Source organism: Schistocerca gregaria, chromosome 3 (genome assembly GCF_023897955.1).
Source record: "Schistocerca gregaria isolate iqSchGreg1 chromosome 3, iqSchGreg1.2, whole genome shotgun sequence".
NCBI classification, from domain to species: domain Eukaryota; kingdom Metazoa; phylum Arthropoda; class Insecta; order Orthoptera; family Acrididae; genus Schistocerca; species Schistocerca gregaria.
This window is the reverse complement of record NC_064922.1, coordinates 567,468,869-567,613,047: the sequence shown is the minus strand read 5'-3', so window position 1 is coordinate 567,613,047 and position 144,179 is coordinate 567,468,869. Positions and strand designations below refer to the sequence as shown.

At 42.0% G+C, this 144,179-nt stretch overlaps 1 protein-coding gene and 1 non-coding gene across 2 annotated transcripts; both read left to right on the top strand.

Moving 5' to 3' along the window:
- The first annotated feature begins 34,038 nt into the window (after positions 1-34,038).
- Positions 34,039-125,985, top strand: LOC126355972 (acylcarnitine hydrolase-like). Its single transcript, XM_050006578.1, has 10 exons — positions 34,039-34,136; positions 57,168-57,302; positions 65,577-65,853; positions 75,874-76,059; positions 87,893-88,092; positions 94,962-95,112; positions 98,175-98,356; positions 109,028-109,157; positions 125,198-125,330; positions 125,597-125,985. Exons 1-10 carry the CDS (start codon positions 34,074-34,076, stop codon positions 125,763-125,765), a joined length of 1,626 nt encoding a protein of 541 aa, XP_049862535.1. The 5' UTR covers positions 34,039-34,073; the 3' UTR covers positions 125,766-125,985.
- A 2,024-nt stretch (positions 125,986-128,009) lies between these two features.
- Positions 128,010-128,084, top strand: Trnal-caa (transfer RNA leucine (anticodon CAA)). The gene has a single exon. It is a non-coding gene; the product is annotated as a tRNA-Leu (tRNA).
- The last annotated feature ends 16,095 nt before the right edge of the window (positions 128,085-144,179 follow it).

Genomic DNA, 144,179 nt, shown 5'->3' with positions numbered 1-144,179 from the left:
AAGTGTTCTAAATCCTGAGAATAATAGGAGTAAGCTATAGTGAGAGACGGTTAATATATAATATGAACAAGACCCAGAGAGAATAATAAATGTGGACGATCAAGAACGAAGTGCTCGGATTAAAAAGGGTGTAAGACAGCGATGTAGACTTTCGCCGCTACTGTTTAATCTGTACATCGAAGAAGGAATAATGGAAATAAAAGAAAGGTTAAGGACCAAATTAAAATTCACGGTGAAAGGATATCAATGATACGATTCGCTGATGACATTGCTATCCTGAGTGAAAGGGAAGAAGAATTACAAGATCTGCTGAATGGAATGAACAACATATTAAGTACAGAGTATGGACTGAGAGTAAATCGGAGAAAGACGAAATTATTGAGACGTAGCAGAATTGAGAACAACGAGAAAATTAATGAAGTTAAGGAATTCTGATATCTAGGCAGCAAAAAAACACCAATGACGGATCGACCAAGGAGGACATCAAAAGCAGACAAGCATTGGCAAAATAAGCATTCCTGGCCAATAGAAGTCTATTCGTATCAAACATAGTCCTTAATTTGAGGAAGAAATTTCTTAGAATGTACGTCTGGAGTACCGAATTGTATGGTAGTGAAACATGGGCTGTGAAAAAACCGGAACTGAGGAGAATCGAAGCATTCGAGATGTGGTCCTATAGACGAATGTTGAAAATTAGATGGACTGATAAGGTAAGGAATGAGGAGGTTCTGTGCAGAATCGGAGAGGAAAGGAATATGTGGAAAACAGTGACAAGGAGAAGGGACAGCGTGACAAGATATAAGTAAATGACTTGCATGATACTAGAGGGAGCTGTAGAGGGCAAAAATTGTAGAGGACGACAGAGATTGGATCACATCAAGCAAATAATTGAGGACATAGGTTGCAAGATCCATTCTTAAATGAAGAGGTTGCTACAAGAGAGGAATTCGTGGCGGGCCGCATCATACCAGTCAGAAGACTGATGACCCCCCCCCCCCAAAAAAAAAAACTCTTTCAGTTGTTTCACTACGCCACGGATGGCTATTAGTAGTCCTCCATACGGATGTCCGTGCTTCAACGATTAAAACGTAAGATTTTATTTCGTTATCTTCCATTTTTCTCAAGCCTAACTGGTCAACGTCTGCCTTAGAACCGCTTAATGACTTTGCGTAGCATCAGAATTATCTAGGATTTCCGACCATGTCTTTCGCCAAGATGAGGCGTTAGTAGCTGTGGTATACTTCGGGCATCGATGTTTTTACGGACACACTAACTTTAGCCAGTCGTCGTTTGCGCGCTTGCTTTTCAACCGAGAGTGCCAGAGCCATTGGTTCTTGGGCAGGGTTGTCAAATGTGAATCCTATACAGTTTGATGTGGAGGTGCTAAAAGTGTGTGTCGTTGCAAGAGTCATTCAATTTTCTTGAACGGTGAAATGGAAAGGACAAAGTTTTTGTGGACTTAAATTTTGGGTGGTTAGCGTTTTAGCACGTGCCTAATTCTTTCAGAACAGTATCAAGTATGAATTCTACCTCTTCAAATGGTGCACCTTGACAAGACATGGCAAGGTCGGGGGCATTGATATAACTTCTTGTAATGTCATTTGCATAAATCTTAAGCAACAACAGAACCACCATGCTTCCTTGAAATACACTATTTTTCTGGACTTTCCAGTTAACTTCTCACCCTTGAAAATCAACTAAGCACTAACGATTTTGTGATTGTGTTGATATCAGTCTGGTAAGTTTTGTAACGGTGATGAGAGAAAATACTTTTTGTAATAGAATACGATGGTTGACCGTATCGTATGCAGGACTAAGTTCAGTCAGTGCTACTCTTGTGATGTGTCTCTTTTCAAAACTTTCTACAGTATGTCGAGTTAGGCCGAAGATGTGTACAACAGCGATCTTGCCTGGTCTGAAGCCTGTTGTAGCTCAACACCCTGAGTGAGGGGCCTAGGTAGCGTTCTTTGGAATATCTTGTGTGACTGGTACAGGAGCTCAACACCCTCAGTGAGGGGGCTAAGTAGCGTTCTTTGGAATATCTTGTGTGACTGGTACAGGAGAGATATCGGTCTTTAGTTCCTGGGGTCCTTACTGTGTTTTCCTGATGCAAAGTGTACAGGAAATCTACAAATGGCGAAAAACTCCTTCATGCTGAAGGAGTGACGAAGGCAACTTAGAACAAGACTTACGTCATCTATGAGCACAACTGTTATTGAATGGCTGTGCTGCAACACCAATAGACAGAGCTATGAAGTGTAAAATACTGTCAGATCAGACTGATGAAGAAAATGGAGCATCACGACAGTTGGTGGTTCAGCCACAGCTGGAACATGATTGATCGTATCGGAAAGATCCCCCGGTGTAATGGTCGAAGAGGGGGTCTCTTTCATGCAGCTAGAAACCAAAAAAATATTTTACGATCAGTGAAAGACCAATTAGAACAGCTACAGATTGAAATTTTACACGAAATTAGCTGCACATATGATAAAATATACATAGGAGAGAAACGTCGCACATTTAAAGAACGTGTAAAAAAGCATGAAAGACATGTACGGCTCAAGTAACACAGCTAGTCAGGCGTAACTGAACACAGGGAAATGTTTCTGTTTGGTCGAGATACAGACTTTGTTAATGTTCGCGATGTAGCAGCAACACAGTTTCAACGGAAACGAAATACTGCTAAACAAACGAAGTGTTATGAGGACACCCGACGAATCGAAACACAAGCAAGGTGTCACTCACGCCACCGTTTATAGCCACTAGTACACCGAAGAACTCTTGAACCAATCACGACAAAGATGAGCATTTACGATGATAAACGCGGAAACCACAGCGTGCAGACAGTTCCCGGATGAAGGCATCACAAAGAAACCATAAATGGCAGTTCCGAAGACTCTGGAAACAAAGACTCGCTACGGAAGTCCAAGACCTTATAGCATAATCTGAAACAGTATTTGTATTCAGTTACCTACTATATCCACAGTTCGACACCTCGTATTAGTAATTCAACGGATAGAGAGAGAATTTAAAAAATGGAAGATGAAAGCTGATAGAATGCAGAAGTTACAGGTTTTCGTCACGTAAATCAGAGAGGAGTATATTCCCACAATAATATGTCGAAAAAGTTATTGATTCAGAATTAGAAATGTTTCACTCATTTGTACTAGATACTGTTCGTTTTATTTATAATCTTGTAGTTATACATCATACAGTTAGTAATAAGGAAATAGTGAAGCATTTCACTGACATAAAATAACACAAGGGACGATTAATAAACGAAACGTTCTCGAGAACGTTGTCTACCAGAATGTCATCGCGAGAAACTCTGATCTCAAAGTAGATTAGTCAACTTCTCGTTGACGACGAGGTCGTTATAGACAGAGCACAGGTTCATATAGGGGATGGGTGGAGAAAAGAACTACTCTCAGCTTTCGAAGGTAGCATCTCATAATTAGCTCAAGTGATTTAGAGTACTGCAGCGAGACTCTGGCGTCGGGCAGGTCACTTTGTTGATGGATAGGACCACATTGTGGCGCTGGACAGAAGGCTTTTGGTGACTGCCGCCGGCTAGTAGGAGATACTAGCCGATCAGCTGGTCGCTGGGTAGCTGTCCGCTCGGGAAATGAAGCGACAAATTGCTCCAATTGACTTCGATTCTGATTTCAGTGAGCCTATTTGTTTCGTATGTTTAGGCCGAGGTTTTTGAGGTTACATGCTGTCTGGCTGTTTTTTGCAGAGATATTTCTGTGCCGATGTAAGCTCTGCTTCAAAATGTTTACGATTGCTCTGTGTGCAGTTTTAAGAATTTATGTAGAACTGAGACGAACAGCTGCACTTTCTTGCGGCACTGCCAGATTGCTTCTTCTAGTATGTGTTGTTTTAAAAAGGCACGATCGCCTTATGTACATGGAGAAGTGATTACAAGGAGTGGTTTGCGTGGCTGAATGTGGCCGTGTTGTGGTGCTCTAGGGCAACGTGCAAGTTGTGTAGTGTTTAACTACGCCTTTCCTCTGTCGTAGAAACCTGTGAAAATTTAGTTGGTATTAAGGGCGACCAGGGTGAAGCAGTATAAGGCGACGACCTGGGCTGAAGTCCTGTGGTCTTATGCGCCCGGTGGGTCTCCACCCCACTGAAATTAATAAAAAGCTGCTTTAAGTCGCTGGCTAGCTTCAGGAAAGATCGTCATTTTATTTATATGTACCGCAAGGAAGGGCAGTTTTTCGTCTCAGATCCACAACAAATTCTTAAAACTGCACACAGTGTAATCGTACACCTTTCGAAGCAGAGCGTGCATCAACATAGGAATTTCCCCGCAAAAAATAGTCCTAAAACATGTATGTACGGCAAAGGAAATTTTACATTCTCTGCTAATCTTGCGTGTCTACCACAGCACACTTGCATTGCTTGATTTAGTCAGTGCTAAACTGTTTTCTGAATCCTTGTCTAGACATAAGCAAGTTTCCAGCAGGGATATGCCCGTAAAATTTCCCTTCCTGTGAATTATTTGCTGAATTTAACTGATGGTAGGTTAGTAATTAGCATATCTTGCCTGTTCTAACTGCTCTGATTATCTTCTTATGAAAGGGCGGTGCCGGTATCTAGCTAGTATCGACCGTATGTTTATCAAAGGGCGATGCCCGCCGAGTTGATTATTATACAGTGATATAGCGTTGGAAATTTTGATCGTCATATTGTTTTACGATAAAAAGAGTAAAACCTCTTAATCGAGTGTATTCTCGTTTTTTGTGTTCTTTAACTGTTCAGATAAATGTCGTAAGAGGGGGCCGTGCCTGGTTTCAGTATTTGCAATGTTTTGAATGGCGACGCCATTAATTGTTTGTCGTTTGCTCCCTGGGGTTTCTACGTGCCTTCAGTCAGTGATTGAGTGTAGATCTTATTGTGTAACTCGTGCAATTCGGCTGTACAAATAATTTCTTACAGAAGAGCCAGTGGCCAAGGTATCAGTTAGTCAATCAGTGGAGTAATTCAAAATTTAATACTATTATGCTAAAAGAGCGTCGCTCCTTGATTAAATGTGTATCTATAGATGTCTTGTGTTCCTCTCATGAATTTGAACTGTACAAATGATTTTCTTAAGAAGGGGCAGTGCCTGAAGTCTAAGTAAAGTTTGAATTTCAGACCACATTGGCTCCATGGAGTAATGCACCATTAAATAATATTTGATAAAGGGCTAGGACTAAGCCAGGTTGTTGAAATGTAAATCCGACTTTCTCTGGTGCATATATTGCATATTTGACTGTTCAAAGTATTCTCTTAAGAACGAGCAGAGCCTGATGTCTACGTCAAGATTAAAATTGGAATTATCACGTCGTCTAAGGCAAACGTCCACAGAATAAATTATTTGTTTTAATAATATTTGCTAAAGGGACTAAGGCCCGCTGTGTATATCTCTTGGTAAAATTGTCTGCATTTGTAGCAAAGTGTGTCTGGCAAAGGGAAAGACTGTGAAGTAAATATTATATCAGTGTGAAACTTTCTGGCAGATTAAATCTGTGTGCCGGACCGAGACTCGAACTCGAGAGTCCCGAGTTCGAGTCTCGGTCCGGCACACAGTTTTAATCTGCCAGAAAGTTTCATATCAGCGCACTCTCCGCTGCAGAGTGAAAATCTCAGTCTGGAAACATCCCCCAGGCTGTGGCTAAGCCATGCCTCCGCAATATCCTTTCTTCCAGGTGTTGTAGTTCTTCAAGTTTCGCAGGAGAGCTTCTGTGAAGTTTGGAAGGTAGGAGACAAGGTACTAGCAGAATTGAAGCAGTGAGAACGGGTCTTGAGTCGTTCTTTGGTAGCTCAGATGGTAGAACACTTGTCCACGAAAGACAAAGGTCACGAGTTCGAGTCTCGACCCGTCACACAGTTTTAATTTGCCAGGAAGTTTCATATCAGCACACATTCCGCTGCAGAGTGAAAATTTCATTCCATTATATCAGGGTGCTGAGCGGTTATCCAGTCAAGAAGACTCGCGTTCAAGTCTGATCTGACAAGAAGGTTGCGTCCACCTCACTATCTATGTCCTGCACGACTCGCCTCCATAGTCCAGAATACGCGTCCGTTGTGTTTCCACTGCGTGGTTCCGTTCTGTACTGAAAGGAGGGCACCTCTATATTCATATTTCTAATATGAAGTACGGTTATACTGTATTACGTTGTATTTGAGAAAATACGGTTATACTGTATTACGCTGTATTTGAGATAGTAAGTACTGAGTTCAGTATTGTCGTTTGCGGGAATTGTATCTGACATCACTTACTTATTAGTGATTTAATAGTCAACCTGTAGGTAGGAAGTTCGAATCCAGGTAGTGAAAGAAAGTTAAAGTTTTGCTACTGGTATATGACAGCCTGGAAGTGAGGAGAAGTGGCGGTGTACAATGTTAGCTGTATAGATCATTGCTTTCGTGTCAATTTCATACGAGTATATGACACAGTTGAGGATGATCCATTTTTCGGACGTGGGCATTAAGCATGGCAGGCATGGTGGTGATTTTCTAACAAAAAGATTTCGCATCAGACCAGTTGGTTTTTTTGCGGTCATTCCAAGACGTCTGATTGTGTAGATCATGTTACTCTTTCAGAAAACTCAAGTTTTACAGAATTGAAAGCTCTATGCCCAGCTTGTTTGAATCATTCTAAACAATCAGAATGAAAAAGGTTGTGCAGAATAATCCGAGCAATGTAGAAAGGGAAGAAAGTTTAAGCAACATGAGATAAATCGAAAAGACGTTCCCCAGGGTTCAGTTTTGAGTCCACTCCTGTATTTCAAATATATGAATGACCTGCTAATTAACGCTGAACAAACAGATTTTGTCCTTTTTGCAGATTATACTAGTTTTTAATAGGTTCCATTAGAGGACAAGTAACAGAAGAAAAGGTAAATTATATTTTCCAAAGAATTATAAAATTGTTTTAAGAAAAGAGACTCTCCATAAACTTTGAAAAGAAAATACATTGCATACACATTTGTACAACGAATAGTCATACCAACAACAGATCTACCATACAAGAAGTAATCAATAAGTGGAGTAGAATGCTTTAAGTTTGTGAGTGTACCTATTAATGAAAACTTGAACTAGAGGAAGCATATTACTGAGACTTTCAGACAATTACGTCCAAATACTTTCGCTCTCCATATAGTCGCTAATACTGGAAACATACGAATCAGCCTCCTGATTTACATTGCATATTTCACTCAGTAATTTCCCATTTCATCATTTTCTGGATTTTCATACATGGACATATAGGTAACTTTTCAAGGAGCAACGCATTTCAGCTACTCTGTCACAGTATACATATTATTAATCCATCACATTTGGAGAAGAGCAGTGATGTACAGACCTAAAACATTGGAGGTACCGACATTACCCGCTATTAACGCTGTCAGTGGCTCAGAAGGGAGTTCAGTACGCAACAACAAAAATCTTTGGACATTTGCTCCAAAACATAAAATGTCCGGCAGGTAGCAAAGCAAGCGTTTAACATTACTTAAAATCATTTCCTCTGGACAACTCTTTCTTTTCCATTGATGAATTTCTACTTGAAAACTGGTAGTGAATGAAAGCTGTGCTTTTAAGTGTAGTTGCATGAGTGGTACTACAAGAAGGATATGTTCATCATACCCCGTAATATGACTCGTTACACATCATTTCGATAAAAGCATCGTTCAAATGATTTAACTAAAATTATGTAACTAACTAACAACAGGGACATAAAAGCACACCGTAAACACATTCATCACGCTTATTTAAATATTTTAAATAATTCACACTTACATGCACACAACGCAGACCCAACCACCGAAATACATTGTGACCCAGAAATGAGGAAAACGAGTCAGGACTGGATTAGAATAAACAGATACGTAAATTATGTGAAATTACTCTCATACATTGGTCAGAATCAGGAATTTGGATCAGTACTGTAAGTAACTTATTTTATTAAGACAGTCTGTGAAAAGATGAAATCTACTTTTGGCATGGTAATAGTAAAAAAGGGGCCCTAGGTGCGTAGGTGGTTTATTACCAAGACGAATCTAGATTTATTTTCGCTATGGAATTTGGTGCTGTAGTAGTTTGCCGCTATGCGCTGCGGACAAGAGTGACATTTCAGCCTCGACTGGCGTGTGTGCATTTGCAAGGGCGCACAGGGGTTTCTAACTCGTTTGTGAAGTGTTGCCCCACTTAAAGTCTGACTGACGGCAAGCAAACCGCTGATAAGTCACAGACGCCTTCAGACATTTGGACGCATCGCGGTTGTGAAGTGCCTGCCCACTCTCGAAGAGCTGCCCTGTGTAAAGTATGACGGACATCAAGAGAGATACCGATAAGCCTCGGGCACCTTCCGACGCCTTCAAGAAGAGTAGGCTTTCCCATAACAAACGATTAATTTATCTGTTGAGTGGGTGCACTCTCCACAACTCAAGAACGCAGCCGAACACTCGAAACAAAATGCTGGGGAGTTTGCAGCGAGTGCTGATAACTTGGCGGCATCGAACTTGCCAGAAAAAGTAGGAATTCCCGAGCCTCATACGATCTACCACAAAATCTGAAATTGTCCACCTGCACGATGTCAAGGTCACGAAAGATTCGTCACCCATTGGATAGAACTGCAATTTCTTATCGATGATCACAATGCCGATACGACGGAAAATTCGGATCGTCTGTGAGTTATGTGAGGAGTTATGGGAGATACAAAGAGAGATGCAGTCGGCCGTACAGGAAGAGAGTAGGGGGACCTTGAGGCAGCTGTAAAACTCCGATAATGTTGTTTCTTTTTCAGTTTGTTTACGAATAATTTCTGCAGCTATCGGTCGATTAGACTCGAGTATGGGAGCTTTACGAAGAGAACATGGTTCCTTGCAAAATCAGCCAGACCATGTGCATAGTACGAATATATGTCTCTGACACGTTTCAAATATTATTCAGTTAAAGAATGGATAATATCACTAAGAAGTAACAACAGTACAAGAAGAATTACTTTGTTTCATTGTCCCTCTGGCACGTTAACACTTTTCCCTTACAATGCCTAAGCTCAACCGGTGCAGTGTTTCGCTTGTTTGACCTCCACACCGTAGGTACTTGAGGTTTCCACATTAAGTCATTAAGTAAACAGCCAACCACTAACCACGCAAGTATCTTCAGCAACATTTTACTGTCAATATGCTCCTCCATGAAAGTTACTGATTCACAGACAAGACATTGTTTCAGTCACAAATCTCATAACTAATCCCACTCGCCTTTCGGCGAAATAGTTTGAGCTTCTGGTCGAGACCGAAGTATATTAACTGTGCCTGGAGGAGGAGTTTTTGATTGTGGAAGTATTTTAGAAGTTAGAGCGTGTTGTTGCCGGCCGCGGTGGTCTCGCGGTTCTAGGCGCTCAGTCCGGAACCGCGCGACTGCTACGATCGCAGGTTCGAATCCTGCCTCGGGCATGGATGTATGTGATGTCCTTAGGTTAGTTAGGTTTAAGTAGTTCTAAGTTCTAGGGGACTGATGACCACAGATGTTAAGTCTCATAGTGCTCAAAGCCATTTTAGAGCGTGTTAAATGGACTGTAGACACTCGATGAATTAGTTCAAGAAAAGATTCGACCAATGTACGAACTTCTGTACAATGAAGATTTGCTCAAAAGATGCACTATTGTGAATATTCCAAATTATAAAGACAGGTTTAATGCGCGCATTTTGAAACTGATAGCGAAAGAACTTCACTGAGGGGAAAATCTATTGAAATAATAGAATATATAGCAGCAGTTATAGTCGACAAAGGCTGTTCGTGTATTCTGAAGACCGTGAAGGTACGAGTATTTGGAATTGTCACAGGGACGAAAAGGGAAACCTCGCCGCGTTATCTGGTACGAAACGCATAGCCGACCCAAAGCGAGGGATGTCTCAGTTTATTAAACGAGCCAGGACAAAATATACAGCACCAAATTCAGAACCAGAGCTTGTCTGAGGAACAGGAAGGATGCTTCTATCGTCATGGGATTTCAGTAAGTTTTGAAACAACGTTTCTTTGTTACTATAAATATGAAACACGTGTTTCACGAAACAAAGATTTTTCAGCGCACCAAGCGCTAAAGATCTTCGACCTATTAACCAATTCAACTAGCTTTTTTAAAATCAAAGGTAATTAAATTTAGGAGGCTATTCTTGTAGGAAGCTATTCTTGTATTCGAATTTTAAATATTTTCTTTAATCGAACTTAGAAAAACACGCCAAGAAATTGACAAGTTTTCCAAACGGCTGCCATTTCTTGCGATCTATTTTTGAAAACCCCATCGCCATGGCCCACCAAGTTCATTCTCATTTAAGAATTTTCTACTGAAGGATTTGAAAAAAGCTTTGGTCCGATGGCAGCCGTGCGTGTGGAGAAAATGAATCGAAAATTCGAAAAGACGGATTCTTTTGATGTGCAACCTGGTAAAGGGAGGACACGAATTGATTCAACGTCACTGGAAGCAATGACCACAGCAATGCAGGAGGAGGCGAGTGGTGGCGTGCAAACGTGTAGGGCACCGAGAACTCCCCGAACAATGGACATACCCGTGGACACGGTGCGTAAAATCCTACGCAACACCCTTCTTTGCTACCCATCCAAAATTACCCATGTGCACGAGCTGCTTCCTGTTGACCTGCCATCAAAAGAGACCTTAGCTTTAGAATTTCTTACTAGCATGGAAGGGGACAATGATTGGCAGTGGAAGATTTGGGGGGCAGACGAAGCCCTCTTCCCTCTGACAGGCTATATCAGTTGTCGAATATGGGCAACGAACAACCCACACTGAAATCAACCAGCACCACTTCATCCTGAAAAGGGCACTGTGTGGAGTCGGTTTACGGGATCATTTGTCATGGGGCCACATTTTTTCGAAGAGACAGGTGCTCTTGGTCCTGTTACCTGCACCGTCACTTGCAAGCATTATGAGTGTCCTTTGCGCAGTCACGTCATCCCAGCTCTTCAACAGCGTTGATGAGTGGATGAGGCCATTTTTGTGCAAGATGGCGAATCTCCGCACATAGCAAATCCCGTTAAGCAGGTGCTGAAGCGCAATTTCGGAAATACTAGAATTATCAGCCGCCATGTCTCTACAGCCTGGCCGTCCGTAACTGCTGGCTGTTGTGCTATCTAAAAGATGCTGTGTTCAGTGTTCCGCTTGCAAACTTAGCTGCACTGAAAGCACGCATTGTGCAACACATTCTGAAAGTGACCCTGGAAACACTTCGATCATTTGGGAAACATGCTGTTTCTCGAATTCAACTTCTTGCAAAAAACGGTGGACAGCATATGGAACATGTTTTGCGCCAGTCACACGGAAATTAATAATCCGATTTTATTTTAATTGGTGATTTTGATGCGGTTTTTGGCTTCAGGACAGTTAAAAACCGATGTGATTCGTGCTTTTTGTGCGGTTTTTGACCTCACGGCAATAAAAAACCGATTTTTCCCATACGATGTGATATGACTTTGCCGTGGTGGATGGGCTTAAGTAACTAACAGTGTCACCCATGTACACTGAATAGTACAGCTATTTTAACATCAAACGTACACCTTAGGTATTGTCGTATGATTCATTTGTCATTTCTAGTCAACCACTAATAAATTATGATGCTTACAGCGTCATCTATTACTACATTTTGTAACTACTTATTTTCCTTGTGCCAAATGTTTCCTCCTTCTCCGACAATATTCTTTTGCAATTTGACGTCTTCTGACCAGTGGTGTTATTTCTACAGCGATTTGAAAATTTAACTTTAGTTATAATCACCCTGTACTTTGACGAGGGCAGCAGTCTCCATTTCTAAGTTGTTGAGAGATAAAAGTTTTTGGTATGCGTATTTACGTGTAACAAAGAGAAATCCCCATTGTAATAGAAACAATCATTGTATGAAAAAGAGTCTTAACTTCATCCATTATTCGTGGCTCCAGACCAAACCCTCCCCCCCCCCCCCCTTAATCAAACACTTTTCTCCTACGACCCGAAGTAACACTATTAACTGTTACTTACACTTTATACCAATATACCCACACCGTTCCTCCATGCCGCAGCTGTGCGCAACCGTTCCGTATGGAAAGTAAGTAGAGTAATATCGATACGAGACAACTTCAAAGATAGCAGTACTCCTGACACAGTCGGGGAGAGAGCAAGAGACAGTGATGAGGCAGTGAGTTCGCCTTCTGGAGGTGTGCGGATCTACTGCTTACTAAGTCTCCGAACTTCGTTTTCATCCTTTGTTTATCGTCAGTTTGTAACTTATTCCTTTCTCCCTTCATGTCAAACGGGATAACCTTTGCTGTCGAGTACAAAGGTCTTGAGCATTAGGCTGCACACTGCATTTTCCTAGTCTCACATCCGCCTTCAAACACCGCGATAACATCGCTTCTGCAACTCAATTACCGCGAGAAACAGCTCTCGCATCACAGACAAAGGGACGGAGAATCGGTAGACAACCATCTATGTGAAAGAGAGTAAGGAAGCTGAGCACGGAATATGAAAGGTACTGGTCGTCGACTTGTCGCGACACAACGAGATGTTCGTTGCGACACGCCGACCTCACACCTGCAACTGATGCCTTCATGCAAGAACTGACTCCGCCAAGTGGTGAGACAGTCCAGTGACCCCTCCCACTTTCCAAATACTGAGTTGTGTCAAATCGGCTGAACTTGGCTTTCAGTATTTACCTATTTTCTAGAGATTTACAGTACCACGTAATTTTGGTGCAGTCGGGTCCATTGGTAGAAGTCGTTCCTTTTGAATTTTAGTAAGAAACATCTTCAATTTACTAAAATACATTTTTAAGTTCGTTACATATTTTGCAGTTAAATCATATCTTATTTTCATTATATTACTCCGCTCAATAAAAATTTCAAATTTACTTCTGTAGTCCGCCTCTAAGATTACTGTCGCTGACTTACTATTGTTAGCCTGTATTACAAGCACCTGATGCTCTGATACCTGTCTTGGAATGGCACTGTTCGAGTTTTCATTCTCTGCATTTGGTTTTCCATCCTTTTCTTTCGTGGATATAAACTGATTAATTAAACTAATTAATGTTGACCACAACTTCATTACGCTCTGCAGTAGGTAGCAGAGCTCCATCCAAAGCGCCCACCGTTTGCTCCCGAGAGCATGCTATGCTATTTGTAAAGTGTAGGATAAATCTCTTTGTAAGAACTTCTCCTCTTTTTCATCGAATATAGTGCTCGCTAGGTTACGTAATCTAGGTGCAAAATGAAAATGAGTTTTGGGGGATTTCAGCTTCCTAACCAGCCCGCATTCTCGGCATAGCCCTTCCAGTTTCCTATGATCTATGGATTATAACTTCTGCCTCAGCTGAAATGTATGATGAAGCCACATGCTCGTAGGCCATATCAAACTGAACACCAGTAACGTGCTCGGCGAAAGCCAGATGGGCCAAATGCAGTTCCCTATTAATGAACTCTTTCTTAATATAAAATGCCCTGACCTCATTCACTAATACAAAAACGCATAACCCACTTCAGGCTACTACCAGTGATTCTACAGGGTGATTTTTTTCCACCCTCTATTTTCCAGGATTGATCAATGAGAGCACACGTAACAAAAAAGTTCTAATGAACTTATGTCCGGAAATCATTGTTTTCATGGTAGGTACCATTTATTCAATCATCTTTTGTTACAGAGACTGCGATCTAAAAGGCGCTTTATATGCAGCCGTAGTTACAGTGTATATAGTTTCGTCCTAGATGGTGGTATGGCGACAGTGAATCATCAGCACCGGTGCAGCCGGAGTGTGTGGGCCGGGATAATTAGAAATCGTAATTTGGGCCTAGTCTACCATCCATGTCGCCTAACATGCCGGTAGTATCGGCTTTTTTTTGTGGATGACTTTGCCTCCCCTGCTGGAAGAAGTGCCATTGATGATTCGAAGAGTTATGTGGCTGCTACATGATGGTGCTCCAGTCCACTGCGCTGTTAACTTTCGAACACATCTCAGTTGTATTTTTCCTGGTCGATTGAGTGGATGAGGAGTCCAATTTCATGGCCTTTTCTTTCACCAGATCTCAACCCGTGTGATTTCTGGTGATGGAGACATCTGAAATGTATCGTGTAAACAGAGCTCATTCCAGATGTGGAGACACTGAACAGCGTATTCATTTTGCCTTTGACACTGTTAGGATGCAGCCTGGCCAATGTGAAAGGGTGAGATAGAACATGCTAGTTCGTACATGCATGGGTTCAGGCACATGGAAACCTTTTTCATTACATACTGTAACTGTGGTTGCATGGTACAGCTTGTATTAGACCGCAGTCTCTGTAACAGTGTATGACTGAATAACTGATGCATGATGCATTTACGGACATAAGATCATTAGACCATTTTTGTTCCGTATCCTCTCATCGATCAGTTCCTAGAGTTTCTACACGGTGGAAAAATAACCCCGTATATTTACTGCTCAGCATATCGTTAACATAGTTTGGGATCCAACGTCATTTAAGTCGTTCCTTGTTAAGTTTTATATTAGCTTTTGGAATGACTATTGTCTTGCTTAAATTTAAAAACTTATAATAATCTCTCTTTACCACGCACGGCATTTTATCGCAAGCTGTTTTATATTCAGGGCATCCGTACTGTTGAAAGGCATGATGTCAGGAAGAATTACTCTAAAAGCTGGTAAATTTGTTGTTTAATGAAAACACAGCCGGTTTCGCGGCGTAAAGCCGCAACCTCAGGTGTAACCTACGTGGTAAAAAGCAAAGTACAGTATCACCACATTACTGGATATTAAAATAAATAAACAAATGTCTAAAATTTTACCACAACGTTGAAAGATCACAGGCATAACCATCGCTCCTAGTCACAATTTACTATTCACCGAGTACGCTGAGGTGACGGAAGTCACGGGATACCTACTAGTTTCATGCCGCACATCCTTTTCCCCGACATAATGCAGCAACTCGACTTGATATGGGCTCACCAATACGTGGGAAGCCCCATGCAGAAATATTGAGCCATGCCACCTCGATAGCCGTCCGTAACTGCGAAAGTGTTGTGGAGCAGTATTTTGTGCACGAACTGACCTCTCAAAACGTCCCATAAATGTTCGATGGAATTCATATCTGGCGATCTGTGTGGCCAAATCATTGGCTCGAATTCTCCAGAATGTTCTTAATATCAACTGCGAACAGTTCCATTCCGGTGACATGGCGCATTGTCGACATGTTTAACATGTCATCCACGAATCGCTGCAAAAGTTTTCCAATTAGCCGAACATCCAGAAAACCCAGTCCTTCAGTCCATCCCACGTAAACAGTGCCATCATTCTTGTAGAGCCACCACCACCACCACCTTCTAGAGTGCCTTGTTGACAACTTAGATCCATGGCTTTGTGGGGTCTGCATCACACTCGAATCCTATTATAACGTCTTACCAACTGAAATCGGGGCTCATCTATCTAGGAGAAGGTTTTATAGTCGTCTAGGCTCCAATCGATATGGTCACGAGCACAGGAGAGGCATCGCAGGCGATGTTGTGCTGTTAGCAAAGGCACTTGGGTGGGCCTTCTACTACCAAGCCCGTTAACGACAAATTTTGCAGTGCTATCCTGCGACCACAGTGGTCGCGCGGTTCCAGACTGAAGTGCATAGAACCGCTCGGCCACAACGGCCGGCTCACAGACCAGGGATAAACTTCAACAATGAAAAATGAAAGCAAATTTGAGAGACAGTTATGTCTAATTCTGATCTAGGTACCAATTTTGGGATGACGTAATAAATATTGCCAATGGTCAATTGATGAGCATATCAGGAAATGCTTCTGAAGAACAAAAACTACTCACAGATGCAAAGTACATCCTACAAATCAAACAACTAAGTGCAGTCATCGATTACCGAAATCACTAACTCAGCAATATTGACAAATACCATGTCTCTTGAATTACTCCGTGGAAAAGCAGTATCGACCAGCTGTCGCCAAATAAACTTGCAGTGTTCGACTGCATGCGCGCCGGCTGTGAGCGGCAGTTAAGAGCGTACTGGTCCCATGTTCGCGTGTTTGGTCCTTGAGGTGCTGCTTGACTCTAGTTCATGGAGGCAGAAGGCAGAGTGTGCCCAAACAGAAATTCTAATTTCTCTCTCAAGTTCTGTGAAAGCTCGAGATCCACCGATGACGGTAATGATTCTTAGCGTCCTCGAACCTCTTTTTCCGAGATTGTCATCACCGCTCCAATGAAATTTCAAGATTTCGTCACAGTGATATTTTTTGTTTATTCTGTGGGTGAGAACTAATACCAAAATACATCCTAATTATCGTCACTCATACTCAAAGTCATTTCTGCTCCATTCACTGAGTTAAGCGGGTGATAAAGCGATTACACTATTTTCTTTTCTTATTTGGATAATCAGAAAAGCAAATTGCCAGCCAGAAATGAACCTCACGCACTCATTTTAGTAAACAGTCTTTTAAACTCGTTCATACCAATTTACATTATATAATATCATGCTATGATATACCTTTCTCCATCTTCTGGGATTTTGCTTAGGTAAAGATTTGTCGCCTCATTTCGTAGTCGTGTCTTACATTTTGTAGTTTGAACATGTCGCTTCTTGCACCAAAGAAATTGTTCCAACAGTAAATGTAAGTGGCATAATAAATCAAATAGACGTCAGAATGTGGTATTTTTAGCAGGTCGAGATAAAGAGCAGGAACTAGAGATCAATGAAGCCATCATATAACGTTACTAGGGACTGCAGACCTTTGTATTATGTTGCGTCAAACGTTAACTGGCTAGCCAGTAATGGGAATTTGGTATAGTTTGTAAGAGTAAAGAAGCAATTAAATTACTGTTTTTACTAATGTGTGCTATCTATTAAGAATGTGATTGTGTTGACTACATCTAAATGAGCTTTTTGCACCGGTAGTTAGCATCTTACTAACACTGATGTGATCCCATGTGTCAAATAAGGAAGTTTTAGTACTCATATCATTTAATTCTTTGAACGGAAGATTTAAAAATAAATGTTTACTTTACAGTTGTTCAATTTAATTCAACGAATAAAAGTTACTTCCTGTTTGTAAAAACATAAATGTACCTTGTGACAGAGAACTGGTTTCCTTTTGAAAGAATTTTTGTCGTTTTCGTCATAATTTCGAATTTAATGTCTTTAAAGTACTCAAAATGTAAAATTTTTATTGTCTGTATTTCTTATTTTCTTTATTGTATATTTATCCATTTGTGGACGACAGATGCCCTAGACTGTCAAGGGCACACACGAAGAACAGGCATGATTGGGACAGCATCTGTTGTGCTAGGGCGCAGTCGGAAGATTCACTTAGAGACCAGCCGCACACCCTTGCATCTCTGGAATTCATTTCCTGTGGCGTTCACATTCAACGGAGCTCACCTCGGAGACCCCACTACACTACGACAGGGGGCGATGCTTCTCTGCAGAGAGCCGAGAGACACGAAAAGAACATGAGCGAGCGGACTGCAGCGAAGCAGTGAGCCTTCCACCGGCGGCGAATGAAGGATCATCATCTGTATTATGTCACCAGCAGCTTATAGACTTTCAACAAGCACCTACCTAAAACCCTTCTTCGCAAGACATGTTGCTAACTAATGGAATTTTCCATATGTAGAGGAGGATGTGCACTGAACGGTAAAATTTCGTGCAAACTGTCAGCGTATTGAATAGATTCAGCTCACAAGTTGCGACCTTAAGAAACTTAAACTATTCTCAGAGACAGCCTTACAAAATGTATCCGTGAGTAACGACCATTCAAACAAATGACAGCTCACCTTGCACATTGACACCGCCAAAACGTCACATCATAAACTGTATTCAACTGCCAAAGTCATGTTTTTAACAGCATTAACAATGGATAGTCATCCAAATGAAAATATACCGGGCACTAAACTTGACATGAAATCAGTCACGCATGTCCAATGATGAACATTTTCTCAATTCTTAAACAGCATCGCGCGTCCCCTAGAAGATTTCCGCACGTTTTGTGTCTTCCTGTGTGCTGTCTCGTGTTCAAAACTCCATTGAAGCTGCGCAATGTGCGTGTGAGAATAATGGTTAGCGCGTGCTGAACAGTTTCTCGCTCCATACCTAGTTTTTTTCTATGTATAATTGTTTTCTTATCTTTTTATATTTTCCAGGGACATTAAGCATTTGTTATGACAATTCTCAATAAAGAATAAATTTTATATAATTATCTTTTATTGTAGCATACACACATGTTTAACTGTCACGTTTATCAATGCGTACATATCTTTGTCTTATAGAAACTTGTGTCTGTGTTGACCCTACTCTGTATGTTTCGAAATGCGATGTCCTCATGTGACAACTGAAATAATGGTGTTGATTTATTTTAATCTCCCTTCTTTTGTGTTCATGTGAATGTTTATTCCATGACAAAATATTACGTTATCTACATGATGTTTCACAGTTCACTTTTGTATTTTATATGGCCATGCCAAAACGTAATGTTTCATGTATTTAGGGTAGCCAGAGAGGTGTTTAAATGTGTCATCCTTGTAAAACAAATAGTATGGGTAGGTGCAGTTAACTGTAAAGTATTCACGCATGTGAATCGGGGCCGCAACAACAAGTCGTCTGCGTGTGAATCGCGATGAAGTTCTGACGCAACATAATACAAAGGTCTGCAGACCCCAGAAACGATATATGATGGTTTCGTTGATCTCTAGTTCCTGCTCTTTATCTCGACCTGCTAAAATAAGCACATTCTGACGTATGTTTACTTTATTATGCCACTTACATTTACTGTTGGAACAATTTCTTTGGTGCAACAAGCGACATGTTCAAACTACAAAATGTAAGATATGAAAATGAAATGAGGCGACAAATAGATTAGAGCATCTTTGCCTAAGAAAAATCCTAAGAGATGGAGAAAGGTATATCATACCATTCCGTACTCGTCTAAATTGTACCTTATCATTTCCTGTTTCTCGTTACGTACCAAAGTATTGCCTTTCATAGAGTTCCAGTTAATAAAAACATGGACATTCTTCCTCTACAAGTTTCCTTGCCTCAAGCATTGTCTGGAGTAAAGATTTTCTTCTTGTCAACAGTATACGCTATTTAAATACATATATTAATTTCGGCGAACTTACGTTCCTGCGTAAAAAAGGCGTATAAAGACAATATAAACCTAACGTAACTGGTTAGCGCCCCTTTGTGACTGTCCATACGTCAGAGAAAAATCATCATTAACGGCCTTCCTCGGCCGCTGCAAAATCATCTTATTAGAGCTCCAGTGTCAACCAAAAATTAATAATACACCAATTCGTGGGTCTGTGAAACTGACTCATAATCAAACGACGTACTCAAAACCATTCTTTACTGCACATTCACTAGCCACAAAAAATACCGTTGCAGTCGCCAGATCACTGTACTGTACACCCAAAGTCATAACAAAATTCTACCAGGACTATTCTAATGGACCCTTTCTTTCATGAAATATTTTTTTTTTTACCTTTGCCCACAATTCTTTACGTGATGAAATGGAGGCATTGCATAAACTCAGCTGTTCAATAACTTTTACAGTACAGTGACTTCACAGAGACATCTTTCGCAACTGCACAATCATATGGCTTACGTTCACTTCGAAACACAACGCGTATAAATTCTTTTAATTTGGAACCAATATACAGCGAACGAATTAGTGATATATACTGTTTATTGAGCTGAAATTTATTCATTTTTCCCGACCTGAAACCTTTACACATTTCTTGCTATGCCTTACAGGGAGAGCTGTCTTCTATTTCTCACGGGGGTCCATCTAATTCCGCGCGTTGGTTAGTATGTTCAGACGCATGACAGATCAAAATTTCTCTAGCACACTTTGTTACGTGGCTTCCTCTTACGTCCTTTCACAGGATAACACATTCCTATAGTGACAGTAAACTCATACTGGCTAATACTGTCTTTTCTCTTCTAAGAAAATATGTACAAAACTAATCTAGCTTATCCTGCAATATCATTGAGACCACGCACTAATTGTCAACCTCAACTAACATTGCGTTGAAGTAGTTCAAGTTGCGCCTCTCTCTCCTTGCACACAAGCAGAAGGGCCGGTTTTGTCGAGTCTGCAACACATTTATCAACCTCGAACTGTACCCGTAAGTCACCGGTGACACACTCATATTGATCGCTGCTTGAGTCATCTACTTCTTCCAATGGCAATGACAAAAATGCCTTGTCCTCTCATTGGCGTGCAAAAACACAAAAACATATGTCTTGCTGGCCTCGGCAAGGCAGCTGCACCCTTTTTGTTGGCTCCCATTTTGTTCGTCCATTGACACATTGTCCTCTATCTCTATACCGCGTACACTTTCGACTGCGACAGTGACGATCACTGTACCTGCCATGTCAAAGTGTTCGATAGTCAGATTGTCCTTGAACAACTATTTAAATTCCCACCATCCGGAGCATACCAGCGCACAGCTCTGTTCTAGATATATGATTACCTTATAAAATTTTAGCAAATCGATACCTAGTATAGGCCTGACCATCAGATTCCCCAAAATTACAAAATTTGCGCTCAGGATGTGCGACTTACACAGAAGTGTGCTCTTAGCTGTTCCTTCACTTCTGCGCATTTCCCATCATTGCACCACAGACTCTCATGCCGTGCATGCAGAAGTTAGGCCATTGTCTGTTCCTGTCGCATTGTTCATATGTTTCCTTATCTAGACCGAAACTTGCCTCCCAGAGCCAAGATTCAGGGTACGGTCATTTCCCACAAGGTAATGTCAGTGATAGGGTATGTACGGTTCTCTGTTGTGTTGTCGAACCTGACTGACTCCTGTCATTGTGACGATCATTTCTGTTATTGTGATCTGCATGACTTTGCCTGTCATCAGCCTGGCGTAACTAGAATTAGGCGAGTTATTTCGGTTCCATTGGTTCCTCTTTTGCGCGGTGAATTTCTGTCTTGCCAGATTGGATTTCTGGAATCATTGCATGGCTGTTCATAACGTATTTGCAACAAGTGTATGGCTCTCTCTACACTTCACTGTCATGTCCCAGCTCACTCAAAACTTGCAGAAAAGCACTAACATCGTTCATACCACGCTCTGAAAGAACTATCTCCCTTTGGACCGTACTGGGCAGCTTGGTTTGGCAAATCCTTATCAGCATTTTATGATCGGAAGGTAAGTCGGGTAATTGGTTTCTTCGTACCATTTCTCTGCACCTCAATGTGGAATTGATAAAAAACAAGTTTGCACAGTGCTCCATCAGGAGAGTGGCGGGCACAATCAGTTCCGGGTTGACCAATATAGGGGGCGGCGAATTGATTGAAATATGTTCGGACGCCGTTAGCTCGGCCGTCTGCGTTTTGGTGACGCTCCGCGATACTTGGCTGTATCCTGTCAGTCGCTGCTCGCCTCAGTAATTGACAGAAATTGTGTACTTTCTCTTGTAATTGTTTTGAGATTCCTCTCGCGAATGTGTTCGGGCTGTGCCAAGGTGCGTCCCTTGTTCCTATTAGTCTGGTCACTCTTGTATTAGGGTGGTTGCAGCCATTGGGTGTGCCCACTGCTACGTAAAACTTAAACTATCTATTAAGGTAACTCTTTTCTGCGTAAATTGTTATACTTCATAGGGATTTCACGAGTGTGTTCAGTGGAATAAGTCACTATGCAATTAGCAGAATTCCGTTGTTCTACTATATTTTATTGATCTAAGCTTCCCGTACGTTAATTTGCTCTTTTACTTAAAATTTGTTGTCTAATATTCTGAACTGTTGCTTGTTTCACTAATGGGGATTTAGTTCTGGTAAAATCCTGTCAAGTTTGTGGGCACTTATGCTTGTCATCTATATTTATCTGATGCTATATGTTATCTAGTTGAAAGAAGGATCTTTACTTTACTTGTTTCATTCCATTTACTCTTGTAAAGGCTGTGTAGGGTTTTTAATTATGTTTGTTATTGGTGGCTAGTGGAAGGTCGGTATTGTAAAAGATTTTGTAAAACTGTTTTTGGGATATGTGTATTAAACCTTTGTGAATTACAAGCCTGAGATTGCGTTTTCTTGTGATTGCCCTTTGTGACTGATTTGAGGATTGTAAATTTCGCGTCGCAACTGGTAGCAGAGTTTTATCTACGGTGGAGGTGGGGGGGGGGGGGGGGGGGGGCCTCCTAATTTCCACATGGATTGTAGCGGTATTTCCATTGTGTTGTCCTTGTAATATTACTGGTTATTCCGAAGATATTGATCTATTCTTTGTTCACAGGAGACCATTCCTGCCATTGCTAGCAGCACATGCCCGGGAACAGCGTATCTACATCGCCAGTATCTGTTGTGTGAGCTGCACTCGCGAGACCCATCGTGTGATGGAAATGTCATGGACCTTGTGGCCCGTCTCCGTGCATCATCCGCTCAACCCACTCAGCGACAAATTTGTCGAGTTCAGGCACATTGTAAGCATTATAGTCATTGTTTCTCTGATATCTCCTCACTTGGCTTGCCAGAGTCCACTGTAGAAATTCAAGCCCGCTTAACGGACACCCTGTGTTTTCTAGTTGTAACGTTCTCTGGCAGCACGCATCCAAAGTGAAAGTTAAAAGAACATTTAGATGTATAATGCTTACTGTAACAAATAATTTATATGTTTTTCTGTTAACTGAATTTCAAAAGGGCACTTAATTTTGTGAGGAAAAGTATAATTACGAATTTTGCTATTATAATTGATTATTCAAAGAGTGTGAAATACTATCTGTGGCGGAGGATGTGAAAACCGCCACAGAAGAAACGATATGTAACGAGAAATGACAAAGACTGAAGAAGAATTTGTTAAGATATAATAGGCAGTATATTGTAATAGAATCGCTTGTCTTCTGCACGGACTCAATCGGAGAGAAACCCGTGACGTTGCATTAGGCTCTTATGTAGTCTTCATTTGTCATAAGTCGATGATCGACGCCATTTGTAGCTAGGATTGTAAAAGGTGCGTAAAGATTTTAATTGTTTCTGTTAAAATATATTTATCTCGTAAAATCTGTTTGTCACAATTACTGCAAAGTTCACACCGGACATTACCCATTTTCACAGGTAGATGCAAGCCGCAACTTTTGTAAATTGTAAATTTTCATTCAAAGAAAGTGATAAATTCTGAACATATCGTAAAGTGTATTTAAAAGTGAATAATTTTCATGAGAGCTTAGCAATATAAAAAAGAAAACATTTTCATATAGTAAAGATAGTCTTATGCTTCAAAGCTAGTCGGGGTATATCCAGTAAAACAAAAATCCACTGCAACGTGAAAATGTTTGCCAAGTTCGACGGACAATAATATTCTCATTCTTGCACAAACGGCTTTAGTACTTGAATAAAAGTAAAACTTGAATAATTATTTTGGAGTATTTAAAGAAATTCATTTTTATTAATCTGCAACAAAACATTTCATACGTAAAGTAATAACCACTGATGAAAAATGTATTGCAACCTTTCATTTCTCATGTCCATCCATGTATATGTTAAGTTCAATCTCAACGGTTTCCCAGTCAAATTAAACGCAAAAAGCAAAGAAAGTTTAAAACCAGAAGGTCAACTCCCGAATAGTTAAAACAGACAGAATTGCTGTCGGCGTTAAGTTTAGAGGGGGGGCTTGGGTTCTGAACCCGGCACCTCTGTGTCAGCGACCGTGGTCGCGTCTCCATCCGGAGTTGCATTATCGGAGCAATTTGCTGAACTGCTTAATCCTCTCGTCGCGTTGCTCAATGAAGTGGAAGTTGCCGGAGACGTTAAGTCAAATTAGATCTGTTTTGTGGTTGCTCCTTCAATTGCAAATTTGAGGATTCTCTCCCGGTGCCGCATATAGAGGCTCTTATCTATGAGCTAACTAAAGTGGTGCTCAGTATCATTGTTTCTGAAGTTTTAAAATCTCAGGGCTTTTTGAGGCAACTTCGCCAGCGAGTAGTGGGGAAAAAACTGTCTGCACGGATTCGTGTGAAATTATAACTGGATTTCTATCGGCACATGCAGGCACAAGACGAAACACTAGCTGAGTACTTCGACCGTATAGGCACATCAGTAGTGGCTTTTGATATGTAGGTGTCAGAAGAGATTTGCGTGGAATGCATGATTGAGGGAATGAGCCCCAGGACCGGTCGCGCTTCATTTTTTCAAGGCAGCCCGAGTCGTTACAGCAGTTTCAAGAACTCAGTGACTCGGCTGAAGCTTTAGCTTTTGTGAGGGGTTGTCTTGCAGGTAGATTCCTGGGGAAGGAATCACTCAGTAGTTGCCCAGGTTAGTGAACTCAGAGAGCAACCGTGTCGATGTTACCGTTCTGGCTCCCCAGGTCATTTTGTTAGCGTCAGGTACAGCGGTCTCCTCGTCCTAATAGTTGACACCAGGGAAAGGGAAGGGTCAAGAGGCGGCGCCGTAGGACATGGCCGGTGAATTGGAAGGCGGTCTGTGTACCTAAGACTACTTCCCTTGCCTATATCTGCGCCCGCTTAGGTCAAGAACCGAGCTGTGTTTTACTTGATGTAGGTAATTCTGTCTCCCTGATTGACCAGCACTGGTTTTTGCCATTTATGTAGACTGTATGCCCCGCATCATGTTGAGCGGAGATGTCGGCTCGCTGATAGGCAATCGTTACCTCTGCTAGGGCAGGTGCGGGCAGTATCTCGGTACTAAACTTTTCATGGCCAGTTTCTTTAATTATACCTGAGAGGTTGGATACTCCCCTCACTCTGGGGTTTGATTTTATGCATCGTAGCGGTCTCATTTGACAGTATGAGGGAGTGAGTTTTTGTTTAAAGTTCTGTCCTGACAAGAACTTTTCCTTCTGCTCCTGCAAGCGTTCGGTTGGAATTAACGCTGTATCTGAGGAAGGAATGCAGGTTGTGAGTCGTCTGAGTTCTGAACAGGCCAGGCAAGTTAGACGACTACTTAACCGCTAACCTGACGTTCTGTCGGACAGGTTGTGGCTTACGCATCTGATGGAGTAAAGCATCCAGTTAACTGATAACATTCTGGTCCGTCACGTTCCATACTGGCTCTCTCCTCCAAAGATGAAGGTACTGCGTGCTATGATTGATCAGATGCTGCAGGACCGAGTCATTAAGCGGTCCGCTTCTCCTTACGCCTCCCCGGTATTTCTCTGCCCAAAGGGAAAGTGTGGGGATTTTCGAACTGTGATGGATTACCGGATCCTCAATAAGAAGGTTATCTTAAAATCTGCGCCTTTACCTGATCTCCAGAATTGCTTTACGTCGTTTCTCGGGGCTACGTGTTTACTGTCCTGGATTTAAACCAGGCCTATTATCATATTCCACTCGCAGAGGTGTCAAAGCTGTTCACCGCCGGTACGGACTGGAACTTGTTTGAACGTAACTGCGTTCCTTTTGGTCTGGCCATAGGGACGGCGGTGCTGTATAGTGTTTTGGACAATGTGTTAGCTGACCTTAAATTTGCCTGTGTTCACATTTACCTCGACGACCAGTTAATTTCAGTCATTCCTTCTCCGATCCATCTGGAGCATTTGGACGAGTTTTTGCTCGGGTGCGCTCGGCGGGTCTTACGGTCAAACCATCGAAGATCACCTAGCGTAGACTACGTGTTTCTTTTCTGGGTCACTTGATTTCGGCCGATGGGATCCGCATTAACCAGAACAGGACCAAGGCTCTTAGAGAATTTCTTCCTCCGCGAGATAAGCGTGGTATTGCCCGTTTTGTTGAAATGGAAAATTTTTTCGGCAGTTCATTCCAATTTTTTTCTAAGTAACGGGTCCTCTTAATGACTTGCATAAGAAGCACCGGCAGTTTGTTAGGGGACAGGAGCAGCAGGAGGCCTTTCAGGCTCTGAAAACTGCCATTGCTAATCCCCTGGTCCTGACTGTTCCCGATTTCAACCGTACCTTTATTGTCCAAACAGATGCCTCCCATTCTGGCATTGCTGCCGTCCTCCTACAAGAACAACAAGGAGATACGCCCAGTCGCCTATGCTTCTCAACGTCTTACCAACCCGGAGCGTAATTACTGCACCTACGAATGTGAAACTCTTTCGGTTCTATTTGCCCTCGAAAGATTCAGTTTATATCTCGAACACCAAGAAATCATACACGAGACGGATAACCAGGCTCTGAGTTGGGTCTCGGCCAGGTCCCGCAAGAGCGTCGCATTGCTCACTGGATGAGACTTATTTCAGCCTTTCGTTTTAGAGTGCGTCATATAAGGGGAGCTGATAATTATGCCGCCGATGCGCTCAGTCGTATGTATGCAGAAGTTTCGGAGGAAGGGGAGAGTAATACAGAGCCGGACCTTCGATTTAGCGCTATTCTCTCCGAAATGCTCGGGCTCTTCCGCGATCTTAGTACCAACAATCCCAGGATCCTATTCGGGGGCCGTTCCATTATCAGTTGGATGGAGAGGTGGTTCCGGATTTTGCCTCGGGAAGGGTGTTATTTGTAAGCAAGTTGGGTCCAGTCAAGAGTGGAATGGAAGATGTGCCTACCCAGGGAATTGGTCTGGATGGTATTCCGCTGTTTCCATAATTCAGCAGTGAGTGGACATCTGGGCCTGTATAAGACTTTGAACCCGGTCGGTGAGACATTATTCTGGCCTACATTGTACCGGGACGTTCGGCCCTTTGTCAGTAACTGTGATCAGTGCTAGTGGGCCAAACCAGGTTCGGGACCACGTAGAGGGCACCAGCAATCCAAAATGGAGCAATACCCTCTGGATCGTCTGTTTATCGATTATATCGGTCTCCTGTCCCATACTAAGAGGGGCAGTAAGTATATCCTTGTAGCTGTGGACGCCTTCTCTCGTTTCGATTGGCTGCCGTATATGCAAGGAACCACTGCCGGCATCATGCTCCAGTGACTATGTAAGATCATTTCTTGGTTTGGTCCTCCGAAGAGCCTGGTGAGCGATAACGATACGGCTTTTTCCTCAAAGACCTTTAAAGGGTTTTGCTTCAACAATGGGATTAAACATATTACAGCCGTCACAAACTACCACAAGTAATATTTGCCAAGCATGCTAACAGAAACCTCAAGGCCGCCCTGTGCATTTTTAGTGCAAGGACGCTCACACTGTGGGATACTACCTTGCCTTGGCTTAATCAGGCCTTTAATCTGGCCAGACATGAGGCTACGTCGTCAGCTCTGAGCTCTCTCATGTTTGCCTATACCCTGAATTCTCCGTTATTCAATCTATGGAGCATCAATACTATCTTACCCACAGCGATTATTCCGGCGACTCTTGGGGAGAATTGGGCATGGCCGAAGAGCAATATTCATTTCGCTCACCAAAAACTGGCCATCAGATATAACAGAGGTCGGTGCCATTTCAGGTGAAAAGAGGGGACATAGCATTTATTAAAAACTTTGCTATTCATTCCAGCCAAGAAGATAAGGGTAAATTGAAACCACTCTTGCGAAGCCCCTGTGGTGTTTTAAAAATTCGTAGCCCAATTAATTTTGAGGTGAAGGGCGGGGTGCAGGACCAACTAAGGGGCTCCTCAGATAGTTAGCCCCTTGTGCGTGTTTGTGTGGCGGAGATTAAACAGTGGGAGAGTCGCAGCGCCAGTGATTCTCTTACCTAGAAATGGCAGTAACCCTGCTCGTTCTGGCATGCGCGTTTTCTTCTTGGTTTTCGTCCTCTGGCCGCTGTTTAAGTGTGGTGCTTCCAGCTACCGTTCTCTTGGTTTTCCCCTCCGGGGCCCTAATGGTCGTGCTTGCCTGTTGCTTGGGCATATGTTGTGTCGACGAGTCTTGGAGTGACCGTTATGGAGGAACGCTGGTTGCTACTGGTGCAGTGTTTTGATTTGAGGAGTGTATATTGCACTACCTGATGCTGGATGCCTATGTATGATATGTCGATTCTCGTCGTATGTTGCTGCTAACAGTGGGCATCTGCTATTTCTTTGAAGTTGTATTTTGTGATCAATCGGATCGTAATTTGTGATCACAGACGGATATGTGATTATCTCCACCGTAGCGGTAATAAGGAATTCACTCTTGGTTACAGTGTATGTTGAGTAGTGGTGTTAAGATTGTAAAACACTGCTCAGTGACTGGAGCACTAAGCATGAGTGGAGTGAAGGCTGCATGAGTCATTCTAGGATAGCGTGCGGGCCATGTTTAGTGTTAAGTGCGCTTGTAATGTTACTTGTGTACCTTATGATTTACTCTGTGGTCTCCGTTTGAAGGGGTTGTGACTTTGGTATATTATACGTTTTTATACTCTTGGTTCGGCAGGCCATTAACTTCTCCAGACTTTATGCTTGTTATTGGGGTCTGCATGTAAGAGTAAAGAATTTTGAGTTATAAGAAGTGGATAATTTTCCATGCTATTTGTCTGAAGTCTTGTATGTGTTAAGGGAAGTAAAGGGGGGTGTAACTCTGAAATAAGAGGGTTCGTGCTGTGTCCTTTGGTTTGGTTATCTTGTAACGATTCATGTTGAATGTTACTAAAGTTTCTTCTGCCTGGTCCATTGATGAATGAATGCGAAATTTCCATGCTTCACAAAATTTATTCACATTGACATTCCAACTGCGCACTCATCATTTATTTTTCCACTTTCGCTTATTGCATACAATACATACTGTCCTTATACCCCTATAGTTCACGACTATTTTCTTCACAATTTCTAACATCTTGAAATACTTCATATATTCAAATACTTTGTCCAGGTAGACAATCCCATTAACGCGTTTGGGTTTTACTTCAATCTTGCTTCCACCACCAACCACACCATCCGAACTCCCTCTCTGGCGACTTTACCTTTCCTAAAGCCAAACCGACCGTCATCTAACAGACCCTCAATTTTCTATTCCATTCTTCTGTATATTACTCGTGTCAGTAACTTGGATGCATGAGCAGCTATGCTGATTGTCTGCCATTGCTATCTTCGGTATTCTGTGGTTGATATTTTTCCGAAAGTCTCGAGGTATATCTCCAGACTCACAGCCTGTATACACTATTTTCAATAGTTGCTTGGCTGCCCCTATCCCTAATGATTTCAGAAATTCCGAATGAGTATTACCTATTTCTTCTGCTTTATGTGATTGCAAGTCCAAAAAAACTCTATTAAACTCTAATACTAAATCGTCTGTGTTATCCATGTGGACTCGCACTTCCTCCTCAGTCATATCATCAAACAAGGCGTCCTCCTCATGGTGACCTCTAGGTTTCTCTTTCCACCAATTCGCACTTCCCTCCCCAATCAACAATGTAATTTCTGTTGTATTCTTAATGCTGACGATCTCGCTTTTAATTTCCTGAAGGTTATTTTAAGTTTTCTATAAGCTAAGTCAATCCTCCAGACGACCATTTTCGATTTCTTCGCATTTTTCCTGCAGCCATTTCTGGTATCACCCACTTACGATACCACGCCATTCAGTCCATGTGGAGGTGTTGGCAGTAAACAACTTAGTGCAAGAAAGTCTGTGGCAGGCTCTCAGAAACACCACCTGCAGCGTGTGCGGTCAGCGTCACCACGGAGCCGAATTAAGAACACGCTGCGTGTACCGCTGGCCAGTCTCCGTGTGTTCGCTGAGTTCTGCCTGCGCCCTCGAAGCGTCACGGGCAGACTCTGTTGCTGCTGTGATTGACAAACCAGTCTATCTCAAGGACACGGGCGATTGTATTCTGGGCTTCTATCAGTCAAGTTAAATAACATCTACATTTATACTCCGCAAGCCACCCAACCGTGTGTGGCGTAGTTCACTTTACGTGCCACTGTCATTACCTCCCTTTTCTGTTCCAGTCGCGTACGGTTCGCGGGAAGAACGACTGTCTGAAAGCCTCCGTGCGCGCTTGAATCTCTCTAATTTTACATTCGTGATCTCTTCAGGAGGTATAAGTAGGGGGAAGCAATATATTCGATACCTCATCCAGGAAAACACCCTCTCGAAACCTAGCGAGCGGTCTACACCGCGATGCAGAGCGCCTCTCTTGCAGAGTCTGCCATTTGAGTTTGCTAAACATCTCCGTAACGCTATCAAGGTTACCAAATAACCCTGTGACGAAACGCTCAACTCTTCTTTGGATCTTCTCTATCTCCTCCGTCAACTCGATCTGTTACGGATCCCATACTGATGAGCAATACTCAAGTACAGGTCGAACGAGCGTTTTGTAAGCCACCTCCTTTGTTGATGGACTACATTTTCTAAGGATTCTCCCAATGAATCTCAACCTGGTACCCGCCTTACCAACAATTAATTTTATATGATCATTCCACTTCAAATCGTTCCGCATGCATACTCCCAGATATTTTACAGAAGTAACTGCGACCAGTGTTTGTTCCGCTATCATATAATCATACAATAAAGGATCCTTCTTTCTATGTATTCGCAAAACATTACATTTATCTATGTTAAGGGTCAGTTGCCAATACCTGCACCAACTGCCTATCCGCTGCAGATCTTCCTGCATTTCGCTACAATTCTCTAATGCTGCAACTTCTCTGTATACTACAGCATCATCCGCGAAAAGCCGCACGGAACTTCCGACACTATCTACTAGGTCATTTATATGTATTGTGAAAAGCAATGGTCCCATAACACTCCCCTCTGGCACGCCAGAGGTTACCTTAACGTCTGTAGACGTCTCTCCATTGATAACAACTTGCTGTGTTCTGTTTGCTAAAAGCTCTTCAATCCAGCCACACAGCTGGTCTGATATTCCGTAGGCTCTTACTTTGTTTATCAGGCGACAGTTCGGAACTGTATCGAACGACTTCCGGAAGTCAAGGAAAATAGCATCTAACTGGGTGCCTGTATCTAATATTTTCTGGGTCTCATGAACAAATAAAGCGAGTTGGGTCTCACGCGATCGCTGTTTCCGGAATCCATGATGATTCCTACAGAGTAGATTCTGGGTTTCCAAAAACGGCATGATACGCGAGCAATAAACATGTACTAAAATTCTACAACAGATCGACGTCAGAGATATAGGTCTATAGTTCTGTGCATCTGATCGACGACCCTTCTTAAAGACTGGGACTACCTGTGCTCTTTTCCAAACATTTGGAACCTTCCGTTCCTCTAGAGACTTGCGGTACACAGCTGTTAGAAGGGGGGCGATTTCTTTCGCGTACTCTGTGTGGAATCGAATTGGTATCCCGTCAGGTCCAGTGGACTTTCCTCTGTTGAGTGATTTCAGTTTCTTTTCTATTCCTTGGACACTTATTTCGATGTTAGCCATTTTTTCGTTTGTGAGAGGATTTAGAGAAGCAACTGCAGTGCGGTCTTCCTCTGTGAAACAGCTTCGGAAAAAGGTGTTTAGTATTTCAGCTTTAAGCGTGTCATCCTATGTTTCATGCCATCATCATCTCGGAGTGTATGGATATGCTGTTTCGAGCCACTTACTGATTTGACGTAATACCAGAACTTCCTAGGATTTTCTGTCAAGTCGGTACATAGAATTTTACTTTCGAATTCACTGAACGCTTCACGCATAGCCCTCCTTACGCTAACTTTGACATCGTTTGTTTGTCTGAGAGGTTTTGGCTGCGTTTAAACTTGGAGTGAAGCTCTCTTTGCTTTCGCAGTAGTTTCCTAACTTTGTTGTTGAACCACGGTGGGTTTTTCCCGTCCCTCACACCTTTACTCGGCACGTACCTGTCTAAAACGCATTTTAGGATTGCCTTGAACTTTTTCATAAACACTCAACATTGTCAGTGTCGGAACAGAAATTTTGGTTTTGATCTATGCTAAACAGATAAACCTTCCTCCCTTTTTTATATTCCTATTAACTTCCATATTCAGGGATGCTGCAACGGCCTTATGATCACTGATTCTCTGTTCTGCACTTACAGAGTCGAAAAGTTCGGGTCTGTTTGTTATCAATAGGTCCAAGATGTTATCTCCACGAGCCGGTTCTCTGTTTAATTTCTCGAGGTAATTTTCGGATAGTGCACTCAGTATAATGTCACTCGATGCTCTGTCCCTACCAACCGTCTTAAACATCTGAGTGTTCCAGTCTATATCTGGTAAATTGAAATCTCCGCCTAAGACTATAATATGCTGAGAAAATTTATGTGAAATGTATTCCAAATTTTCTCTCAGTTGTTCTGCCACTAATACTGCTGAGTCGGGAGGTCGGTGAAAGGAGCCAACTACTAACCTAGCTCGGTTGTTCAGTATAACCTCCACCCATAATAATTCACAGGACCTATCCACTTCTACTTCACTACAGGATAAACTACTACTAAAAGCGACAAACACGCCACCACCGGTTGCATGCAGTCTATCCTTTCTAAACACCGTCTGTGCCTTTGTAAAATTTTCGGCAAAATTTATCTCTGGCTTCAGCCAGCTTTCTGTACCTATAACGATTTCAGCTTCTGTGCTTTCTATCAGCGCTAGAAGTTCCGGTACTTTACCAATGCAGCTTCGACAATTTACAATTACAGTACCGATTGCTGCTTGCTCCCAGCATTTCCTGACTTTGCCCCGCACCCTTTGGGCTGTTGCCCTTTCTGTATTTGCCCGAGGCCATCTAACCTAAAAAACCGCCCAGTCCACGCCACACAACCCCTGCTACCCGTGTAGCCGCTTGCTGCGTGTAGTGGACTCCTGACCAATCCAGCGGAAACCGAAACCCCACCACCCTATGGCGCCAGTCGAGGAATAAAAAGATATTACTTAAACATTTCGTGTACATCTCGTTATTATTGCTCTTCTGTAACCGTCCTTCTTAGAAGTGTGCGGTCTACAACTAAACTGCCTCTTATGGTCCGCATTAGCGCAACATCTACATCCACAGACAACTTCAGTCGTATCTCTTCATTCCTAAGTAATTCAATATCTTACCCCATTGCACAGTAATTCCTCTGGACTATTTTCTTAAACTTCAGTCTGCTCTTTATCATAACGCAATTGTGAGCCGAGTCTATATCTGCTCCACAGGACGCTTTACAACCCAATATTTGATTACCCAATCTCTGCCCATAACATTATCCGATTCGAATCTTCCGTCTTTCATGGCTGTTTCCAAGTATATCTGGTTCTCTTCTGATTTTTGGTCGCTGTATTCACAATTACTAAGTGAAATTTATTGCATAACTCAGTCTTTTTCTTCTCTCATTCCTGCTACCTAGCCCATATTATCCAATAAATCTTTCTACTAGGCTTCCCCCCGCTACCGCGTTCCAGTCACCTATAGTTATTAGATTATCATCTCCTTTTACATACTGAATTACCCATTCATTGTCTCATATATTTTTCCTACCTATTCGTCTTTCGTTTGTGACGTCAGCATGTACACCTGAACTACTTTTGTTAACGTTGATTTACTGTCGATTCGGATAGAAGCAAACGCTACCACTACCGTGTTCGTTGTGCTCACTCTACACTGATTTCTCATTCATAACGAATCCTGCTCCTATTATACCATGTTTTGATGCTGTTTATACTACCCTATGATCTTATGACCAGAAATCCTTACGGTCTTTCCATTGCACTTTACTTCAAAGCAATTTTTTTAGCATCACGGACTCCCACTGCATCTAGACTGAGTATTCATATTTCCATCTTCATATTTTCTTCGTTCCCTACCACGTTCGGACTTCTCACATTCCAGTAATCTAGTTAATTAAGACATTATTATGTTGTGTCTCAATATTTTTCCAGTGATAGATCTGTAAGAAACAAAACTGTTGTGATTATATCGTGTAGAATGAACATTCTTTATCTTGACGTCTAACGGACAACATTTTTGCGAAGTAAGGGCTGGATGAAGAAGATAAAGTAAGCACTTCTCTTAGTTAACAATGGAAAAGACGTCAGCTTTCGTTCACTTTACGAGAAACAAGGGAGCACAGGCACCACCGTTCAAAGCTTTGTTTACAAGCTTCTTTCAGGCACTAACACTGAAACGCAGCCAAGACATAGTGCATGAATTCACGTGACTGTACTTTACTCTTTGAAAATGGAACACACCTGTGCAGCAGCTGTATCGACAACAGGCTACCAAGAAATTTCAGCAGCTTGCAAACCTTGAGTGAAGGCCGAGGCACATTTAAAGGATCAGCCATACTATGAAAAAGCGTCACTCGGCTTCTGATCGCAAAGCTGACGAACCTACCGCCATGCTGCTGAACGTCAGAAAATTGTTTGGCATTCTCCTTCTTCAGTTCATCACCTATGGCCAGGTAACGTGTTGAACGCATTAGTTAACCGTAAACTTAAGGAAAGATGACTTCATATTTGTGTACTGAAGTGGTAGTAATTCATAACGACTAGTGCTGTAGATTCAGAGACCTAGAATAGTAGTTGTAAAGCTGTGAAATAGAATTTAGGAAATACAAAGAATATGACGTGATTTGAGAAAAAATCGACAGATTTGTCGTAATTGTGAGTTTCCATAATATAGGTGGGATATCTTCCAGATAACTGATGCATTGTGGAATGGTTGTATTAGTTTCTTCTAAACTTTTCTGAATGATTACTGGTATGTTATCAACGCCGAAAGATAACCCGTTATATTGAGAAGGGTCTTAAAGAGGACTTATTTACAGAATGGTTTTGAAAGCCTTGTCCAAAGGAAGTTGAAAAGTATGCATTCACAGAAGTATGGATTTGAATGATTAAAAATGGAATGCTTTTGCATGTACTGAGGAAAACAATTAGAAGTGGAGGTGCAAAATCTGTATTCCAGTGGATACCTACGTGATAACACAACAGTTTCATTATTTCCTCTGTAAAGTATAGCGCCAAGGGTGTTACAACTGATAATTAAACACCAATAAAACTGTGTTCTGAGTCTGTCACTGATTTTTTAGACCACTATATATTTCAATGGTTCACAACATTCAAGTGAAAGGTACTGGGCTACATTTCTGGTATTAGTAGGGAGCATAGATGTTTCCTCATTGTACCACATAAAGGGAAAAACAGGTTAGAATTAGCCTTTTGAACAAAAGAAGCAGACAGACAGTACCCACCACTTACTGTAGCATGGGGCTATACTTATACATGAGGCGTTGTTGTGGTTCTCCACTTTTTACTCATTGTACACAAGAGAGGTGTGGCTACATTTAAGTGCAATGAACTGCTGAAACTTGGTTGTTTAATTTACTGTATTTCACAATTTTATTGCTGTACTGCATGACTGTAATGTGTAAGCATTTCAGGACAAGAATAAGTAGAATTAAAATGTGAAAACATTTCAGAAGACGAATATATGAGAGGGGGATAAGGGAGTGGAGAAAATGGAGACAAAAGATGCGAGTTGGTAGTGAACTGAAACTGTTGCAAATTATATTGTGTATTTAAAATCTTGAACATGCAGCAGTCAGCAAAAGTAGAACATCCAATTAGTTGCACCTAGGTAAAGGTTTTAATCAACTTCTGACATGCAACTGGTTTGCTGTGTGATTCCCATCATGTCCGTATTATATATTTGAAAATAAAATAATATGTGGAACCATTGGGGAAAGTTGACAACGAAGCAACTATTCAAACTGTCTACGAGTCTCAAGACATATGTACAGACTTTTGGGAAAAGTATCAACCATACAATCCCTAAGACAGAAATGGTAGACAAGTGCTAGAACAATCATACAATCAGCACAACAATTCATGTATCCATGTTCCTGACAAGTGTAAGATACAGAAGAATGCAGAAGACCAGCGGCATCCAAACCAGCAGTAAGTCAGCACCATACCAGGTATCCATAATTGTTTTCCGGAAATGCTGGTCATGACTTGCCGAAATGGCTGAAAGTACTCGACTAAGTGGCCACCCACAATAAGTGGGATAACAAGATATTTTTGGCAAATTTGTACTCCTATGTCACAGCCCGACAGCGATTCGAGAGCAATGAAGAGAAGCTGGGATTAATTCGAGGTCGAACTGAAGGAAACATTTAGTGACAACCAGCAACAAGTCCGCTTATCAGACGAACAATTGAAGAACCAGATCCGGTGACAAGGGGAAGCGATGCAACACCATTTTTCCCCGCGCCACGTTATGAATCAGTATATGACAGAAGCTAGGTCTTCATAACAGGAGTCATAGATGCATGCTGTTCCGGTAAAGGATGTCACAACTACTGAGGAACTTATTAAGTGGTACCAATTGATCGCGCAAATGCTATGAAGGGTCCCTGTGGCAGTTACTGAAGATATCCACGTCCTCGTCCCTCTTACATGCCATTAATAAGAGAAGAGATAAATGCACTTCACGAACTCGAACCTGCACCACAGAACAACCCAGCATCCTAAAAACGCAGGTACAACCAACTCCTCTGTCAAGTGTAACGCCCAACAGATGGACAGGTATTTCGAGGACAGAGAATACACACCTTTACGTTTCTACTGATGATACCCTGGACGCGTTGTATACTGCTGCAGAGTAAGGTGGCAAGTTTTTGACCATTACTACACCGTCAGACATCAAACATCGCAACAATTTTATTGAAGCCCATCAGTTGCAGACGATTAATAGTTGACCGGTAAAAGAAGCTCTTGTCTTGAACAAGTCACTCCCAAACATGTCGTAGCTGTTCTCCGTGAGGTGCCAGCATCTCGTCTGACAGCCGAATTCAGGAAAATTACCGTACGTGAAGCGACCGTACGTGTAAGTGGGACCACGGGGATGAAAGTCCTCCATGGACGACAGATACCAAAAAATGTTTAACATTACTGTTTAACATCACGCCGACGATGAGATCGTTAGAGATGGGGCACAAGCTCGGATTGGAGAAAGATATGGTAGGAAGTCGGCTGTGTCTCTTCGAAGGAACCATCCCGACATTTGCCTTAAACGATTTAGGAAAAACATGGAGAGCCTAAATAAGGATCACCGGATGTAAATTTGAACCGTCATTCACTTGAATGCGAGCCTAGTGTGCTAACCGCTGCGCTATATCTCTCGATCCCAAGAAATCAGTAATCACACTGGCGCCATCATCGACGACCAACCTGTCCGGTCGCTGGGTGACTGTGGGACTTCTTTTACAGTAACGTAAAAACTTATGTCGCCAGCTAAATATGGATGTGTTTCGTGATACTAAAGCGACTGCAATGAAATTCCCAAAAGAGAAATATGCCCAGCCGACCAGAACGTATACTGCGAGAATAACTATCAATAACGGAACACAGCCCTTCGAATCCGTGGTTTTAACAAAATATAGTCATAATGCTGTTCTCAGATACAGGCATCAAAAGCAGTCACAGATTATGGATGAACAGAGCTCTAGATTAACGGTGGTTGTTCGCCGTTGTAGATTTTGGTTATCCCACTGCAATCAACGAGACGAGTTCTGGTCGTCAGTCTAGGTACTCAGTCAACTGTGAGGGTTTTAAATACTGCAAAAAGCTACTCAGGCTCACAAAAGAAATCTACATTATTATAAGCATTGCAGAGAGACAAGAATAACTTAATATTACTAACTATAACGAGCAGCCACGTTTCCGTCCAGAAGGGATATTCGTAGGGACAGCTGAACCAGTCCGAGAATGGCAGGTTAGCGACTCGACGAAGAGCAGTGCTCCACTACCACTCCAAACAACGCAGTAGAGGAAGCTACTGTCGAACTGAAAATGGGAAATGGCCTCAACAAGGACCAATGAGGATGATAGTTGTCCATTCTCAACAAATTTTCGGATGTGTTCAAATCAACAATGGATAACAGATAGACCAAATGACTCACGGTAAAGTATTGAGGAACGTCTACCGATAATCCAAAGATGAAACAGAGTATCGCCTGCTGAACGATGTATAATTAGAGGCGATATGGAGAAAATGCTGCAAGATGATATTATTAAACTCTCAGACTTCTCTCGAGCAAAAAGAATGGCACACGGCGTTTCTCCGCCGAGTCCCAACCACAGAACAAAATCGCTAAGTAGTTCATATACCGATTCCCGCATAGTAACGATAACCTAGGCTGACAGAAGAAAGCAAAATACACACATCAAAAAAAGTTTTGCATCACCCTGGTTCCCAGAACTCCTGGAGACAGACGTTGAACATGGATATTGTATAACAGACACAGTCCCTTTGATTGTTCAGAGATGCCACTAAAACCGCCCAAAGACCTAAACAACCAAGCATGAGCAGCGCCTATTAGTCGGAGGAGGTCCGACAGGCGATCATTTCCAGTCATTCCACAAGGAAGGAGGTACACGGCTCATGTTGTCTGTAGTTCAACCATGAGTAGACAATCAGGACCGCGGTTCGATCGCGACTTCATTGTTACTTGGTGCCAGGAAGGGCTCTCAACAAGGGAAGTGTCTAGGAGTCTGGCAGTGAACCAAAGCGATGTTGTTCGGACATGGAAGAGACACAAAGAGACAGGAACTGTCGATGACATGCCTCGCTCATGCCGCCCAACGGCTACTGCTGCAGGATTATGGTACGGAGGAACCCTGACAGCAACGCCACCACATTGCATAACGCTTTTCGTGCAGCCGCAGGACTTCGTGTTACGACTCAAACTGTGCGCAATAGGCTGCATGATGCGCAACTTCGATCCCGACGTCCATTACGAAGTCCATCATTGTAACCATGACACCATGTAGCGCAGTGCAGATGGTCCCAAAAACATGCCGCATGAACCGCTCAGGACTGGCATCACGTTCTCTTTACCAATGAGTGTCTTCAACCAGACAATCGTCGGAGACGTTTTTGGAGGCAACCTGCGCAGGCTGAACGCCTTAGACATACTGCCCAATAAGTGTAGCAAGGTGGAGGTTCTCAGCTGTTTCGGGATGGTATTCTGTGGGACCGACGTACGCCGCTGGTGGTCATGGAAACCGCCGTAACGGCTGTACGATACGTGAATTCCATCCTCCGACCGATAGTGCAAGCATGTCGGCAGCATATTTGCGAAGCATTCGTTTTCATGGACGACGATTCGCGCGCACATCGTGAACATCTTGTGGATGACTTCCTTCAGGATAACGATATCGCTCGACTAGAGCTGATCGAACAAGTCTGGAATAGATTGAAAAGGGCTGTTTATGGCGACGTGACCCACCAACCACTCTGAGGGATACTCGCCGAATTGCCGTTGAGGAGTGGGACAATCTGGACCAACAGTGCCTTGATGAACTCCTATGCCACAACGAATACAGGAATGCATCAATGCAACATGACGTGCTACTGGGTATCAGAGGTACCGGTGTGTACAGCAATCTGAATCACCACCTCTGAAGGTCTCGCTGTATGGCAGTGCAACATGCAATGTGTGGCTTTCGTTAGCAATAAAAAGGGCTTAAATGATGTTTATGTTGATCTCTATTCCAGTAGTCTGTACGGTTTCCGTAACTCTGGGAACCGAGGTGCTGTAAAACTTGTTTTGATATGTGTGTTTATCAACCTCGGGCATGCAAACAGTTTGATGAGACTGACTGGGAAAAGATAAAGACTTTATGCCCTCTATAAGTTCAAAGTTTGCCGTTTGTACTCTGTTAAGAATCGAGACATCTTCGAACGTATGATGGACAACCTGTGCCGACAACTTAAATTGCCTTTGCAATTTGGATGACTATGTCTATTTTTCTTTTTTTCTTTTGAAACCTTTTAAGAACATATATGCTGCTTGCAAAATGTGCTGAAGCGTGTTCAGTATGCAGGTCTCCACCTAAATCCGAAGAAGTGTCTATTTATCAACCAATGATAATCTTGAGGCACCTAGTGAATGGCCATAACACGCCCAGCTCCACAGAAAATAAGAACCGTCACAGAATTACCAGTAGTAAGTAATGTTCTCTGTGATTCAATGCAAGGAATGGATTTACGTTACCAATGAGAAATGCAAGGAACGCAATTACGTGATCTCGCAATCTAAGATGGCGGAAGCCACACACCTCCTCCATGTCTGTCATCTGACATGCTCTTTCCCCACTCTTCCCTCTAACTCCATCAACTTTTTCTCTCCCCTCAACTGTTTCCAACCACTCACAGTGCAGTAATAAAAAAGAAAGATCCAATGAAAAATCGAACACGGCGAACTACATAGCCCAGTTGTGTCTTATGCTCCACCCTCCTCCACTCCTTTCCACTCAATCACAGTGAAGTATTAAAGTGAGACACCAATAAATAAATAAAATAAATTTAAAATACCTAACTACTTGAATTGGGCTTTGTACACTCCCCTTACTCTTTATTTTATGCCAATCGGTACATAGCATTAAAGCGATGCCGAACTCAAAGATATGCATTATTTCCCTGCATTTACATAAAACTGTGTAGTACTACAACGATATAATATAATAATATAAAGGTAAAATATATGCATTATTTCGATGGTATATACTTAAAATTGTGAGCAAATACACACTTCTGTGGTCAACTTTTCGCTTGAAAATCGAATATAATTATGTACACACACACATATCTCTGGCATAAAATTGAATAAGAGAGAGCTGCCCTCAGTGACATCCATGAGCAACTGCTGAGGCAGGTGTTTGTAGATTAGATATTCTGGGGGGTTGGAGGAGACATAGTTATGCGTCACGGGCTGGAGCGCCTATTGTGACCTGCCTATTGAGTTTGGGTACCCACAATGGTACCAAAATTAGTGTGCATCATTGCCGAATTGCATATTACACCAACAAGAAGCAGTACCTGGAGCCAGTGCGAGATGTGTGACACTGTTGCAATGTGCACACATCAAGGGGTTTGTCTACTGTGATTGTGACCGTTTGTGTCCATGCAACAGAGTGCAGAGGGGGGTGGGGGTCCTCCGCAAGTGACACTGAGTCGAACCTTGGAATGCTGTTACTTTTTGCCTATGACTAAAGATACTGAACATTTTGTCAGCCATAGCCAAGCGCCATCTGTTTGGCTCTGTCTCTTTCGCAATTAAGCTGAGCTGTAGGTCTGTTGACAGGTTGATCAACAACAAGGTTCACAGCGTGGCAAGCGACATAAAAGGTGAATCAGCTGAGGTGTGGAGGCAGAGCCAGGAATGTGAGAGTGTACCCCTGTCTGCTCTCGTACATGACCTTTCGATGTTACTGTTCCCACATACAGGACTGTCTTCTGTAACAGCACTGCCTTGGGTGTCTCACATCTGTTCACAGCAGGAGGCGGCTTGATGATATCATAAATTAGTTCTGAGTGGCTGGCCAGGTCATTGAACGTATGTGTATACTTTGACTGGTAGTCGAAAATTCTGTTTGCCTGAAAAAAAAAAAAAGACTCGATGTTCGTGAACCTCATGCTCAGATTCTTGGCGTCGAAAAGAGGTAGTTTGAACTGATCGCCACATGAACATCTCGGTTTACCAGTGGTCGCATTATGTTCGTGAAGTATGTGGGCAAGATGGCTGCCGATTGTTCATGCGTAGTTGGTTGTTAGATGGCGAATTGCGAATGTTCAAGTACGTTGTGTGATGTGTGGAAGACACAGACATGATTAGAATCGAGGAGACCCTAAAAGGAGTCTACGGAATTCACTGGATATAAATCAGTTAATAGGTTCACTGTATCCGCCATTGCTGGTGCGGCATCATGCCACTGTTGGCTATTGGTAGCGAAAACATGCAGTATTCAGAGTCGGATTCACACACTGTCCAAACAGATGCTACACTGTATTCTTGCGAGCAGCATCTGTTTATCTAAGTAGAGTGGCTGGTGACGTGGTGTATGATGGCCACGTTATCACTATACAGTAAACACGATGGACTTCGTAGAAGAATTTGAGTGTATTCGTGGTTGACGTTAGGTCTCCATTGTGGAAAGTGGGATATTACGGCAGTAGTAACCCACCAACAGAGACGTCACAGTCGATCATAAGAATACTCTTTATTAAACTGAGCGCTACCCCTGTGGGATCAACTTGAGCACTGGCAATAGCTTGCATACTAATAAACAAATACATATTCGAATCTTACAGCTAGGTCATCAGGTCATTCACTTCATTCAATGTGGTCGGTAGTATATCAGTTTTAGAGTTTTACAGAGAGTAAAGTTTAGAAGCCTTTTATAAGCCTTTCTCGTAGCACCTTACACACGAAATACAATATGTCGTGAGAATTATAGGATGTTTAGTGACCTTTATTCACAAGACACACGAACAGCTGGCATATTTCAATTACACCGTACACACAAGATTTGAAATTCAGGTTACCTCCCTTCACAAGAGTCCACAAGAAAAGACAGTATTATCTACACGATTACTGAGATCGAAACTTTGTATGAGCAGTCCATAAAGATGGTCTGGGTAAGTGAATGCAACGTTATTAAACCCACAGCAGAGGGATTAGAACACGTCGTGCTTACAACCAGTAAGAATGTAGTTTTAATTTATGACATATCTGATGCAAGAGTGAATACTAACCAAGCTACATTGTGCACTGTAGGAATTAACGTGCAATACCAGTGTTACACGATACATCCATATCTGATAAAATGGAATACAAATGGAAAATAGGTACAGATACAAACTCATGAAGTGTTATTAGTTTCTATATGAAGAGATGCTCTTTCCATCATTTTTGTAGCATATTTAAAAGATTGTATTGGTGAAAATGTTATTATTTCTGGCACAATATGTGAAATGCGGTTGTTCTTAGGAAAAATAGAAACAGTAGAGTGTGAGGAAAAAGACTTGGCTCTTCAGCCAAAATTCCGGAAAATTGGAGATCTCTAGATTTACTCCAAATCTACACCAGAAACAGTAATTGTCACTTGATATAAAAAAGGTAAACCAGCCTAGATAATGAAACTAGATTTACAGGGAACTGGATTATTAATTAGTGGAACTATGTATGAAATAGCAGGAAGACAATTTCACTAGCCAGCTACCATCACCGGCACAACAATGATTAACATGTCCCGTCCAGTGTTGTATTGGCCAGAGGAACCACCACACATACTATGTAACCAAAACCCAAATTTCATTAATGATATCTTACATTCCACTTTGCTACGATCCTTATATGAATAAATAACTTCACAAAAAGGGCAAATGTCAGTCACCTGAAAACTGCAACGTTTGAAACATTATCAAGAGAAACATAAAAAACACGCTTATTTTCACAGAAACAACGGGGAAGCATATTCTTGGTCTTAGTGTTCCTTTGTACAATTTACTTTTGTATATAGCGTAATATATTGTATTCAAATGACGCAACCACTTAGCAGATATCTGTGGACTGGACAAAAAAGTAATAAGTAATGTAAATGGATAATGTAAATAGTTAATGCACCCAGAACAGAATGGCAAAGCAGATTAATTAAGACTCAAAATTTAGGTTGAGAATCAACCCAGAAAAATGCTAAAGTGTAACTTCTTTAAACAAATGAAAGAGAGGGAAAATCTGGAGAGAATTTGTTTAAAGAGGAGGGGTGAATAATGGCACAGAATGGTAAGGGGTGGAAATCAAAATAGTTTATTAAAACTTATTCTCATTGCTACACGCACACTCAAATCATGACAAAGACGCAGGTGGAAGCAGGAAGCAAGCCAGTGTGTCACATGTTGGTCTGCTCGTTGACACTTGATGGCACTTTTTGCTACATGAGGAAACGCATTGAGCAGAACAAGACTGCAACAGAAAATGAAAGGAAGCTTGAGAAGCATATTCGTTAGCTTGCAAGACATGTTGCAGAAACTTTGTCTCTTACGCAAGAGCATTTAATGAGGAGTTGGCACAGCAGTTAACAACCTGTTAAGTGAATATAATAGAATACGAAGTCCGTAAGGAATGAAGAGATACACTTGAAGTTCTCTGAGCCTATAGATATTGTGATAAGGAATAGCTCAGCAGACAGTTTAGTTGAAGAGGAATGACCATCTCAGAAAGGGCAATCACAGAAATGGAAAACATAGGTACAAAGAAGATAACTGCAAAGGAACCATGAATAACAGAAGAAATACTCCAGTTGATTGACAAAAGAAGGAAGAATAGAAATGTTAAAGTAAGCTCAGGATACAGAAATATGAATGACTTAGGAATGAAAAAAATAAACCAGTAGGTCCAGGGAAGCTAAGGCTAATTGACAGTATGAAAAATGTGAAGAAATCAAAAAAGAATTGATTGCCAAAATAACTGACTCAGCATATACAAAAGTCACACCAACCTTATGTATAACTAGAAACAAGGACATTAACATTGAAATAGTAGTGGGAATTCCACTATTAGATGCAGAGGAGACAGTGGACAGATGGAAAGAATACAATGAAGGGCTATATGAGGGGAAGACTTGTCTGATGAAGTGATAGAAGAAGACACAGGAGTCGATACAGAAGACATAGGGGATCCAGTGTTAGATAGAGAATTTAAAAGAACTTTGGAAGACTTAAGGTCGAATAAGGCTGAAGGGATACATAACATTCCATCACAATCTATAAAATCATTGGAGGAAATTGTAAAAAACGACGATTCCTGTTGGTGTGTAGAATGTATGAGTCTGGGGATATAGCATCTGACTTTCAGAAAAGTATCATCCACACAATTCCGAAGACTGCAAGAGCTTACAAGTGCGAGAATTATCGCACAGTGGGCTTAACAGCAGGCAGTTCGAAGCTGTCAGCGTGTCCTCGATTACTCCACAGGTCACACGCGAGCGCAAGAGAATGCCTCCCAGAGTGTAATATTGCTCCCACTAGACTGCACCCGTGGCACACAGCACGTTTCGAGCAGCCATTCATCTCGATGGAGGCGTTAGTTGAGACGACTGTCTACTTAGTGCTGTAAAAAATATTATTCACCCGAAGAGTCGACACGTCTCCATTGATCGACGGTCGAGTACCTAGGTCCTCGTGCTTGCTCCAATCGTAATGGATGATGTCGTTGAGTCAACATGTGAACACATCGGCATGGTCTGTTGCAGGGCTACATGTTCTACAATACACGATCAACGGCGAACTCTGAAACGCTTGTGCATGCACCAGCATTGTCTCTATCGGCACGGATGCCACAGACCTCCATCCATCCTACTTTACAGAACAGAAAAGCCTCTGAACCACACGTTCTGTGAAAAAATCGTGGACGTCCACCCATTTAGCACCTTGTGGTAGTTTCACTGACCTTCTCCATAAATGTTCATGATGGTAGCACGTGAACATTCACCATTTTCGAGGTACTGGTTTACAGGCTCTGCGTAATAATAATCTGCCCTTTGTAAAAGTCACTTATCTAAATGGGGTATTACAAATACTTGTGAATTCTCAGTTGCAACATTGCATTTAGTTTAATTGGTGTGGTGTCTTGCACACTGACTGATTGTTCCGTCTTGTGTTTCACAAAATGCCATTTAGGTTTAATCTCACTTGCGCTATTCATTTCTCTCAAAATGTACATATTTATGGGCATTTTAACGACTTTCCCTAAAAAATTAAGTTTTTTTGTAGAATGCAAGTAATGTTAGATATTGAATTATTCTGGTACCTATACAAATTTCCCTTTTCTCTGACTTGAAATTTGTTGTCTTCGACTGGCTTTTTTTCTTAAAGGACTTCCTGGACACGTTACAAAAGGTGCTTTCAGATGTTCACACAAATTCACTATGGAATATATTGAATTTGATGTTAGAATTTTATTCTATACGTACCTAAACCCACATTACCTCTTTTAACTTACTCCTAAATCCCTGTATCCTGTGCTCATTGTAGACCTTATGCCTTTTATGAACCTGCCTTGGTTAGGGTAAGATGTATTGTACCCATTAGCTGTGCATGATGACTAGCCACTGACCCAGTTGTTGAAAGAAAGTGATACCTTTTGAATGGACTGTGGAATATGAAACTTGCAGTATATTGAGTTCTTTTCTGTTAATATACTCTGATTTTGGAGGAACTGTTGATCTTATGTTGTGACAGTAGCGAATTTGATGTGGGATGGATTAAAGGCAAGAATAGGACGATGAAGAGAAGCTAATTGCTGGTACTTCTTGCCAGCTCCATACTACAGAAACTAATTATAGTACAGTGCAGAAGGTGTTATTGACTTTGACGTATATGGTAAATGATTTTAAATGCTTTGTGGTAGGAAGTTGCAGTGGTTACTGATCATGCAGCTTTACAATGGCTGTTTGATTTGAATCATCCAGTCCACAATATAATGCACCAGCCGCTTAAGCTAAGTGTTTATGATTATAAGGTACATTATAAGATCGAGCAGCTACATCAGAGCATGGATGCATTCAGCAGAGGCATGTGTACACTAAAAGCAGATGAGGTGCCTCTCGCTGACTTGCAAGAAACTCAAGAGTAGGACATACACTGCCAGCAACATGTGGGCCTTTCAGATTTCGAATCCAAAATGGTATTATGAATCACGAAATGGTATCCCTGACTGGTGATACCAAAAGCACTTAAATGCTGCGTCATTATGCACTATCACGATAGCACCCAAGCTTGTCCCAGTGGCAAGTACGCCATAAACTGGTACACACCACTAACCCATCGAATTCTGCATGCTGCTGGTGGGAAGGCCAGCAATGTGATTGCTCGTGCTTTGGGCTAACTGGTTTTGGTATCAATTGCCAACATGACAACGGAGATGATGGCAAAAACCTTTGTCAAACATCATTGCCAAGGCCACAGGCCACAGGCCAAGAACAAGTTTTACGTCTGCTTTATTTGTTCAAAAAATGTTCAAATGTGCGTGAAATCTTATGGGACTTAACAGCTAAGGTCATCAGTCCCTAAGCTTACACGCTACTTAACCTAAATTATCCTAAGGACAAACACACACACATATGCCCGAGGGAGGACTCGAACCTCCGCTGGGACCAGCTTTATTTGAAAACGTATGTTAAGTTTTGGGGATTAAGAAGTGTAATTCAACTCCTTGTAGCCTAAAACGGCTGACAGTAACAGAGACAGAGTCAACTTGGCTTGCCTGGCTGTCACATGTAAACGCTAAGACTTCCACTCGAGATGCTGGGCCAGTCTCTCAGCTGCGTGCTAGTCGTTTATGTGTAGGGCTCGTGGCATCCTAGACACATGCATTCAATTTTTAGACTTTATACGAAGTGGTTCGAAGCTTGTCTGTTACTTAGGTACTGATTAATATAAGAATAGTAAGAATGATAATTTATTTATTTGGAAGTTGTGTTTGTTTGCATGTGTGTTTAAAATCGTAATCTTTACTTTGTAAATCGTCTGCCACAGATCTGTGCACAAGTGATTCAAGATAATATGAACCTGCCAAAATGTGTAATTCACAGACAGAAACATTCTTGTTAGACTTGAACCCAATATTGTGGGATGTTCTTCCCAATGAATTCACATCAGAAATACTTATTACAAATAGAACCAAACTGAGATCTTTAGATTCATGTGTGCTTTGATTGGAACTGTGTGTCTTTGGCTGCTCCTGAAAGCAGGATTTTTCTTCATTATGATTGTTGGATTATTTTCTAAATATGTCATTGGAGGCAGGAATTTATTCCTCAACTTCAATCATTCCATTTTCCAGAGATAGCAAAAGAATAAATTTTCGTGTAATTAGAGTCTGTTTTCTCCTAATAAGTAGCTGGAGAAAAATGTTCAAATGTGTGTGAAATCTTATGGGACTTAACTGCTAAGGTCATCAGTCCCTAAGCTTACACACTACTTAACCTAAATTATCCGAGGCAGCCGCACAGTCCATGACTGCAGCGCTTCAGACCGCTCGGCTAATACCGCGCAGAAAGTAGCTGGAGAAAAAGAATTGTCAGCGTGATGAGTTATGCCTAAGATGTTAACATTTGCCTGTAAATGCAAAACGCATTTATCATAATGCAGCTCTTAATCTATTGTAGAACTTCTATATACGTTTTATTTCACTTGCTTGTATTGCAAATATTTTATAAGTGTCTGTCTTACCGATCTTCATTCGCATCACCGCCCTCTTTATACAAGCTGTTTCTTTATAATGGAGTTCTGTGTCGAAACGTAATTTGATGTGCTCCTGCTGGGCATCTGGCTGCATGTCCTAACATGGCTGTGAACCTGGCTCTGTCTCTTCCCCATCGTTGACACCTATGCTAATGGTAGTCGTCCGCCTCGTGTACTAGCAAATATACTAGAAACACTCTTGTGTCTCCCTTCATTACGTTGATTTTCACGTACCTTACATTCTCAGATGGCATAAGATTCTTTCTATTTTTTCCCCTATTGTGTACGTGACATTGTCAAAAAAACAGTTTCTATCTAATTGACTTATGTGTAATAGGAAGCTGTCTGCTTCTCTCTCTGCTCTCTATCATCGATTGAGACCGGATAACGCCTCCTGAGAACTGGGAAACTTGTTTGGATTGCGCTGTTTTACATGTAATTTTACATGTAAATAACTGGAAACACGAGAACTGCATTGTAACTATAAAGCTGTCCAGCTCCACTTCTCTTCTACTTTTGCTTCCAGCGAGCACTATGAGTGAAGTTGTGACTACAGTCCGCAGCTCGTGGACGTGCGGTAGCGTTCTCGCTTCCCACGCCCGGGTTCCCGCGTTCGATTCCCGGCGGGTCAGGAATTTTCTCTGCCTCGTGATGACTGGGTGTTGTGTGCTGCCCTTAGGTTAGTTTGGTTTAAATAGTTCTAAGTTCTAGGGGACTAATGACCATAGAAGTTAAGTCCCATAGTGCTCAGAGCCATTTGTGACTACAGGTTTACATGAAAGTAAATTTAGTAGAAATCCCTCTTTTTAGAATTAGGTCGTTCCCAGAACCTCTCTCCTGAATCCATTTCCCTCCTCACCTCCAAGACACCCCACACATCCAACTTCTACATGCTCCGCAAAATCCACAAATCTTACAGTCATTGGCACCTCATTGTTACAGATTGTTCTGTCCCAAATAAAGGAATTTCGGTCCTCGTTGACCAACATGAATCTAACCAGTCGCCTGTTATCTAGCTTCCCACGTCAAAGCTACCAATCTCTTACTTCACTGACTTCCACCATTCCTACCCCTTTTACCTCCTGGAACCCTGATCATCACTATTGACGTCACTTCCCTGTACATCAATATCTCTCACGTTCATGGTCTTGCTTTTACTGAACACTAACTTCCCGAACACACCTCTGAACCTACAACCTGATTCCTCATATGTCTTACTAACTTTATCCTAGCTTACAACTAATTCTCCTTTGAAGGGAAGGCATACAAACACCTGCCATTGCGCCCTGAATTGAAACACATCCTACCCAAGAGCGTCCCCACCCCTCGTAAGGTGGTGTCCCATTGCCAACCCAACCTCACTGAGTCCCAATTTCAGCACCATGCCACAGGGATTGATATACCTGTGGAAGACCCAGGTGCAAGACCTGCTCAAACCAATGCATCCAACCCTTTCTATCCCATTTCTGTCAGTGGCTTATCCTACCTGCATCAGAGACTAGGCCCCCTATCAAAGCAGCCATGTCATGTAGCAACTCTGCAGCAATCATTGCAGAGCTTCTTATCTTTGTATGACTACCAACTAGTTGTCCACCATGACGAACGACCAGCGCCAATCTTTGGCCAGAAGTGTGGTAGACCACTCTGTGACACATGTAGCTTAACATTTCATGTTCAATTTCAATAGCTGCTTCACAACCAGGTCCAGCTGGATCCTCCCCTCTGCCATCAGCTTTTCTGAATTGCACGGCTGGAAATCATTCTTACAAAACATTCTCTGTTCCTGAAATTATCCTGTCCTTCACCTGCAGTAACTTGCTGCCCTCATACCCTCCATCCAACCGTCTCTGCCCCGTCTATCCTATCACTAGCTTCCTGTTCACGTCCACTCACTTTCATTGTGTACTGCCCTTTGCCAACACATCTTACCATCTTCCCCATTCCCTGCAACTCTCCTTTTCCGCTGTCCTTCCGCCGGTCCCCCACCACCGGGCCTCTCTCGACGCTGCACCTTGTTAAGCCTCCATCTACTCCCTTAACTCTGGACTACACAGCGCTCTTCTCTCTCCCTACCCCTGCCCTGATACCCCACATACTTACATGCCACACTCCACGTTGCTACTTTCGTTCACTGTGACAACTGTATTCTGGTCAAAACTGCTGGAGATGGCACTCATGTGTGCGTGAGGTGTGCTTGCTTGTATGAATGTGCATCCGTATTTTCCTTTCTGGTGAATGCTAAATGAGTAACAGTCTTTTCCTTGTGGCTATCTGCATCTCAACAAATTGTCTGTAGAGTGAATAGCAATCTATCGTTTTCCTGATACTGTTAGCAGTCAACATCACGTGTTCACTGACGGGGATGAAAATGTGGAGCACACATAGATAAAACTGAAAAGTATCGTTCGGTATGTCTCAGACAAGCATGTTTCGAAAAGGATTTTAATGGATGGGAAAGGTCCACCATGGTTTAATAGCCGTGTAATAACATAGAAGAAAGCTTTATCGTAAAGACAAGTCAAAACCAAGCCGACAAAAAAAAAGCCGAACAAAGCGACAACGAAAATTAGGAGAGCAACGAATAGAATCGTTCAGTGACTTCGAAAGCAAAATTTTGCCAGTTGATCTGACTTAAAACTACGAAATTCTGGTCTTTTACAAAATCAGCAAGCGTATGTAAATAATCTATTCAGTCACTCTTTGGCTATACTTAGAAGAAAACGGAAGATGACAGACAGGAGTCCGAAATACTGAATTTGATCTTCCGAATCCGTTTCATCGTGGAAAACAGTAGTACAACAGCTTAGTATGGTGCAAATGGCTCTGAGCACTATGGGACTCAACTGCTGTGGTCATTAGTCCCCTAGAACTACGAACTACTTAAACCTAACTAACCTAAGGATATCACACACATCCACGCCCGAGGCAGGATTCGAACCTGCGACCTCAGCAGTCGCACGGTTCCGGACTGCGCGCCTAGAACCGCGAGACCACCACGGCCGGCAACAGCTTAGTAGTGGAAAGGCTTCTAGACCAGTGAGATTGTACAGAAATTATGCGAAAGGAATTTCTAGGTGGTTGGCGACTGGAAAAAAAGCGCAAGTAATTCCCAGTTTCAAGAAGGGCGTAGGACAGATTGACTTAATTATTGATCTACATCGCTAACGTCAGTCTGTTTAGAATTGTGGAACACGTTTCAAACTCAGGTATCGTGACGTTTTTGAAGAACAGAAACATCCTCTATCAAAATTAACATGGATTCTGCAAGCAGAGATTTTGCGAAACTCAACAAACCGTTGATGCCATAACCCATGACTTCAGGAAGGCGTTTGACACGGTTCTGAATTGTCCCTTTTGGGAAAAAAAACCACGAGTTTACCCTGTATCGGAGGAGATTTGCGACTGGAAAGACTTCCTTACAGATAGAACTCAACACGTCGCTCTTAATGAAGTAAAATAGTCAAAAGTAAGGGTAATTTCAGTATTATCGCAAGGAACTGTGACAGGGCCATCACTGTTTACTTTATCTATATATTATATAGAAGATAACGTTGAAAGTTCCATGAAGCTGTTGGCAGATGATGCAGTTGTCTATAAGGCGTTAATAATAATAATAATAATAATAATAATAATAATAATGGCGTGTGACGAGGGCCTCCCGTCGGGTAGACCGTTCGCCTGGTGCAAGTCTTTCGATTTGACGCTTCGGCGACTTTCGCGTCGATGGGAATGAAATGATAATGATTAGGACAACACAACACCCAGTCCCTGAGCGGAGAACATCTCCGAACCAGCCGGGAATCGAACCCGGACCTTTAGGATTGACAGGCTGTCACGCTGACTAGTGAGCTACCGGGGGCGGACCTATAAGACGTTACGAACGCCAGAAGCCTGTGGTGATTTGCAGCAAAATCTGCAGAGGTTTGATGAATGGTACACGGACTGGTAGTTGATCCAGAACGTAAATAAATTTAACAGTGTTCGCGTACCTAGGAGAAGAAATCCAGTGCTGCACAACCACGTTACTGACTAATTGCTATATAAGATGTGTATCATTTCATGAGACCCTAACATCCTCCTGCATGCCGAGCAGCAAAGTCTGTCTAAATACAGCTTGGCAGTGTACCTCTGAAGTATATGATTTAAGTAAGCACTTTCAACTGCAGTGGTGGTAAGAGTTTCACCGATTTCGAAGCCACAGTTTCATCTTCGTATTGCTTTTACTTTTGTTGACATTGCTTGTATGTTGAAACAACAACAAGTGAAATGTATATGTGAAAAGCCATCTGAAGATGAACCTGTCTGTTCGACACCGGTGACGACAATATTATCGTAAAAAATAGCGTTGTTAAAAAATGCTGGTAGTTGTTTCCTTCTTTTCAAGTAAAAGTAGTATCTGGTGAGATCCTGGTTCGTTATATACACACATGAAAAAAAGAATTGCATCACCTCGGTTCCCAGAGTTCCGAAATCTGTGCAGAAAATTGGAATAGAGATCAACACAAACATCACTTCCACCCTTTTTATTGTTCATGAAAACCACAAATTGCAAGTTGTACCACAATACGGCGAGACCTTTAGAGGTGGTGGTCAGATTGCTGTAGACACTGGGACCACTAATAACCAGTAGGACCTCCTCTTACATTGATGCATGCCTGTATTCGTCGTGGCATACTATCTACAAGTTCATCAAAGCACTGTTGGTCCAAATTGTCCCTCTCCTCAACGGAGATTCTTCGTAGATTCCTCAGGGTGGTTCGTGGGTCACGTCGTCCATACCAGGCATGTTCGATAGGGTTCATGGGGAACATTCTGACCACTCTAGTCGAGCGATTTCGTTATCCTGAATCATTCACAAGATATGCACGTTGGAGGCGCGAATTGTCGTCCATGAAGACGAATGCCCCGTCAATCTGCAACCGATGAGGTTGCACTACCGGTAGGAGGATGGCATTCACGTGTCGCACAGCCGTTACGTCGCCTACCATGATCACCAGTGGCATCCGTTGGCCCCACATAATACCACCCCAAAACAGCAGGGAACCTCCACCTTGCTGCACTCACTGGACGGTGAGTCTAAGGCGTTCAGCCTGACCGGGTTGCCTCCAAACACATCTCCGACGATTATCTAGTTGAAAGCATATGCGACACTCATCGGTAAAGAGAACGAGATGCCAATCCTGAGAGGTACTTCGGCAAGTTGTTGGACCCATCTGTACAGCGGTGAATAGTGTCGTCGTTGCAAAGATGACCTCGCCATGGACATCGGGACTGAAGTTGCCCATTATGCAGCCTGTTGCGCACAGTTTGAGTCGTAACACGACGTCCTGCGCCTCCATGAAAGGCATTATTCAACATGGTGGCGTTGCTGACAGAGTTCCTCCGAACCATAATCCGTAGGTAGGGATCGTTCAACTGCAGTAGTAGTCCTTGGACGGCCTGAGCGAGGCATGTCATTGACAGTTCCTGTCTCTCTGTATCTCCTCCATGTCCATCGCTTTGGTTCACTCCGGGACGTCTGGAAATTTCCCTTGTTGAGAGCAGTTCCTGGCCCAAGTAACAATGAGGAAGCGATCGAACCACAGTACTGACCGTCTAGGCATGGTTGAACTACAGACAACACGAGCCGTGTACCTCCTTCCTTGTGGAATAACTGGAACTGATGGGCTATCGGACCCCCTCCGTCTAATAAGTGCTGCTCATGCATGGTTGTTTACATCTTTGGGCAGATTTAGTGACATCTCTGAACAGTCAAAGGGACTGTGTCTGTGATACAATATCCACAGTCAACGGTTATCTTCAGGATTTCTGGAAACTGCCGTGATGCAAAACTTTTTTTGATGTGTGTATAACAAGAAATTTTTGATCATACAAGACAAGTGAGGGACATGCTCTTTCTTTTCTATAAATTTTTAATATAACTGATGGCGGAGTTTGGCCACTGTGCACTGTGAGCCGGCCGGAGTGGCCGAGCGGTTCTAGGCGCTACAGTCTGGAACCGTGCTACCGCTACGGTTGCGGGTTCGAATCCTGCCTCGGACATGGATGTGTATGATGTCCTTAGGTTAGTTAGGTTTAAGTATTTCTAAGTTCTAGGGGACTGATGACCTCAGATGTTAAGTCCCATAGTGCTCAGAGCCATCTGAACCGTCTGTGCACTGTGAAAACACTGGCACAGTCAAAACAACAAATGGAGTATACAACAGATTATATTTGTCACTTGTGGACCACCTGACCGTGGAAAAGTCGTTTTACAGTGAGAGATCGTGAAATTTAAATCAAGACTAAGGTAGACGATTATTATTTTTTTGCTCCAGTAATGGTCGTAAACAATAGTAAACCTATCAAAGAGCAAAGGTCTCTAAAACTCAGTTCAAACTACAAAACCACACTAACACCATGAGGAGGCACCAGAAAGCGTGGAATATTGTATGGAGAAAGCGCAGCATGAACTGCTCATCTTAACAGCTCACGAAACAACAAAATGCCAATTACAATCAGTCTGTGGTGCTTAAATTTCTCCAAATCAGCTAGCTTCTGCCAATAAGCACCAGATGGTCCACAGAGGTGACTTTCTCTCAAAGATGGGCAGGAGAGGAATGCTCAGAATCTAAGTTTACAGCCCTCCAATTTCTACTTTCAAGTACTTTACATGGAGGAGATGACTCAATGCTGTTTACAATTTGGAGAACGAGTATATTGTTTATTTCACCGTAAAACGGGGGAACACACACAGAAACTTCCTGGTCTTTGCATTCAAAACGCTCAATGAGAAAGATGAGTTTGGTACCAGCCAGGAGCAATGTTTGTTCCTCTGGTCGGGCCATTTGCATCTACTGTGATGGGAGGGTGACTCAGTTTGATCGGATAACCGAAATTTAGAAGCAAAAGCATCTTTCCTCCTCAAGCCGTCCTCAGTATATTGGCCCTTGAGCTCATGTAGAAAAGGGAAAAATGTGCAAATCAGGTGTGACAGTGGCAGTGTAGTACCCGTGCCCACAGCTGGTCCTGGGCGCCAGCTCTATCCATAATAGCATGAGGCAGAAAACAGCATCACTTCCACGTTCCACGGAAACTGCCCATCTCCCATCTCCCTGGGGAGGCATGCCTCTCATAGTTATTTTCACTGACTGCCTTCTGAGGACAACAAGGCCCTGAGAGCACACCATTAGTGCCCCATCCCATTGCGAAAAATGCAAAGTTTTCTCCCAAGCAAACGGAACGAAGTACGCACAGTATAATAACCCAGAAGCACATATATAGAATGAAACAACATCACACAGCATATGTGACAGTAACGTCAAAAATGAGTCAACTGGTATTTTCTACACAGCCACAGTCTCGAAATTACAGTTTGCTACAAAATAACTCTAGTTTGAATATTTCATTACATTATGAGTGATGTCTGTGAGAATTTAGTATTTCTTTCTTTCAGTTCACATCCCAAACTTTGTAAGATTACTCATAGTACTTTACATACACGTCTAACACTTTATTATATGATGCACTTATTGTAAGCCACTCATATTTGTAATGTATTCTATAGGGTGAAAATTATTTAAATTGACATCCTTTTGGAGGTTGCACGGAACACCAAAACAAATATTTTTCCCTGCTGTCATAATTCCCTGTGAGCATTTTTTTTTTTTTTTTTTTAATTCAGTAGACGATCTGTTCGCTCTTCAGTTGGAATGTCGGATTTGTTGTTGCAACGGTTCCTGCTGTAATGGTAGAGGGCCTACGTCACTCTTCAGTTGTAATAGCTGTTTCACATTCACTTTTAACAGTTTTACGTTCTGACCCAGCACAGCACTTGTTTACTAATGGACCGATACATTTTGAATGACTACACTGACGTGGTTGGTGTTGATTACATAGTGAACTACAATGTTCGAAGAGAGAGTTAATCAATAACAATATCCCAGTTGGCGTACCGCACAATATCTGAGGTATACTGCTGCGTAGGAACAGCTGAGTGAGGTTGGGTCATCTAGCAGAGTACGTGGACAGGTACTAAGTCGTACAGTGTGGAGTCGGCAATTTGAGGAATCTGTCCTCCGAGCGTGGAGCAAGATCATTCCGCCAGTATTTGTGCAACTGCGGGCAACGTGGGGACCAATAAGATGAATGTCAGAAACGCCCTTCATGGTCAATATTGTTAGATCCATTCCACTTATGGCTTGTGTACAATGTGGAACCAGATGATTATCCACTTAGAGCACAATTTCAGCAGTCGTACCTGGAACAGTACCTAATGCATCCTTAATTTCCAACCTCTGCTATGTTTACAGATGCAACAACGTTTCTGAGTGATCGGTTCTCAGCTTCCACAATGTGCATATTTCTTGTGATTAATCAACATGTCACATTTACTTGCGCTCTTCAAGTGCATGAATGTGTCGGCAGGTGTTGTGGGTGACTGTTTAATTTGCCCCATTTATCTCCTACCTAGGCCATTAACCAGCCGGCTTTACTACAATTACCTCGCCAGAACATTGCCGGAATTGCTGGGTGACGTGGCACTCTCTACGAGACAGCGCATTCGGTTCGAGTGCGATGTGGGGCCAGCACATTTCAGTCGTCCTGTTTATCAGAAAAGTTGGTTGGCAGAGGTGGTCCATTATAGTGATCTACTACCATGTCCTACTTGATTCCCCGATTTGACCCCTCTAAATGTTTGGTCTGGAAAGAGATGTGCAACTTAGTTTAAAAAAACGCCGTTGAATAGCAAGAGGACTAGTTGTGCCGACAGTTCTAGCAGCAGCAGGGGAAATTAAGGACACTCCTGCAGTATTTAACTGTATTAGACAGAACATGACCTGCCAGAGTAATCATTGTTTACAAGTAACTGGAGGCTTTTGAACCTCTGCTATAGAAGTAATTGTGTTGTGTTCATGTTGTTGTCTCTGGGTAATAAAGAATCAAAAATTGTTTTTGTTAGTTTTTGTCTACCTCAAGTAGGTTTAATATCCTCTTAAAACGGTGCCTCACAAGAAGACACTTTAGAAAAGTGTTCCCAGTATCCCCAACAACCTCCCAGAATTGACTGGTTTAATTAATTATCAATCAAAGGAAACAACCTCTACTGGTTTAAAAACTTGTCACAGGAAAGATATATAATTGTTTCAGTATCCCGTGCGACCTCGCGAAGTTTGGTGGTTTAAATCATTTCCATCTTGTATATTAAAGATTCAGCGAACTTCTTCCTCCTTTTATACCCAACAGATGTTATTTGATTATCGTTGATGATAGGGATCTGATGGACTTCGTGCACAGGTATAGAGAACATAATGCACAAGAAGCTATTTTCAGATATCAAAATTACATCATTGAAGGAAGATGATGATGCTGTTGGTACATCACCTTTATAAGTTGTAGTAAATATGTAATTTCTGTACAGGCTGATGACATACTTGTGACCGTGGACGAGGGCACGCTCCTGGGAACCACAAAAACCAGCCTCTACAACACGACGTACACGGCCTTCCTCGGCATCCCGTACGCTGAGCCGCCGCTTGGAGCGCTGCGTTTCGCTGTGAGTTTACTGCCAGCAGAGAGTGATAAGTAACAACCTGTTCAACTGATACTGTGTCTAGTTCACATGCGGTTACAGCTTAGTTGATGAGGAAAGTGTCCACGAGGCACGTATTGTATGAATCAGCGAGTAATGAAGGAAGATTATGTTTCAACGTACCGTCGAGAACTACCAAGGAACCCCTTTGAGTGTGAGGTCGCAAAAGGCCAATAACGTTTATGAACGTGGTTGAACCGGTCGGAGAGTAACTCACAACAGTATTACGATGCTAGTGGTGTTGATATAAAGCAGAGCGATAGCAACGGTAAACAAAGCAGACATTCCATTATATCTACAACAACAACTGCCGAAGTTGACATTTTACTAGAAGGGAACCAAAAGAATTTCGCAGTATGAGAAAGACGTAGCCGATGAAACATTAGCGTCTCTGCAAGAACGTGTGATGCTCAAGTGTGCGGACTATGTACATGAGGAGTTCAGTGATGACGATACCCGCTTAACAGGTGAAAGTGATACTGAAACAGGTGTCGAGCTATGTAGTTCATCATCTTTATCAGACAGGGAGCCACAAATCCCGTCGCCAGTGAAACGCAGTAAAGGACAGTCGTTGTCCAAAGCGAGAGTACTAAACAAAATTACATACATGGTAGATCATCTGCAGTACAGTAAGAACCCAATTATGAACAAATTTCGAATACGTCCGCAGCAATATGACTCTGCAGTGCTAAAGAAACACTACGGATAGTCAAGAGAGGACAAGGCGCACTTGTTGCAAAAACTGATGTTTGCGTGTTTCAAGGTTGCGTGATTCAATATGCATAATAATGATGCACATGAAACTGCGCGCGATACAGCTTACAGTGATATAAAGGTAAGCAGAAGATGGTTACACAGCTTCAAACAATGCTAGAGAACTTGAAGACGTAAGATAACGAAATTTGAAAGCGTCAACTTGACGACGCATATCAGGTTGCGAAATCGACCAGAAAATTTTTAAATTAGATAAACAAACCTTTCTCATCGTTCACTAAGAAACTTTTTTAAACTCCTTCCATCCGGGATTTGAAAAGGAAATTCATATGAAAGGAAACTTGGAAATTAGAAATACGAAGAGAGTTGTACCAAGATTCAATGACCTCAGTTCCTCAGCATATTCGTATACAAATATGCCGACAGTTGATCTGGATAGCAAATTGGCTGGAAGGTTATTTATTGTACATTGAGAAGTTGGAGGTGCTCCACCCCGTACTATTCTTTCTCGTGTGCGTCATCATGCTAGGGCAGTAGGGAATGTTTACTTCACAGCACGCAAGAGTGGGAAAACTGGCGTAAGACAACTACAACTATGGTATGAGCACAGCTTTTTGCCGGTGGCTGGTCAGAATAATTTGCTTTAGTTTGATTTGTGTTCTTCTTTTTGTTCTTCTTGCGGATTATCTACGGCTGGCGCCGCTTCTTCGCCCAATTCACCATTTACTTATCTCCTGACTTTCCTTAACAATCATACTTACCCCTTGCATTGCATTATAGTGCCAGTTGCGTCATAGGCGACCCCTTTTCTTCCGCTGGGATGGTATCTATCGTAGTACCCTATTTGCTATCCTATCCTGCTTCATTCTATTCAGGAGGCCAAATCACATCAGCTGTTTCTGTTAAATGTTGTCACAGATATCCCTAACCATTTTCATCTTCTGTCATATTACGTCATTTCTTACCCTATCCATCCTAGTATAGTTTGTGATTCATCTTAATGAGAAGCAGATTTTATCCCTCTAGCATCCACAAAACTACCCTCTGACTGTAGTCTTATACAGTATCTTCTAGATGTTCGTTTTATCTTTTTGTTCCATAAAACGTTCATTGCCCTTGTTACAGCTCGTCTTTTACTAATCTTACTAGGAATGTCGTCATTCCTTGTGCCCTGTTTATTAAATAATACCTCAAAATACCTTGCTTTATACATCTACAATTACTGCTCCATCTACCTCGAAATTTTTTATTTTTTTCGTTCCCAGAGTCAAGTATTCATACTTCTTCATGTTCATCCACAGGCCAGCCTTATTGTATTCATCTTAAAGTTTTCTTATCATATAGCTTAGATAATCCTTATGTTTTGCTAGTACATCTGCAAAATAAAGACTAAATATCTTGCTGTCCTCTGCTGTCACTGCTATAACCTGGCATTTTCTATGCCAAAAGTGCAGGATTGTTCTAAGAAGCAACTTAAATACAGTCGATTACAGCCCACATCCCTGTCGCAAACTCTTATTAACCTCTGTCCAACTATTCCCATCCTTACTCTCGATATGTTATTATCATACAATTTCTTAACAACCTTCAGCAATCTTTCATCTGACCTTATCTCTTTCAACAACCCCCACAGTTTTCTGATGGTTCGATTATTGTGTATTAGTCAATGCAACATGCGTCTCCAGTCCAGCCTTCGTGCGTTTTCACACATTAGTTCAATCTCGAAGATGTTGTCCATCACCCATCTTCCAGCTAGGAATCCTGCTTGCTCTTCTTGCTGTCTGTGACTTGTTTCTTTCTCTGCCAGATCTGTTAGTACCTTCAAGTAGTCTTCAAACGAGAGGTAACACTGTCAGTCACCAATAATTATTTGCATCATTACGTGACCCTTCATTATTCACTGGTTTTCCATTCCGCTGGAACATCTTCTCCATTTAAGCAGACTCCTTAGCATCTCAGACAATCTCGGCGGACCAAACTTTACCATCTCTAGATATATTGAACCATACCTGAGGCCTCCTTTATCATACTGCACCTCATACCCTGTTAATGAATTTTTATATCTAAACACCATAATCCGTCCTATTCCATTCTGACCTCACATTTATATGAAAATTCTGGCTGATTTTCCTAGAACAAATTCTTAAAATACGTTGTCCATTGATTATGAGTAATATTATTATGATGTAACTTTTCACTAGTTGACACACGCAATGATGGTGATTGTTCTTCATGACTGGTCTGCGTGTAAAACTAGAGTAAGCTCTGTTTGACACTGCAGTTCGTACCACCTGGAACCACTATACGAATTCAGCCTCTAGATGATTGTTTTTTCTGTGCCTGTAATATATCTATCGCACTGTCTGCAACTAAGCCCTATAGGCTTGCCAGCTTCAAGATAAGCTCTACAACAGACTGTTTCGCATTCTGTTGCATGCCATCACATTCCATCAGTTATCATCACCCAGTCAGAGCGCTATGAATCTATATGCCTTCTTTATAGAGTGGATACCTAGCTGGACGTCGTGCACAGTTTGTAACTCCGATGGAGTTCGATATTGATGATGCAAACCTTTGTTAACACTGTGATGCGAAGTTTTTCATTCGGTTTTCATGATGCAAGTTAATGGTTTGCTGCGAACATTTTTTGAATATCGACGATGTTCATGTTGTGAAGTGTAATACATACGTCTCATTGAAGGTTGATCCTTACACCTCCCGGACACTCATTTTCTGTCGCCCTCCAAATGCGTATGGTGAGTCATTAGCAGGCAATATTTTCCTGTCATAATTGTTAACACACAACTTTCAAATTGGCCTCACTAAAAGTTGAACTTGCGACCTCGCACACAAGGGGCTCTGTGTGAGTCATTAGCTATGGATCACAGGCTCCATAAGATAAACATTAGAAGGACACATGGTGCTTCTTTTTCAAAGGACCATCTGAATCGATTCAGGGGGAAAAAAGGAAAATCTAAATTGAGGTGGCGTTTACATCTACGTACATATGCCGTAGGCCACAGTACAGTGGTTGGCTAAAGATACTGTGTACAACTGTTAGATGTCACTTTTCCTCTACCTCGCAGATGGAGTGAGGTAGAAAAAAATTTCTCTTGTCTTTACAGCCCTTACGCGATATGTTCGTTAGTGGCAGTAGAATGGTTCTGCAGTGTGACGAAAATGCCATTTGTCTAAACATGTTCAATAGCGTTTAACGGAAAGAACGTCCTCTTTTCTCCAGGGATTCATATTTGAATTGACGGAGCTTTTTCGTAATACAAACATATTCAACGAACAACCAATAACAAATATAAAAGTACACCTCTGCACTCGTCCAGTGTCTTCCTTTAATCCACCTGGCGGAGATCCACAAACTAAGAGGTACTCAGTGGACAGTGAAAGTGTAGTTAATGGAATTTCTTATTCTAGAAACGTAACCGAACTGATCTGTGAACATGGTGGATTTTAAACGCATTACAACAGGAATTATTTATTCTCGCACCAAAAACTTACATAGTACAGGCATTTATGACTATATTATATCTTCGAATGCATTTTCTCTTTCTTGATGAAGTTCATCTTCTTGTTGGAGGCTGGATGCAGTAGGCACTGAAGCATGTGATGAACATTCTGTTCTTCTCCACTGTAGACTGAATATCATATTGACCATTGTAGCCCCACCGTGCCAAATTAACCTTTTGTCTGCCAACTCCAGATTTCAGTCTGTTCATGGTCTTCCGATAGCCAGGAGGCAGAGCTTCTGAAACTCTTTTTAAAAAAATGGTTAACTTTTGATGTCATCAGTCCCCTAGAACTTAGAACTACTAAAATCTAACTAACCTAAGGACATCACACACATGCAATACCGTGGCAGGATTCGAACATGCGACAATAGCGGTCACGCGGTTCCACACTGAAGCGCCTAGAACCGCACGGCCACACAGGCCGGCAACTCTTTTTCCAGCTAGGGGGAAGGTAGGTCGAAGCCTTCCATAGCTCCAAACTAAGTTTTACAGCACTTGTTCTAAGAGCCCGATGCTCCAGGGAAACTCCTCCTTGACTCTAGGAGTTGCGAGTGCGGTTCTCGCCAGTACAGAGAATGCGTTCTCTCCTGCTCCCTTCCTTTCCTCATTTGCAGGTACTTCTCTTCGAACAGGACGTCGTGCTATTCCTTCGAGGTGGTAAAGTCATTAGAGTGAAGTGGATTTTAAGCAATCTGTCATGATTATGCTGGTGTCATTGGCAGCTGTGCCCACCTGTTGGTATGTATTGAATTATACCAAACAAGACAAGCACACTTAGCCACAGAGTAGCATAATGCTATTGCAGAGATTTGTTGAGTATCAGGTTAACTATCCAATGTGATCCGGCCAGTCTCTGCAGAAGATTATTCCTAGTGGAAACATTCCACTTGCAGTTCATGCAGTTCTCCTTTGTATTTTACGGTCTATAGCCTTTCAGTTTGGCACCTGAATGTACTATCTTTAATTTGCGGCAACCTTCCCTATTTCCCAAATGAAAAGGACATACTTGGGCCTTTGTGAGCTTTGGTATCAATCGGTTTGTGTCGCAGTATCTGGAAAATTGTTTGAGGCCAATCTTGAGAGTATTCTCCACTAATTCAAAATCCACTGGGTGGCTAGAGCAAGGGCAACGGCATACGAGAAACTCCTCCTATTAGGAGCTATGCGTTTGCCATTCGTGTACATACTGATATGAATTGGAGCCAGCAGAGTTCCCTGCGAAAGGCCGCTTTCCTGTACTCTCCATCGACTAAGCTGTTCTTGGTAGTCGACGAAGAACCTGCGATTCTGCAAAAGAGTGGCGATGAAACTAGTTAGACTAAAATCTTTGGTCAGGCTTTAGGCCAGGGTTAGTAGTAACTGGGGGCTGACAGCGTCATCACTGTTAAAAAATCGACACATACCACTCTTGTCGCCTTAAGAGATTCAAATCCATCGAATCCTCATTGACTCGGTATAATTAAGCGGTCAATCGCAGGTGACAGGCGATTCAATTCTTTCCAGCAATTGGTAAGGCAGTCATCATACTTTGACTGGTCTAAGATTACAACACGAATGTACTTGCTATATGTGATCTTTCAGCTTGGTATAATATTACACGAGGAAAATAAATCTAAATTTATCATGGCAGTGAATCACTAACGCTGGTGGGGCTGCATTTTTACTGTAATAACCCCAGAAATATCGTCAGTCTCCATAAAAGAAGTTATTACAATACTGTTCGTATTCCCACATGATGACCGATGCAGGGAAGAAAACATCTGGCAGGTGTTAAACGCTTTCTTAGTTACATGTTCTAATCATAATGTTGTGACTTATTTTCATGGTTTTTACGACACACTCTGTTTATTCTGTCGGGTTTGTGAATATCTGCGACGATATAAGTGTGACTTATATATGATTGGGTAAACAAACGTTATGAGTACATTAACGGTGTGCTTGTGTATTCATATTGTTGTGAATAACTGTAACAATGAACAAGTGCACTGACTAAAACTGCGTTCGATTCAAAATCTTCTGCCTCGAAAGTCACCACCGACCCAGCCGTGCTGAATGCACATAATGGATCACCGTCAAACCTGTCGTATGGTCATACGAAATACATGACAATACTGAGGTTCATACAGCTTAGTGATCAAAAACTGTACTTCAGAACTTCTGCTCGCATCCTGGCTAGCAGATATCAGAAACGAAACTTTAACTTTTTGTGTAACTTCCTACCTCCACGTTGAGTACGAGTCTGAGTTAGCGATGTTGGATGGATAGACTGTGCCAAAAATTCGAATGCCGAACTTGCAGAGCATTTACGAAAATATAGTACAATATTACTGTACTTCACAGCACAGGTAAGAATACTCGTGCTGCGTTCCTCTCTGTACAGAACGCGATGGCGCGCAAGTAAAACACTGGACTCGTATTCTGGAGAACGGCGTTTCGAGCCCTCGTCCTGCCATCCAGATTGAGATTTCCCGTGCTTTCCTAAATTATGGGGAATATTGGGATGCTTCTTCGGAAGGCGCGACCAGTTTCTTTGTCACCCATCCTCAACATAAACTTGTGCTCTGTCCCTAAACACCTCAACGTCGACAAGATGTTAGACTGTTACCTTCCTAGAGAGTTTCTCGAGATGATGCTCTGGTATAAAACATTCTCGAAAATGTTTCATATACCAATCTTTCTTTGTTCAATTTTTCTTTCAACGAAGTTTTTAATGCAACGTTTTACTATTTTCTTATTAGTAGTTATATGATGTACAAATAAGGGGTTACGAATAAGACGAACATTATCTGATATAAACGAGTCAGTCACTTATAATATTGAAGTAATACTTTATGAATGAAACACACACGACACTGGTGTAATATTCTACAGTACTGATAAAAATGGTTGTATAATACTTGTAATAAATTTTACACCATTGTCGTTTGTTTCATTGATAATGTATAAAATATTCTACCAAGAACCGACGGAGTAGTCAGCCAGTACAGCTGAATCAACAGCTTAATCGACAGATAAGTGTGGGAAAATATCTTTGGCTGCTAATTTGTGTGATGAAAAGCCGTTATTTCTGCATTCCGTAAGCTTTCATCACTCACTTTTCTATATTTTTAACTCTCGCTTGAATTACTAATACAATGTATCTAATGTTAGATAAGGAGTACAAGCAGTACATCAGATGATGGTCAAAGCTCTTGGGCCTTGGTACGGGATCCTCATGTCCACAATCTTCGGCACCGGCGTTTTTGCCCTCATGCTGAGTCTTTCTTCCGGGAGCAGGCTGCAAGCCGTGGCGCACTGTCAAGCTTTCGTATATTTAAGGAGAGTATTTCCATGTTTATCGCCACGAATGTGCATCAGAGCTATTCAACAACGTTACTGTGATAGGCTGAAGAGTTTATCGGTGCAACACAGGAAGGAGAGCGTAGCGTGTGTCCTCATAGCTCTGGAGACAGCCAGCCAAGACGCCGTGAACCAAAGCACGTAGCCACAACTAAAATGGTTCGAGTGTTTAACAATCTTTCCTAGCGCTCTATGTTCTGTTTCCACTGATACGATGCTCTTACTGAAATGCGAAAATTGACAAAGTCCATATCTTGATCGAGTATTTCACTACATTCATTTACCGCTGAGTGTTGCGTTATTGAGGCGTACAGGCAGTTCATGCTGTTCTAAACGTCCTTTAACTACACGAAATCTCTCCTATATCATACTGGCACATAATTTCGTATACTGCTGCAATCTGGTCGGTCTTTCGTCAATCTCAACTTATCTTTTGCTTTATGGTTGCTTGAAAAAAAAAAGGCTTTATGTGACGCTGATTTTAATTTCATATAATGTTATAACACGCTAATGATTTTACGTCAAAACAACAAAGACAAGTAATCATCATCATCTGGTGCATTTCCACAAAATATTCAGATTTCTTCCTATTTTAGGGACTGTCTCTAAGAAGATAGTGCAGCTTCCACAAATAGCCTAGTGCGATTTTTTTCTGTCTCAGGCTCCGCAGCCAGCAGCAGGCTGGGATGGAGTGCGGAACGCCACCCAGTACGGCAGCGACTGCGTCCAAGAGGACGGCAGCGGCTCGGAGGACTGCCTCTACCTGAACGTGTACGTGCCGGGAGTGCCAGAAGAGGGCGCCAACCTGCCCGTCATGTTCTGGGTGCATGGTGGGGGGTTTGTACGTGGTGGGGGCTCGGACCGCGAGTACGGACCAGACTTCCTCGTCTCCTACGGTGTCATACTCGTCACCATAAACTACCGGCTGGGAGCTTTAGGTATGTACTGTTATCCTGATGGTAGGTCACATTTTCAATGCTTTGACTCAATCTGCTAGCAGTTCGTGACAGACTGGATCACCACACCGCCTGGCAAAAACTATCTGTACAGTCCTATGTAATGCAGAATTGACCGCCACATATCAAGAGAGGCGAACCCGCACTATAGAAGCAGTCCGGGTGTGTTTTGTTCTCATTACTGAAAGATTAACAACAGATTTTGTCAGCTAGGAGAGCTCACTGATGCCGACTAGTCACTGGGTGCCACCTGTGCGGCAAAGTCACCAAGGACGTTTCAACCCTTGGAGGCTGTCCAAGTCGACTGTAGACGAAGTCATTGTGAAATGGAAATGGGAAAAAAGGACACATTTACATCAACACCAGGCAGACCTCACGTACTGACAGACTGGGACCTTCGATCACTGCAGAAGGTGGTTGTAAAAAATCGCATGCAGTCAGTGGAAGGTGCAGCACCAAAGTGTAGTGCCGGACGGAGAAACGCTGGTGACATTCGCGGTGGTACTGTAGTAGGTCATATCAAATATAGATATACTTCTGGAGGAGATTGAGCAGGAACTACAACATACACAAGATATTAGATCGCTTTATTAAAGTTTGAACAATATAAAACACTTAACTTTGAAGCAGTCCATGTCCACAAAAATGTCTATGTACTCGTATATATTACTATCGTTGAACTCTGTAACGTACCACTTTTAACACAAGATAGACTGATAGTCATATCTCAATATTCAGTTGACTCTAAACTTCGGTTTACTGTTGTGCCTTCTACTACAAATAGCGCAGCTGGATCTGACTAACAAGACACCCCTTGATTGCGAGGTCGCAAGTTCAGTCTTCAGTAAGACCCATTCGAAGGAGCAGTATAAACAATAATCACAGTAAAAGTGTTAGCTACTGATGACTCACCATGCTGCACCAGAAGGGCGGCAGAAAACGAGTGTATGAGAGATGCAATCTTCTATGGGATATGTGAATTACACTACACAACAAGGACATCTTCGACATTCGTGAAATATACAAAACAAAACACTAACTTGCACCACGAAAACCAAATGAAAAATGGCGAGCCACAGTGATCACAAAGCTTCGCACCAAGAAGATCGAAGGCAAACTGCTTGGGAGTTACAAACGGTGCAGGACGTTTATTTAGGTATCCACTCTTAAAGAATGCGTATAGAATCATACAGGTGTAACGGGATGATGATCTGATGTAATGTGGTGGCATGAAACGGTATGTGAAACAGTCTGTGGTGGAACTTAACGTGATGATGGCTATCCTTTAAGGTATGGCTGCGGATAGTGCGATAGTACAATGAATCGCAAAAAACGGGTATAGGCAAGTGTATTCAAATACAGAGAAACTTAATGTTATGTAGAAACTGTAACTCGTTCAATCTGAGTATGCCTGGTTAGGTGTAAGAGAGGGCCTGAAGGCCCTAATCTTGCCAGGTAAAATAAATGCATAAATAAATAAATAAATAAGTAAACAGGCAGAATACGGCGCTGCGATCGGCAACGAGACAAGAAATGTCTGGCGCAATAGTTACATCGGCTACTGCTGCTACGATGTCAAATTATCAGGATTTAAGAGAGTTTAAACGTGGTGTTACAGTCGGCGCACAAGCGATGGGACACGGCACCTCCGAGGTAAGGATGAAGTTGGGATTTTCCCGTACCACCATATCGTATGTATCAGGAATCCGGTAAAACATCAAATTTCCGACATTGCTGCGGCCGGAGAAAGATCCTGCCAGAAGGAGACGAACAACGACTGGGACAGAAGTGCAACCATTCCGCAAATTGCTGCAGATTTCATTTCTGAGGAATCAAGAAGTGTCAGAGCGCGAAACATTCAACGAAACATCATTGAGATGGGCTTTCGAAGCGGAAGGTCCACTCATGTAACCTTGATTACTGCACGACACAAAACTTTATGACTCGCCTGGCCGGTCAACACCGACACTGAACTGTTGATGACTGGAAACATATTGCCTGGTCGGATGAGTCAAATTGTATTGAGTGGATGGGCGTGTATGAGTGTGGAGACAACCTCATGAATCCATGGACCCAGTATGTCAGCAGGGGCTGTTCAGGCTGGTGGAGGCTCACTAACTGTGTGGGTGTGTGCAGTTGGACTGATATGGGACGCCTGATACGTCTAGATAAGACTGACAGGTGACAAGTACGTAAGCATCCTGTCTGATCACCTGCATCCCTTCAAATCCATTGTGCATCCGGTGGACTTCGGCAATTGTAGTCGGGCAATGCGACACCTCACATTTCCAGAATTACTGCTGTGCTGCTCAAGGAACACTCTTTTGCGTTTAAACAATTCCACTGGCTGCCAGACTCCCCAGACATGAGCATTATTGATCTGGGATGCCTTATAGCGTGCTGTTCACAAGAGATTTTCACACCCTCGTACTCTTACTGATTTATGGACAACCCTGCAGGATTCATGGTGTCACTTTCGCCCAGCATTACTTCAGACGTTAGTCGAGTCCATGCTACGTCGTGTTGCGACACTTCAGCATGCTCGTAGGGGCCCTACACGATATTAAGCAGCTAGGAAATGAAATGATCGTATGACATTGTTGGCCGGGATGTCCCATTCGGGTTCAGTCGCCAAGTGCAAGTCTTATTTCATTCGGCGCCACATTAGGCGACTTGCGGTCGATGATGAGGATGAAATGATTATGAGGGCAGTCCACGAGCGGAGAAAATCTCCAACCCGGCCGGGAATCGAACCCGGGCCCAGTGCATGGGAGGCAATCACGTTACCACCCAACTAAACAGGTGGACATTAGGCAGGTGTCCCAGTTTCTTTGGCTCTTTAATGTATGTATTGCACGGAAAAAATAGACATCCAGAGGCTGAATTTACCAGTGAATCCGGGTGGTATGAATGCAATGTCACACACTTATCGCGAGGGGTAGTTTGCTATGAAGGAGTATGATTCTTGCACGCAGATCAGAAATGAAACAAAAGCAAGTTATTTTGACTAACTACTGGCCAAAAGCAGTGCTCGTAACATGGCTATATTTCTCTTACGCCCATTTTCCCATTATTATTTGTTGTGACGTAAACATTCCCTACAATTCTTGCAAGATCACGGAGAAAGAATAGAAGGGGGCCGAGCACCTCCACAATAAACAACTTTCCAGCCAATCTACTACCCAGATTAACTTTCGACGAAATTGTATACGAATACTTTGAGGCATTATGTTAGTTTATCTTGATACAGCTCTCTTTGTATCTCTAATTTCCAGGGTCCCTTTCATAAGCATTTCCTCTTCTGATCACAAGTGGTCAGTGTTGAAAACAATACCTTATTGCACGATGGGATATATTTTCTTATGTCACCTACAAATTTTCTGGCCGATTCCGCACTTTTCTGTGCATCGTCAAGTTGACACTTTATTTGAAATTTCATTACCTTACATCTTCCAATTCTGTAGCAGCGATTAAAGTTGTGCAACCACCCATTGCATCCCTATAAAATGTAACCTAATTCGCACCAAGTTAGATACACATCGCTGTCATGCACATTGCACAAAGTACATCGACCATCCCCGAAATATGCAAACACCAGTTTTTGTAACAAGTACGTCTTATCATCCCTTCAATATTCGTAGTTTCTCTTATGAACTACACGGTAATATTGCTGCGGATTTATACGAAATCCTTTCATAACTGCTTCCTTTATATACTGCGAATGATCTTTGATGTACGTAATTTTGTTTAGTACCCGCTTCTTGAACAACGATTGCCCTTTAGTGCGTTTCACTGGAGACGGAATTTGTGGCTCTCTGTCCGACAAGGATGATGAACTGTATGGCTCGACACCTGTTTCAGTATGACTTTCACTTGCTAAGCACATATCCTCATCATTCTACCCTTCATGTACAATCTTTGGGTCCCTTTCCAATGAAATGTCAAATTCGGCGATTGTTGTTGTGGATATTATGCAACGTCTGCTTTGTTTATTGTCGCCATTGCTCTACTTTGTATCAACACTACTAGCACTGTAGCACTGTTGTCAGTTACTCGCCAACTAAGCAGTTCAACCACACTCCATAGCCATATACTGCGCTCACCACCGTATACCTCCCGCCCGCCCCCTGCTGCCATTAGCAGCCAATATTGTAGATCCATAAAATACAATAAGTGGGGTCTCGAATGCCGTAAACATCGTTGGCCTTCTGCGACCTCCCACTCAAGTGATTTCTTGTAAAACGTTGCTGTCGTTGTGAGCGAGGATTGCGAAGTTGTCTGAGTGGCGCTGCTGTCTGACGTAAGTAATCTTCCGGTAGCAGTGGCGTGTGGAACTTTGTGTTTGAAGATTCCCATGAAGAGCTAGGACTATTGTTTACCACTTTCAATAACCTCCACGAAAAAATCAGTTTCACGCAAGAAAATCAGACAGCTGATAGGACCTTAGACTATCTCGATCTGACTCTCTCCATTATTGTGGCAACAAAATAGATTTCAAAATTTTTAGGGAAAGCAACCTATTCCGACATCATCATCCCAGCTGATTCCACCCATCCTCAGGCCCATAAAATGGCCTTTTTTCACTCGAGTATCCATCGAGCCCTTTCCATTCCGCTTTCGCCAGTCAACTTACAGAACTAATTAAAAGTTCTCGAAAACATCGCTCAGAATAATGGATATAATCCCAGTATAGTGAGACAGTCGTTCAACAAAAAAACACGAAAGAAGACTACCACCCTTTCCAGTTCAGGTACCCACAATCAACACCAGGCAACGAAATACATATCAGTTCCCTTTATATGTAACATATCCTATAAGGTAGGTCGTTTATTAAAAAACCTAGGGTGTAAAGTTTCATGCTCTACCACCAACAACCTCAAAAAGAATTTAGTTCATTCTCTGGATAAAGATAATGAATGATAAATCATCGCTGTCAGGTGTGTATAAGATCACGTGTGCTGAATGTCCTTCTTATTACATTGGCCAGACAGGAAGGGCCCTGTCTGTTAGGTTTAAAGAGCATCTGCCGACAAAACGCAGTGATGGAACACGAGGATCTACATTTGCTGAACATCTGGTCCAAAATGCGCATGCTCCCAAGCCTAAAAGACGCAGAGCTTTTGCATAATGAAGTCAAGGGATGTAGGCTAGGCACCCTCGAAAAATTGCAAATTTTTAAACATCTTATTTTTGATAGAGACAACTTACTTAATGATCAGCGCAACTAAAAAATAGAAGTTATTTCGAAGGATTTCAACCTTTACTCCAGTGGAGTTGACCCCCAGTCAGCTTCGAATGGCCGATGCTGTTTCCCTATCTGCTTTGTCCCTTTATTATAGTGCGATTGTACATGTGTGTCTTGGTATTTCGTAATATGCTTGGTAATGACACATAATTGCTAAGGCGTTTTTATGTTAAAGACATTTTATGCTTAGCACGCATGGTTTCGATACTAAATTTTTAGTTACTGTAGCGGGGCTTCGCCCTCTTACTATAGTATTTAAATGTAAAGAAAAATTTTATACCTTGGCGTTGTAGTTTGTTCTCAAGTAAATTGTTTAATGTTGCTATACCAATAGATAGGTTTGTCCATTTTTTAGGACGGCTTTCAGTCACATTTTGTTTATATGTATATTTGCTCTAAGTAATTTTGAGACAGTTTATCTCTCGCGCCTGCGTATGCACTTGCGCTCGCGCATGCGCTTGGCCGCGCCGCTCACGTGTGGTCCTTATTTCTGGCCGGCGTAGCTCCGTCTACGTTCGCCTTAGTGGTTTTAATTTTGACAGACATAATCTTATGATTATGCGTCTTTATTGTTTTAATTTTAAATCTGTGACATGGCCCGTGTTTGGCCCTCAAAATAATTTAATTTTTTGTAAGTATCACTATTTTTTTATTCGATCATTAGACTGATGATGCATTTCAGTGAGTAATATATTTCAGTATGTGGTTTAATTTGTAGGTTCTGAAGAAAATTCCATTACTGGAATCGAAACCTAGGTAAACGAGTAAAAATTACCTTGCAACTGAAGGCTGAAAAAATTGTTTATTTCCTGAGAACGAGTCTGCGCCGACGTCTCTCATTCACTGCTTCTTTAGACAGGGAATGTCCTTACCAGTAATTCTGTCGTCCTATCAGCAATTATCCCAATACAATCACTATGCGTAGGGAGTTATGAAAAATGGGGTACGATAGTCGAGCAGTTCATCACAAGCCACTCATATCTGTAACCAAAGTTAAGCGCCACGCTATTGGTGGTATAAAGAGCGACTGCAGTGGACAATGAATGGCAGGAAACGAGTGACTTCTAGTGATAAATGAGGCTGCACCCTGGGGCAATCCCGTGGAAGGGTTTCGGTTGGACGAATGCCTTGAGAACGTCATCTGATATCATGGGTAGTGTCAACAAGGAAGTATGGAGGAGGTGGTACTACTGTACGGAGAGCGCTCTTCGTGATTGGGGTGTGGCCTCCTTATTGTGCTGAAGAAAACGCTATTTCCGGAAGGATACGAACACATTTTGAAACATTATACACTGTGTGCAGTAGAAGCACAGTTCAGAAACTTTGATTCTTTGTATCAGAGTGACAATGCACCCAGTCTTAAAGCAGCGTCTGTGACACAATTGTGTGTAAACAACCACATTTTTGAAATGGACTCGCCTGTCTAGCGTCCCGACTTAAACACAATGGAACACTTTTAGACTGATTTAGAACGCCGACTTCAGTCTGGATTCGAGCGTCCAACATCACTTCCTTCCTTGGTTTCGGTCCTTGGGGAAAACGGCCTACAATGCCTCCAAATTCACTCAGACACCTCACTGAGATTGTCCCCAGCAGAGTTCAAGATATCATAAAGGCGATGGGTGGGGTCACTTACAGTAGTCCGGATACCTTTTTAGATAGTGCAACTATCTTACCAGCTATTCTGCTGTATAGGGCGAAATTAATAGGATCATCATAATTAAACAGTGCAAGGAGGTAGTCAAATGATTTCAGCACCTTGAAGGAACACAGCTACAGAGATACGAAAAGTGAATCATTGTAAGGACCTTCCGATAGAGCGATAGAGCTAGTATTTGTGCTATCTGCAAACAGTTAACAACAATAATAAACCAAATTTGGTAGTTATAACTATTTCATACTGTGAGTGTTTAGTGAAATGAAGTGATCGTATGATATTGAGAAATCGGGAGACCCCACTTGGAGAAGTTCGACCGCCGAGTAGCAAGTCCTTTTAATTGACGCCACATTGGGCACCTTGTATGTCGGTGATGATGAAATGATGATGAGGGCAACACAACACCCAGTCCGTGACCGGAAAAAATATCCGATCCGCCCGGGAATGGGACCTCTTACCACTGCAGGATAGCTGATCACTCAGTTAAGGGGGCGGACTCTGTGTTGAGTAATAAACGACGTCAGTCATTGAAACGTTTTCCCTTCAAGTGTTCAGCTACGCGAAACATCGTTCTAATCAAGTCCCATTTTCTCGTGATAACTACCTGTAACCATACATTTAGGATCAAAGTAATTTTTAATTCAGGAAATGAAATATATGTTTATATATGTCAACTGACAGAGTCTTGGTAAGAAAGATGACTCAAGCGTCCCGCTGGAAACCACACTGTTACACGGTGCACTACTCAGTGACACAGAGTAAAATAAATCTGCAACATACATTTCTCTATTAATAGCTGAGTAGTTCTCAGACGTTTAATGGTTGTCACATTAAGAGACAACTTCCATCTGCCCACATCAAGATACCTCGTACATGCTGGTAGTAAGATCTCCATTTCAGAAACACCACCATCTTCGTTTCAAAAACTGTCTTTAGTTCAATAGAAGCACTCCAGCCCTCATTTACTTCTCTGTTTGTTCATTTTCCTATCCATTTTGTTATTGTTTCAAACTGGCTTAAGCGCAAAAAATTATACCTTTACTTTTAAACGGAAGCACTTTCTTTTCGGTGTGTTTGTATATTATATTAGTCTGCGGCAGGTTCAGGTTCGATCTGGAAAAATGTACGAATACAAGAGTCCTTATTGACTCTATGACATACCTTACAGGATAGTTTGAAGGAACGGAAAACCGTTGAAGGTAAGGTGGAGAGATAGGCTAACCAGTGATGAGGTACTGAATCAAGTCAGAGAGAAATGATCCGACCAGAAGAAGAGACAGGTTGACAGGACACAACCTTAGATACTAACGTATAGGTCCTTTGGTAATAGAAACAAGTTTGTGAGTGTGAGTGGGCATTGATGGTGTAGGGGTAAAAATTATATGAGGAAGTCAGAGGTCAACTATAGTAAGCAAGCTCAAATGCATGTAGTCTGCAGTAGTTACACAGAAATGAAGAGACTTACACCTGGCAAACTAACATCGAGAGCTTAATAAAAAACCGCACGACCGCTACGGTCGTGGGTTCGAATCCTGCCTCGGACATGGATGTGTGTGATGTCCTTAGGTTAGTTAGGTTTGAGTGGTTCTATGTTCTAGGGGAATGATGACCTGCCCTGTGAACCATCTGAGCTAAATCAAACCATTCTTTATCTTGAGGAGCACAACAATAACATACATCGACAAATATTTTTCTCTCTGAGAGACTATACAACTGATTATGCGTATTAAATAAAAAAGCAGATTAGGCCAAATATATCACAGAGGGCTATCAAAAAGTAATGAAAAAATCTTTCTTTACCATATTACTTCTTAAGTAACTTAGAACTTCCATGTAAATGATTTACTTGCGGGAAGGAACGAGACTACATTTATACATGTTAATATTTTTTTTTAAATAGCATTATGTTCGCTGCTGATTGGAAGAAATATATAATTTGCTACAGTCAAAGGTGAACATTGCAGCTTTAAAAAATGTGCATCACTGTGAACCCTGTCCATGAGATTTTAATCACAAATTTAGGAATTTTCTGACAGTTTGGAGGACAGATCCTGCACTATTCCACTTTCGATGATTTTCGTTTTGTTTCGCCTCTGGCAACACCAAAGCATTTTCCATAACACTCGTTACCTTGGGGACGGGGCGGAGTGAGTGGTACTTTATGCCCCCTCCCCAAAAAAAAATGGATAAAAATCTGAAAATATCTTTTAGCACACTCTTAGCAATATCAACACAATTTCAGTAACGTGTAGTACCGGGAGGGAGGTGGATTAATGCCCACCATAAAAATGATAATTTCGTTAACTGTTGTTTACTCACAACGTAATTTTTAAAGAGATACTGAAGTTTAAGTATTGTTCTGGACCTGGAGATACTGAATGAGACATTCGTTGGGAAAAGTGAGGTCTACCACGAAAACTTAAATTTTTGGACTAAGTTTAACTGAAAACTTTGAACAGTTGCGCAGTTTGGTAGAAGTACTCATTACAAACGATAAATATTTTTCAGAATTTTAAAATATAGAGTGACTGATAATGTTACAATATTTTCAGATGGTGAGCATAAAGTCCTCCATCCCTTCTCCCCTCGGTATTGCGAGGGTTAACATTGGGGAAACATAGATTTTGTTGCATTCAAAAGTCATTTCCTTAGCAACCCTACAGAAGACAGGGGGCGATGAAGGAAGGACAGAGCATGTTATGGTTCATGTGCCCATTTCCTAGTTTCTTTTAGAAATGTTTTACCGAATAAGAAACATGAGTTTCTACATCCTAACAGGACGAGATATGCGGGTATTTACAATGCTACCTCATGCGACAGAGGCGCGTTTCTCACTCCTCATATTACTCATGGGCAAAGTAAGCTACCGACTTAACAGCCATAATGCATGCATTCTGCTTATGCACTAGCCGCTTGGTCACCCATGCACGCATGCGCTCGGCCCCTGCAGCTCCTGTGGCGGGAGTGACAGCGTGTCGGCTGTTTGTGCACACCTCCTCAGCTGTGCTCGTGTTCGCCCAACTAACACTTAGTGGACATCTGCTACAGCCTGACGCGAGATTCAGGTAGAGAACATGCCGTAAAGCTGCGTGTTTCACAGGGTTCCTGGGTACGGGAGACGAGGTGGTTCCCGGTAACGCAGGCAACAAGGACCAGCAGCTGGCGCTGACCTGGGTGCAGAGGAACATCGCCAGCTTTGGCGGCGACCCTCAGCTGGTCACGCTGTTTGGGGAGAGCGCTGGGGCCATGTGTGCGTCCTTCCACCTGGTGTCACCGCTGTCTGCAGGTCAGTACTCACTGGTGTTCACACCAAACTCTATCTCTTACACCACTGATTGTTTGCACATATTACAATGGCCGTTGAAACCACAGAAAGTGCTTTAAACTGAACACCATCACTGGTGAAGCATGCGTCTATGTGGGTGTTTAACACACCACGAAAGAAGATAATTACAATTCTGCGACTCTGGAAAGCCCTACTAGATTCTTTTTCCAATTGTTCCATAAGTCACATCAGTTTATTAGGATTACGGCATGTATACATTATTCTCTAACAGAAAAGAGTCTGTGTAGGTTGATGAAATGTTGGCATTTATAAGGATACAAAGGAGGTTAAAGATACTGACCACAGAAAAAGCGCTTTGCTCTAAGAATATTTATTCGCTTGAGGCATTAAAAAGAACAAAATTTCTTTTAATCCAGCCCAAGTTGTTTCCTATTGATCTTGAACACCTGTACCTAGTTTCCTTTATCTGATTTGATGATGCGTTCTAATTTGTGTTTTATTTTTTTACACCTACATTTTTCCTACTATTTTCCCTCAAAAGCATGAAAAAATGTCAAATAAAAGAAAATGACGGAATGTTTTCCGTCATCAAAACTCTTCTGTGGTAAGGAAGGAAGGAATGAAGATTATAGTTTAACAACTCGTTTACATCGATATCATGAGAAAAGTACAGAAACTGAAGCAATGAATCAAGGCCAAGAATTGAATCTGAGCCTTGTGCTTACTGGGCAGATCCGTATGCAGTACACCACCCAGGCACAGTGCACTACCCTAGTTCAATGCGCTCTGTAACACAAACTTCAGTTCACACACTATGGAGGTGGAGAGAGAGCATTGGACTAGGACAGTTCACGCAGCTGCGTCAACCACAATGCCAGGCTACTGCACTTCATACACATCTGCCTGCTAAGCAAGAGATCTGCGTCCAAGTGCCGTCCTTGACACAAATTTTAATTTTATGCTACATCTTCTCCCCTTATCGAAGATAAAGTTGAGACTCAGTCTGTTTATAGGAAAATGTAACTCCTTCAGGTATTATTAGAGACGGACTAGGACAGTATCAAGGATGGGGAAGGAAATCGGTTGTGCTCTTTCAGAGGAACCATCCCAGAATTTGCCTGTAGCAATTTACGGTAATTGCGGGAAGCTGAAATCTGTATGTCTGGGCAGGGATCCGAACTTTCGTCCTCCCTAAAGCAATGCGCGTGCTCTGAGATAACTAGAACGTAATGCGAAGCAGTACTGTAATGAATTAAGCGTTACTGTTGAAAGACATTGACGGTTAATGAACGTCGCGGAATCAAATTGCGAAACGATTTTTCAGAAATCGCTCCCAGTTAGTGAAAGCATGTTATTTTGTTGCTGAGAGAGGTGCATCGATAGATCATCGTTACGCACCACCTTTGACTCACTTTAAACACCATCAAGGATTACAGCATACCTCTGGACCTGCTGTACGTAGCACATCTGGTAGCGAAACGGAAGGCATTTTACTTGCAAAGAAAGAGAGAGTGCTTGACTTGATAGAAGCGTTAATTGGGGGCGGCTCTTAGTGATTTTGTAATCTCAAATATCAAAATTAATACAGTAGTCGTTAATAACAAGGAAAACGAGTTCTCTATTTGAATCCATAAATTTTGTAAGATGATAGTAAAACCTGTTAATTATATAATTTCTATAATTTAACAACCAATCCAAGATCTGAAACATTAAAAAAATACAATAACTTGGTGTGGACTACAGCTTAAAAAGTTGTGAATACAGTACAATATGCCAAGGAAAAATAATATCTAAGTTTCAAACAGAACAAAAGCTGTGTGGAGGAGTGCAATAGCAAGGCCGCTTTATATTGTTCAAACTTCCACTTGCTCACAAAATGTAGCTTCCAAAAATCAATCTTGCAATCAGCAATCATATGACAGCATTGTTTTAAAAAACAACAGAGAAATACACTGCCTGAATGAAAGCAAATAACACGGAAGACATGGTTGGATATCACTGTAATTTCGTACAGTACACACTATCAGCAAATATGTAGACGACAGAGCTACAGTTCTCTGTGACAGAACGGTTACCATGTGAATAACTATTGTTCGTGTTTAGTGTTGTTACCAGGTCGGGTTGGGTATATAAGGGGCGTGAACAGTATCAGGTATCGCGTGCTCACTGTACAGACCACGTGGGTGTCAGTTACTTGTACGAGACAGATTTTTCACTCCTGTAAATTTTTAAAGGACGCCCATCATGGCTCTTCATTGGGCCAGCTGGTCGAATCACGTAATATCTAACTCTGCGGGGCATTCGATGGGACCATGTCCCGATGTTTGGAACGTGAGGGCAAACACATTCGTTTAACTTCCGATCGCCCCCAGATGACCAGCACATTTTAACCGCTTCGCGTCTGTACCTGACATCCCAGAATAAGTAATTGAATCCGTGCAACTTTCTGTGTCATCCCTCACCATTGCTCGGAGACTACCAGCAGCCTGCGTACTGAATTACCACGCCACCCTTAGGCCGGTGTTAGCACCACAAGACAAACGCGTACATTTGGAGCGATGACGTTATAGAACGATAAACCAACTATGAGTGGTGTCACACCGTATCCAGTGATGAATCACAGCTCTGAACTACGCCAGACGACCACCGTCAGAGTGGCAGTGACCTAGCGAGGACTCCGATTCTTACAATGTTTTGTAAAGGCATAGTGATGTTACTCGTAGTGTTATTGCGTGAGAAGCTCTGTGATATTACTTCATGTCGCTGCTGAGGGACTGTGACGATACAACAGTACGTCACAGCTATGGTACTTCCTGGTGAGCTACCCCTTACACGACAGTGTCGGACTGCCATTTGAACAGGATAATGATCGGCCACGCCTGGAACATGCCTCTTTGAGCCGCGTGTGACCTTTTGACACTCCGGAGGTCAGGAAAAACCGCACATTTATTCGCAATAGAATGCGTGTGTGGGAGCAGCTCCAGTGTCAACTCCATCCTAGTGCCAGCATCCAGGATATCAGCGACATGTTATAGTAGCTGTGGGCCAACTCATCCGAGCCAGTGAACGCAAAGTCATCCTGGTAAGTTCATTGTAAATTCCACTCGATTCCAAGACCACTGAAATAACATCACATATCCTCTTAACCCATGAAGTATCGTTTCGGTCCCTTCTCCCCTTCTGCGTTCTTTGCTTTTTTGGTGAGATAGCATATCGGAGGTAAGTCACAAGTTTAGCAAATGGTTCTTCTTATTGTACTGCCGCCGAATCCAGATCCTCCTATCTCTGTTTTCCTGACGACTGGCTTATCTCAGCCACACTAGAGAGTGCCGCATCACGGCCGTGGCAGTGCAGTGGTCTGTGCGCGAGTGACAGTTTAAATTGCGCCAAAAGATCTGGCACACCAGTACACCGAGCGAACAGGAAATGCTCCGACGAAGTTTCGGAGGGTATTCACGTATATTTTCTGAGTAATTTGGTACAAGGAGCCAGTGATTTTCGGCGGCTCGCTACAAAGTAACTGCATATCGTTCGATCTCTTAACCCCGTATCTGCACAACCATCGATATGTTCTGCGTGTCTTGTTTGGAAACAAATGTATTCCATTCACTCATTGTAATTGCTGTTTACAGCAGTTCTTCAACTTCAAGCTTGCATTCAGTACTGCTCGGTTTCATCTTAGGTTTCTTGTTCTGTTTAGTTGGGCAGTGAAGATACGTTTGGTGGTGAATATTTAGCCGATTTAAATCTCGCATGTTCGTTCATCAATTTGTTCATCAAATGCGACAGAAGTGTGGCACGACGACGAAGCGCTGAATAGTTCCTACTGGAGATGGGCAGAAAGATTGTTTTCGAGGGTCTGATTAGAACCAATAATTCACTGGAAAGGACTAGCTCTTTCTCATCATCTACTTACTACTTTTTTATATAAATAAATGAAAGAAAGTGCTTTACCTTTTCAGGCCACGTCACTGTATTAATTTTACCCAGTTTTGAAAGAACTTAAAAAGAGGGTTAATACCGCATTTAGTCTACAGTACAAAATTTTAAAAATCACAATCAAGTTTTTGTAGTTTCTTCGAAACTATTAATTTTATGGAAAATATAGTTTAACACAAGAGCTAGAACAGAGGTTAATTTTTTAGTACCTGAAATTACTTGTTGCCATCGTTTCATGCAATATGACAATACATGTATCTAACAAGTTAAACTTATCAGTGTTATTACTTACCTAAGAAAGGTTTGCAACGTGAATGTACATGATGACGAGGCCTTTCAAGTAGAGTCAACCTACTCAGCCAACAGAGTACGTCCACAAAAAAAAAAAGAAAAAAAAATATTTTATTCAACTACTGCAGTTCATACTTAAATACAGGATTATTTGTGAGTACCTCGGAGATTTCAGAAGGTGTGTGAAAACCGTAAGACAAACAGAAAGTAGAAACATCGTTGGATGGGGCATCTCACCATGCTTTTAATTCATATTACAGGCGATCAATCGACAATCGTCAATAAGTGTGTGTGATTCACAGGAGTCGCACACATGAACTTCCTGGGAAAGAGGGACAGTAACCCGATTTGGAATTCTGTTCATTGGACTGCCTATCTTGAGGCTCCAACTAATTCCGTTCGCACCAAATGAAAGACACAAGTCACAGTGAATGGTACCCAGATAGTCGCATCGATACGAAGTGTACTCCTTTCTAGCGGCAAAGCCGCTGTGCATTCTCGTATGCACATATAGGTCCTGAATGCCAGCGTGCAATAGATTGTCCATGCATTTTATTCCTTTTCTTGTAATTTGGCAATGCTTCTTACAGGCCCTGGAGAACGAATGCGTTCCCGTTTCATTATGTCCCATACGTTTTCAATTAGCGAGAGATCGGGTGATCTTCCTGGCCAGGGTAATAGTAGTACACCGCAAAGAACATGTTACGTCGCATCATCCGTATGTGGATTTGCACTGTCTTGCTGAGAAAGTACATCCCTGCACTGTCGAATAAATGGCAGCAGCAAGGAGGTATGAGACTTCCCACTTTACGCTGCAGAAACGAAAAATGTGACTCCAACTACACGAACACTGAAATTGGACCAGAGCGTCGGGGCTGAAAGCACTCTGGAATCTGTAGGTCACTACGTTCCCGCCATACGCTTAAATGTCACTCGCTTACAGACAGAACCTACTCTCATCACTGGAGACAATGGAGAGCCATTCCACTCTCCAGTTAACTCCTTCATGGCACCAGAGTGACCATGTCTGATGGCGTCGTCGTGTCACTGGTAGCCTAGCCAGAGCGACGTGCGATCTAAACCCTGCTGCAAGCCGACGCTTCCCAATGATCCTTGGTGGCACAGCAGGTGCGATATGGGCCCCTATTTCGACTGTGAATGATGTTCGGTCGGCCACATCTCGAATGCTGCGCCGATATTGACCTGCACCTGTACTATGCGGACGTCCAGGATGTGGTCTACATGTGTGGGAATGTTCCACAGGGCACTGATGAGAGCAGCTAATCACCACCGATACACTACGTCCAGCATGTGCAGCATTCCGTCGATACTTCCAGTCTGCTTCCCGGAAGCCCACAATGCGACCCCATTCAAATGGCTGATGGTGTACAATACATCTATGTATTCGTCAGTGGGGCATTGCTGTACGCTAGAATGAATGTTACAGTCACTGCTCCCCTCTTAAAGACAAATTACTGCCTACAGAATCAAAACAGAAGGTACACACAGGAGCCTTCTGAGCGTCTTCTGATTACTGATAACGGAAATGTATCACTAATACTACAAACCCTACACTGCAAGCTGTTTGGCACGTTTCTTTGTCCTGCTGATAAGTGTCACTGTGCCGAGGAAAAACAAAGGACATGGTTCTCAGTGATAGACCAACTAGTGCTGAGCCATTGTGCTTTCCAGAATGACAATTATTGCAGGGAATTTGTTTTCAGACGTTTCACACTGTACATGCCAAAGGCTACCTGTCGTCGCTCAGTGGCGGTCTAGTTGCAATACTAGTGTGCGAATTCCAGTTTTCGTCGCCAGTGAACAGCAGTCAGCATGGGTGGATGAACCAGTCGCCTGCTGCAGAGACCAACATGTGGATGCGTTCGCTGAACGGTCGTTGAGGAAACACTGTTGGTATCCGCTTTGTTCATCTGAGCGGAGTTAGTTACTCAACAGTTGGACGTCTGTTGGTCATACGCATCTCCGCAGCTACCATTCACCACTGTCATTTATGGAGCAAGTTGCACCGCTGTTGCCTCGTAGCCAGTTTTTGACAGCGCCATTTTGCCAAGCACTGTATAACTTAACCACGGCGTCAAGCGGAGAATTTATAAATTAAGCCATTTCGGAAACGCTTCCATCCTTGCCCCTATTGCCAATGGTAGTACCCTTTTGAACGTCAGGTAAATCTCTCCATTTATTATGAAAACTGCTACACTGTTTTCTGCATCACCCCAGAACCCTTTGTACACCCTCGACTGCCAGTGCTGTCACCTGCGGCCCGTGAGTGGTTATTTCATGTTGACTTCGACCATAGGCAGTAGACACAGTACTGTGACTGCAATCTGTATATACTGGATGTCTCTCATAGAGCAGACTCGACAGGCGAGTTTTTTTCCGGTGTTTAGGCAAGTATTTCCAGTTTCGTTTCTGAATGCGTATCTAGCGACGGCCAAAATAAATCAGTCAAAACAAAAACTATCGATTACATGTTTTATGCTACACCTTGCATCAACAGATTGCGACTGTATCTTTTCCGCTACAAACAGAAAAATTACAATATTAAAGTAGAATTTTACATCTCGATTCAATAGATCGGTCCCAAATTAGTGTAGTGCTGGATTCGAGACAACTATTTTGGCTTGAGTGCTACTAACGTCTGAAACGTCCCCTTAGAAAAATTTTACACGACTGTGCTTAAACTGACACACAATATTTTTAGCGCAACGCAATCTGACTTTCAAAAATTCCTACGAAAGAATGGCCCTGACTAACATTAACCTATACGTTTCACAAATCACTTACCTCACAAAAATCTTCGTTACTCAAGCTACTGCAATACAGCGAGCGCCACTACTGCCAGCTAAATAAAAGATTCAAACTACTGAAGGCACTAACTACTGATAGGCATAGTTAGCAAATGAAAGATTTTAATAGAGAACAAACAATGTATTTACCTCACTAGTCATAATATATATAGCAGTTCATGACACCAATTCTTACAAATTTCAAAACTCCGCCATCTCTCTCCCCACGTCCACCACTGCTGGCGGCTCACCTCCAACTGCGCAACGCTACGCGCTGTTAGCATCCAGCTGCCGCTGCCCAACACTACAATGGCAGACAACAATGCAAACCAGCCACAGACTGCACGCGGCACAGCCAGTGATTTTTATACAGAGCGCTACGTGGAGGCGGCGTTACCAATAAAAAAAACCTAAACAGCCTACTTACACGTCACCACTATGGCAACTGTTTGCCAGGACTTGATGGAAATGAACAATTTATAAATTCTTCCACATCGCAGCACTTTGCTGAGGACTACAAGCGAAGCAAGGAAGTGTCCAATGAAAATGCTTGCATACAGCCCCCTAGGTCGATGTTTGGATGGCCTGAAGGTTGATACGATTTTATGTACCGGCTGGGAGCGTGCAAAATAAGGAATTGCCCGGCAGACCTCGCAATTGATGGAGATAATCGACGTGCCCTCTAAGGGGGAGGTAGTGTTTTAAACTGCTGAAGATATCAGGAATTGACTGAAAGCTCTCGGGGTTGTAGGCACCAAGGAGTGAGCTCTGCGGAGAGATTGTAAGTGTTGCATTTATGATGTAGGGAGAGAGTGGTCCTCAGTGATTCTTTAACATAAGTCTTGGTACTTAAGGCTTCAAGATTTTGAATGTTCGTTTCAGAGTGCGGTCGTGGATTTCGGTTTAAGTCATTTTCACTGTCCTGGGCTAGTGTTTCAGTTTTGTGAGCGAAGACCTTCTAGTTTCAAGGGGCGTTCAGTAAGTAAAGCAACCTTCTTTTTCCGAAAGCAAGTTGATATTATTCGGGATTACAATAGTTCCCATTATTCCCCACGCTTTTCCCTACAAAAACCTATTTTTCAACACAATCTTCTTCAAATGCTTCTTATTGGGAGTGCCTGTATGCCCGCATAGTGCCGCTCTACAGGTCGACGACGGAGCCGAAGGTTTCTGCATCAGTAACTTCCGCATCCTAGACGTAATGCTTCCCACGGAATGCTACCTTCACTTGGCCAAACAGATCGAAGTCGGAAGATGCGAGATCCAGGCTGTAGTGCGGATGAAGAAGAATAGTCCAGTGAAGTTCTGTGAGCCCCTTTTGGCTGTGCAGACTTGCGTGAGGCCTTGCGTTGGCTAAGTTGATCGTTGCACCATGAGGGAGGACATGACACAGAACAGCCCCTTCACAATCCCAGAAAACAGCAGCTATTACTACTTCAGATACTCTGGATTTCCGCCAGAAGAAACTCAAGGTCATCTCTCTGCTTGGAACGCACCTCCGTTACAGATGCCATTTTGAAAGACACTTACAGCGCCGCCACCAATCGGAACATCATGAAACTATAGATACTGAATCTGGAATATTTTACTATTTCCCACAACAAATTCCTCATTTTCCTAACCGGAAATTAGCGAGAGAAAAACTTGCATTACTTGTCGATCGCCCCTCTTAGACAGAGATCTCATATCAGATTGAAGAGACATTAATTAGCTGGTGGTGGCGCGGGATGGAAGTGAGGGATTTTGGCGCTAATTCAACCAATGAAATCTAAACTTCTTTTCCTTAGTATGTATTGTTGCAAGTTACTAGAAACCGCCTGGGGCGCCGTAGTGGCGCCTATGAGTCTTTTTAGTCGTTGTTAAAATGGTACAGACCAGTTGTTAATGGTACAGTAGTAGTGACAATTTTAATTGTATGTCTCGGGTCAAACCGAAGTTCTATTTAGATTGGTATGATACTGCACTGTATTCAGCAACAAGTGATTCTGTTTGAATCTGCTGCCTAATTTTCTTCGTGCGCTGCACAGCGAGTGCGTCAAGGTGAGGGTTAGTGGGGACGTGCATGAAATGCATTTTCCTTTGCTATGAAACAGTGTGCCCAGAATATTAAAGATGAACAAGTAAAATTTTATGTGGTTCTTAGCAATATTGCTTTGCAACTTTACATTCAGTTTTGAAAATTTTTCTTCCCTTTCGTAAATTACTATAAAAATATCAATTTTAATACATCTGCACTTACTCCTTTTCCTCATAAACTATTAAACCAATCATCGCCAAAGTTGATCTGTGTTATGTCTACATAAATATAAAGCACTATACGTAAAACATTTTGAATACCTTTGATAAAAAAGATTTTATAAGGATGTATATATTTTTGATAGGAATCGCTACAAGTTCAGCACCTTCATTTACACAACTCGTCTTAAACAAAACATTATAAAATATAGCTCAGTGTGTTTGTTTGTTGCACATTGGAAACGTATGGGCCAAATATTAAAGCATAATTCACCAATGTTATGTGGAAAAGGTACAGAAGGGTCAGAAAAAGTAGCTTCCGAGAAAATAATTTAAAGCTTAAACTCATATTTCATTCAATTACCCCTTCTCATAATACTCCAAAATTGTGCTCAGAAGTTTCTTTTCTCTAAAGATCTTCCTTTTCTAGGTCCTGAACAGATATTTCAGCTCTAGACACACAACATAGATCAATTCTCTCAAGAATTGTTAGAGTGAATGCACCAGTCATATGTTACGGCGTCTACGTTTCAAGTTTTACAACTGAAGATGATGAAAAGTTTTCTTGGCGCAAGATTACATTCAGGAACCCATTTCTTGTCGGTGTAGAAACTTTTATTCATCAAAGAGTTGGGAAAGGGAACGTGAACAGAAAACACTAAACAACATAGATATTTTCCATCACTTCCTACGTTTTTTCGAAAACGAAATTTTGGAAAATAGCTGTGAGTAAATTTTACTAATGAATTATAAACAAAATGAGAAAATGAAATTTTTTGTCACACTTGCTCAGGTGCCGGCCGGTGTGGCCGAGCGGTTCTAGGCGCTTCAGTCCGTAACCGCGAGACTGCTATGGTCGCAGGTTCTAATCCTGCCTCGGGCATGGATGTGTGTGATGTCTTTAGGTTAGGTTAGTTCTACGTTATAGGGGACTGATGACCTTAGATGTTAAGTCCCATACTGCTCAGAGCCAATCTTTAACTATAATATCCGGAAAAGAAAGTGTGTAGTACTTTAAATGCTTGTGGACTGATACTGAACAACCTCCAGAAAAAAAACACCAATGTCAATGACTCTTTAACTCCGATATTAGTGAAAAAATTGCACAAACTGACCGAAGAAACAAAAAAACAAAAAGTCATTGTGTACTGGTAGTATAAACATCGAACTAGGTGAATATGCACCTGATCAACTAAAGGAATGACTTTAAAATTTTATGAATGTTTGCTGGCTTCGCGAATATATTGTGGACGAAAGAAATGAAACTTTGATATGCGCTACTTACAATAAAGGCATTAAATCACAATGCTCAAATTACCGAGGAGTAAGTCCAAAAACGTTTTGTTACAAATTGTATAACGAAATTATGAAAAGCGATTAATACCTTTCGTAGAAGTACGTATGTCTGGGACGCAACATGGTTTTAGACAAGGAAGATCATCTACTTTCTATTCTCTTTGACGCAAGTAACTGTAGAAAGAAGGGAATTTAGATTATCAACATTATATTTTTATCGATTATGAAAAGGTGTTTGACAAGGTTAGACTGAAAATGATATCGAAATCTTTGCGCATCTGATTACAGTAATTCAGCCATTAAAAATAAAAATACAAAAATGAGGATCCTCACTGTAAGGAATAGGACATAATCTGCCAATAGTAATAAAATAGTTCACAAAGGCTGACCACTGCCCACATCATTTTCAGTGTTTACATTGACAATTCATTCGTAAATAGTTCATTGCATTCAGTGCCACATTAAGAGGTGATTATTTCAATTTGCGCTGCTACTATTTATAATCAGTTTACAACAGAAGAATCTGAAGAAAAGGTTCAAATTACATTGCATAATTTGAATGAAATGGCCACTACATAAGGAATGATAATATCGACAGATAAAAAATTGTGATAAATGTGATGGAATTTCAAGAACTGGAACCCATAAGAACTAAAATTATTATAACTGGACAAATAACTGAACGACTAACAGAGGTTAAATACCTATGTGGCAATTTTAGATTTCCCAAGTAGGAGAGCTAAAATTGTTCAGATACTTATTTAGCAAAGCAATTTACATTAAAACATAACGCACTAAAATAAATATTAATTAATTATTACGAAGTAATAGCTTTGCCTTTGCTGCTGCTTGGTGATTAATTACGACGAATCGTATCATCAGAGATGATGTGCCTACGCTTTAGAGTGTGATATTCGTTACTGGACCAGATAAGAACCAAATGTTGATCCCATTCCAGCAGAAAATGAAAAACAGAGACTAATTTGTAAAGACCATGTCTAACACATGTCTAATAATAGAATAAGAAAAGCTGCTAAACAATGTGTCCCAATGGGAAAGAGAAACGTTAGACTTCCCTTAAAGACATGGGGTCAACAATTCTGACGCAGAAGAGACCAAAAGGCCTAATCCTTAAGGACGGTTATGATAATGATGACAATGACGATGATGATAAGATGTAATAACCATTCACCTTGTACCTATCTCCTACTTCTCATTTTAAGATTTTCATGAATATTGTTTGACATAAGCCTGTATTCCTACAGGACTCTTCTCCAGGATCATTATTCAGAGCGGCAACTTCATCGGACGTCCAAATACCTTGGAGCAGGCCCGCTGGAACGCTTTCAGACTGGGCTCCATACTTGGCTTGGAAACGAATGACTCACAGGAGCTGGTTGAATTCCTGCGTTCTCGCGACGCAGCAGACCTGGGCGTTGATCACTCCATCTTCTTGACGGATGAGGTACGTATCATATTGGCACAAGCGATAACTCACACACACACACACACACACACACACACACACACGTACGCACACATGTACAGATGCGCACACGCTCACAATACTCAAATACATTGAAAGCTGAAAGTCTGAAAAGCGTCAACTTGGCACAGCAGCGACAGACTTGCTTCAAACAGTTGAAAGAAGCTAATATAGTAAACAAGTGAACTGGTATGTAATTCAACGTCTAGTCGTCATCGTGCTCGGTAGAGGCGACATACTAACAGGAAAGAAGTAGGAGAGTGAAAGAAATGTCACTCTACTTCTTTAAGAGGAACAATACAACGGTAACAGGTTTTGTAAGAATCACTAAACGTTAATCTGTATGTAAAATAGCTAAAGTTAGCACTCCATCACAATCCATAGGTGTTTTAGTGCATAAAAGGATCGGCTTTGGTAGTTAGCACTGTGTGTTAACGTCTGTTTATTGTATGTTCGTAGTTTCAGATCATGCTTCACCTCTTGTTGTTTTTCCTGTGACCAATATTTCTCTATGAAAGCACTTTCAAACTCGTCGTATGTCATCCTAAATTCAGAAAATCTACCCAGCTGGCTGCTCCTTCTTCCATCTGCCTCGATGCAAAATCTATCTTTTCTATGTCTGGCCATTTCAGCCTGTGAAAAAACGCCAATTGATGCAGTCTTCTTCCCTGTCGGAATCTGTACCAATCTCTATCGAAAGCTTTTACTTAGACCAAACCAATTAGTACTATGTTGTTTACTTGGGGTGTATTGAGGGTCATCGCTTCTTTCTCTTATCACGAAGTCACCCTAGTTATTGCTGCTAGTTCTCGCAGTGCCAGCAGTCTTTGTTAATTCCGCCTTGACCTTGGTGATTTCCACCTCAGTTCTACCACCAATTTCGATTACCTTTTTGCTACGTTTTCTGCCTCGTGCTGTACAACGATTAGTTGTGGGCTGAGCCTGCCACAATTCTCAGCGCAACTGGATCAACCTGCAGCATTCTTACTTTATGGTTGCGACTCAATTCTTCGTATGTTTCGATCTGCTCATTCTATTACTGATGAATTCTGCTTGCTCAGTTTTTACTTGTCTCATTTCAGCTTGATCTTCCTCTCTTTTTCTCTATTTCTTTCAAGTAGGATGAGTTCTTCCCCATCTTTACCATTATTGTTTCTAAGAGCGTCTGGATATCTAAACGTTATTGGCCTCCAGTATTTCCTGACCCTTCTATCTCATCATCTCCCACACCAATGTTTCGTCCATTAGACAAACAACTGTTAAATTAGTTCACGACGTTTCTGCAGTTCCTGAATCTATATCTACCTTTCTTATTTATTCTTTCAGTTTGTATAACTTAACATTCTACTCACTACCCGTTTCGGCCTGTTCCTCCATGACTTTACTACTTTAACCTCGTTACCCTGATTTTCTGACGAAATGCATCAGTTTAGCCACAACATACGCGCAAAATGTATCTTTACTAAACAATTCCTAACGCAGAGATTCAACATGCAATCATCTACATCAGTAAAGCTTTTTGCAACACGTACATTTGTCTATGCTTGACAACGTAGTTCGCTGCACTCCGTCCTTGATGTGTTGTGGTGTCTCGTATAAATGAGTTCGCCTTCTTTCCTGCTTGTCGATGCTGTCCATTGTTTCACGTGTGTAACACTTCTCCTGCTGGTATCAGAAACCGTTGTAGTTCGTACACTGGTCTCCAAAATTAAAGCAACAATGTTGCAAGGCTGTGTTTATTTTGCCACGAAACAGTATAAACAGGTAGTAGTAAGGCAGAAAGCATAACGGTACACAAAAATGTTCTTCGGTTCTTTCCTACTTAATGGGTTTGCACACACAATCCGACAACTAGTTAATGTTCTCAGTGTGTGGTGGGACCACCTCTGGCAGCATTCTTGGCCTGTCAGGGGCATTTTGTGAACTGTGTCATCAGTCTCATGTTGAGGCAACAACGCCCATTCTTCCTGCAGAACTGCTGGCAGTCTTGGAGAGACGTAATGCAAGCTGTCTCCCTAGCGCAAACCAGACATGGTCTACGAGATTCAAATCGAGAGAGTGAGCAGGCCACGCCATGCCTGCAAATATATTCCGTTTCCAAGAATACATCAGCCACCCGTGTTCTATGAGGTCGAGCATTACCATCCATCAGTACGATGTCTGGGCTCAGAACACCTCACAACAACCGCAAATGAGGTTCCAAGATCTAATCACCTTATGTCTCAGTAGCTAAACCTTGCCCATTCACCCATACAATTTCACGAAGAAGGGGTCCAGAGGTCAACATAATCCCTGCCCACAATATTCGGTCTCTTTCCACAATGCTTGGATCCGGAAATCGTTTGCCACGTTCCCTCCAGATGCGAATCCATTGATAATCACTCTCCAGACTAAATCGAGACCCATCTGTGAAAACAACATTGGCCCAGTGTTCTACTACCCAGGTGGCATGTTAATGACTCCACTCTAAACGTACCCCTCCGTGAAGACGCGTCAAAGGAAGACATACAGAAGGTCTCCGACAACAAAGGCCACTCTGCTGAAACCTTCTGCACATCGTTTGCCTCGATATAACTCGTACAGTGGATGCTGCGAACTCACATGCCAGTTGTCGTGCAGTACAAAGGCGGTACTGCCTCGCCCTTACCGCCAAATAACGGCCCTCTCTAAAGTCACACGTGGTCGGCTCTGCCCTGGTCTTTAGGATACAGTTTCCGTCTGTATACATTGTCTCCATATCCGAGGAACAACAGAACGTTAAGCCATCTGGCCAAATCATTCTGTGACTGTCCTGCTTCCTTTCTTTCCTGGCCGTCCACCGCAAAGAGTCTGGTAGAAATCTTCTCTGTACTATACTGCAACGTCTGTGACTGTGTACACAGTGATTTTGGATGTGGGGCTACCCGGCAAACACTACATCGTTTCATAGGTGCTCTGACGTCATCATTGTCATGGTCGACCGGGGTGCAGAACACGATCGTATAGACACCTGGTTGACAGTTTGTACGATTATATCGTGAATTAGACACAGGACGGGGAAATAGCGATTTCTTGCTTTAATTTTAGACACCAGTGTACATGCATGATCAATACAGCCTCTTTCAGAGATTATCAAATCCAAAAATTTCGTCGTGTCACGGTACGCCACTTGTAATCTCCATTCCAGTAAATATAAGAGATCGTATAAGAACTTAATTTTTCATTTTCAAACAATGGAAAACGTAAGTTGCTGTATTGAATGCATTCACTTTGGTGATTCTGGCAATTGTAGAAAGTCATTCACACCAAAAACATCCTCTGACTATTCAGTATTCCTATTCCACTGGAGCATTTCCTTCAATGCACTGTTAAAAACTTTGTAATTCAACTTTACGTATTTCTCATTCATAGCGCTTTCGCCGCGCGGGATAGCCGCGCGGTCTTGGGCGTTTTGTCATGGTCCGCGCGACTCCCCCCATCGGAGGTTCGAGTCCTCCCTCGGGCATGGCTGCGAGTGTTGTCCATAGCGTAAGTTAGTTTCAGTTAGATTAAGTAGTGTGCAAGCTTCGGGACCGATGACCTAAAGGTAAATATCTAACTATCCTTTTCATCAAATCAGTTTATTTACATTTTTGGATTACTCAGCAATTACAAATTATCTGTCAGCTCATATACACTAACGCGTTAGCAAAAGGAGAGTCATAAAAAATTAACGTCTTTACCTTGCTTGCGCGAAGACTTCTGCTCAGATGGTCTCGTAATTCCTACGTTAATCTAACACTTGGTGGCTTCACAGAGCGACTATATTAGCGACTATATTAGAGAGGGGAAACTTATTTTTTCTGAATGTAGGGCTTTGACAAAAAGACACAACATGCAGTTGAAATTCTATATTGTGATGGGTAATACCTAAGGGGTGGGCAGACTTCAAACATTCCATGTTAAAGTTTTCAAGCGTAAAATCTACAGTTTGTCCACGGGTGTAATTTTCTGTGTGGCTATAGCTTTAATTATATGCCTGTAAACCAGGAGGAGATTGTTAACAACGCTGATACATATATTATACTCAAGTATTATACACGCTTGTGACAGAAGCTTCGCCGGCCGGAGTGGCCGTGCGGTTCTAGGCGCTACAGTCTGGAGCCGAGCGACCGCTACGGTCGCAGGTTCGAATCCTGCCTCGGGTATGGATGTGTGTGATGTCCTTAGGTTAGTTAGGTTTAATTAGCTCTAAGTTCTAGGTGACTGATGACCTCAGAAGTTAAGTCGCATAGTGCTCAGAGCCATTTAAACCATTTGAACAGAAGCTTCCGTATCTAGAAAGTGGATTGTGTGGCTACTCGGTGGATTGTGGTTGTCCGACATTGAATGGGTTGGTAATTTGTTGCACTGTAGCCTGCTCTTCGCCTGTTAAAATCTATGCTTGTCAATGGAGACATGTGTCAGCAGCCCATTCCTCGCGATGATAGCAGCAGGTGTAGATCCTTATGGGTGCGTAGTCTGTTAGATATCAACTCCCAAACCATGCTAACTCAACATTTGGCTGCCATCAAATACTCTGATGTAATGTTTCTCCCCCATTTTACTGTTGTTTCTCATGCGGACAGTAAATAAATATGCTGTTTTAAACAAATTGCTCTTTTATTCGGGACGCTGGAGATTCAGTGTCCCTCCTGCCATCTTAATATACGTTTTCCATGCTTGCTTGAAATGATTGCAGACTAATTTCAAAAATATTTCTAACCTAAGGTGACGACCAACTACATGTCCCATACACTAAATTGTGAGAATGTAAATAGGTGTTTGCATGAATTACGTTTTTTTTCTTTCTGCTTAAACTGTAATAGATGAGGCATTCAGTATCACTGTAAGAGTGATCCAAGATAAACTGAATAAAATTACTACTTCTATCATTACTAGTATCACAGGAAAAATTCTTGCAATGAGTGACTCTCCGTCTACACATTCTTACAGTTAATTACACATTTATGTCAAAATCATATCAGATAAAACAAAAACGTAATACCCTAACTCAGCTTAGTAGCTAATGTAGTCTGTGAATGCATGTGCTATACTGACACTGGATTCGAGGTGACAGATTCAAGTGATAACGGTAAAATAAACTATAATCATTGCTATTTTAACGATAATTGGAGTATAGGTGAGAGATAAACCTCGTTGTCAGCTTATATACTGTTTGTTGACGCCTAAACGCTTTCATAGTGCCGCTTGGAAGTGCGGGCACTTCAGACCGTATATGATGATCCATCCACAGGATTGGGGAGCTAAGGTAACAACAACAATACAAACATTCACTACAAACACATTCCGACCAAAAGTATCCAGATGCTAGTTAGTGGACATTAATATGGGGTGTATCCAAGGTTCGCAGTTAAAACGGATTGAACTTTGATGGAAACAGTTGCACTGAGGTGTCTGTGGACGGATGGTACCCCATTCTTCCTAAAGAGAGGGAACCAGAGAAGTTAGTTATGTTGGACACAGTGGTCTATAGCCAAGACGTTCTGACTGATTGCAAAGATGTCGCAAATGGACTCAGGTCTGGACTCTGAGCCGGCTAATCTGTTTCAGGAGTGTACTGTCCACGAACCATTGTCTCAGAGACCCTGCTTCATTGTCATGCTAATATAGCCATCGTCTTCGAGCTGTATCTCTACTGCTCACAGTACATAATGCTACAAAATATATTCATATCCTTCCACATTTAGCGGTCTTCAAGCGCAATAAGAGTATCACGTTATAACCACGTACCCAGACAATCGACAAACGCAAACCGGATTACAGCAGGCTACAGCGTGATTCATCACTCCATATCGCTCGTTTAGAGTCATCCATTGTCCATTGGCGTCGCTCTTTTACACCGCCTAAAACGTCGCTTAGCATTGACAATAGAAATGTTGGGTTATGTGGAGCTGCTCCACCAGCGCATCCCATTCTTTTCAGTTTCCTATGCACAATCATTGTATTAACTGGACCACTGGTAGTGCTTTAGAACTCAAGAGTGACTCCTTCCGCTGATTTCGTACCAGTGTTACAAACACAATCCGCACTGCTCTATACTCCCTGCTCGTCGGCACACGAGGCCTGCCATGTGATGGTTTAGCTCTGGTTGTCTCGTCTCCACTTCACAATTGCAGTACCCACACATGTCAGACAGCTTTAGAAGATTTAATATGTCCGTTATGGATTCGTTACTCAGGTGACATCCAGTGGGTGGTCCATGTCGCTGAGCTCTCCTCACCGACCTATTCTGTTGTAACTGCTTCTGTACTGACAGTACTTCGCGCCTTTTTTTGTACTTTCGGATCGGCCTCGCGTGACACCTACTGGTCAGCGCCACATTACACTCTGGTTACATCTATGTGGTTCCATTACTTGTTCGACAGTCAGTTGCTTACTTGACGATGAGAATGGTACGTACTCTCGAAAGGTCTCACTTTCATATAGAATTAACGCAACAAGTGTACGGGCAACATTCACTAGGATATTTATGACACATTTGTACTTGGAATAATACTCACAATTTGTGCCAATGTGCAGTAACATAAACCGTCCCACTTATCGACTGAACCTAGAATCTCTGAACCAATAATGCCGTGCGCCTTTGCTTTTCTCTACTCATGTCATTTAATACATATTAACGGACCACAACAAAACTGAAGTTATGTTGTTCATTGTGAGGTTGTTACAAAACCATGTTCCTTTAGAAAGTTAATCTGCCAATGACTGTTAGTTTTTCACAATCACGTTTCATGCCACAAATTGTTTCCCAGTAAATAAAATACATTTCCTGTCATCAGTAAAAGAATTATAGAATACTTTCTATTAATCGTTGTTTTTGGTTACAGCTGAAAGTTTTATTTAGCTACGGTGTGTGGTCACCGCACGTCGAACCAAACCTCGAAGGCGCCTTCCTCACAGAGTCTTCAGTCCAGACGCTCATCGACGGCCGTTTCCACAAAGTGCCCGTCATGACTGGAGTCACTTCCGGAGAACTGGGTTCGTACTTTATTGTTACAACGGCAATGTACGTTACTTCACTGTGAGACAATTGCGCACGTTATTGCATTAATATCTACTAATATCTAGAAGTATAATTTAAGCGATGTTCATTCACTCATCTCTGCTAACTGAATTACTGAACAATGGACTGTGGGCTACAGAATAACTGGTTTTACACGTTGCTGATCTGACTGAGATTAAACTCTGCAGCTGTAAGCGTTATGCAAACAGCGTCTGACAGAAAAAGAAGCCGCGTGGTCAGAGACGCCTTGCCACGGTTCCCGAGGCTCCCCCTGTCGGAGGTGGGAGTCCTCCCTCGTGCGTGGGTGTGTGTGTTGTCCTTTGCGTAAATTAGTTTAAGTTAGATTAAGTAGTGTGTAAGCCTAGGGACCACGTCGATGACCTCAGCAGTTTGGTCCCATAGGAACTTACCACATTACATTACATTACCACGAGAAAAATAACAAAACGTGTAGCGTTGCCAATGTACTATCAACCGTCTCCAATTACTGAGCTATTGCTTTCAGACCTTTGCGCTGTCACATATTTCATGATAGTTAGTGGTAGTGGACGGGTACCTTACTACAGATGTTTTCTAGGACCACGTCGGAAAACAGGGATGAGATCTGACCCATGGAGGCTAACAGTGACAGAATGCTTACTGGATAAAGGACACTTCAGAAAGCTTGAGCCGATTCCACAAGACTGTATCTTCAACAGGAATGAAGATAGAAACTTGGGGCGAAGCTACAAATTTCCCTCGGCGCCAGTGTAAACAGCCGGTTCATGTTGTTCACAATGGTGTTCTCTCTAGTGCAGTTATCGCGTTCATACAGAATGTGCGACCATTCAAGGTGGCGATAACAAAGAAACAAAAGCCGTTTTGCGGCATACGTTTCAACAGCTGCAATTCAATCAGCACGTGCTGCCCAAGTTTTGTCGACAGTTCAGCCTCAACGATGGATCAGCCATAAGTGGAGAATCGTTCTCAGATTTTACCATTTGCCTCCAATGTTCCCATGTGGCCGTATCTTGCGCTTTGTAATTACTGTGGAGGTTTGTGAAATATTTCCTCCAACTGCAACAACTTTAGATGACCTACAATTTCGCACAGGCGCAGCAGTGAATGCAATAACCCTAGACCTTGTAACCTAACCTCAATTTAGGTTCATAATTTTTCGTATTTCATAGAAGAAAAGAATTCTGTGAGAAATTTCTCATACCAACTGTACTCTCGTTTCGGTAGAAGCCATCACATCTGGCAAACGACGTTATTAAACATACCTTAATGAATATATGTAATCCAATAAATGTTAATAGAATTAAGTTGATAATTAATTCTCATTTTGTGAAAGAAATTGACTGATGTTATCTCACGTTTAGTAGTTTACAATCAGTAAAATAATGTAGATGGAGTATGGGGGGGAGGGGGGGGGGGTAAATGTTGAGTTTTCCATTTGCCAGACAAGCCAAAACCGTATGCAAGAGGTGAAAAAATCACAGATGCGTAGAGCTCCATATAATCCTTGTTACTGTAGTCAATTTACTCTTCTGTGTGTTGGCTTGTGTATGTATATTAAAGTCCACCATTTCATCCAGTTAGTCATGTCATAAGTTTTACTTTTTGTGTTTCTGTGTGTACTGTAGGGTCTCTATTGTTTGTGGGGTTCGGTTGCGTCTGTGTTCTCGAACTTTTTTCATTTTCTCTAGTTACACTTTGATTCTGTGGTTGTGTCTTTGTGCTACATATGTGTTATAACCATTGTTTGAGGCTATGAGTTGTTTGGTTTGTAATTCTTTTTCATAATATTCTTTGTTTAGTGGGATATTATTTAGTCTTTGTAACATGTCACGTAGGGGCAATGGTTTTTTATTTTGTGAGTGATTGTACGTGGCACGTATAATTGCGTCTCTCGTGTTGGCTTTCTGAAGATGTGTAGCTCATTTGACTTCCATTCGATTTTGTGTGTACAAAAGTGTTATTTGCCTTGCGGCAAATTCCCTGACTTCTTAACAGATGTCCTACCAGCCTGTCTCTTCTTCTTGGCATTGTTTTCCATATATCCTTTTCCTCGCCGTCTCTGCGGAGAACCTGCTCACTGCATATCTTATCAGTTCACCTAATACTTCTGTAGCGACACATCTCAAATGGGTCGGTTCACTTCTGCTCCGATTTTCCCACTACCGTTCAGTGAGTGTTCGAACGATAAATTTTTAGAAATTTTCTCCTCAGAGTAAGGCCTGTGTTTGATACTAATAGACTTATCTTGGCCAGGGGTGCTCTTTTCGCCAGTGCTAGTCTGCTTTTTATGTCACCCCTTGCTCCGTCTGCCATGAGTTACTATGCTCCCTAGGCAGCATAATTCCTTCGTTATCACTAATTCTGATGTTAAGTTTCTCGCCATTCCCATTTCTACCACTTTCAATACTTCTCACTACTTTCGTCTTTCTTCGATTTACTCTCAGTCCACATTCTGTAGTCTTGAGACCATTTCATTCAGCAAATTTATTCTCCTTCAGTTTCATTGAGGATAGCAATGTCATCAAAGTATATTATCACTAATATCCTTTCACCTTAAATTTTAAATCCACTCTTCAATCTTTCTTTTATTACTGGCATTGCTTTTTCGATGTATAAATTGAGCAATAGGGGCGAAACACTACATCCCTGTCTTACACGATTTTCAATTCGTAATTTGTTTTCCACTCTTACTTTTCCCCCTTGGAAATTGTATATATTGTATACTCCCCCGCTTTTCCTGTAGCTTACCCCTATTTTTGTCCCATTTTCAAACATCTTACACCTTTGGACATCGTAGAATATGTCTTAATTTGTCCTTAGTCTTTCTTCCGTTATCAGTCCCAACGTCAGGACTTCACCTACCGCGCCTTTATCTTTCCTAAAGCCAAACTGATCGTCATCTAAAGCATCCTCCAGTTTCTTTTATATTCTCGTATATATTATTCTTCTCAGCATTTGGATGCATAAGGAGAATTTCAGCATGGTTAAATCTCTACTGCTGTTTTACTGCAAACACTTATCTACTTTTGTCCGACAGGTTACCAAATACTGAACAGCACAGAGAAAATCGAGATACTCAACAGCCAATTTGTCGAGTCGGTGGCGCCCTGTTTGCATCTTTCGACTGCAGAGCAGCAGCAGGAAGCAGCTGTCAAGCTGAGGGAGTTCTACTTCGGCAACGGTACTATCTCTACGGACGATGCTGACTCTCTTGTGAACGTAAGTAATCCAGAATCTTTTTTCTCAGTTCGTAGGGAAGTCTCCCGAGTCGAATGCTAGTTCACTGATAAAGGAAACCTTGCCTATTTTCAATGTAGTGTGTTAAGGTCCTGTCTACGGGTAAGCTATGTACATTTGTTTGATTGTGCGTAAGATTTTATTTGTTGAGATATGTCTTAATATTGCATCCACCAGTTGATGTTAATACTACACACTTATAAAAATGTCATGACCTGTAATAGTTTTCAAACATACAAGTACAGTGAATTTCGCGATTAATATCACTCTCCTGCTCACATTTTCGCTTTAGCTCGTCGAAAAATACAACAATCATTCACATCTGTTTCTGTTTCGAGTTACCACCTAAATTCACGTTGGGGTAATGTGAGGACATCATAGATCTACATACATTCTTCTTCATATAATGCTAATTACAGATTGCAGTTGTTGAAGACTATCTAGTAACCCGAGGCTTCGTCTGCACACTTGTATCTGACTTATGTTTAACAATTATGTACAGTGTTGTCATGAATAGTTTGAGAAGGTTGTAAGGGTATTGCAGGGTAAGCTGTGCTGAGGGATAATTGTTAAGAAAAAAATCGATATATTGCTCTGTATGCTTGGTAATTAGCATTGAAGTTAGGCAATCACGCCGCTGCGTGCGCAAATTCAAGGACGAAAAGACGATAGATTGGGTTTAACGTCCCTTAGGCATCAAGGTAATTATAGATGCAGCACGAGCTCGGATTTTGTATAGAATGGGGAAGGAAATCGGCTGTGTCCTTTCAAAGGAACCAACTCGGCTTTTGCCTGGAGCTATTTAGAGAAATCACGAGAAAAACTAAGTCCGGAAGCGGGTTTTAGCCGTTCGTCCTTCCAAGTCTAGAGTGCTAACCAGTGCGACTACTGGCTCGCTGCGCTATTTCAAGCGACCCACCAGGCACGGCGTCGGCAAACGGATTCTTCGTTTAGTTTTCTAAACCCAAACAAGAGAGCGAAACAAAAATTGTACAAGGGACGGTAGGCAGAATGGAACCAGAGCCAAAGGCTGAGCAGTCTCTTGCGCTATTACCTACGCTAAGAGAATAACTGATACCAAACTGCATCTGGCGGGCTGCTTGAATTAGCACTCGCAACAGCCATAATAATTGGCTAACTTCAATGTTGATTAATTTGCAAATGGCGCAGCGTATTAATAGTTTGAAAAGAATTATTTCTCAGCATAATCTAATAATATTTGATACATTTCACACACACTTCGTCTTTAATTAATTTCGTACTTCAGTTTCATCCGAATTCGGAAGAAACTTAGAATTCTGCCAGTAATCAATTGTCGTTTCCAGAAGAAGACTATCGTAATGAAGTGTCTATTCTCTTCTGTTTTTCACCAAAAGTCTCCAGAGATGAACTGAACAACATAAATGTGATTGGGGATTCATACTTCTGAAGTGTTCCTAATCAATGCAGGAACATCAGATAAATAACTGATTCAGTTGTAAATAGTTTTATAGGTTCAAAATCACTTGTTAAGTTCGTCTTCAGGTTTTCAGGAACCGTGAGAAGCCTTTCTGTCGCACACCGTGAACCCTGGGCTGCTGGCAGGTGACAGCCGCATGTGAAGCCGAGATTCCGTATCCATACCCTTCATAGTACCTTTACACCTGAAGATATAATTAGCGGAAAACCGGCCGTGATTTTGAACTAGTAAAAGTAAACACAAATGAATCAGATATTAATCTGACTCAGCTATGATACTCAGATGTGGGTTTCCATCGAACCACCTTTATTATAAGAAAGATTGTTTTCGGACGTTTCTACATGCCACTCCACCTCATACTCACTTGCGGGCCTTAACAGCAGGAGGGGTCATGTGTATACGAAATTTGAGTCCAGTAGTTTCTGATTTATGCGTTTGTGACACATCTTTCAACCCCAAAACCTCAGTCGTAGGGTTGTTAGAGGCGTCTTGAGTTTTACTAGAAAGTCTAGCGACTCTAAAAACTATGTATTTGATACTTGTATCGGTCAGCATGGAATATTTTTACACGTCGTATTTTCACACTACTACGTCGCCTCTAGGGCTGCTTACAGTATTTTGCCCTCACAATATTTTTATACAGATAATTTTACAAATAATGTAATGGATATAAAAATTTGGTTGCATTTGCTTCAGACGTTCCTGAGTTAATTTTCTATGATATCCAGTCACCCTCATATGTATGGGTGTTAGGTGGATCTTAGCCATACACAGGCGTGTGCACTAATACGCAACAAAGTTTTTTATCAAATATATGATATAGGAACGCACAAAAGACTAATAAACAAACAAACAAGCATTAACATTTTTACACACATCAAAAAAAGTTTTGCATCACCTCGGTTCCGAGAGTTCCGGAACCTGGACAGAAAATTGGAATAGGGACATAAACATCATTACCGCCCTTTTTATTGCTCATGAAAACCACGCATTGCATGTTGTACCACCATACAGCGAGACCATCAGAAGTGGTAGTCCACACTGCTGTAACACTGGTACCTCTAATACCCAGTAGCACCTCCTCTTGCATTGATGCAAGCCTGTATTCGTCCTGGTATACTATCCACAAGTTCATCAAGGCACTGTTGGTCCAGATTGTTCCACTCCTCAACGGCAATTCGGCGTAGATCCTTCAGAGTGGTTGATAGGTCACGTCGTCCATAAACAGCCCTTTTCAATCTATCCCAGGCATGTTCGATACGATTCATGTCTGGAGAACACGCTGGCCACTCTAGTAAAGCAATGCCGTTATCCTGAAGAAACTCATTCACAAGATGTGCACGATGGGGGCGCGAATTGCCGTACATGAAGACGAACGCCTTGCCAACATACTGTCAGTATGGTTGCATTATCGGTCGGAGGATGGCATTCACGTATCGTAGAGCTGTTACGGCGGTTTCCATGACCACCAGCAGCGTACGTCAGCCCCACATACTGCCACCTTGCTGCACTCGCTGGACAGTGTGTCTAAGGCGTTCAGCCTGACCGGTTTGCCTCCAGACCCGTCTCCGACGATTGTCTGGTTGAAGGCATATGCAACACTCATCGGCGAAGAGAACGTTATGCCAATCCTGATCCGTCCATGCGGTATGTTGTTGTCTCTCTGTGTCTTCTCCACGTCCGAAACAACATCGCTTTCTTTCACTCCGAGACACCTGGACACTTCCTTGTTGAGAGCCCTTCCTGGCACAAAGTAACAATGCGGACGTGACCGAACCGCAGTACTGACCGCCTAGGTATGGTTGAACTACAGACAACACGAGCCGCGTACCTCCTTTCTGGTGGAATGACTGGAATTAATGGGATGTCGGACCCCCTCTGTCTAATAGGCACTGTTTGTGCATGGTTGTTTACATCTTTGGGCAGGTTTAGTGACATCTCTGAGCAGTCGAAGGGACTGTGTCTGTGATACAATATCCACAGTCAACGTCTATCTTTAGGAGATCTGTGAACCGGGGTGATGGAAACCTTTTTTCGATGTGTGTATATTAGATATAACTTAAATGTAGATTTTATATAAGAAAAAGGAGTTCGATGCTCAAGTGTCAAATGAACGGTCCTTCTCTTCCACGTTCGTCCAAAACTGGAAATTAGTTGTCAACCGTGTCTATATTATAGCCATGCCTTTACTCTATTGAATCTCATGTGACTCACAAGGCAACGGTGCAATCCGACATGTCGAAACTTGCTCTGAAGTTTTATACAGGACGATTACACCAAAAGAATAACACTGTAAAAATTTTAGGTACCAAGACACATTGCAGGTATTTTTATAGATTCTTGAAAATTGTCAAATTCGTACCCCGCCAGATCGCTGGAGGAATATATACGCCTTTTTTTACAGCGTATGCGCAACAAGGCAGGCACATACACTTCGTTGATGGCGCATTAGTAAACAGAAAACAAGACACAATGCAACTGTAATTTTTAAACCGAATTGCAGTTTTTATTGATAGTTTGTCACAATTTTACACATTACTGATCACAAGAATTCAAAATTCATTTAATATCCATAACAATTAGCAACGATTGGTAATGACATCTGTCTTTGTGAAGGTTCCAGAGCTTCGCGGATTGTGAAATCCAGTTCATGTTTTCAACCTAGCAAAGATGAAATACGAAAACCTTGATGCGCAGTCGAACTCTCCTACTTCTCCTGAAGACCTACGTATAGGTTATTTAACCGTTAATTTCTCGGACATTCTGTCGAATGTTGTCGACATTTCGTTACAAATTGAGGAAATACAAATATTAGAAGGAACATGAAGTAACTTGGGCGATTCTGTTAATTGTAGTCCGGACTATGACTGTTGCGCAAATAAAACCCCCGAACAAAAATAGACTACCCTTCCAAGAGCAAAGTAGACATGTGCAGCAATAGTTTTCAATGACAAACTAAACGCAGTGAATTTTTGTTAAACAGGGAGGGGGGTGGGGAGGGGGGTGGGGAGGTGAGGAAATGGGAGAGAACACGTATAAACGTAAGCAGTTTGCGTAGCCAGCTTCATTTCGTAATATCTGAAAACTAAGTCTATAAATATAAAAGAGATTTACAGGAAAGTATGAAATATCCACCAAAATGAAACTCTCAAAAATACAAAAGAAAAACTTTTCGAAGGATTTAGAACTGCTCTTGAGATCTAGTGCACTGTTCCCGAACGAGATCTAAACGATAGGCCGCTCTGAATTACAAATGAATGAACATTACTGATTTCCAGGCTTGTTGGTTATAGAGTGTCAGGCAATTACGCAAAAAGGAAGTCGCAAAATTACGAATTTTATCTCGAGTATTCCTGTAGATATGTCGTTAATACACTCCTGGAAATGGAAAAAAGAACACATTGACACCGGTGTGTCAGACCCACCATACTTGCTCCGGACACTGCGAGAGGGCTGTACAAGCAATGATCACACGCACGGCACAGCGGACACACCAGGAACCGCGGTGTTGGCCGTCGAATGGCGCTAGCTGCGCAGCATTTGTGCACCGCCGCCGTCAGTGTCAGCCAGTTTGCCGTGGCATACGGAGCTCCATCGCAGTCTTTAACACTGGTAGCATGCCGCGACAGCGTGGACGTGAACCGTATGTGCAGTTGACGGACTTTGAGCGAGGGCGTATAGTGGGCATGCGGGAGGCCGGGTGGACGTACCGCCGAATTGCTCAACACGTGGGGCGTGAGGTCTCCACAGTACATCGATGTTGTCGCCAGTGGTCGGCGGAAGGTGCACGTGCCCGTCGACCTGGGACCGGACGAAGCGACGCACGGATGCACGCCAAGACCGTAGGATCCTACGCAGTGCCGTAGGGGACCGCACCGCCACTTCCCAGCAAATTAGGGACACTGTTGCTCCTGGGGTATCGGCGAGGACCATTCGCAACCGTCTCCATGAAGCTGGGCTACGGTCCCGCGCACCGTTAGGCCGTCTTCCGCTCACGTCCCAACATCGTGCAGCCCGCCTCCAGTGGTGTCGCGACAGGCGTGAATGGAGGGACGAATGGAGACGTGTCGTCTTCAGCGATGAGAGTCGCTTCTGCCTTGGTGCCAATGATGGTCGTATGCGTGTTTGGCGCCGTGCAGGTGAACGCCACAATCAGGACTGCATACGACCAGGGCACACAGGGCCAACACCCGGCATCATGGTGTGGGGAGCGATCTCCTACACTGGCCGTACACCTCTGGTGATCGTCGAGGGGACACTGAATAGTGCACGGTACATCCAAACCGTCATCGAACCCATCGTTCTACCATTCCTAGACCGGCAAGGGAACTTGCTGTTCCAACAGGACAATGCACGTCCGCATGTATCCCGTGCTACCCAACGTGCTCTAGAAGGTGTACGTCAACTACCTTGGCCAGCAAGATCTCCGGATCTGTCCCCCATTGAGCATGTTTGGGACTGGATGAAGCGTCGTCTCACGCGGTCTGCACGTCCAGCACGAACGCTGGTCCAACTGAGGCGCCAGGTGGAAATGACATGGCAAGCCGTTCCACAGGGCTACATCCAGCATCTCTACGATCGTCTCCATGGGAGAATAGCAGCCTGCATTGCTGCGAAAGGTGGATATACACTGTACTAGTGCCGACATTGTGCATGCTCTGTTGCCTGTGTCTATGTGCCTGTGGTTCTGTCAGTGTGATCATGTGATGTATCTGACCCCAGGAATGTGTCAATAAAGTTTCCCCTTCCTGGGACCATGAGTTCACGGTGTTCTTATTTCAATTTCCAGGAGTGTAGGTAATACTATAGTAAAAGTCGTAGCTGTTTTGGGAACGGAGCTGCTTCTTTCCCCTGAACTGCTCTGTATAAATCAGGTTTCATGCATGAATTTCGGGCAGACCACAGTTTATCTTTTCGAGAAGAAAACAAATATTTATCTATCTCCATGAACATAAAGGTAAATTAGGACAACATTTTTTTAAAAAAAAGGCTGTTTACTAGCCAAAATCTTGTAATCTACATAGCAAAAATCTGAAAAAACGAGAGTAAAGTTACATCTGAAACGTCTTCTTACTGCTTGCGGAAAATAATTCATTGTTTTTGTTCGACTCTTGACCTGGATATAACATCACATCTGTCTTTAGGAGGACGACGAAAAGATTCAGCCTCACAATAAATTAATTTTTCGACATTACAGGTCATTTATCAGCAGATTGTCAGAAATATAATTTCCAATAGCTCATTGTCAGGTTTATTGTGGGACAGTATTGTTAAACATCAGTCATTTCTGCATTTTCAGTTTGCGTCACCACATTTGTCGGATTTGATCAAGTATGACTCGTACACAGCACAATCTGCAGAACAACGGATATGACAGTTTCTTACTCCATTCCAGTTTTCATACATAAGTGTAATAATTACCATGAATTCACTAAATGAATCAATATTTTGTGAGGGGTACGTGGTGTAGGAGAAATGTTTGTTTTTATCATCCAAGAGACACTACACATTTTTGTGAAGACTACAGGGACAAGCAACAAAGTTTTCGTTCTCAGTCAAACATACATTGTTCAAAAATTATCATAAGAACCGTGCTATAGGAATTCTTATAAAATAATTAACGCCAAAACTTTAAGTCCCGATTGACGGAAGACGCCTGTAAAATAACACCATACATTCCCTCTGTTTTCTGTTCTTTCTGAAACAGTCAAGCTGTCGATATTAACTGCAAGTTATTCAAAAAATTAATGATTTGATACATGTTCGGTATGGTTTGAATGCTCCAAATTTGCGCGTGTGCACTATAGACTTCGCGCTACGCAGCACTGCGTTTCGTATCACGGCTTACTCGACGATCGCCCTGGGTAGGAAGGGACGTACAAACCGCTGTTGTTAAGTGGTTCTTCATGCGGCAAAAATGAGTACCTTTAACATTTTTATAAATAATTCAGCTAAAATTTTGACAGTGCACTTCTTTCGGTGTATTCTTCTTGTGTAAAAAATTTCATGATAGGTTTCGACATATCAGATTCGGCCATTCCGTTGTCGTATTCCTCATACGAGAAGCTCCAACAACATTTCTATAATATTACTTTAAACGGGACCGTATAAAGCATCTTTATATCGTAGTGCACAGTTTTGCTGCAGTCTGTTACTTCACTTCACTCCTTTCAGCATTTATTCGTTGCCTGCTTGTTTGATGAACAGATTTATTGTTACCGCAACATGACTGCTAGGTCAGGTCTCACCAAGGGCTGACGACATGTTATGTAATCCTACGGTTAATACCAAAACGTAGATATGAAACATTTCTTTTCTGATCAGTATCTTAAGCTTCGAAATTTAGTTCAGACTTCGTTGAACTTCAGTTACGGAAATAGTAAAATAATTTTGATTGTTAATAACAGGCAAAAGTGGTCTAAATTATTTGTAAGTATAGGTCGGGACGAGAATGGAATTGTTGTTGTTGTTGTGGTCTTCAGTTCTGAGACTGGTTTGATGCAGCTCTCCATGCTAGTCTATCCTGTGCAAGCTCCTTCATCTCCCAGTACCTACTGCAACCTACATCATTCTGAATCTGTTTAGTGTATTCATCTCTAGGTCTCCCTCTACAATTTTTACCCTCCACGCTGCCCTCCAATGCTAAATTTGTGATCCCTTGATGCCACAGGACATGTCCTACCAACCGATCCCTTCTTCTAGTCAAGTTGTGCCACAAACTTCTCTTCTCCCCAAATCTATTCAATACCTCCTCATTCGTTACGTGATCTACCCACCTAATCTTCAACATTCTTCTGTAGCACCACATTTCGAAAGCTGCTATTCTTTTCTTGTCCAAACAATTTATTGTCCATGTTTCACTTCCATACAGGGCTACGCTCCATACAAATACTTACAGAAACGACTTCCTGACACTTAAATCTATACTCGATGTTAACAAATTTCTCTTCTTCAGAAACGCTTTCCTTGCCATTGCCAGTCTACATTTTATATCCTCTCTACTTCGACCATCATCAGTTACTTTGCTCCCCAAATAGCAAAACTCCTTAATCACTTTAAGTGTCTTATTTCCTAATGTAATTCTCTCAGCATCACCCGACTTAATTCGACTACATTCCATTATCCTCATTTTGCTTTTGTTGATGTTCATCTTATATTCTCCTTTCAAGACACTGTCCATTCGATTCAACTGCTCTTCCAAGTCCTTTGCTGTCTCTGACAAAATTACAATGCCATTGGCGAAACTCAAAGTTTTTATTTCTTCTCCCTGCATTTTAATACCTACTCCAAATTTTTCTTTTGTTTCCTTTACTGCTTGTTCAATATACAGATTGAATAACATCGGGGATAGGCTACAACCCTGTCTCACTCCCTTCCCAACCACTGCTTCCCTTTCATGCCCCTCGACTCTTATAACTGCCATCTGGTTCCTGTACAAATTGTAAATAGCCTTTCGCTCCCTGTATTTTACCCCTGCCACCCTTAGAATTTGAAAGAGAGTATTCCAGTCAACATTGTCAAAAGCTTTCTCTAAGTCTACAAATGCTAGAAACGTACGTTTGCCCTTCCTTAATCTAGCATCTAAAATGAGTCGTAGGGGCAGTATTGCCTCACGTGTTCCAACATTTCTACGGAATCCAAACTGATCTTCGCTGAGGTCGCCTTCTACTAGTTTTTCCATTCTTCTATAAAGAATTCGCGTCAGTATTTTTCAGCTGTGACTTATTAAACTGATAGTTCGGTAACACCTGCTTTCTTTGGGATTGGAATTATTATATTCTTCTTGAAGTCTGAGGGTATTTCGCCTGTCTCATACAGCTTGCTCACCAGATGGTAGAATGGAATTGGGAGTAATTAAAAGGATAGTACTGCAACAGATTTCAGATAGTGACGTAAACACATTCCTGTAAAATAACGAGAATTAATTTTCAGAACAGACCAAGATATACATAACTACATGTGAAGATTAGAAGTAATGTACTGTGCGTAAACGACCATTTACGCCATCTTTAATCACTTCCAGCACAGGTATACATTTGGATATTAATCAAATAATCTTGAACAGGAAAGTAAAATTAAAAGAAAAAATACTGAAGCTGAGGTGTAAATGCATGAAGTAATAGTCTAAGAAAGAACGCTTTATAAAGAATCAGAGTCTGGTGGCATCAGTTTTTATACCAATGGAAATACTGCAAAGGTTTTCCTGGCAGTTATCAAATTCCAAAAACCGAATTACCGTCGATGAGCTAAATCTGTTGTTCAAAGTCTTCTTTGCCGAACATGTTCGCAGCTTTAATATGTCAAGGAGAATGAAGAAAGATTACAAAATTGGTACATGACAGTTTGTGTTTCGAAACAGTAAAGCACTCGCGACGGAATTCCAATTTTGCCTATTACCGCAGCAAATAATTGAAAAAATTTGTCTGAATGGAATTTAGAAGAACTTTTCACAGTGAAAACTGTAAACCTTTTGGAATTTAGTGACATATAAAAATACAGTCGGGGGGGGGGGGGGGGGGGTGACATTAAACACAAGGTGTACTAAATTTAAGTATGAATAATAAATGTAAAAAAGAAAGTTCAGCGTAACACAGAAAGAAGGAAGCAGTTGTGTGTAGATAACAGACAAGACATTAAAGGACTATGCACAGAATATTTGAAAATAGGAAGAGTACTGATGTCATTGATTTATAATTAAAGATATTTTGGAAAGAGCATGTTTAAATTAATAGGTCGATGAAACGACAAAAAATGGAAAAGGAAAATATAACACTGGAGACACATATACCATCTGAGTGAGAAGGTAATGTCGGAAATAATTAGTGAAGTCAATAGATGAATAAACGTTTAACGGCGAAACTTGTTAATACCTAGAGTTTGTTAGTGGCAAAAATGTTTATCCACCTACGTGTGGGAAGAGAAAGTAGACAACCCTTACCTATGAAGCAGTACAGGAAACTGTTACAGAACAAATCCAATTGATAAACTGTGTCCAAATAATAGAACTTCATAATTTCAAAGAAAAAAGGCTGTACTTGATAAAATAATTTTTTCTTACTCTTTTGATTCATATATCGGTTGATATAGCTACCTTTGAAACTAGTGTAATATATCACAACTCGACACATACAGTACATTATGAGACTGCGGCAACATCAATCACAATTAACAGACAAATCTTTTTTTTCTTATAGTTCAACAACGACATGATGTTTTTCGAGCCAACGGACGCGCTGGTAAGGAAAGTGGCCGAGCTAAGTGACACACCAGTGTTCTATTATGAATTCGACTATCGTGGTGATATCGTCGAATCAACGCAGTGGGGTGAGTATACAGAAAGTAACGCATCTAACATAAACGACTCTCTTTGCTGTCAAATATCCCATGTTGCTGAAATGATGCAGCGACATCGAAGTAAAATTTGCTAAAAGTGAGAACAGTCACAGTCATCTCTGAATGCCGTCCAAAAGCTAATCACAGTTTTCTCACATAATTAAATGAAATGTCGTGTGACGAGGGCCTCCCGTCGGATAGACCGCTCGCCTCGTGCAAGTCTTTCGATTTGACGCCACTTCGGCGACTTGCGCGCCGATGGGGATCAAATGATGATGATTAGGACAACACCCAGTGCCTGAGCGGAGAAAATCTCCGACCCAGCCGGGAATCGAACCCGGGACCTTAGAATTGACAGTCTGTCGCGCTGACCACTCAGTTACCGGGGGCGGACTTCCACATAATATATCGGCGCCGCAGAGTAGCAGTCGACACCAACACTTTTACCAACCAGGATGCCCATTTCTGCCCCAGAAAGGCTTGCGTAGGTTCTGCGGGTAGTGGTCTTTACTACTGTGGCGAGGGCGGAGTGAGAAATGCTCACTCGCAAAAGCGACTGGCAGTGTACGTGACCTGTTTTGCAGCGGTATAGTGAGACAACTGACTGGCGTACACTGCATACGGCTTGCGGGGTAGACAGGGCCGTGTAGATGCTCCATGTTGAACGCAAGGCCTTTGCAGTCGGCCAGAGTACAGTCGATGACATAGGATGAGTCCTCTTGTCAGTGGTATCAGTTAGAGGTCCGAAGTCAAGCTAGTGGCTCGAAGACCATCGAATTTTCATAGCTGATGACACTTCTCACTGACACTTTAGCGGGTTCGCCAAACGTTGGACTGAGAGCTGTTGTGGTGACTGTCACGGTAAACGGTAATGGCGGAATTTGGAAGCCAAAACACCAGTGCCGCTAATGGCTGATCGGGGGACATTTATACCTGGTTGTCCTGAGTATGTTGTGACAGTAGTGTGGTTCCCATCACGCAGATGGCAGCTGAAGTGCGGCGTTGTGCCTTGGCATAAAGCAATCTAGGCCACCTCCACGGTAGACGGCTATGTTACAGGAGACTACTCCAGTACAACTTAAGCACCCAGCTGCAGCATATCGTCGGTGGCGAGCCTGCACGCCCTTTGGCTGGTTGCAATGTCGTGCCTGTGGCTGATGCCGCAACAATATTCTCTTTCTGTGTCGATGTATCACTCGTCATCAGGAAAATGGAGTACACTGAAACTGTTGTGTTGATTTATTTAGTCCCACATGTAGGAACTAAACCAGCCAGATCATTATAAGCACCTGCCTAACAGCGAGTATGTCCATCTCTGCCACGGAAAACAGTGAGGACGCGTCTTGCCGGGGTGGGGGTGGGGGTGGGGGGAGGTGAGCTATGAGCTCTGACGCCACATTCAGTCATACCATACATATGTTCGATCGGGTTCAGATCTGGCGAGTTAGGGGGCCAGCACATCAATTGGAACTCGTAACTATGTTGCTCGAACAGCTACATCACATTCTTGACCTTGTAACATGGGACAATATCCTGCTGAAAAATGCCACTGGCGTCGGGAAACACGATCGTCATTAAGAGGTGTACGTGGTCTGCAAACAGTGTGCTATACACCTTGGACGTCGGGAAACATGATTGTCATGAAGAGGTGTACGTGGTCTGTAAACAGTGTGCTATACACCTTGGACGTCTTAGTGCCTTACACGAGCTCCACTGAATGTCCCTCAGACCATAATGAAGCCGTCGCCATGTCTCCGTCCTGTATTTCTGGTGTCAAGGAGCTGTCTCCTGGAAGGCGACGGATTTGCGCCGTTCCATTGGCGTGATAAAGATGGTATCGGGATTTATCAGGCCCCGCAACGCTCTGCAACTGCGACAACATCCAGTGCTGATAGTCAAGTCCCCATATGAGTCATACTTGCCGCTGTCGTGGTGTTAACATTGGCACATGCATAGATCGTCGTCTGGAGGGGCCCATCGTTAGAGGTGTTCAGTGCACTGTGTGTTCAGACACACTTGTACCCAACCTAGGTAGTCAGACAACTGTAATGAATGGAGGGCGCTCAACCCCACTACGTCTGCACGTGGTTTCTCCTTGTTTTCGCCACGTGTTGAAGACACTCACCACAACACTCCTCGAATATACGAGAAGTCGTACAGTTTCCGTAACGGTCCGGCCGAGCCTCTGGGCCATCAAAGTCTCCCCCGGTCAAACTCAGATAGCTCGCGCGCCTTCCCCATTCTACACACGGACAGTACGCCCACTGATACTACATGCATCGTGCCTGTGACTGGCTAGCAGTCATTCCTGACCAGGTGATGTTGGTATCGCCTGGACGAATTTATATCGATAGTAGGTCGGTGGTCATAATATTCTGGATGATCAGTGTATACACTAAAGTCGATAAAGTAGTTACAGTTGCTACTTTAAAACCCACAGATACACATTTTTACCGGGCCTGTGTACACCGCCGGTCAGGGTGGCCGAGCGGTTCTAGGCGCTACAGTCTGGAACCGCGCTACCGCTACGGTCGCAGGTTCGAATCCGGCCTCGGGCATGGATGTGTGTGATGTCCTTAGGTTAGTTTAAGTAGTTCTAAGTTCTAGGGGATTGATGACCTCAGCAGTTAAGTCCCATAGTGCTCAGAGCCATTTGCACCATTTTTGAGTACACCGTTACATTGCTACCATCAAATGAAATTTTACATGTTGTTCGTATACGTGATTACGTCGGCTCAGCTTATGCCATTTCACGTTTATTCTACCTCTCTGACCTTGTTCGAGCTTCATTTACGTGTGTGTGAGTGTTAGAGCAACACGGTTGACTAAAAGTTTGCAGAATACAACGATTTTATCCTTTTGAATGGCGAAGCTGCTTGTCGCCTTCATCAGGATCGTTCTCTATAACGTCCGACATCATCACGTACCCTTTTCGCCAAAATTACGCAACGGCTTTGAGAAGGGGTAGATTCACCGTCAGGAGGCGTGACAGAGGTGTTCCACCCGAATGGGTTCCAATTCAAAATATTATCTATTCACTCCCGTCTACAACTCTTAGAAGTTTGTAACGCAAATTTCCGAACACCATGTATAAGAGTGCCATTAATCGAATGTCTTTTCCAGGGACAGAGGTCCAGAATCTGGAAAATTGGGAATATCGAGGGGGAAGACAAAGACCAAAGAAGACCTCAGTCCTAAAGGCCGATTTGTTTGTTAGATCTAGACAAAGCCCCTGTGTCGCCACCTGAGGGGTCACAGACAGATAATTGGCATGAATGGCCCCTGGTACGGTTTCAGTGAAGCGAAGTGCATCGACGATGCGCTATATCAAACAATGCTTAGTGTGAACACTTCAGACGAGAAGCATAAGGTTTCATATAGATAGGTCATTCTATAACTTTTATGCCTGCTCTCTTCAAAAGACTGAAGCAGATGAAACCCCCTGTAAGATGTTACAGTCAGACAGGTGAGACTGGAAACTCCCTGTGAGATATTGCAGTCAAACAGGTGAAACTGGAAATCCCCGGAAATAAATATGTGAGAAACATCACCAAAGGATGCCCTCAGGGCGCTATTTGTGGTCCAGAGGTCTGGGATGTTGCCTTAGAGCCATTATTGAACCAGCTTCATAATATGACAAATACTAGAGTGGCACCTCCTACACAAAAAAATGGTTCAAATGGCTCTGAGCACTATGAGAACATCTTAGGTCATCAGTCCCCTAGAACTTAGAACTACTTAAACCTAACTAACCTAAGGACATCACACACATCCATACCCGAGGCAGGATTCGAACCTGCGACCGTAGCAGTCGCGCGGTTCCGGACTGAGCGCCTTAATTGCGAGACCACCGCGGCCGGCACCTCCTACACAGATGATCTGTTAATTACAGTATCAGCCAACACAAAGGTTAAAGTAGAAAAGATGATAGGGAAGTTCTTGTAACTCTTAGAAACTGGTGCATAGAAAATAAATTAAAGATAGCACAACACAAAACAATTTACATGTTACTAAAATGAACATGGTCATCCTCGAGAAAAACCCATAATAAGAACAAACGACCAATCTGTGAAAACAAAAGGTAAATGTGAGTACCACGTTATAAACATTGACGAAAATCAAAATTTACATGCACACGTAGGAATAGTTGCCAGAGAGAGGTGTTAAAATCCTCAACAAAATAGCCTCTGACTGCAGTAACTACGTATCACAACACAATCGTAACAGCTATTGTGAGCTACAGGTCGAGTGTGAGGGTCCATAGAGCTAGAAAGGTAGAGACAGCACTGGCTTTCTGTCGAGATGTATACTTCTCCGCCTGAGAGTGGTGTATAGCTCAACACTGCCTGAGGTGCTGCTGGTGATCTTAGGCTCAGTACCACTGGACCTAGCCGTAAGAAGGAGAGGTGCACAATATTGGCTCAAAAGGGAGAGCACTTTAAGATAAGAGAGATACTGTTCACAAGATCTACATCAAATAGTGAAATAATGACAGTAATTAACAGAAAATGGCAAGAAATATGTGACAGGTCAGAAATATGGAGGAGAACCTACAAGTTGCTTCCTGACATAACTGAAAGATCAAGAGTGTCACACCTCCTTCCGACCAAGGGAGCTACAGCTACCTGTCGGGATATGATCCATATTCCAGAGACACTTATGAATGTGAAGCACAATCTCTGGGAGTGTGATATGAAACAAAATGCTACAGACCAGGATATTCTGAAAGTCCACTGGTGACGTCGAAGGGAGCGATAGAAATGTCGGCGATTGTGTGTCTTGATCATGATCTGTTATGGTGATAGAAGTGGTTGATGAGACTAGCAAGGGCAGAAACTGTTACGGTGATGCTGGAAGGTGCGTTTGCGGGTGGTGAGTGACGACATTTGATCAACTGTGAGTGGCCTCCATTTCTACTGCAATCCACCAGGGGCGGATTCCAAAGTTTCTGGCCTACATGGTGGCATCAGGATGCAACCAGGGGGTGTAGTGCGGACGCTGAAGTTTCTGAAATGGTGAGCCAGCAACGACAAGAGCATCTGAGATATATGCAGGATTCTTGTCATTTGTTTGTTGTTCTCCAGTATGTGCTCATAAAGTGAATGATAGTCGACTTACAAGATGCTTCTGCTGAATATTTCAACATCTGTTACTTGAAAGTCTTAAAAAGGCGCACCGTGTCCGCAGTTATTGTGGATGGAATGAGTCCAACGTGAGGCGAACATCTCCATTTTGACGGTAAAATATTTGGGGATATTATCTGGTGTGAAGTTCCTTTCCAAACCTTTGCTTCGATATATGACGACTGGATCGCTGTGTTGCGACCTCCTTCATGAGCGTTCAGGTGTCAAATGTGGACTGTACACTTCCGTCTTTTAATAGAACTCGGAGAATTTCTTTAAATGACGTGAAACTGATTGATGAAACCGTCTGAGACAACAGTACACGATAATGCTTCTGTGAGCAAGGCTTTTCTTATTACTTTTAGCAGTTATATGTTAATTTATATTGATAACATAGGGCTAGTATGACAACGCCGTCGAAACAACTAGAAATACAGATTTTAGTAAAGCTTTTAGCTACCTAAGAGTGTAAATACGGTATGACATCTGGTGTTCATGCTCTGAAAATATTCCCCTTTTCATAAGATTGGTACCCCTAAAATAATAAACATTGCGATATGACTACCATTAATGTAACATGTCACTGTGAGCGAACTCTCATAGCGTAAAGGAATATACAGGGTGTTCAAAAGAAAGTGTCAAATACCTTGAGATGTGGCAGTACTCACCGAAATAAGAAAATTAAGTCCAATGAACATGGGTCCGAAAACGTATACTTTCCGAGATAAACAAGTGTTTACAGGAAGCGCTGCGCGACGCTTGGTTACAGAGGCGTTCATTGGTGGTCCGTCAAAAGTGTCGGCAGGGTATTATGATGTCTTACAGTACTCTACCTACCTTTAGATGGTCTGCAGTCAGTTGTGGGGCTTGAGTCGTCTTGTAGGCTACGTTACTTTTCGTCGTTTTTGTGTGCCTTATTGTTCAGTACTGTCAGCCCTCGGTACCTATCGTGGTGTTTTACCTTCTTCTAAAGGCGGATTCACTTGTGGGTTTACTGTCATTTCACTGTTTGTATGTACAAATGGTCTAGCACATTTACATTTTCTCTCTTCTGTCAATTGTTATCAATGTAAGCCTACTTCTAGACAAGTGAAATGGTGGATATGATATTCTGCTATGGTTTTGCAAATGGACGTAGGCTAAGAGCCCGTGCCGTCTACGCTGAAAAATATTCAAAGCGCAGAGTGACCTCTGATAAGCTGACCGGAAGGTTATTCCAGCGCGTGAAGGACAAAGGTACCCTTGCACTTCGGAAGACTGACAGTGGAAAGCCCCGAACAGTCTTCACGCCTCACATGGAGGAGTATATGCCACATTCGGTGTGAGACGATTAGCGGCAGCAGAAGGCGTATCTCATTCTCTTATCTGGACGGGACGGGGTTCTTCATGAACAATTGCTGTACACATATCATCCACATTCAGGCCCCAAGGCCACACGATCATCATGGCATACGGCGGTTCTATCAGTGGATGTTGCCGAAGTGTGCCGCAGATCCATCGTTCACATCCAAGATTTTACTTACCTACGAGGCAGTGTTTACAAGAGATGGTGCTGTGAATTTCCATACGAGCATGTATTGGCAGATGTATATTCCGATGAAACTCAGGAAGGGGCCATCAACACCGATTCCTAATCAATGTATGCAGACGTACTTAGCGATAGATTACAGGGCCAAACGTGCTGCCACGAAGGTAGACTGGGGTGCATTATCTGGACTTGCACATCTTGGCCTGCTCCTTCCCCAGCCCTCAATCCCGTAGACTTTTATAATTTTCAATGCTTCCTGTAGACTTTTGGCTATGGCGACATTTGAAGGAATTGTTCTACGCCACTCCAATCAACGACGTGCGGACACTACATGGTCACGTCTTGAATACGTGCCAGTGGGTACAACAAGAACCAGGTATACTTCAAACGATGGGTCATTCCTTACGCCGTAGGGCAGAGGGTGCTATTTCGTGAACGGACGCCACGTTGAACACCTAATGTGAACACCTGTTTACCGCAGAAAGTATGCATTTCCGGACCCATGTTTATTGGCCTTATTTCAAAGCTATGCAATTCCAGAACATGTTTATTGGACTTATTTTTCTCATTTCGATGAGTACTACCCCCTGGCAAAGTTTTCGACACTTTTTTTAACACCCTTTATAAAATGGCCTTTTATTTTGTGCAAAATAAGGCAAAACTGCATACAAGCTTTTCAACTGTCCAAATACGACCTGTCAGTATGTATACATCTTTCCTTACTTAAACGACGTGTACAACATCAATAGTACTGCTTTTGGTATGGCGTAATATCGAACAATCGAAAGAATTAACGACTGGAAGTCTCAAAATCTTCATGAGTGCACCACCAGTACCAAAGTTCTGTGGAACCCGCAACTTACCTTAATTGGACTGAAAATCGTCTAAAAAACTAATACACATTTATCTTGTGAGGGCAGTTAATAATAGCCTGGATTTTTCTGAAGGCAGATCGTTTACAGAACAAGGGCTAATCGAACATATGTCACTGACTCCAATAGTTCTTAAAATTTGAGGATGGTCACAGGAGAAAATAATGCATAGGAGATTTAACATTAATTTAAATTATTATTAAAATCATGAAACTTCTTGAACCATAGATACAAATGTCCACAATAGGCCAAAGTGTTTGTGCAAATACCACACGTTCACAGAAACAGAAAAGATCCCAATATACTTCCAGATCCCAGATGACTATATAATGAGTGGGAAAGCAATGTTTAATTCTACCTACATGCACTGGTGACTTAGTGAAAGATCGATATTGATCCTTGCACAGTCGGACAAATTCTCAATCCAAACACACATGGACACTCAAGTGCACTGGAAAACTACATAAGATGTAACCACGCCAGTGGAGCGCAAGTATGCAACAGTCTCACAAAAATTCCATGAAACCAAGTAATGGTCATTTCAAATTATTCACAAGACAATGTAAGTGAACTTTTATTAAGCTGCCCTCAAGCAGCGCGATGTAAACACCGTCTCCAGCTTCGAATGTAGCGTGGAAATAAAAAAGAGTAAGTGATTTTCCCCAACACACGACGGCCATGCGAACTCCAATTTAACCGCTTGGCTATCTGATCGGTTGACAAAGCACGGTGTTCGAAGTATTGCTTGTACATTGCATAACCAAATATGAGACTTTATTAGCAAACGAAACTATGGGCAATGTAGTCTTTGTATCACACATGTGACTCATAACTTGGCGAGTAAATTTTGTTTCAAACACGTTTCTAACACGGCTTTAAGGCTACATTGATAATACCAGTTCATTGTCATGGTTCGGTAGAGGTAATACAGGGGCAAAGCACTGTGCTCCTCCATGATAGCCACCACATACTCGCCAAGTCTCCTTTTAACAATAAACATGGCCTAGGTGGGGTGGCTCATTGATAAACATAACAACCACAACAGACTGGTATCAACGGATTTTTTATTTGTAAACGTCCATCTTGATTACATAAACTACACAATTCGCAAGTATTGGTTTCGGCTATTGCGAACTTCAGATCTGTTAAAAATAGAAAAACATTCGTGCAGCAACCTATGTTGAATTACATGAAACAATTTCTACTACAGGTCTAGTGACACATAAGAAAAATGGAAGATACTAACATGATTGCCAGCCATACGTATTATAAAAACATTCTGATGTAAGTACCAAAGTCAAATTATATAGCTAGGTGCTGGTAATGGCCTGGGTGAGTCCTGTGTTTATACAGATGACTGAGGCCAGTAGAGACCACTCATGCGAGGGTACACGAGTAACCAGAATTGTAAATTCAATAGTTGAAAGGCAGTATGTCTAGTCATTAATTAAAATTATTTCATATGCCGAAAGAAAGACGTCTGACAACAAAACATGAACTGACATGCAATGTGTGGAAATAAAATGCATACTAAAACTCCGCAATAAACGTGTAAAGAGTAATAATACGAACCACCTAGCCTGGCAAAATACAAAACATATAGTTGTATAAAAGACAGATTAAAAAATTTAAATGTAAACATCGCACCTACGACCCAAAACTACTCAGCGTGACAAAAGAAGCAAGCATAACGGTAAGTGTGAGATAATTAACAGGACAGTGACTATTAATTGAAATCTCGATAGTCGATGAGACGTTCGGAGTAGAATCTGAGTGGCGCCGCCTTGTGGCTTCTCTGTAAGAAGTTCTTGTTTTCCTGCGGCGGGGCTTGCGGAAGAAGCCCGGTCTCCTTCCGTTGGTGGACGGCGCACTCTGCCACACGACGAGATGCTGCGGCGCGCAACGCTGCTCACATTAATAGGTTTGCCAGTACATCAAAAAAAACATCCAACTGACATGCAATATGTGAAAATAAAATGCACACTAAAAATCCACATAAAACGTTTAAGGAATAATAATACGAACCTTCTAGCCCTCATTCTATTCATTCAGCAGTAGTACCTGTAGCTGTTTCCTTCGTATATAAATTTCAAATTCTTCTAGTAGGTTCAATAACTGTCTTTCTGGCGCCTTACGCAACACTTTTTGCTATATGAAATAATTTTGTTTAAGGACTATATACATCGTATTTTAACCATTCAATTTACAATACGTGTTACTTACTTATCTTAGAATTAGTGCCCTCTACTGGCCTCAGTTATTTGTATAAATACAACAGGCATCCATCCCATTACCAGCACTTACTATACACCTAGATATATAGGTTGACGTTGATAACTACATCATACTACTGTTATGGTACATATGGCCGTTAATTATTTTTGTGCTTTTTTTGTTTTTCTAACCTATCACTAACTGTTTTTTTAGAAATTGCTTCAGCTAATACGCCTTGTGTTGTTACAAGGTGCGTTTCTATTTGTAACGTATCTGAAGATGGCAATGGCCTAGCCGGACCTTTAAAAATAAAGTGCCATAAAATGATCGCGGATTCATTTACAGACTTCCTGTCTTCAGTTGGTTTAACTGTAGAGAGGTAAGTGCGAAGAGGGATACAGGCTTTTCAGCAGTGGCAGAGGCAACAAACGGCATGATTGACTTATATAGTAATGCCCTTGTTGTGTTAGTACTGCGAACGACTAAAAGCAAGGGAAAATTACAATCGTTATTTCTTCCTGAGAGCAATCAACGCTACTGTACGGCTTAACACTGATGATCCACTTGAGTAAAATACTCCGTGGGTTAAATAGTCTCACTAGTAGTGAGTATTTAGTCATCAAGAAAAACGAAGCTTGCATTATGTGGTTCGTAGAATAGAATATTTAATCCCTTATTCGGAAAGGTGAGTTAGAGAATATAGAAATGGAAATGAATAGGGTAAGATATATAAAGTGAGTATTAGTGACTGTGGCAAGAATATCATGACTTCTGCCAGGTCAGTACGTAGTTATAAATACAAAATCAAATAGTGGGAATGCAGGACTCGATCTCTAAGAAAATAGGAATGCGGGTAAGCTACTAAGAAAATCATTATGAAAGCATTATCGTAAACAAGATAGACACTAAACAGACACCTATCACAGTAGTAAAGGTTTATATGCCAACTATCTCCGCAGATTATGAAGACATTGAAGGAACAAAGATGGACCCAAAAATACATAAGCTGTTTAATTGCCCATAACTTCGATAAAAATTGATTAATTGACAGAAATCTCTCATTTTCGTTGAAAATACAATCTAAAGTTCAAATTATCGAAAGCAGTACAGGTGTTCGAAGTGGCCACCATTTATATCCACACACAGGAGATGCCGCTGAACTGCTGCACCGGCTACCGACTGCAGTGTGTCCAGCTGGATTCCTGCGTAACAATGTTCGATGCATTCTCGAGGCGAATCCAATGTGCGTGGTTTTTGTCGAAAAAAAAATCCTTTAGTGCTCCTCAGAGAAAAAGTTCAGATACCTTTGTTTGGGGAAAATAGTGGAATCTGACGGCACCTATTCATCCCTACATCGTGCTGGAACATTTTCGTAGAGGTACTCCGTGACACGATTATAGCAGTGTGGTGGGGCGTTCTCTTGTTGACAGTAAAACCTTTCATCCCCAAACATCTCACAGATGGTAGACAAAATTAATCTCTCTAGCTTCTCTAGGCACACCTCACCCGTGCCTGTGCCGTCAAAGAACAGCCAAATCAAACCCCTATAATATAACTCACACCTCACGTTCCCTCCAAGTTACTTCACGACTTTCTCCACATTTACGTGTAGATTTGAGGCTGCTGTCTTCACAGGTCGTCTATCCGTCCGCGGTGGCCGTGCGGTTGTAGGCGCTTCAGTCTGGAACCGCGTAGCTGCTACGGTCGCAGGTTCGAAACCTGCCTCGGGCATGGATTAGTGTGATGTGCTTAGTTAGGTTTAAGTAGTTATAAGTTCTAGGGGACTGATGACCACAGCAGTTGAGTCCCATAGTGCTCAGAGCCATTTTGAACAGGTCGTCTATATCGTTGTTTTTGTAGATCTTTAGCACGCTCTCGGAGGGAGATTAGTTAAAGTCCTGCGAAAGTGTCACAACACGTCAGGAAATACTGAGCTTACGACATATCTAACAAGATGCGTTGAAACGTAAACCTACGTTTATAACGTTTATAGATTTAGGGCCTATGGAAATTCTGAATGCTGTTGATCACTGTTGATCACGAAACTGTTCCACCAGCTGATTTCGGTGTTCCTCTTCTCGTGTTTACTGCTGTTGTTTCAATCCTACTTTTTTCAGATACTGTTCTTCTCGTTCAAAATGATTTTTCTTGTTGTGAGTCCCTGCTTACCACTTCGTTTTTCACACTTGATGTTCTTGTTTGCTCGTCATTAACTTCGTAAATATGTAGATTAGACAAAATTACATTACATATTCTCTTGTTCCATAGATCCACAGAAGACCCAAGACTGTAGAAAGTGTCATAAAACCACAACAAGTAATAACACATGTGTAAACAAGGGTCATACTAATGTACTAATGCACCTTTTAAAGGACGTAAGTGAAATGGTACTCATGAATGTTGAATAACTCAAGACAATACTCAAAGCTATAAAAGGAACAAATAAATTATGTACTGACTGTCTGATGGACTGATAAGAATGGCGTCATATACAGCCACTTCAGTGAAAACTATCGACTGCCAAGCAGGTGCTATCATGAACAGCGAACACAAGATACTCAAGAGCGCCCATAAACGAAATCCGTATCAGACGTCACTCATCTCTGCGTCGTCCTTCATGATTTTGAAGAACTGGCAGCACCCTCAAATGGGTGGCTTTAATGTTGCTCTGTGTCATTACTATCACTGCACAACAATATAGCGCCTCTCGTTGTAACTTCACGACAGCCTTATACGTTCTATACAGTGTTTCCTATTATTTCTTCGTTATGAATGCCCTCATCAAAAGGAAAGTGTAAGGTTCAAAAACTGTTTCAAATGGCTCTGAGCACTATGGGACAACTTCTGAGGTCATCAGTCCCCTAGAACTAAGAACTACTAAAACCTAACTAACCTAAGGACATCACACACATCCATGCCCGAGGCAGGATTCGAACCAGCGACCGTAGCGGTCGCGCAGTTCCAGGCTGTAGCGCCTAGAACCGCTCGGCCACTGCGGCCGGCCAAAGTGTAAGGAGTATAAAGACCTTAGATAGGAAATATTATTCTAAAATTAATATCAGTACGAGTGGAGAAGAATAAATTAACAATAAAAACTTCAAAACTTTATAGTAAAGTAAGACCGTCATTTTCTGAGCGGTCGAAGGAATCTGTATAATAACAGCATATAAATTTATGAAGATCCTTTGTGTGAATTCAACAGCTTTTTCCTCGTCCATCTTGGTGTCTCAACAAAATAATGCAGATCAGCTGGAAGAGAAATTAAGTCTAGAATGCTTTCTATAATTGAGCAAGCTCAGTTACGTTATGGAATGGTTTCTGCAGTTATTTAATTAGCAGAATGGTTCTTATCTCCTTGTTTAAGGGATTACAATTTTTTGCTTAGTACCTGTCATTGCAATATAAATTATCAAACTGTGGTCGCCCAGAATGACAGGCAATACTTTATGATGTCTGTTACGATGTAGATGGCGCTTGATGTATTTTCATCCATAAAAGAGAAGAAAATTCCAGGGTTAGAGCTATAAAACAATAATTTGTGAATTCAAAACAAAGTGCATCTTTACTATCAAAAACAGTGTTGATCACAATTTATTTACTACGGTGACCGGTTTCGACCACTACTGTGATCATCTTCAGACCAATGAGGAAGAACCTCCTTCTGCCGTGTGTAGTAGTGATTCTCCAGCAGAAGGAGGTTCTTACTCATTTGTTTGAAGATGATCACAGTAGTGGTCGAAACAGGTCACCGTAATAAATAAATTGTGATCAACACTGTTTTTGATAGCAAATATTCGTAACACATTGATCACTGTTCACTCCCATAATGCATTCAAAAGTAATTTAAAGTGCATCTTCCTTATGTATTTCCTAAAAACACTCAGACTAGTAATTCTCCCTCAAAGGGAAAACTTAAGACCTATTTCCATCAAAAAACTGTTCTTTGGTATTAATCGCGATAATGAACACAATTGTAGTGTGTCCTGGTTTAAAGCCATGGCGAGCCAATCTTCTCGTGTGCTGCCTGTGCGGGCTGCCTGTGCTGGCCCCTCCTGTCACTGGGCTTTGTTCGGTCCTTATCGGTAACACATTTCATTTAGCATTGAGGTGCGGCATTTTGCGGTCGGACAACTCTCTGAGTTCGTTAGAATCGTGGTGTCGGTGCTATTTACTCCACGCTCTTTGCTCGTGTCGAAGACGTCCATAGGTCCATTTGCTGTTTGCACAAAAAGAGGCAATCTAGCGATCTGTCGTCACAATCCCTTAAACGAATGGGAATCACAGAAGAGAGAGACTAGAATTCTCAATTTGCATAAGCGGCGGATACTGCTCGTTTGCTAGGAAACGACGTTATAACGTTGCAGATAGAATTAAAACTTTTAGATGACAGTGAAAGAGCAACAACTCAGAAAGATCGACAGACGGGACTCATTAACAAGCACTTTGTGCTAATTTTGCAGGCGTGGAGCACTTGAAGGAATTGGCGGTACGAATAGTAAAATATCTGAAGTCGCACACATTATTCCATTTCAGTTTCAACACAGTTAACTTGGAATGAACGAAGAGTATGGAGGCATCGTATATTATTGCGAAGTACGTTGGCTAAGACAAGGGGCATTCCTGGAACTATTTTTCGATTTAAATCTCGCTGTCGTTCAGTTTATGAAGGGAAAAACAGTGCAGGAAAGAAAATTAGAACACTATATTGCAGTGAAGGTACACCGCATCGTAATTCGGAATAATACAGGCACTGCAGTATTGTATTTAACCGCCGACACCAGCAAATGACTTTCAAACAAAGTGTCTCTCCTGTACAGGAATATACGTAACGGACGTACGAATACAGGTTCTAGACAAACGGTTGACGACATGTGGAGATTACGATCTGGCCGTGAGTTGTACTCAGACAGCCAGGTGGTAAGGCAACCGCTCGTGATAACCAGGAAATCCGGGTTCGAATCCCGGTCGGGAGCAGATTTTCATAGCCATCATTCCATTATGCAGCTGTTGGTTATCGATATCCGAGACAACCATTACGTTTAGTGAAAATTAGAACATTCGGAATGAACTGCAGACTTCACATCTTAAGTAGACTTGACCGCACACTGCTCACAGTAAGACATTTCGAGGTAACTCCTTCCTGACTTGATGGGGATGCGTTTAAAAAGAAAATCGCGTTGTAGAATGGACACATTCTGACAAAGACAATCCAGTTCCCTAAGCTCACTGGCTTTAAAGAAAGCTCGAGGTCTGAAGAATTAGCCGCCCGTTGTGACCGAGCAGTTCTAGGCGCTTCAGTCCGGAACCGCGCGACGGCTACGGTCGCAGCTTCGAATCCTGCCTCGGGCATGGATGTGTGTGATGTCCTTAGGGTAGTTAGGTTTAAGTAGTTCTAGGTTCTAGGAGACTGATGACCTCAGATGTTACGTCCCATTTGTGTGAAGAATTCATTGTGACCTAGCAAGAATTACAGCGATAGTTTCATAAAGGTTTTTCATTACATCTGTTCTCGAACTGTTACCGTTGAAAGGAACCCTATGCATGCGCAAATGTAACTGACTGGCCTTCAAGACGATTCCAGTTTTAATTATAAATCCTTTTATATTAAAACTGTCCAGGATGTCTTCATTGCTTTTCTCTGGTAGAGTTCCCAAGTCTCCATAATGAGGTTGCAAAAGTGCTATACTATTTCAGTCGACGTATTTGCGTGAAAGACTTCTTTTGAATTATGAACTTAATAAGTCACGATTACTTTGCAAACTTGAGTGTAAAACTTTGTAAAATTGTCTGCGTTTGTCCGTATGCCGACAGTTTGTACCAAATAAAAATTATGTCTTCAGCGTGCTAAAAATAATTACTTAATACTGAAAACTTGTTTTGTTCGTCCTCTATGTGAAATACAAAACCAAGTAGTGTGCAGTGCGACTGCACTATCACTTACACTCTGACAGCGCAGTGTGGCAGTGGAGGAAATGTGAAGCAAGGCTGATCGCTTATGCAATCAGGCTCAGGTATGGTCCATAAGCCAAAATCTGGGCCATCGCTGGTTTCAAAGATACAACAATGACACCAGTAACTACTTTGTATGAAGCATCATAGTAATGCTGGGGCGAGAGGCATCGTATTTACCATACTAAAATAATGCAAGATAATATCAGACACAGAAATATGACAAGATAATTTCACTTCTTTATTAAAATATCTAAAGTTATAACAACCTCAGAACCAGATCAACAATTTCCCACAGCATTAACAATATACTATCTACTGTCTTAACATAATCTCCTCTTTCAGGGACGAATCACGCAGGTGATATATTCGTGCTTTTTGTGAGAGATGATACTGTATGTAACCTGGATCCAGAGTCAGAGGAGGATCAGGTGCGCAGGAATATGGTTCGGTACTGGACGAACTTCGCTAAGTATGGGTATGTACAGACATGATTAGTTCTTTCTTCTTCTGTAATCAGATTTAAAAAATTATTTCTCAAATTTTGCTTTCACTGTCCTTAGCTGAACAGTCTGAAGTAGGACATTAAATACAGTTTCGGCTGTTTGCTAAAAATTACAGCAACTGCTATTCGTCCTAAACGCTTTCTTAAAACTATAGTTGCCTAAATCATGTACATTAAAAATCATTAAAAATGTAATTCCTAAGCGTCAGCTGATTTAGATCAACTTTGTTTTTCCGCAGAAATCCAACCCCGGAAGCGGATCCAGTGATATGGGAGCCGTACAACAATGTGACTCGCAGCTACATGCTGATGCAGTCCAACTTCTCCCTCGCTCACAACAAAGACGCAGAGCGGATGGACTTCTGGTACCAGAACGTTCCGCTGCTACCTTACGCTGACAACTTCTAGAAAAATATGGAGAGATTTCACAACCTAAAGCTTCCTGAGACTATTATTATAATTACATATTATCGTTTGATTGCCTAGTATCCTGTTATCAGTATGTAAAAATGACTAGAACTCCAGTTATGGATAAGTATTTATTGTTCTACGCAGGTTAATTCAGTACAAAGAATTATCCGACATTTACTGAAAGATGAAAATAAATGCTACACAATGTTTTACACAACTCATGATTGGAATAGTGTTTATGTGATCGGGAAACCCTTTCTCGATGCTCTTTTGACCACGGTCAATTGCTACGAGCAGTCGCCTGCGTAATGCAGGTAAAAGTGTAGCTGAATTAACAAATGCTTTAAGGCGAGTGCTTTGTGCCTCCAATCTGTGAACCAGAGGAAGCGACTCCTGATGGCCGTTGTCTGTCAATGTTCCTCGAATGTAACTACAAGCAATTTCTCAAAATCACTGTCATCACAAGAAGCTTCCTACCGAATCGGCGCAAACCACAGTGACACTTTTCGAACATTCACCTGCTCCTGTGAGAAGTAAAGCATGGAACTTTTGTCTGCTACCTACAAATTACGGCTTACAGTTACCTCGACAAGAATGATTCGGAACTGTAATGTCTTTTTGTAGAAGACTTAGAGGGCTGTGACGACACCCCCTGTACGTCACACAAGCAAATATCCTCTAGGTGTTCGTTCCGAGCAACAACACAACCTGCTAAACACCGGGGACCGCCAAGAAGATGGAATGGAACATGGAACAATGGTGTCTGGTCTCTCCACTCAAAAGTGCAGTATTTGTCTGACGCTTGATTATAAGGAGCATGAGGAGGCAGTCAGGTAGCAATGTACGTCCCACACAGGGGACAAACACGAAGGTGAGTCAGTTACGCCAGCGGCCGCTGTAATGTACATATATCGGATGCATCTCATTGATATGTGGGTAGTATCCGGACAGCATCCTCCATTCTGTTTTCCACCCACAATTAAGGATTCCTCTTTTAAAACGATAATGCACAACTGTGGAACTATTGTCTGGGGGTAGCGTCTAGTAATGAAAGTGTCCTGGGCTTCGGATTCGAACCTAGCCTTTTCTTACATTTGAAGTAAAAGTCATGAGCATACGCGTATGGCGGCCGAAGACTACGCGTATAAGAAACCATTACCGTTCCACTATCGGATTTCTCAGGGCGGAGGAACGAACAGAGATCCAGAGCGTTCTCTTACACTTAGGGTGTGAAACTACAACTAAAAGGCGGACGAATCAGCAACTATCATCGGTTTGCGAATGGAGAAGGCAATGGAAAGTATTGCATCAAGGACAAATAACGCGTATTCACAGGACATGTAACCTCTAACTGACAAAGTGCCACAATGATCTCTCCATTGGCAAAAGATTCCTGATTAGTCTCGCATCAGGATCTCTGTGAGGGCCTACCAGGTAGGAAGTGGCGACTAGAGAAAAATGTGAAGTGTTACACTCTACAAGTCGGGGTCGTGGAATGTCAGAAGTCTGAACGTGGCCAGGAAGCTAGAAAATATGAAGAGGGGAATGCTAAGGATCAGTATAGATATAGTGGGTGTCAGTAAAGTGAAATGGAAAAGAGATAAATATTACTGATCAGACGAGTGTAGGGTAATATCAACAGCAGCAGAAGTGGTATAACAAGAATAGAATTCCAGAATGAGATTTTCACTCTGCAGCGGAGTGTGCGCTGATATGAAACTTCCTGGCAGATTAAAACTGTGTGCCCGACTGAGACTCGAACTCGGGACCTTTGCCTTTCGCGGGCAAGTGCTTTACCATCTGAGCTACCGAAGCACCACTCACGCCCGGTACTCACAGGTTTACTTCTGCCAGTATCCGTCTCCTACCTTCCAAACTTTACAGAAGCTCTCCTGCGAACCATGCAGAACTAGCACTCCTGAAAGAAAGGATATTGCGGAGACATGGCTTAGCCACAGCCTGGGGGATGTTTGCAGAATGAGATTTTCACTCTGCAGCGGAGTGTGCGCTGATATGAAACTTCCTGGCAGATTAAAACTGTGTGCTCGACCGAGACTCGAACTCGGGACCTTTGCCTTTCGCGGGCAAGTGCTCTACCATCTGAGCTACCATCTGAGCACGACTCACACCCGGTACTTACAGCTTTACTTCTGCCAGTATCCGTCTCCTACCTTCCAAACTTTACAGAAGCTCTCCTGCGAACCATGCAGAAGTAAAGCTGTGAGTACCGGGCGTGAGTCGTGCTTCGGTAGCTCAGTTGGTAGAGCACTTGCCCGCAAAAGGCAAAGGTCCCGAGTTCGAGTCTCGGTCGGGCACACAGTTTTAATCTGCCAGGAAGTTTCAGGATTGGATTAGTTATGAATAGGAAGGTAGGGTAGAGGCTGAGTTGTGGTCAATAGTGCAGTTCTTATCAGAAACGACAGCTAACCGACATCGTCCGGTATACATCCCGAGGTAGCAAGCAGAAGAGACAGAGATAATATATAGGGATATTGAACGAATAATTCAGTACGAAAAGGAAGATGAAAATCTCGTGATCAGAGGGACTATTGAAATGCCATTGTAGTGGAAGGAGTAGAAGTAAGCGTTAGAGAGTATATGTGATTGTCAATAGGAATGACTAATTGACTTTTTCAATAAATGTCAACTAGTAATAGCGAATATATATAATCAGAAGAGCAGGAGGTATACGTGGGTAAAGCATAGAGACGTGGGAAGATGGATTACATCGTGGTCAGACCGAGATTCCGAAATGAGATATTGGATTCTAAGGCGGACCCAGGAGCAGGTATAGACAGAGATCACAATTTAGTAATAATTAAGAGTAGGCTGAAGTTAAGCATGATGTGGAAGAAAACTGGGATACATTGAAATACTAAGGAAGTGTGATACGCGTTTGAAATTCGCTGAAGATGTGGACACCGCGATAAGGAACATCACAGCAGGTAGCTGAGTTGCGCAGAATAACCCATGACAAATGCAGCAAGGAGGACATAAAAAGCAGACTTGCCCAGACAGAAAATAGCATTCCTGGCCAATAGACTACTAATTTCAAACATAGGCCTTAACCTGAGGAATAAATTTCTGAGAATGTACGATTGGACCACAGTATTTTATGGTGGTGAATCATTCACACTGGGAAACATGGGACAGAAGAGAATCAAAACATCTGAGATGTGGTGCTACAGAGTAATGCTGGTCGAAGGAAGGAACATAAGGAAAACACTGACAAGAAGAAGGGACCGGATGATAGGATATGTGTTAAGACATCAGGGAGAAAGTTTCAGATCCCTGCCTCGTATCGCAGCTTGAAAGTCAGAGTTGACAAGCTAGTCACAGAGGAGAGACCATCAGGAGCAGACGTGTTTCGGTTGTAGGCCTACCTCCTACTTACTTCGTTAAGTGTTGAATTTATTGTACTAAAAGTAGAATCGGTATTGGTGGCCATAGTGATTAACAGACGGGAAGTGGCTCTCGTTAATTACTGTCAGTCTTAGTGCTTACGCGTGCATGTCCGTCGTCCGTTATTGTGAGGTCACACATGTGTGTAATAAGTGGCTTCTGTGTAGTTCCCGACAGTAGCAAAGTGGAATATTAATATATAACAAATGACGCGTTTAGTGCAGTATATGCGGCGACATTACAGAATATCTGGATAATTATATGACAAAATTTAAATCGTTGTACACTCTTTACAGCCAAAATCAGTAGTGCAGGACACCCTTCACAGTTTACCATTGCGGCTGTGGCTCTGCCTCCAGAGCTTACAAGCCCACGACCAGTGCATCCACAGCAGCAAAAGGGACACCAGCTGAAAAAAGCAGACTAGTGGATTTCAGATCAGCAACCGCGAGATGTAGCGGACTTGAATATTTTCAATGACGATCTCGCCTTGTACAGTCAGTCCAGAACAAATAGAGGCTTGCCGATGCATGGGGAGTGTCGTAATAGTCATGAGGGACCAAGTATCGGTCGCCTTGCAGACAATATGTCGTAGAGCATCCGAGTATACTGCAAAGTACACCAATCACTATTACCCAGCAGCTGATTTGGATTTCAGACATGCTCTTTCAAATACATAGTCTTTAATTTCGTTATTGGTTTGAAACCAGAACTACACCAAAAATCATTCAGAGGTGGTAGTATAGATCGTAACAAGAAAACATACCTGAAGAGCTATGGGCACTTCATCTTCGCCACTGTGAGACACATCTCGCAGTTCTTATGATCTGTACACTACTGGCCATTAGAATTACTGCACCACGAATATGACGTGCTACAGACGCGAAATTTAACTGACAGGAAGAAGATGCTGTGATAAGCAAATGGTTAGCTTTTCAGAACATTCACACAAGGTTGGCGCCGGTGATGACACCTACAACGTGCTGACGTGAGGAAAGTTCCCAACCGATTTCTCACACATAAACAGCAGTTGACCGGCGTTGCCTGGTGAAACGTTGTTGTGATGCCTCGTGTAAGGAGAAGAAATGCGTACCATCACGTTTCCGACATTGATAAAAATCGGATTGTAGCCTATTGCGATTGCGGTTTACTGTGTAGCGACATAGCTGCTCGCGTTGGTCGAGATCCAATGACTGTTAGCAGAATATGATATCGGTGGGTTCAGGAGGCAATACGGAACGCCAGCTGGATCCCAACGGCCTCGTATCACTAGCAGTCGAAATGACAGGCATCTTATCCGCATCGCTGTAACGGTTCGTGCAGCTACGTCTCGATCCCTGAGTCAACAGACGGGGACGTTTGCCACACAACAACCATCTGCACGAACAGTTCGACGACATTTGCAACAGCATGGACTATCAGCTCGGAGGCCATGGCTGCGGTTACCCTTGACACTGCATCACAGACAGGAGCGCCTGCGATGGTGTTCTCAACGACGAACCTGGGTGCACGAATGGCAAAACGTCATTTCTTCGGATGAATCCAGGTTCTGTTTACAGCATCATGATAGTCGCATCCGTGTTTGGCGGCATCGTGGTGAAAGCACATTGGAAGCGTGTACTTACTGGTGTATCACCCGGCGTGATACTATGGGATGCCATTGGTTACACGTCTCGGTCACCTCTTGCCCGCATTGTCGGCACTTTGAACAGAGGATGTTACATTTCAGATGTGTTACGACCCGTTGCTCTACATTCGATCCCTGCGAAACCCTACATTTCAGCAGGATAACGCACGACCGCATGTTGCAGGCCCTGTACGGGCCTTTCTGGATACGGAAAATGTCGACAACTGCCTTGGCCAGCACATTCTCCAGATTTCTCACCAATTGAAAATGTCTGGTCACTGGCGCCCGAGCAACTGGCTCATCACAGTACGCCAGTCACTACTCTTGATGAACTGTGGTATCGTGTTGAAGCTGCAAGGGCAGCTCTACCTGTACACGCCATCCAAGCTGTTTGACTCAATGCCCAGGCGTATCAAGGCCGTTATTACGGCCAGAGTTGGTTGTTCTGGGTGCTGATTTCTCAGGACCTATGCACCCACACTGCGTGAAAATGTAATCACATGTCAGTTCTAGTATAATATATTTGTCCAATGATTACCAGTTTATCATCTGCATGTCTTCTTGGTGCAGCAATTTTAATGACCATGTTACCAGACTTTTTTTCTTGGTTTGGTCCATAATACCTCCTCCCAAATATGAAAACAAAGCATTAGAAGAGATGTGTTTCATAGTTCTGGAGATAAGCACAACAGGAGGACAGATCTCGAGGCCGTAGAGAACGCAATCTGTCTAGGACAGATCAAGCCTGAAATAAAATCAGCTGGGACGGAAACTTAAAGGCGGCAGCTCCACCACTGTCCTTACACTGCGCAGCGTTTGTGATGCGGTAAGGAGACACTCGAATTGCTAAATACCCTAAGAAAATTTCACGCCGGACTGATCATTATTTACCGACCCACAAATGAAATAAAGCAAACAGTAAGGGCAAGTTACATATATCACGAACGTTTAAAACAGCAACAGCGACAGTTAGAGGTCTGTCACATAAAGGAACAGAACTGGAACAAGAACTAGGCAATGCTAAAATCGATATTGCTGTCAGAACTGAAACAAATAAGAAATTTCGGGGAACGATCGAATTTCAGAAACATGTGACGATCTATTGCGGAGTATCACAAGAACAAATCACTGCTGGTGCAGTCGACATCTTCGTGCGAAAAGCGTTAAAGAACAGAATACATTTGTACAAATTTATAAATAGAAGAACACTAATGATATGTCTTACAGTTGAGAGAGGTTACATCTCCGTTTTTTCTTTGTAAGCTCCAGACGAAGGAAGAGCTCAAAATTATATTGGATTTTATGATCTGTTACAGAACACTATGGTAAAAATAAATAAAAATGAGTATCTACTTCTCATGGGAGAATTAAACGCCCGATTAGATAAGCGATACATTAAAGACATTGAAGGTACAGAGGATGAAAATGCTCTGAATAACAGTTTTCCACAAGCAATGAATTACGAATAACAAATGCTTTCTTAAAAAATCATCACATCCGTAAATCTACATGAGCAACTCGTGGTACAGCTTCAATAATAGACTGTATTCTTGCAAATAAAAAGGCATAAGTAAGAATAAAAGACAAATAGTTTACAGAGCTTTTCAGTAAGAAGTGACGTAAGTTTTCTTTGAAAAGATGAATGAAACCACACATAAATGCCTAGCTGGATGCCGACTTACAAGGTGCATCTATTGCAAGAAAATAATATCAAACTTTTACATCAAAAAAGACTAAATAAGGAATGTCAAACGAAACTTGTAAGCAACAATATAAATACTGAATGGAATTAAATTTTTTAAAAATCATAACGCACACGGCTGCTGAAGCATTGGGAAAGACTAAAAAGAAATATTCTAAAAGTGGATTAACGATTTGGTATGATCATATTAGCATGTTAATAAAAAATAAAAAGGATCGATCTAAAAACTTTGTCATTACCTAATAATGTAAGATACAGATAGCATTATAAAACTATATCTGCTTTAGTAAGAAATATGAAAAATTAAATGGGGAAATTGGGACTGACATGTGAGTGCAACAGTACACGATATGAATCTTCCTGGCACATTAAAACTGTGTGCTGGACCGAGACTCTAACTCGGGACCTTTGCCTTTCGCTGGCACTCTCTTTCTGGAAACATCCCCCAGGCTGTCGCTAAGCCACATCTCCGCAATATCCTTTCTTACAGGAGTGCTAGTTCTGCAAGGTTCGCAGGAGAGCTTCTGTGAGGTCTGAAAAGTAGGAGACGAGGTACTGACGAAAGTGAAGCTGTGAAGACGGAGCGTGAGTCGTGCTTGGGTACTTGAGATTGTAGAGCACCTGCCCGCAAAAGGCAAAGGCCCCGAGTTCGAGTCTCGGTCCGGCACACAGTTTTAATCTGCCAGGAAGTTTCATATCAGCACACACTCCGCTGCAGAGTGAAAATCTCATTCTGGAGTACACGATATTATTGGAAGATAAAGCAAAGCGTACAAGATCATGGAGCACTTGAATATGCATAAAAGAGATACTTTACAATTATATGTAATACACGAAGAAGAATTTTAAAATACTTGTAATTTTTATAGACTGATAATGAAGATGAACCAGAAATAAAAGCCAGTACCAAATACTCTATAAATCTGATAATAATGGAAAAATTACAAAATGTTATTAAAGAAAAATAGTTGGCTGGCATATAAACATGGAGCTGACTAAATATACATCTGCGCAACTAAAGCATAGACTCTAAAATTTTATGAATGTTTTCTGGCTGAGCGAACGAGTTCTAGTAAATGTCATGTAAGCCCTATTTACAAGAAAGGTGATAAATCAATATGTGCAAACTACTGAAAAATAAGTCTACTAAATTGCTGCTATAAACTGTATGCTCGACCTATGACCAAAAGATTAGTACCAACAACGGGAGCATGTATGTTAGAAGTACAACACGGTTTTAGGAAAGGTAGATCATTGATTGTCTTTTAACCTAGGCACAATTAACCGAGGAAAGAATGGAATTTAGATTTCCAGCTTACTATGTTTATATAGAATAGGAAAAGGCGTTTGACAGGGTAAAGCGGAAAATGCTATGGAACTCAACTACGGAAGTGTGAGTTCCATCACATCTGATTGTGGCAATTCAGTCATCATACAAAAATAATAAAGAAAGGATCCGTACTGTGAGGAACATGAAACCATCTGCCAGGGCTGTCCTCTATCCCCCATACTTTTTAATTTTTGTATTGCTGATGTTATTCGTAAATGGTTTACTTTATTAAATGACGCGTTAAGAAATGATAATTTCAATTTTATGATGACGTTATTTACTGATGGTCGGATTGTAATAAGAGACTCTGAAAACAATATTCATAATTCAGTACACAAACTGGGTGAAACTGCTAAATACGGCTTGAGAACATCAATACATAAAACAAAAGTGATGGAGTTTCAAGGACTGGAACTCATACCAGCCAAAACTCTTATAAGTGGACAAATAATTGAACGAGTGAGAGAGTTTAAATATTTAGGGTGTAAATATAAATTTCCCATGTCAGATGACGTAAAGCTAAAATTGGCCAGATTCAGACGTTTCTGTGGAACTATATAGCGTACATGAAAAAATAACGCAAGGAAAGAAACATTAATTAAACTCTAAAAAGTAATAGCGTACCTTTGCTGCTGTATGGTATCGAATGCCTAACATCTGATCAATGACAACGACTTGAAGCATGAGATACGAAGTTCCTCCTCTTTGTAGCAGGGTATTCGTTGTTGGACCATAAAAAATACCAATATTGGACGAGAACTAAATGTTGAAATTATTACAAATATAATTGAAAAATACCGATTGAACTAGAAAGAATGATAGAAAAACTAGGAAGAATAATAGAATAACTAAAGCAACAATACAATTTAACCCAACTACCATGAGGAACATTGGACTTCCGTTAAAGAGATGACGTTAACGATTCTGAGGCGGAACAGGTCAAAAGATCTAATTGTTGAAGGTGATGGCAAGTTCTCGCAACTCTTAAGGGATACATTTTAGAGCCCATGTTAACGACGCATTTTTACCTGTTTATATCTCAAAGTTTACTGTCGGCGTTCTGATTCCCCCTTAATAATTTTCGTTTTGCATTGATGTAAACGATATTTCCAGCAACATTTCTGAAACAATATTCGTTTCGCGGCAGTTTGAACAGCGTTTGAACATCACTACCGTCAAAAACTTCATTGATCCAAAGCAGGGAAGCGGTGCACCTGCGACACTTCTGTCACTTGTAAAATGTTCCTTTTTATCTCCACCAAACACAGTAAGTTTTTAAATAAGTAGTTTTCTTACACCAGTGTTTTTCGGTAAAGTTGACGATACCAGATTTTGTGTCTCTTGCCACCCTTTGTGCACTACAGTAGTACCTATTGTGGTTGTGGAGATACCTGAGTCATGTGGTCGCATCGGAATGTTTTATTATGTTTTAGAGCTTTGGCAGCTATTCTAGAATGTCAGATAATGTTTTCGAATGTTCCAGAATGTTGTGCACTTTGGAAACAGTCTCAGAGTGCACGGGATCCGCACTCCTGCAAAATCGTGTTAAACGATGACGATTGCAACGTATCAAAAACAGAGAAACAACTTATGGAAAAAGTGTATCTATCTACAGAGATGGCTGGATTACCAATAAAATATGAAGTGGACCCACATCAACTCACCGAATCACAGGGAAAGAAAAAGTTTTTAAATCTACTGATACAATGATGAACCAAAATGAAAGCATTAATTTCCCAACATGATTCTTAATTTCGCTCAATGTTACCGGTAAGCTCTCACAAGAAAGCAGCTACACAACGTCATGGAAGTGGAAGTGTTATCTGGAAAAGAAAACATGCCAGTAAGTGAACCATGAATTCCAGTACTTCTCATTAATTTTTGACTTAACTTTCCGTTCACCTTTAAAAGGTTCCAATTTCCGTTAAGACTAACATACTGTACGACTATCAACAAACCACAAGGCCAAGCATTCCATTGCAAAAGAGTGAATTTTAAATAATCGTGTTTCTAGTTCTAACAACCGTAAATTGCATATTCGCGTACTGGACGACCACCAAACTTATTTGTTTTTACATCCGACAGTGAAACGTGAAATGTAGTTTATGGGATATACTTCGGATACTAGCCAAAATAATTGCGTATTTTCCCGTTTCAGAATACAAATACAAATAAAACACCAGATGAAGTGGGTCCTCTGTAGTTTGCACATAATAAGAAAATTCAATCGACACAGCACATAGTAGTAGGGGAATTACTTTGGGACAAGTCATTGTGAACGAAAGTGTAGTAGTCAAGTACGTGGGAAAATTCGGAAAAACAGCTAAAGGTTTCGGAAGACTTTTGACAAGGCACTGAGATTGTGTATGAAATAGGTAACACATTCAGTTACCAACATTTTGGAATGTAGAAGATCAGATGTGCAAACTGTGAATTCTTCAGAGCTGGCGGCAGGGCATATAGTTAACTTGAGATATAGGGAAAATATAAATTATGGCAAAAGAATTCATTTTTACTGCACACTTCCACGAGGCAGGTGACATACCACGAATACAGAAGACAATTCACCATGCTCCATAAAAAATGATGGCATATGAAAAGGTTGGAAGTGTATGTAATATACAATAATCGTAGAAAGGTAACAAGATAGATTTTTAACTGTACAACCAGACGTACTCTACAGAATATTTACTGAAAATTTTGAGATTCTTAGTAATGAACGTCTTGTCTCCCTTTTACTACTTTCTCTTTCTTCAATTCCAGTTTTCTCCTGTGGCTTCTTTTTGTGCATCCTTTCCACAATATAACTTGCCTGTGCCATAAGAAGTGTTCTCAGCATGTACATTGAACTAATGTATGCAGTTTAACATCACGTGTACAGTTTTAAATGTTGTCAAAAACATCTTTAAATTGATACAGTCGCCTCAGTAACTTGATGGTCAGCTTACAACTGGTTACAAACACACTGTTACGTTGTGTATGGTGTTTGACATAACAGTGCTTATAAAGGTACTTGTAGTTTAACAGTGATTATGATAATCATGAGAGACTTCCAAATTTATCATCACAGATGAAATCCATATCGCTGTAGCAATTAAGCCCGATACAGAATTAATAACATGCACTGCATATGCTATACACTGGAAAGATTGCTACTGTAAGAAAGTTCTATCACATTGCTACGACAGTCCATAAGGAGAAATTATTTTCAGTTCCTTCGCACACATGAGTAATGTATTAAAAGGTACACTTGTCTCAAATTATTTGTATGTTCTAAGTATGGTCATTATTTACATTACTCATAATTCAATACTGATGATTACTACACCACTCCAAAGATACAGCTTTTAGCATTTTGTGGCACCATATACTGTCTGCCGGTAGCAACATGAATTAACAACTGTAAACAACATATGTGCATTCGACCAATCAGTTCTGAGCAGGCAGTGCTAAGCAGTGGGCGATGTGTCACAAATGGCAATGGAGAAACATCTCTAAATCAGTTGTTGAAGTTCTCCAAAATGTTTTCAAGAAGGACTGAGGTTGTGCAAAGTTTTTTTCCGCTCACATTGACATACAACAAACATAACGTCGCCTGGACACCTGCCACGGTATGGTTGTAGTATTTATAACGATGGTAAGTGACGAAAACGTCATCACAGATAATGCTTCATGTTAGAAATACGATCCCACAATAATACGAAGAAGTGCAGAAATACACATGAACGGTCAACGCTTTGACTACATAACCGATATACAGACCAATATAGTGAGTGAGTTTAACAACAAAGGAGGACGTTTCTGCCGGCTTAATTTTCTTGTATGACTCTCCTGTGCACTGGATGCATATGGGGGAGACGGAGACGAGGACAGAGGAGGGACTGTGTAGAACATCCAATGAAGCATTAAGACTAGATTACTAAACCCTCGTAAAATTTACGACTGCAGTCACTATCGAATCGCCGTTCCCGCCCTTCTGGTTTTGTGAGTATAGGGTGTAAAGAAAGGACATTCAGTATTCGTTTTGTATACCCTATACCACTGGATATATTGTAACTGCAATCAACTAGTGCAAAAACTATAAATCATGACTCCTTTGAGTAAAATAGGGAGTAGTAAAATTTACAATGGTTTAGTAACAATTTAAAATATCACCCTATTTAGTGCTCTATGGCTGAAATCGTCGTGTTTACGTTTCTCTACTTTTTATTGGTTCAGCCTCGATACTTCTTAGTTTGTCGGGGTATGCTACATGGAAGTGATATGTTTAACAATGTAACGATACCATTCTGCATTCATTATACATATTACATTAGGTTAGCATTTCTAGATATTCCATTGATACAAGAAATGATAATAACACGACTTGAAATCAGCACTCTTCGTATAGATCCAATGTCGTTTTTAATTCAAGTAATCACATAATTTCTAGTAACTAGCGAACCTACACTCACTTTTCATGCACCATTTCACTACGAGGTTCAGAGCGATCGTGATGCAAACATAGGTTAGCTGTATGGGAATTTTCTCTTATTTTACTCGTTTGGACCTAATTATAACAAAATTCTGTTGATGTCGGGTGATTTAGGCAGAGAAGTGCCAGCAGTGTTACCATGTGTAAGCGAAAGCAGGACTTCAAGTAGGCAGCAACGTTGTCGAGCAGCGGCAGCAAAAGTGATCCGGCTGCAGCCACAATTTGCGTCACACCCACGTTTCGTGCGGCATCTGTTTTGCAGACAACGCATAACGTCACAGCAGGTGCGCTCTGGGATGTCGCCAGGAACGCCAGACAGGTCTCTGTCAGTGAATGGACTCGTGTGGCTCATGGCCCGTGGAAAGCCTTTACTGTCTCACCTGGGCTGTTCGCTTGCCAATATGCAGGATAAATATCACATCTACGTGACTAATGTGTGTGAGTATGTGTGCGAGTGTGTGTGTGTGTGTGTGTGTGTGTGTGTGTGTGTGTGTGTGTGTGTCATCTACGTGACTAATGTGTGTGAGTATGTGTGCGAGTGTGTGTGTGTGTGTGTGTGTGTGTGTGTGTGTGTGTGTGTGTCTGTGTGTACGTGTGTGTGCAAGTGACGAAAAAGGATAAATCATTGCCTTCACTCTAGAATAATAACTTCTAGTTTCAATCTAAGAATCACCACCAATATTTTGCGTCCATTTATTCCATGAGAGAGAAGAGAGAGGGCTGATATTCAACAGGAGAAACAGCCTGGTGATTAGAACTGTATTTCACAGTTTGCTTCCCCTTGCCAGCAAAATAACGACGACGAAAATTTTTCTTCTTTATTACCGCAGCCAGCTATCTGTAACTCAAACAACATTACACTAACACATATTGGCAACCCTACAAAAAACAGAACTGATTCAGTTGTTGTGAAATCTTAGAAGAAAGAGCTCGAGTAACGATTAACGATCTCCAGATACTGGTGGCCAATACTGATACATCTGAATGTCTATACATGAAGTACATATGGGTCAAGAAGATGGCATTTGGAATGCCAAGACTGGTTGTCAAAATAAAATAAAATAACTTCCCAAAACGAATGGCTTTTTGGCGACTTTCCTTGGTACATATTTATCTGAGTGTTCAGTAGCAGCTATGCAGTAATCCATTAAATAATCGTTATGCAGAACAGGTAAAAATCGTGTCGGCTTGACTTGTTACCTTTAACATAAAAAGAAATGCTCTGTAACTTCCATCTTGTCGTGACAATGAACAACACAACCGGTAGTTCGCACAGTAATACATTTGACAAGCAATGTCAGGTAACCTACGGCCTGCAGCAACGGTAGCACTCGTATTGTGCAGAACGTATTTACAGGAGACAGTCTCCAGTGGTTCGCGACGTTGTACTGTTGTAGGCTAGAGCTGAAAGCAATTACCTTTCCCTTTCCTACTGCTCCTAGAAGAACTTTTAGACTGATTTTTGCACACTTTGATTGTATCTTACAAACGAGATGGACTGTGACTGCAGTTCTTGGAAATCACTTTATAATAGACACAAACATATAAGAACCAAATTGTATGGCTTCTTCATCCACTTAACTGTGTCTGTATCTACCTTCGATATCCGTAAGCACTTGTTGATTTTAAGGAGCTTTCAGTCTCGTGAGGATAACGTTAATTGTATCGCTATGAAATAACTTCTTTTCAAGTAAATAGAGGCCCATTGTACTTAATATACTAAACTTCTGAAATCAGACCTGAAAATAATTTTATTCCTGTGTATTTAATTTTAACTAAGTTTTAGCGCTAAATTAAATTTGTTGTATTTATATTAATTTGAAATTTCAGTGTAATGTTATCTCTCCATGAATAATTAATGCTTTATTAAATATATACACGTATCCCCCATTGCATAGCAAGAGTCATACAGTCCAGTTGTAACTAATTAGCTGAATTCCTTGGCAGATATGATGATCATGTTAAGAGAGTTTGCAGATCGTTGGAACATTGTCACTGCAGGCATTCCATATAATGCCTGTATTCAAATTGTTTTTCTATTGGTAACTCTCAAACAAGTGTGCAGGTCACTTCTTTGGGGCAAAATGTATGTATATCAGATGCATGTGCCAAATGAAATTTCACTACCTTCTTTGATGTACACACTTATTCAGCTAAGCTGAATCTGTTTTCATTGCAAATAAATTTCTCAATTAATGTCATATAATCTTCGTGATCGCCAATACTTAGTATATATCACACATATTCACAACAACTGAATATGAGCAAAAGCAGTTCGAGAATTGAGGGACGTGCTTCCTTATAGAAATGGTTTCATTCTCTACATTACAGTAGATGGCTTACAGAAAATGATCAATGCTTTCCCACTAATTGTATTAATTCATCTGCAAGACTTGAAGGTAGCTATTAACTGTGGTAATATTGACCAGCGTGTTTAGTATAATTGCACTGTCACACACACAAGTCGCCTAGAGGAATGGATGGACTGACGTTTATTCCGTCATTTTGCAAAATTTACTATGACGTCGTTAATTTATACATTCACTGTAGGGTCAAAGTACCTCGTAAATTAGCCGGCCGGTGTGTCCGTGTGGTTCTAGGCGCTTCAGTTTGGAACGGCGCGGCGGCTACGATCCCAGGTTCGAATCCTGCCTCGGGCATGGATGTGTGTGATGTCCTTAGGTTAGTTAGGTTTAAGTAGTTCTAATTTCTAGGGGACTGATGACGTCAGATGTTGAGTCCCATAGTGCTCAGAGCCATTTGAACCATTTTTTGAACCTCGTAAATTACGATCGTTGCTGCCATATTTTTCGTGGGATTACTCTGCTTATAATGGTCTTTCCATCACAGTGTACGGATCTAGAATGACTAAACTCGCATAATTGAAATTATAACAAATTGTCACATGCCGATCCTCTCACTAAAGATCACACAACTAAAACGGAGAGAAAATTGTCTGATAGCAGCGGGACCCTCTGACGAATAGCTGAGCATGACTTCACCAGTTCCTGGAATGCTGGTATTAGCAATTTTGGCCAGAATTGGTACTGCTACCCTACCGTCCTATTGCCAAACTGAAGATGATTGTAATGGTGGCGCAAATACTTACTGACTCGGAGTATTGTGGTTCTCAGTCCGAAGGCTGATTTACTGCAGCTCTCTATGTCGTATATTACAGAAAACTACAAATGTTACACTCTCATTTACAGAAGGAATCAAAAATACACTTGTCACCTCATCTAGTAGCTCAATGCATGAGGGATGAACTGCCTACAATTTCCTAGTGTTTGCTTGAAGAATTTTGTCCGACTCATAGAAAATCATAATCAGTGTCACTTCTCCACAACTCAGATTAAGTATTAAGTATTAAACTGCGTTACACCTTGAGACTAAGTTCTTATATAACGGCGTGCTGAAAAGTAATGCCTCCAAAATTTTAAGTGAATACGTTCAAAACTTTTTAAATAAATCAAACTTCATTAAGATCCTACATCTTTCTTGTTCATGTCTTGATATTCATTTCCCAGAATAGTCACCCTGGCGAGTACCACATTTCTCCCGACGAGAGACCAGTTTATAGATACCGTCATTGTAGAATGTCTGATTCGGCTGACAGAGCCACAAGCTCACCCCTGCTTGCACCGTTTCATCACTATCGAAGTGAAGTCCTCGAAGAAGTTTTTTAAGCTCAGATGAAAATCGGATGTGGCAGAGTTTGGAGTGTAGGGAGGATGATCGATGACAGTGAACCCAAGCGTCGAATTGTTGCAGATGTTGCAGCACTTGTGCATGATCTGGCATTATTATGCTGAAGGAGAGGTTGTTCCATATTTGGACAGAGGCACGATTTTAATTGTAGGCATGCCTTCTGTGCTCAGAAACTCGATTACAGCACATTTTTTCTCACCTACTGACATAATTACGTTGTGCACCACCATGTTACACGCTACAATTAGGAACCCTCCAGCGACAGAAGGTTGCAACCTGCCTCAATGAAGCGGGAAGTCTACCGAGTAATTTGCTTGACGTATAATACCTCAACCGATATTGAAAGAATAAAAAAATAAGTGGTATTACTTTTCAGCACGCCCTTGTCATTCGTGTTTCTTCTTCACCATCGTAATTGTTATGAATCACGCGCTGACTCCATCTCTAGTCCTTGTTAGGCAAATTTTATTTTGGGAAACAAAAATGGTTCAAATGGCTCTGAGCACTATGGGACTCAACTGCTGTGGTCATTAGTCCCCTAGAACTTAGAACTACTTAAAACTAACTAACCTAAGGACATCACACACATCCATGCCCGAGGCAGGATTCAAACCTGCGACCGTAGCAGTCGCACGGTTCCGGACTGCGCGCCTAGAACAGCGAGACCACCACGGCCGGCTCTTGGGAAACACTTTTCTTCAAAATTCACATAAATCTAAACTCAAATTTTGTGTTTTTCCATCTAAATAGTTATTACTCAGCACTTTTTAGATTCTATTACAGTTATGATGTGTACTGCTGCAGTAAAAAGTTTAGATACCTGAATTGTAAACCAACAGTGGCGTATTAAAGTGTATTAGTGGCCACCAGTCGCAGTTATTTGCAACCATCCTTCATTTAGATGCATCTTCACAACTCTTTCGCTTATGTAGTCTCCACTTTTACCATTACTTTCTCAAGTATCTGTGACTTATTTTCCAGGCTGTGTCACTGCAATATAGTATCAAATTCATCGTTCCCATCTTTTTAGATGAGGCAGTCCTGCATTAGTTGCTATGTCAGCTTGGACTGTCCAACGTTTCTAAAACGAATGGTGTATCACTCACACACCATGTAACAGCCTAACAACAAGGGCCGTAAAAAAATTATAGTCGACAGGGACCAGAGATGAATATCATGTCAATGGCATCCTGTTCGAAACTTACTTTAAGCCATCACACCCAGAGGCTTGTGCGACATCACAGTTACAGCTCTCCATCTTTTTCTGTCTTCTGGTACCTGTCACCAGTTTTTCAAGTTTCCCAGCTGCATCAAGCTTTGTCTTACCGCATTCATTCATCCATCTCTTCCTAGGTCTTCCCATTGATCTGCTGCCTGATTACATCCAATCCATTACAGTTTTGGGCCATCTCGTTCCTGCCATTCTCACTACATCTCTAGCCCATCGAATTCTCTTGGTTGTCATCATTCCACAGGCGTCAGGCTCCTTGTGCAATTCTTCTAGTTCAGTAGTGTCACCCACCCAACGGCCATGACAAAGAAGGTGGACAAAGCGGAAGAAACAGCAATGAAAACAGCATGAGGATACAGAAGGCAATGGAAGCTTGTGCGATAGACACATAACGTGTATCCATAGGACATGTGCCCTTTAATCGAAAATATGCCTTTATTGGCATCCATTGGCAAGAGATTCCGGACTATTTCCCATTCGGATTTCTGGGAGGTGACTGCCCACTGGGAGGTGAACATAAGAAAATGATCGAATAACCAAAGAAAACACAACGTTCCACGAGTCGGGGCGTCGGATGTCATAGGTTAAACGTGGTAGGGAATCTAGAAAATACACTCCTGGAAATGGAAAAAAGAACACATTGACACCGGTGTGTCAGACCCACCATACTTGCTCCGGACACTGCGAGAGGGCTGTAGAAGCAATGATCACACGCACGGCACAGCGGACAAACCAGGAACCGCGGTGTTGGCCGTCGAATGGCGCTAGCTGCGCAGCATTTGTGCACCGCCGCCGTCAGTGTCAGCCAGTTTGCCGTGGCATACGGAGCTCCATCGCAGTCTTTAACACTGGTAGCATGCCGCGACAGCGTGGACGTGAACCGTATGTGCAGTTGACGGACTTTGAGCGAGGGCGTATAGTGAGCATGCGGGAGGCC

Bases quoted from the DNA above. Each gene is read 5' to 3' on its own strand.
- LOC126355972 (XM_050006578.1), top strand. From the start codon at position 34,074: ATGCTGCTGAACGTCAGAAAATTGTTTGGCATTCTCCTTCTTCAGTTC. The intron at 57,303-65,576 runs GTGAGTTTACTG...TTTCTGTCTCAG, and splicing joins TTGGAGCGCTGCGTTTCGCT to GCTCCGCAGCCAGCAGCAGG. The intron at 125,331-125,596 runs GTATGTACAGAC...GTTTTTCCGCAG, and splicing joins ACGAACTTCGCTAAGTATGG to AAATCCAACCCCGGAAGCGG.